Source organism: Ostrinia furnacalis, unplaced genomic scaffold (assembly GCF_004193835.3).
Source record: "Ostrinia furnacalis isolate ACB-3 unplaced genomic scaffold, ASM419383v2 OfSCF5727, whole genome shotgun sequence".
Classification (NCBI taxonomy): Eukaryota; Metazoa; Arthropoda; class Insecta; order Lepidoptera; family Crambidae; genus Ostrinia; species Ostrinia furnacalis.
Genome location: NW_021135966.1, coordinates 26,301 through 166,408, shown reverse-complemented (window position 1 = coordinate 166,408; position 140,108 = coordinate 26,301). Strand labels below are relative to the sequence as shown.

The following is a 140,108-nucleotide window of genomic DNA, read 5'->3' as shown; positions in this document are numbered from 1 at the left end:
ATAAAAAAAGTATATCCATTATTTGTTTCGTGAAGAAAAAAAAGAAGCGTTTTGTTTCGAGAGGGAAGCTTTGTTGTTAAATCTATAGTAATAAAAGAGGAAAGATTTGATTGTTTGTTTGGCGGCAATAGCTCCGAAAAAAAATTCTCTCACGATTTAGAATTCTATTTTTTTTTCTATGTAGGCTATAAAATATTTTCAAAAACTATATTATAGTACTAAATCTTTGATGAAATTCGACGTTTAATAATTAAATTAGATAACATGTTAATACTTTTTTTTCAGTACGATTTAAGTACTTGTTTTTCAGAAATTCTACGATTTATCTACGATTTAAGTAAACTTCTAGTGTTTATATTTTATGCATAATTTATTTACTTCTAAAATATAAATAAATATCCTATTGATAGATGACGTGCTTCGTATTTTATTAAAATTATTACCTGACTATGTTAAAAAGGTGTGGAATGTTATTTTGGAGATAACTTGGTTCCATAGAAATATAGAGAGATGCTAAGTAATGCGCTGAGTTCGAAACTCAGTGTCGTATTAGAAATTCACACACACAAAGAAATAAAATTATGTGCTCATTATCCATTGCGGTGTCAGTATTCAACGTTCGAATAATCTTTAGTACTATGCAAGCAATATAAACTGTTTACATAATGACGTCGCTACTGTCATCATTGCTTTCACAAGCAATATGTTCGTTTGATAAATACGTTTAAAAAGCTTTAAAAGCCGTTTTTAAAATTGTGACAGTTGACGAATTAAGGATCTATGCATAATGATCCTGAAAATAAACAGCTATCGACTATGGAGGTGTTTTAAGATGAACCAATTCCAACGAAAGTCCCATGCGCTCGGAACACTTTGAAACTTACGGTCGCCTATTTTTCCAAAATATCCGATTATATGACAGAAACGTTACTAGAGAAATTTTGAATGGTTAATTATTAATAGTAAACAGACACTTTTTTTCCAAAAGTCTTCAGTTTAATAAGGGAAACTGGCCAGCATAGTCGAATCGCCATTCGTGACGAAAATGTGAGCTTTTACACGTCTCGTTAAACAACTGACTATTTGAACACTCAAAATATGAAATAAACAGGTCCAACGCTACAAAATTCTTGTTTGGAATCTAAACACTTCTTTTGGTACCCATTATATTAAAATGAAATGCGTGAACAGCGATTTATGTAGCCAGAAGCAACTATCGGTGCGGTCAAAAACCATGCTTTGGGCGTGCCTCAAGCTGAGTGGAAAAAATGCTATGAAAAGTGTTTCGGACACATTAAAAACTGCATAAATCATTAAAGACAATACCAATAAACGCAATCAATACCATTTTAATAATATACTACTTTGTTTTCATAGTTAGGCTCACAACTTAAATAGTGTCCCACGTAGAGATAGCAGCTTCCACTAATGCAGTGTGCACTCCCTCTTACATGTTTCGCCTGGGCAGCGGTTTAACAGCATCCTGCCACTAGGATCTTGTATCTTCTCACAACAGAGCAGCAATATCAGCCAGTGACGTCATACAGTGTGAACTCTCACCTGTCTCTTAAGCCTGGGCAGCGGTTTAGCAGCAGTCAGACGCCAGCCAAGGACCGGCAGCCGTAGTACGTGAGCCAGGGTCCCGTCACGCGACAGCTCGCGGATGCCTGCCACAAGGACCTTGTGTTTTCTCACAACAGAGCAGCAATATCAGCCAGTGACGTCATACAGTGTGTACTCTCACCTGTCTCTTAAGCCTGGGCAGCGGTTTAACAGCATTCAGGCGCCAGCCAAGGACTGGCAGCCTTAGTACGTGAGCCAGGGTCCCGTCATGCAACTGCTCGCGGATGCCTGCCACCAGGACCTGTCTCCTCACAATAGAGGCAACAGTATCCACTAGTGACGTCATACAGTGTGTAGTCTCACCTGTCTCTTAAGCCTGGGCAGCGGTTTAACAGCAGTCAGCCGCCAGCCAAGGACTGGCAGCCTTAGTACGTGAGCCGAGGTCCCGTCGCGCGACTGCTCGCGGATGCCTGCCATAAGGACCTTTCTCCTCACAATAGATAGCAGTATTGGCTGGTGACGTCATACAGTGTGCTCTCTCACCTGTCTCTTAAGCCTGGGCAGCGGTTTAACAGCAGTCAGCCGCCATCCAAGGACTGGCAGCCTTAGTACGTGAGCCAGGGTCCCGTCGCGCGACTGTTCGCGGATGCCTGCTACCAGGACCTTGTGTCGGGCCCAGAGCTTCTCTTCACAACCAACCTGGAAAGGAAAAAAAACATTATCAGTAATTTCGTATTGCTGTAAGTCCTTTTCAGCCCACTTACGTCCTTAGTTCTAGCTTACTCTAGCACTATTTTGGGAGAATATCGGCAACGGCCCATGATGAGAAGTGGTTGAATTAACTTATCACCTTTGTCATCCTTATCTTAATTTGATACCATTAGCTTCTAAGAACAATAATTTTGAGCTTTAAAGGACATATCAAGACATGTAGGCCTAGAATGTGCGCCGTAGCTTTTATTGCACCATTTTATCGATTTCCGCGATAGGCCCATACATTTGTCGTTTAAAATCATCGATAAGATTTAATCACGGTGCGCATGCTAGCCCGGCTGGTCCATTCAAACATAACATTGACATTTTCTTCAGCTACCTTCAGAAATGACAAGGTCTTACAATCAATGTACGATTAATAGAAGAATTCAAGATTATTGTCACTTACATTCAGATAAATAGCAGTAGTTGCGTCTCCACGCCTCCTCTGAGTTGTTCCCGGGCCCGTCATGAGCGTGGTCTGGGTTTGTGCCAACTCTGTCTTGTATGGCTCCATCCAGAATTCATCCTGAAAACAAAAGTTTTAAAAGTTAATCTATGTTATGCTTACAGTAGCTTTCGTAAACCACCATTTTTGTGAGGGGTCACAAGAAAATATATCTATTGGACTGGCTTTTAATTGCATTCTTGGGTTATTAGGACGTAATGTTTTTGAAACCCACATTTTGTGGGCGGACTTTATTAGCCTGTGGGTAAATCGCCCAACTCACAAAAAATATTTTAAGATCTTATCTTATTTGCCAAAACCAAGTAAGAATAAGACGATGCCTGTCTTATTTACTGATTTAGTAATTCTTGCTTTATTATTATTTGTCATAATAGCCTATAACCGCTAGACAGGGTCAATCAATCTGGAGACTGCGTATTACTCCACAAGTGTCTGTGATAGATAGTATGCGATCGAGCGAGTGATCGACGGCGGGCAGCAGCCGCTGGAATATTAATGACTTCAGTAAATGATATTCTATACCAGCGGTGAGTCATGATTAATGAGAGTCTTAAGACGAACATTGAAGAGCGTTTACTCACTTAAGGCCATAAAATTAACGAGTTCGCTGCCACAATGCAATCTTGTACGCTACATCAATAGCTAAGTCTACACACCAACGATCCATCGCAATCCGATTGCACGAAGAACTTAAGACTCGATCCAATGCGGACACCACGTGCACAAAATATAACAGAAGACAAACTCCATACTAAACGCGCTCGAGCCACGCACACATAGACACCGCTCTAGCAAGACTGTCTTGGACGAATGCGAGCGCGACGTGGCGCGAGCGCGACAGACGTTCGCCACACGTTCGCTGTGGTTCGCTTGAGTCACGCGTCGGTCAACCGCCTGTGATATTATTTTGTTTTGCGAAATTGACGAAAATGAGTGAACAGAAAAAGTCGTATTATAATTGTTCGGTATTTGGTTGCTTAAACTCATCATTAAATACCGAATTTTCATTTTTTAACTTACCAGTTGATTCGGGGAGGTAAGTAAGTTATCTANGTAAACGCTCTTAACACATTGTGAACCACTTTTCTTTCACGACTATAAAAATATTTTAGCAATTTAATTCATAAAACCAACTGCGCACATTTAAAATAAAGTTTGTTTACACTTTGACAGCAATAGACTGACATGCAAGGTGACATATCAATGAAGTTTTCAGTTACTGTTGCCATTAAAAGAAATTAGTACCATTAGTTTTCCGCAACATGGCGAGGGTTTTTATGTTCCTGGTCAGGCTATAGCACTCTACGCGACCATAGCGTTGCGAAAACTGGAAAAATATTCAAACCATTTTCACTTCTGGTAATATTCGTCTTGTATTTTTTCAGATGTCCACACTGCGTCAGTGCCAGGTGTAAAACGTCGAAAGAATTCTTCAGGAAACTCTGCAGTTTACCTGACTTCAACCTACAGAACGTGACCGTAACATAATTAATATTAAAGTGGTTTAGCCGACTGCGCGAAAGAGGTTGTATTTTGAGTGTGTGTACGTTTTGATTGTAGGTTTTTTACCTTTAAATTGGCTTGATAGATTTTGATTAATTTCAAATTATATAAAACAAATTCTAATTTCAACATAAGTTAGGGTGCGTTTGGCGGAAAATTGAAATTGTAAAGGCTGATTTACACGTGTTAAATAGATAAGTATGTTATTAAATGTTTACTTGATTTTTCTGTCAAGTTGATGGGCGGGGCTTGTCACTTGACACGTTTTGACAAGCAATTTCATAGTAAACAAGAGCTTGACGTTTGGAATTCAGTTTAAATTTAGTGACGATGCAATTTGATCACTTAAGTTAACTACTTAATACATGTAAACCAGCTATAAGTCTTGTCGGTAAGCGATGTCACTGCTAAAAAAATTAACGAAACATCACTATTGAAGTTGGCAAACGTGTGCTCACCGAAAACAGCGGAACAATCGCCATTTTGCTTATAAGCGCTTACATAAAAACTCATTTATTTATGCAAGTAGGCTACTATAAAGTCGATGATTATTTAAAAGATAAAAATGTTTTTGTACATTTTGAAGCCTGTAAACTTTTGAAAAAGAGGCAGACAATAGTGACTGAGTTTCTTGCGCTGCTTCTTCTCAGCACTGGCCCATTTATTGTCCTGAAGCAGTGGTAGGGTTAATACTGGGATGTGTAAAAGTGCTTTTTTTAGCCTATTTACAGAAATAAATGAGTTTTATGAATTTTATTTTAAAAAGCATTTACTTTTTATAATTTCTATTTCCCGCCAAACGCACCCAAGATTTCATTTTTTTAAAGAATACATTTTACACTTTAGATAAGTTAAATACCAAAAAGTCGAGTTTTCCGTTAAAAGAAATGCTGTGTTAAACAAGCCATATAAAAGTGATGTAGAAATATGTTTGTAAATAATAAGATTTTTAATATATTCAAGTTACTATATGGTACTGGTTTTTATGTATTTCTTCTGTATGGTATAGCTGAGTACAGCCCTATATAGCTAACTGCGCACAATATGGTTGGACTCGCGCTCGCCTCGTCCAGAGTAAATACAAATGAGTAGGTCATCTTCATAGAAACGCACCGAGCGCGGTTTGTATGTGAGCGCGCCAATACGTTCCGGCTCCCCGCTAATCCACGCTAAATTTTGTCAGTGTGTGCGTGCGCGCCGCATACGTATTGGCGCGCTCACATACAAACCGCGCTCGGTGCGTTTCTATGAAGATGACCTACTCATTTCTATTTTCTCTGACTCGACCATACCAGAGCGTCGATGTGACGTCACGGCCGCCAGGTGTTAACGCGACCGGATTGTAGGTTCGTGGTAGGAGTGAAATGTGACGTCACGGTATCTGTCTGAAGCACGTTTGAAGTCTCGCTGACGTTTGACATTTCACATTAGCTCCTTTCTAGATTCGATTCGACTACGATTCGATTCTACTATAGATGACACACGCTGAACTGTCCCGCCAAACTCAATGACAGGGGGGCGCTACCATCGTTCAACTATATGGTTTCCAACATGGCAAAAATCTGAACCAGCGATCCGGTATTGACGGTGGCGCCCCACTGTCAATGTCATCGACAGGACAGTCCAGTATTTTGGAACTATACCGTAGGAACCTGCTCTTAAACGCTAGGTGCTTAATGCCCGTTTTCACCATCAAATCCTAATTTTAAGTGACCCCTAGGGTAACAAATAACAGGAATTTTGCTGTTGGAATAGGGGTCACTTAAAAATTAGGGATTGATGGTGAAAACGGGCATTACTCTACGACAGTAGAAACTGGCAATATTATAAACTAACAAACTGAATAATATTGACACCGGGCTGTCTGTTTCTACGAGTTTTGAACAATATTTGATAGCAAAGTGAAGTAATATTGTAGATACTGAGATGAGACAGTTAAATGTAAGTCGATTTTTTTGCATAATATTATTGTGAACATCAGGCGGCCAGTTTCTGTTGACGCGAACTATACATTATTGTATTTTTATTTTCACTAAATGGCCGCTTTCCCTTCTCAAAATAAGTTTTATCTTGCATTTTATTAAAAGACATCCACGATGCATTTTTCGCACATTTTACAAACGGTAGCAGGTATTGTTTTATGGATAAATAAATTATTTTTACGTTATTTTTGAAGTTTTATTGTTTGTACCTATAAGACTCAAGTCTAAGGTTAAATAAATAGGTTTGTAAAAATATTGGCGGGTAATCGTATATTTTTTATTTTATAATAATTTTAAAATATTTTTTTAAATATTTGCTTCGCCAACCTTATTTTCCTACCATCGTATTGGTCGGAGCAAGCCTCAGTTGCTCGGCAACGCTCAATGCGCACACACGTGCGTTTGTGCGTGCGTGTCGCATGCTCTGCGAGTCTACGAGTGACATTAAAAACCGTGGGTGACGTTCAGCACTTCGAAAGACTGTGTGAGTGACGTTCATTCCTTCAAAAGACCGTGTGAGTGACGTTCATTCCTTCGAAAGACCGTGAGAGTGACGTTCAGTCCTAGGAAAGACAGTGTGAGTGACGTTAATTCCTTCGAAAGGCCGTGTGAGTGACGTTCACTACTTCGAAAGACCGTGTGAGTGACGTTCATTACTTCGAGAGACCGTGTGAGTGACGTTCATTCCTTCGAAAGACCTTGTGTCTACGAGTGACGTTCACTTCTTCGGATTACCTCTAGCATGAACAACTTTCGTCTTCGAATCGTCTGCGTTTTCGACAAAATTCGATACTCAACCTTGATAACGTGACAATTTTGATTCTCAAAATAAGTTTCGTGCATATGTCATAGTCAAAGGTCGATATGCAGTCTCTTCGCGGAATGACTGGTCTATCCTAGGTTTGACCAAGGCCTTCAGGCAAACCCCGAAGTAAATTCTTATTTCGGCCTTTGACTAAGTCAAACCTAGAAGTGCCTGAACGGTTCAGTCAAACGTCGAAACTAAAATAATCTGTTTCGGGCTTTGCCTAGTCAATCCTAGTAGAAACGACTAACAGACTCGGTCAAAAGTAGACGGCAAATAGAAAACCAGCCATGTGTGAGTTGGACTCGCTCACAAAGGGTTCCGTGCGACTCTTTTGTTGTATGGGAGCCCCCTTAAATATTTATTTTATTATAATTTTATGATTATTTTTAAAATGCAACTAAAATTATGTGAATATTTCAAGGGTTCACCTGTTTGCGTTTTAATTATTATCAAGTAAAAAACTGCAACAAGTCAGGTTTGCTGTATGGGAAGCCCCTCTTAAATATTTAAGTATTTTATTGAATTATTTATTTTTTAAGTGAATGATTCATGAGATACGAGGCTGGTGACAGACAACATTTAGCGAAGTCATAATAATAGGGTCTAAACTCTTTATCCTTTAAGGTAACAGAACTCTAAAAATTAGTAATTAATCAAGATCGATCTAGAAGCTTCCCGAACGCTGCCCATCCGAGTTGGATTCGACGATTGACCTCTTTCTCGAAGTTGGACCTACCTAACTGGACTGTTTGTCCATGGGGCAGGAAAGTTCTCGAGTGGCGACCACGGGCTGGAAAACGTAGCGTGGGCAGGCCTCCTACTAGGTGGACCGACGATCTGGTAAGGGTCGCGGGAAGAGCCTGGATGCGGGCAGCGCAGGACCGTTCATTGTGGAAAACCTTGGGGGAGGCCTTTGTCCAGCAGTGGACGTCATTTGGCTGAAACGAACGAACGAACGAACGATCTAGAAAAACTGACAACCAACCTCAGTACTGTAAAAGTTTAGTTACTTGTACCTTCACCTAAAGAGATCGACCGAGAACCGACCGTCGTAACGCCTATGCAAGATCAGAATTAAGTATAGTTTAGTTTAAAGTCTTAATTGAGGTTTGACTAGTCAAACCCCGATTTCATTAAATTGAGTTTCGACCTTTGCCTGACCAAATTAGTTAAGTACTCCTAGGTTTGACTAACATTATTTAGTCAAAGGCCGAAATGTTTGGGCTTTGACTAAGACTTCTAGTCAGACCTGAGGATTGACTAGTCAAACCTAGGAGTGCCGGAACATCGAGGTTTGACTATAACAAGTCAAAGTCAAAGTCAAAATTTCTTTATTTGTTTGGACTAATAAATAGTTCTTACAAATCGTCATTTTGCTCTTAAGGAGCCTCTACATGTCTCATAATCTTTTTACCCTACCAGCGCTTCGAGACCAACATTTGGCAAGTGCTGAGAAGAAGCGCCGCAACAAACTCAGTCACCACTGTCTGCCGGTTAATATAAATAAATAGAAATAGTAGTAGTAGGTACATTCGATTCAGGAGCAGTTCACTGAATTTACCATGCATTCTTGTATGGTGTATCTTATAAGAATGGGTATACAAGATTGCGTGGTATATTAAACAAGGTAGTACATACTAAGTTCACTTTACGACACGTTTACAAGGGCGCAGTTGTAGTTTTCGTAACTAGCTAAATCTTTTGATGGCGATTCGAATACGCAAACGATTCAAACTCGAAAGATTTTCGTGCTAGCTGTACTGTACATGTCTTTTGCGATTGTTCGCGAGTGTTGCCGTGCTCCGCGTGCCATCGTCATCATCAGCTCCGAGGATTCTCAGGCAGTGCTCCGCTGCCAAGAACGCCGTGCAGGTTGGCGGTCGATTTTAAGGTTAGTGATACTCAGCATTAACCTGTATTGCGAGGACTGATCTATATCTTTCAGCAATTTCCTATCATCATCATTTCAGCCGTAGGACGTCCACTGCTGGACAAAGGCCTCCCCCAAGGTTTTCCAAAACGACCTGTCCTGTGCCGCCTGCATCCAGGTACCTCCCGCAACCTTCACAAGATCGTCGGTCCACCTAGTGGGAGGCCTGCCCATACTACGTCTTCGCCCCGTGGTCGCCACTCGAGAACTTTTCCTCCCCAGTGACCATCAGCTTTGCGAGCTAAACTGATTTACCATAATTTATTTATCAATTTGGGTCATTTTTATAAAGAAATTCCCAGTTGTCCCTAGTGGGGCAACTTTGGTAAGGGCTGGGTATAAGTAACCGAACGAAACCTTGGCAAGAGTTCACATAATAAGTTAGCCACATTGATGTTAACGTATAGCACGCTCGTTTCGTTACATCATACTAACCGTAACGTAGCCTCATCGCATGCGGAAAATCGTGAGCTATAGTCCCGGAAACTATGGGCAATTAAGTAAGTAACTATGAGTGAGGTTTGCTATTATGTTGTTTAGTTTTATTGTTTAATAACGGCACTTTGAACTTCAATGACGGTCACTCACACTCTGAGAATCTTTGCATTGAGCAATTATGATAGGAGCTAAACACAAATCGCTTCTGTTATCTACGGGACTATTTCCACCTCTCGTTCCCACCGCTGCAACTCCTGTGTAGCCAGGATCTAGCAGCTTGACCGCCAAAACCCAACCAGTGAAGGTCAAATTTATCCCGGGGGAAAGTTAAACTATCATTGGACCCGCAACGAAATTAATCAGAAGAACATAGGAGGAGTTCGAAGTTAAAGGTTCGACTTCCCTCCAGTGCAAAGCGGACAGGTGACAAAACAAGGGCTCTGTGGTCTATTGGTAAGACCCCTTCTTCAGACCCAGAGGTCCCAAGTTCGATTCTTGGTGAAGGCAAAATTTTCTGCTCGGTTTGTTTTAAGTCCGCCTGGCTAGCTACCACCGAAAAAAATATTGCAACAAGCTAAATGTCGAAATATAAAAAATAAATCATCATTATAACATCGTGCAATAAGTTTGGATGGAGCTTTTTTTTGACAGCTGTGCCTTGGTTATCTTCAACATTTTAGATGAAAAGATTTTGGTTGATGGAGTTTAAGTAAACAACAGAAGCACGGTAATATGATAGTATTACCGTGACAGAAGTGTACTACGAGAAGTAAGTAGGATCTACCTTACTTACTATGACGACTAGTAACAGACAAGAATAACATACAAAAAGATACTTAACGAGTCCATACTCGTACTATAACTTATAGGTGAAAATAACACTGACAGTCTGTATGTTTAATTTTTAAAAGACACTGAGACTTTTTATACCTATTTGTTTTTAAGTAGATTCTTTGTCCCAAAAAAACTTTACCAATAAAAGCTTTTAACGGAACCAATCGTTTCTAATTTAGATTACTAATCTTTTTGATCCACTAGTTTTTTTTTGTAGTATAAAGACCCTTCTCCTTTTTGAAGTCTGTTAAAATCCTACGAAGGAAAAGCCGCGTGAAAAACTAGTCGTAACGTACGTGTTCAGTGTTTAGAATCACGTAATATTGCAAAATCGGTCAGTGTGTCCGTACGCGCGCTAAATAATTATTAGCATTCATTATACAACGTTCGTAGTCCATTGATGGTCATTGTATGGTGTAAGCATGGTTTTGCCAATTTAGAAACTGTACCACCATGTATGGTGGCGGATTTACACTTGTTTCAGCTATAATGTCGTAATACCCTCAGTTTCCTACCTACTAATAATACATATAAAAGACCTCAAGTTAAGTTAAAAAGAAAAACTGACTAAGTAGTACCTACCTATTTACAAGGACAGTAACATCAATGCACCAAAATTTATATTTTCGGAATCTAGTAAAAATTGATTTTACCAAAAACCAATTCTAACATAGAATGTCATCCATGTAGGCAAATTCACCAAAACTCACAATTTTATTTTTACTTGGATGACATTATTATATTTACAGACTTTATTTTTGATTTCAAAACTAAACTACCGAACCAATTTAATATAATTTAATGGGATCAAATCGGAAGATTTTTTGAAACAGCTTTACAAGTAGAGAACTCCTAGTTCTATGCGGTGATAATGATAAACATCACAAAATAAAATTCAATAAAATTTAGAACCTCTTCCTTTTTTAAAGTTCGTTAAAAAGTATGTTATTAGAAAAATGGCCAGTGTCTAAATTTATTGTGCGCATGTGCTAAGCTGAGTAACCCGGAACTTCCGGAAAACTTTGCATCATGGTCGTGTCTTTATTTTGAAGCTATTAAATCTAAATATCTAAACAGAATAATTTGCTTGTAGGTGAATTAAGTTATTTCAAACACAGGACTTAATGTTTTCTATTAATCAATAGCGGAACTGTAGAATGATTAATCTTTAGAAAACGAGTTACACGCAACCTGCAGTACCAGTAACTCACGCAAATTTCGAGTTCTACACTGAGAAAACACTAGCTGTCTCTTTCAGATGTTAGAAAACGATCAAGTAAGAGCGAGAGAAAACAAGATGGGCGTGCTTGATCAGCTGACGCATAATGTTGCTAACTTCAATGCATTTTAAAATGACTAACTTCGTTTTATCATCTCGGGAACAGTCGTTCGTCGAACGAATCAGTAGCGTCGCGTTAATGAGGAAGATTACACGTATGCTGTTTAAATTGCAAAATGTAAACAAACAATTTAACACTCTTGAGTGAAAACCGTCCTCAAACTCGTGACAATGTCGAAAATGGTGAACCGTATGACAGTGCTGAGTTTTTGTGTGTTGTTAACAGTGAATAATGTTTTAACTGAGTTCATAAGTGAACATCAACATGTACATTGCACGCACGAACATCCCAAAGAAGACCAAGTAAGTCTAGATTTAGGGCTTTATACAATAACTAGCGTTGTTTTGCCACAGTGTTTACCTTCGATTCAACTTTGAGGTTATGTTCAGTTTCATCAGTTAGCCAACGGGACGACATCGACAGTCTTTTGTCTATTAGGTTCTGTTTACTTTTTAAAATTAAATAAACACCAGCCAGTTCCGTAGACACTGTTTCGATTGTTTTTTTTTTGAAGTTCCAAATTCTAATTCAAAATCTGTGTAAGTGTGCAAGTTGTTAATTTAAAAAGAATAAAATAAATTGTCCATTGTTCAGGAGTGTGCATTTTTATTTATTAAAATAATGTGTGAATCAGAAGTGTCTCATTTTTTCACTGAATTACTCTATTAAAATCCTGAAAAGTGTGTTTTTGTTCGCTATACGGAAAGTAGGCGATTATGGCTAGTTAAGCGTAAAAAATCCAACTCGACGCATTGAAAACGAGTTAAATTAAGTTTACCATTATGCATTCAAGACTGCGTGTCGAGAAATCTTGAACAAAGTCACTATGACTAACTGAGCGTAAACGATGGACAGATTTTTCTACTCAATTAGGTAAATCATTGGAATTTTGCCTTTTCTTACAGTAATTAGTTGTTAAATCGATTCGATGCGTATTTATAAATGTTTTAATACATTTTCCTCTCAATAATTGCTAGGACTTTGATGAATTAGGTCTTTAAACTTTAAATTGAAATGTCCTTCCTTGTAGATACTATTTTTTAGGTATTTAGGCACAATAAACAAGCTGTTTACCCATATTGCTTGCTAAAATTACCAAACTGCAGTCCTTGAGAGACTAACTCGAGGTGATCCATTAGTGAACCATAGTTTTTTCTTTAGGAAGTCATGTTTACAGAACACCTACTCACAGGTGGACAATAAATCGTTGAACAAACAAGCTAAACTCGTCTATTGATAGGTAGTTAAACTACCTACGAAGATTCTGGTTGATTCAAGTAAGTAAATTCTTGAAAATAATGATTTAAACTTGGATAGAGGTATTTTTTAACCATTCGATTACCAAGGTGTAGGTATGAAATTGTAAATGATAGATTTACGATTTCATGCCTCTCGCAAAATATTGTCGTGGTGACATCTATCGACGCGCCACTACTGACTAGTGGTAGTCTCCACTAGAGATGAAACGGATATCCGGTAACTATCCGGTAGGCCGGATATCCGGCCTAAATTTACTATCCGGCCGGATACCGGATAGTAACTCACTATCCGGCCGGATACCGGATATTAAAAAACTACGACAATTTTCTATTAATAAAATGAAATACATTAATCTTTGAGGTAAACATCAATAAAATGGCTTATTATAATGAGAGCTTTTATTTAAAGTCCAAAAAGTTACAAAAAGCCATATTAAGGCCTTTAAAAAAACTAATTTCTTTTTCTGGGCTATTCACTATTATGACGAATACATAAATAGTAAATATCTGTTGAGTCGAAATATTGCCAAATAAAATAGGCGATCTTTTTTTCACTGATGGTCTGTTGTCATGATGCAGTTCAGTCAGTCAGCAAGTAAACTAATTTAAGGACATCATCCATTTTGGTCCAAAATCAAAAGTGCCGGCCAAAAAATAAAAGTGCTATATTCTGATAGAACACGTCCGCCTTAGCATTCTTTACTATGGCACCAAAGCTGTAACACCACTGTGCATCGTAGTATTCGAGTTCTAAAAGTCTGTCTTTTTAACATTTACGATTAAAGTAGGTATTTACTTAAACAAATGAAGTCTTGAGTGAATCTTTCCAAAACATGGCATTTTTAAATGGCTTGGCATGACTTTGGTGCCATAGTGACAAATGCTAAGGCAGACGTGTTCTGTCAGAATACAGCACTTTTTTTTGGCCGGCACTTTTGATTTTGAACCAAAAATGTATGAATCGTGGATGATGTCCTTTTCGCTATTCAATCACACACTCACGATGGCAACCGAAATCGCCCGAATTGATATGCCCCCTACACAAGTGGCAAAATCTGACATCATTCTATTCGGACTGATTCGATTTTCGAAAAGTGTGACTAGTCTAGTCTACTAATAGATTCATTGATCGCGTTCGAAGCACCTAAACTCGTCACAACATGCAACGAGACAATAGGCCAACTATCCGGCCGCCGGATATCCGGCTATCCGGCCTAGCAGCTGGCCGGATATCCGGTATCCGGTATCCGGCCAAACAACTATCCGTTTCATCTCTAGTCTCCACCCAACAGATCTTCTTCTTTTCGTGTCGACAACAAACCTACACAGTGTCAGCCCAAAACTCCGCCACAAGAGTGGCGTTGTCAGTAGCACTCATCAAATCCTCTTGAGTGCAGTTGCTTGGACACTCAGGGCATGACATCAGGTGCTTCATCGACTGGGGAACAAAACCGCACCTGCACTCCATGTTTAAGCCATGTTTTACCCAACAGCGCTGACACATACCACCATATACAGGGTGGAAACGATAAGTGATCTCACTTGGTTATTTCTAAACTATACAAGATATCGAAAAACTGGTTACTGATCCTGAAAGTGCTTCACAATCTCTTTCAAACGGTACCAATAATAGGTTACAGAATAAACTGGAACTATCCCAAAATTCAATGTTTCCAGCTTCCATACTAAATGTATGGCGATGACACAATATTAGAAGTGTAATTTATTTTTTGTTAAATAATAAATTTAAAAAGTCCGTTAAATAAACTTGTAACTTGCATCTTATTTAAATTATTTGTGAAATACATTACTTTTAGGTTTTACTTGCTATAAAATTATCAAGAGATGAGTGCAATGACTGTGATAGTACAAAATGTATGGAAGACGGAAACATTGAATTTTAGGATAGATCCAGTTTATTCTGCAACTTGATATTGATACCGTTGAAAAGAGCTCGTGAAGCACTTTTAGGAACAGTAACCAGTTTTACGATATCTTGTGTAGTTTTTAAGATTATGTAACTTTACCAAATGTATGGAAGCTGGAAACATTGAATTTTCGGATAGTTACAGATTATTCTGAAACCTATTATTAGCATCGTTTGAAAGAGCTCGTGAAGCACTTTCAGGATCAGTAACCAGTTTTTCGATATCTTGTATAATTTAGAAATAATCGGGTGAGATCACTTATCGTTTCCACCCTGTATACCTGCATCGCGGTGTCAGAGATCTCTACTCTAACTAAGCATAATATGTACCTAATATAGAAAACCGAGCACAACTGCTCAGAAGGAAGCAATCCCACCTTAGCTTCCGTGGATGATTCTCAGATACCAACTGTCATGGGCGACAGTGACATAAATAGACGTGAAATACAGAATAGGAAAAGGCGTCTGGAAGTAGCCCTAGATATGTATTGGAATTCGATGGATTTCTAAATTTCTTCAACACGACGAAATCTCCGTGTACCTACATGGACCACAATGATTGTTGCCAGATGGTCTTACGAATTTACCCCCAAAAGCTACTTGATTTAGGCCTAAATTTAAACTAAACTGCCCAAAAAAGTGTGAAAGAATAGCACTAAAATGTTGTCACAAGCCAAAGTGATTATAACCTAAGACCCGAAAATGAAAACACGGAGATAATAAATAAAATGTTTATTGCGTCAGAGTCAGTAGGTATACACAGAGTATTCCTATAACTAGCGGCTTCTGCACTAAGCAGTTTATGACGCAGTAGCCTACGCGCCATAAAAATTAAAAGTATTTGCTGGATATTACCCCCCACACTGGTATAGCATCACTGCAATCCTCATGGGATCGGAGTGTTGAAGAATAGTACTAAATGTCACGAGCGAAAGTGACACAAGACTCGAAAATACGGAAATGGCGTGAACAAAAGGAACGGTTTCCAAAAACTTTGAAGAACAGCACAGGAAGTTCAAGAAAAAAAAAAATCCCTCCTTATTAAAAGATATAATCCTTAAAAATTAACGCCCGTGTTCACAAACGCTTGCTTAAGTGAAGCAGAGAAATCGAAAGCACAGCGTTGAGAGCTCTGTGATTGGTTCGTGTGTCACCCTGTGCGTCCACGCGCACTGTGAGATCAGTAAATGTTTGTGAATACGGGCGTAAAACTATTTGCTTGCAGGAAATAACTCCCTCCACTTGGCATAGCATCAGTGCAATCCACCTGGGATCTGCCGTCACGACGTCAGACAATACCCGCCATTGTTGGTCGCCTAGACCGATTCAGATTGTGTCATATACTATCAAATGGTATGCATATGTGTTGTGTGCAATCGAGTCTAAATCATTGAGCAAGATTTCGCTATTGGACGAAATGCTGTTAGAATACTGTTAGTGACTTTCGAGCACTTAGTATAATAGTATCTAACTAAAAAGTTAATTTAAAAATCATCTTTAATTTTAAAATGCGAAAAAACATTATCATGATCACAGACAAAGGACGTCCACTATGAAAAAAGGTTTGCAGGGATCACCAGAGCAATCGGTTCATGAAAAAATAAATGGTAGAAAGAAAGTTGCAATTCATAATTTCTTTGTCACTTTCTGTTAGGTACCTACTTAAATGAGGAAAAAAATAAGATGAGCGCTACAAACAAAACACGATCTCCTGCTTTCTAAATCCAGCCACTGCCAGCTTCTTCTCTTCTTGAGGTAGTCTCTATATCGATAAAGATGTAGTCCTTCGTCCTTGAAACTTTCCTTCACCTTTTGTGAGTTCTGTGACTGTCGGAAAAACTACAATTATAGCCGTGACAATAGTCATAACATGTTTGTAAGTACAGTTTAATAAGATAGCCAGTTCCTCTGCAGTTTGAAGAATTCGAGGAAGATCACTTCCATTTTCGGCCGATCAACACACAGGTCAAGAGCTGCCTCTTTGTAATTAAATAGATTCTTTCGTTTACACGAAAGCAAAAACATTTTTTTTTATTTTCAAAACACAGCTTTTAATAAAGATAGCAATAAATAATGGTTTTCAAAGACCTTAATCCACAACGTTGTAGACGTGTACAATTAAACAGGGCTTAAATAACTTACGAGCGCCTAACTTATAATTAATTTCATCGCAACTTTTGTGTTAGACTGCCACAAGTCCTTAATTTTAGCCTTAGTCTGACTGTTTGAAGGGAAATTTAATTGCACAAAAACTTATTCAATTAAGCAGTTAGCACTAAACGCATATAACATACAGCAGAATGAGAGATTAGTTCTCTTTGGGAATACGGACCACTAAAATCTAATAATTACTGTTAACTGAAAACTAACATCTAACTGAAAACTCTGGATTTCACTGCAAGAGCTTTTCGAGAAGTTGTGCTTTAAAATAGTGTCAAAAACCATTGAAACTATGATATCAATACAATTATTAGCTACAGCAGAGTAGAATAGCACATCTCCTACACTTCCCGTGAATGTCGTAAGGAGACTAGGAAACAAAAATATGCGAACATCAGGCCTCCCCAACCCGTCTGGCCAGCGTGGGGAGTGTAGGCCGAATCCTCCATATGCCTCTGGTAATTTGGAGAGGGTCGTGCAGTACAGAAATGACCTGATGATGATGGTCAATATCATCGACATTTCTTCCTCGCTACACTCTTGACAGAGTGGTCGTGGTCGTCACACCTGGTAAGGCTTCATATTTGCGCAATCTGTCGCTATTTCTCCCTTACTGCAGCCCATAGAGATATAGAGAGATGCCAACTAATGCGCTGAGTTCGAAACTCAGAAATATGAGCTCATTATCCACTGCGGTATCAGTACTCAATTTTCGAATAATCTTTAGTACTACGCAAGCAATGTAAACTGTTTACATTATGACGTCGCTGCTGTAATCATTGCTGTCACGAGCAATGTGTTCTGTTTTTGGGCATATTGCTGCGACACCGGCCCCGCCCCCTTGTCACATCTCCCTTTAGTTTCTGTGACTGTGCTGCAGCCCTTCCCGTAAGTACATCTAAACAATTATTTACAAGATTCATCATCACATCAGCCATAGGACGCCCACTGCTGAACATAGACATAGTAGGATCACTATGACATAGGCCTCCCCCCACAGAACATGGAACAGGTTTCTATGTGAACAGAAGACTGCAGTGCCACCCCCGATGATTTTCATAAAGATTGGTTTGTAGCTGCTTGCATCCTGCGCCTTCCTCCCTTTATGAGGTCGTCTGTCCACCTTATGGGTGGACAATTTACAAGGTTACTAAATGCAATTATCGAGGACCATATTACCAACAAAATATACTAACAAACTTGCCTTATTAAGTGTCAAAATTGATGTAATTCACTACAATGGATGTTGTAAGTGCATTGTGGACTGTAATGAATGTAATAGCTCGCAATTAAGCTGGGTGTAGTTATCGCATTTTATTTTATTCAACGTGTAATTTTAAAACTAGGCCAAAGCTTTTTACTGGCACAGAATTTATACCTACTTGTAAATGCGATGTTTTTTATGCAGAACAAGGCAGGTATTTGACCGCAACAATCACACCTGGTTACGTTTTCGCGCCAAAACCGCTAACAGGGTAGTGACCTCCTAGTTAGTCAATGAGGGCTATCGTTTTTATACTTAACAGTTGGCACCCCTGGCGATTGACAGGACCTTACTCTATAGTGGCGCCAACTGGTGAGCGCTAAAACGATAGCCCTCATTGACATCATTTTTTTAGTGCTTTCAAAACGCGACTCTCCCATTGATTTTGTATGGAAAATATACTATGACATATTAGTTTGTGAACTCAATTGACGAATTTATTAATTTCGAAAACCCTTGAAAAAGAGGCTGACAATACATAGTGACTTGAGTTTCTTGCGCTGCTTCTTCTCAGCACTGGCCCATTTTATTGCCCCGAAGCAGTGGTAGGGTTAATACTGTGACGTGTAAAAGTGATTTTTTAGTTTTTAAATTACTTTACAGCAAATTAACCGGATTTTTAGGGCCAGAATCAAGTGTTTTTCTTAGAAAAGTTGTGGCTTGGAGTTATTGTTTAAGTGCTTACTTACTCAATTTTGGTATAGAACTTCCAAGGAACTCCCAAGTTTCAAGGTCGAACTTGATGTTACCTCGAGAAAACTAGTTCAAGCTACTGTTTAATTAAAAGATTGCTATAATTATTTTGATGGTGACCGCACAAAATATAACAGAAGGTAAACTCATGTATGTACCTCGCTTTGCATACATCTCTCGCTCGCACGCTCGGCCGTCGCGCCAGGGTTGTCTTGTCATGTGTTGTGTTTATTTCGTTATGATAGAAAAATGATACTCTTAATACTATGCAAGAAAGACAATAACAGATATCCACGTGTACTTATTTATATTTAGTACGTTATTATAGTAATAGTTTGCAAACAAATACACGAGAAGGAAGTAGTATTTAGTTGAGTGGTTGACACTATTATNGAGATAATACTGAACACACGGGCGCCTATCGGCAAAATCCAGCTGCACTCTATCGTGTTTATGCACCCGAATTGCGAGATATTTGCTCGGAAATTTTATCGATATCGTTATGTAATATGTAAACTATATTATCTGCTTGTTGCTGAAAATCAGTTTTTTTCTAAATAACCTTTAGCCAATTAACCTACTTAGCAACAAGATTCCTATTTTTTTTTCTATCCACAACGAGGAAGCTCTTGGCCTGTATCTCACCTGATGGTAAGTGATGATCAGGCGAGCTTCACCCGGAATCCTCAACCACGGATTTTTTCCAAAAAATTATTTAACTAGTCACTTGGGCATTAAAGAACCTCCCTAAACCTGGAGGTAGACTCCAAACCAGGATTTCCCCATTGAAGGAGAAGAAGACAGTCAGTCACAGTGTACCCATTACCAAATAGAATAATCCAGAGACCTGAAATGGCTGAAATCTTTCAGCCAGGAATTTTTAGGATCTCCTTAACAAGCTGAACGAACTTGCAGGTGGGAAATATACTGATGAATATGCCAGTATGATGTTTATTGCCATGTTTTCTGATTCCATCAGATGGAAGAACAAGTGACGTGAAGTAGCGTCACTAAAAAAACTTTCCGAGTGACTATTTGTGCTTTTACTGTTTAGTTTGTTAGCATTATGAGAAAAAGAACCGAAGATAAACTGAGATTGGTTGATTAGCTATGTTTGGACCAAATAATTAGGTTTGAATGAATCAATTTTCAGTATTAAATACTTACTCAGTTTTCATGGTCACTTTTCCTATATCATAGGCCCAAGTGCCTCACTCCCAAAGTGAGTAACAAATTTAAAAAATACATTCGCTACTCTATTATTTTTTATAATTATTATCTGAAGCATAATACCTACCAACAATTTGATTAATAACTTCCACGTCATTAAAACTACTGATATAAATGCACTACTTAATTTGCAATATATGACACACTTTCAAGCCAAACTACATGAGATAAATCACGTAGGTTCTAGACTAGCCTATTATGCGAATCAACTAAATTAGTAGACACTTATGACTTGGACTAACGAACGTATTCACAAACATTACTCTATGACATTAGTTCCCAAACTTATTTGAGACGCGCCCCCTTTCGACCATACAAAAATTCCGCGCCCCCCTCCTCCAGTCAAGATTATTTATTGGTCGTATCGAGCAGTCTGAAATGCATTCTCTCAGCGGTCGCAGGTTTCTTTCAGATGGCCCACACCCCCCTTTAAAGGTCTTTGCGCCCCCCACTTTGGGAATCAATGCTCTATGAGGTCTCACAGTACGCGTGGACGCACAGGGTGTAACACGAACCAGTCACAGAGCTCTATTCAACGCTGTGCGTTCGATTTGCTGCTTCACTTAGCAAGCATTATTTGTGAATACGGGCGTAACTTCTACAGTAGGGCTGAGTTGCACCACCTTATTTTAACCGTAACAATAACCGGTGATTTTTGTATGGAGTTTGACAGATTGACGTTTCTCAAAGTTAAAGAAAGATGGTGCCTTAGCTTCACGCCTGGGAGGACTGACGTTCATAAAAGTGGTCTAAATTGAATATAATATTTTTGATTTTGATTTAAGATGCCAAACGAGCAATTGAGGGTATCACCGCTGTATACATCGTCATCATCATCAGGTCATTAAGTCACTGCAGGAACACGGCCATCTTTAATTTACCAGAGGCAAATGGAGGATTTTGTCTACACTCCCCACGTTAGCCAGACGGGTCGGGGAGGCCTCACCATATTAGTCACTTGTCGCATTTTTCCCCATCCTCGGGAAGGGAGGGTGATCCTATTTTACTCCAAACCACACGGTAGCTATTACAATATGATAACACGCACTTATTGCGTGTCATGTAAGCAATTTATAATTACTGTATTTTATTGAAAAAGAGGCTGGTGACTGAGTTTCTTCCGCCACTTCTTCTCAGCACCAGCCCATGTGTTGTCCCGAGTGGTAGGGCAAGCTATATTTGGGACGTGTATAAGTGCCCTAGTAAGGGCCTATGTACTGAATAAACTATTTGAATTTGAATTAACCAACACTGATTTCGAAAGACAGCGGTCCATGAAGTTCTAATTTCGAACTTCTCCTATGTTCTTCTGATTAATTTCGTTGCGGGTCCAATGACAGTTTAACTTTCCCCCGCGACTAACTTGACCTTCATTGGTTGGGTTTTTATGGCGGTCAAGTTGTAGTTCCTGGCTACACAGGAGTTGCAGTGGTGGGAACGAGAGGTGGGAATAGTCCCGGACCATGAAGTTCTGTATTTAAAGACTCCATTATTATTTTGAATAATTGTCACAATTTACTTTTGCAAATTCTGCGAGTGACTTGTTGCGCAGAAACAAGCACTTGGCCATGAGATCATTATTAATACAATTGCGTTTTATGTCTTCATTACATATTATATCCAAATATTCAATGTGTACTCAGTCACTTTCACAAGGTGTGTTCCGGATGCTTTCTGTTTGGTAGAGGCAGCATAATTAGTTCTTTTTACCATCTAAGCTATATAAGGTGTAACAAGGACAATGTCCACCCATCAAAAACAATACTTGTCAAAAAAACCAAGTCTCGCAACTCAGTTGTTCTACGGTAAAAAGTTGTGAGATCCATGTAATACCAAGTCCAGGCCAGGAAATCTTTAACGTTTTACGAGACTTGGTTTTTTTGACAAGTATTGTTTTTGATGGGATCTCATTTCTTTTTGTATTTTGTAGACAGCAGTTATGTATCTAGAAAACTGGACCGAAAAAAATTCGGTATTTAATGATGAGTTTAAGCAACCAAATACCGAACAATTAGGTATAATACGACTTTTTCTGTTCACTCATTTTCGTCAATTTCGCAAAACAAAATAATATCACAGGCGGTTGACCGGCGCGTGACTCAAGCGAACCACAGCGAACGTGTGGCGAACGTCTGTCGCGCCACGTCGCGCTCGCATTCGTCCAAGACAGTCTTGCTAGGAGCGGTGTCTATGTGTGCGTGGCTCGAGCGCGTTTAGTATGGAGTTTGTCTTCTGTTATATTATTTTGTGGTGACCGCTTGGTAGTCTAATATTATGTTATACCGTCATACCGGTTCATACAAACTTGTATTTAACGTTATTTATTGTATAACAAGTAATTACAACTTCGTAACCGGTTAATACAGCACAATCACCTACCAAATTTAGAACTTTGGGCTCATATTAATAAGGTTTGAAATCATGACGAAAAAAATAGGTAGGTACGCGATGAGTAAAGTAGCACTTAAGTGCTTGTATTTATTTGTGGATTACTTAACGTGACATTGAACAGGGAAGTTAAACAATACCTATTCCAAGAAACCACTTTATAAAAAAAACTAATCAAACCGAGTTTTTCATTGGCAGCGAAATTTGCTTATGTCTAATCTAAATCTAAAACAATATTTTCAAGACAAAAGATTTTTTTTTGTTTGTATTGAATAGGCTCCGAAACTACTGGAGAGATTGAAAAATTCATTCACCATTATTTTTGATGAACATAGGCGGTACAAAGTTCGCCGGGGCAGCTAGTAATCTATAATTTGTCAGTCCAAGGAGCCCATAATGCCATACAAAATCTAATGGGAGAATCGCGTTTTGACAGATTAAAAAGTATATCAATTGACTAAGGCACAGAGTAAAAAAAATAGCACTGGACATAATACAATAGTTGCATTCGTGAAGAAAATAAGAAAGCCGCCATTTTAATCAGCCTACAAATCCTACGCATCTCGTGCCATCCATACGAATTTTGTAAGAAGGACATTAAAATTACAAACTTGAAATTATAATAGTCACACGTTATAAGTATTTCTAACTTAGATTACATACAAGACTGTTTATTATAAATAACTTGAAAAAAATCAAACTGCTGAAGGAGGGAAGTATTTCTAGTGAATTAGAAAAGTTTAAGATTAATTTAATCCCAGAGGAAAATTGAAACTGTCATAGGACCCTTCACGAATGAAAAGCAAGAGGATTTACATTAGTATTTAAAAGCTTAGATAGACTGATGCGATTCAGGATTCAGATTACAATGACGGAGGTATAAATAAATGCTTAATTAAGACATCTTGGTTCTATTTCAGTTATTTTAGGGTCGATATTCCTGAAGGCTAGTAAATACTTATGAAAAAGGGCTATAAAAAAATATTTCACTTAAATAACAATGGTAACCCACATAGTTAGCTGTTGGTATTACCAGGCCTGTTCATCTCCGCGAGTTTACATCGAAAACAAAACTTTAGTGATGCCTTAACTCAATTTCGAAGTCCTCCTATGTTCTTCTGATTAATTTCGTTGCGGGTCCAATGACAGTTTAACTTTCCCCCGGGACAAACTTGACCTTCATTGGTTGGGTTTTTGTGGCGGTCAAGCTGTAGATCCTGGCTACACAGGAGTTGCAGTGGTTAGAGATGGGTTTCCACCCGGGTAAAAACCCACATGAGGGTAAAAACCCAATAAAAACCCGTTTCATTCCACCCGTGGGTGTTTACACCGGGTGAAAACAAATAATTTTATAATTATTTCAATTGGTATCTTTTCTTTATTTTTATTGAATTTTTCTCATTTAAGTTTATTGATTAATATGTAATAAGTGAAATTTAACACTAATATGCATTTATACGTGGCCAAATCGTAAAATTGATCACGTTATGATGATGTGACCAATTATTTTATAAAATGGTGTTATTTCAAGAATCGTTGAACCGATTTAAAAGAAATTTAGTAGAAACACAATAATTTGTGATCATGGCAAGGACATGGAGGGGGGGATGCCAAAGATGCCAAACACTCTCTTTGATGACATTACGGTATAAAGTTACAAATAACAACACCAACTACAAAGTACTTCTGCTTAAAAACTTNGTGAGTCAGTCAGTGAGTGACAAAATTAAGTAACTTTGACCCGTTATAATTCTTAAACTACTGGTTCAAATTGAATGAAATTTTAAATATACCGTGTCTTTACAATGCCTGCATAGCTAATGAAAATTCAGCCTTCTAGTTTAATCCACAACGAAGTTACAGGCGGTCGAAAATGGCCTGAATTGCTTCGAGAAAAGGATGGTACGGCCGTGCCGCTTTTTTGCTCGACTTGGTGGGGGCACTGCCGTGCCCCCAGATCTGTCATTCTCGCATAGCATAGCATAGCATGAATGTGTAGCTAACCCTCATTTTTGATTTTGATTTTTTTTAAAGTTAGCAAGAAGGCGCTGGATGCAGGCCGCTACCAACCGGGCGATGTGGAAATCATTGTAGAAGGCATATGTTAAAAAGTGTACCTCCTGTGACTGTACTGATGATGATGATGATGATAGCTTAGCCGCCAATTTTAATAAAAATGGTCCAGCAGCAATAAAAGATAGATAAAAAGGATGAGTAATCTATCTATTTGGCTAGACATTCCAGAGATAGCTAACATTCATAAAATGTTATCATTTATTACTTGTGTAATAAAAGAGAGAGAGCAGTTTTTGTAAGTTTTATTTGTGACAGGTAATCTCGGAACCACATCACCAATTTGAATAATTTCTTTACCATTTCATAAGGTAACATGGTTCCGCATGCGTCTAGCGGACTTCCACTGCTGAACATAGGCCTCCCCAAATGATTTTCCACATCGCCCGTTTGGTAGCGGCCTGCATCCAGCGCCTTCCTATTACTTCTTGGAGGTCATATTATATTCGTTCGTTCGTTTCGGCCAAATGACGTCCACTGCTGGACAAAGGCTTTCCCCAAAGATTTTCATAACGACCGGTCCTGCGCTTCCCGCATCCAGGTTCTTCCAGCGATCTTCACCAGATCGTCGGTTCACCTAGTAGGAGGCCTGTCCACGGTACGTCTTCAGGCCCGTGGTAGCCACTCGAGAACTTTTCTGCCTTAACGGCCATCAGCTCTACTAGTACAAGTGAACGAATCCAAGGGGACAAGTTGGTAGATTTTACGAAAAAATCTCAAAAAACCGTCAAATATTGGGACCCAAAAATTGTCACAAACATGATTGATTATTTCATTACTCCACACTAGGTTTCAGCGATAAGATAACTGGCCTAGGACTCAGATAAAAATAAATGACTAAAAAACGCGATAACTGTATCACAATGTCATAGCCTGGAGTGTATCTAATATTTGTTATTTTAAATCCTACTTAGACCCGATATGGGCGCGTATTTAAAATGATAAAATATACGGTTCACTAATGAACGTGTATTTTCTAAAATTAACTGTATGAGCACATCGCTATTTATTTGTTCTGAAAAAATTAAAGTTAGGGAAATATTCTTCAAAAAATAACTGCAAATCCTAACTTAGCCAATATTCAACTTTCAGATCAAATTAAATATCCAACAAAAAAAAATATTTTCCTCATTTTAAGTTTTCATGAAAACTTAACACACACGTCATCCACCTATTCTATTTTGTCTATGGACGACTAGTCAATGGCACCCTTGTCTATGGCGCGAATAAAACCATTACACGTGAGCCGCAGAACAAATCCCCACGAGCGTTCAGTTCGTGAAAAGCACCGTGTCGTATGGCCCAAGTTCTAAACTGTTTCGTCGAAATATTCTTTTTTGATATTTTATGTTCCTTATTAGAGAAAAATATTAGGTTTTCAATAAATATGCGGCTTATTTCTCTCTCAATTCCTAAAATTAATAGTAATTACGTAAAGAACATTACTTAGTAGGTACCATGACAATCATCAGTGCGATTGACATTGCTTTATTTGACGTTTGTCAATGAAAATCGATCGTTTGAAAAGTAAGTTCCTGCTTACTAAACACTTCGTTATAAAACGAATGCACGCCTACCCAATTAATGCCATCGAGTCCAATTTTCGGTTACTTCTTTCAACCGCAGAATTTTGCATCTTTTGCTCTTTTTGACAGAAAACAGTTTAAAAAACAGAAGTAGGTAACTCTTTTTTACCTCCCCAACCGACCTGACCAGCGTGGAGAGTGTGTACCAAATTCTCCATCATCATCATCATCATTTCAGCCACAGGACGTCCACTGCTGAACATAGGCCTTCCCCAATGACTTCCTCATCGCACGGTTGGTAGCGGCCTGCATCCAGCGCCTTCCTGCTACCTTTATCAGGTCGTCGGTCCACCTTGTGGGTGGACGTCCCACGCTGCGTTTTCCGGTACGCGGACTCCACTCCAGAACCTTGCTGTCCCATCGGCCGTCAGTTCTGAGTACTATGTGCCCTGCCCATTGCCACTTCAGCTTGCTAATCCGTCGGGCTATGTCAGCGACTTCAGTTCGTTTACGGATCTCCTTATTTCTGATTCGATCTCGTAAAGAAACACCGAGCATAGCCCTCTCCATAGCACGCTGCGCAAATTCTCCATATGCCTTATGGCCAATTGAAGGGGGTCATCCTCCTACAGCGGAGACTAAATGAGCTGATGATGATAATTACTATTTATTTATGTTTGAAGCGCGAATTTTCCTATCCACCAATTGTTGTTTTAATACGTTATCGCGTAACCAAGAAATACGTCGGCCTTTAAAAGATCTAGCTAGCCAAAATCGATATCCTTGGACTGCACAGCTGTGCAAACGGTCTAATACGTGCAAAATGGCCGTTTTGCTCGTTTCAATTACAACATTTATCTGTGTCGTCGGTTCTAAAGATTTTTTTACCATTTAACGCCTCGCTATTGGCGACACCCAACCCTTTGTCTATGGACCCTTAATCTATGGTTTGTATCTATGGACTCCACGGTTATGTAAAGTTTAACAGTCGATTTTGGGAGCTAGTTTGCTCGAAACAAAATGTAGGTTCTAGAATTCATGTTTTATTTACACTTTTTTTATAATAATTCATGGAATGGGCTCTAACACGAGTGTGTTCACTTGTGTAAATATCTTTTGTTATGTGTTAGAAATGCGCAAAATCTAGTATACATAGAGAGCTCATAGCAGAAGCATATCCACGCTTCTAACTTATATTCGTATCAATTCAGTTGTTTAAAAATACAAAACACGAAATGTAATAGACTTTTTTGGTTATCGTGGTCTGTTGTTTTTTATTGTGAAAGATTTTCGGAATGTTGCCAGTGTCATAATCTAAAATTATGTATTCCCTTTAACCATACTTGGTTTCTGATAGGGTAAGATATTTTTGTATGTTTTGTCATTTGCTCGACGCCAGGCTTGGTTATTTTAAGGTGTTTGATACTGTAATAGAATCGTATTCAATGCTAATTTTGGTACTATTTATATCCTTAAAGATATCGATTACTTACGATAAATGTAGAGTTAGCGAATTTATATATAACCCATATTTAACATATCCACAACAGTCAACATGTCACCGTATATAGGACGCGAATGCGTGTTGAATGGCATTTTATCTTGAGTGAAAAAGATAAAATTATATAATATATGCAGGTTTTATCTAGCGCTATTTGTACATGCGAAATTTGGCGATACAACGAATATTTTTATCTTTGATAACAATTTAGAAACTATGATTAGTTGGTATTAGTTGCATTATCAGTGCAGGCGCTCCGTGCATGTGTGATAACCAATTTAGTACGTTTTTGGGAGATTTTTGATATACAATTATTTATTCAACGTTTGGAAATTGATGCGTTCGTATGGATTGAACGACGTTAACCACCGTGGTGAGTTTAATTTCATTAATAGATTAGATATATAGATAAACCCTTGTCATATTAGATGTAAATCTGGATTGCTTAGCTACTGAGACATAGTTCTTAAAGTTGTGTAAAAAAAAGAAAAACTGTAACCGGCCTTGAATTTTCTTTTTTGTTCGGAATAAAAGTTACTTTGTTCTCTGTGGCTTGCATAAGGGTAGCCAGTGCCATTATTAAAAAAGAGTTGCAAAACTTCTTACGAGTTCTCAACTCTATTCGCGATCCTGGCAGGCAAGAAATAGTGTGCAAAATCTCTAAAAAGTTTGCATGCTGTTGATCTTCCATCACCTCTCTAAGTGTAGGTCGAGTTTGAAAACAAATCGTAGACAATACCACACTGGCCGATACAGTCTACCACTCATACACCCTAAACATCCTTATTTCTCTACTCCTAAGGATCATATTCTTTTTGCTGCTGCCTGTACTAGTTGCGAGGCAGAACAGTGGGCAGGTTATGTAAGTCCTTAGTGTGATAATAATAGGGATCACATGTGGTCTACTTGTGTTCGCGGGTGTAATAGTGAGAGACAATAGCAGGTCGGGTTACGGCGGCCGATTAGCACTATGGCACGGTTATAGAGGTTGACCCATTCACGAAAGTGATTTCGAATAGAGATCCGCGGGTTTCTTAGAAGAGTTGCTATACATAGAGGCGTTATAGGATATTCAATGTGACAAGCATGTATGCCATAGAATGTGTCTGAGTGTTTATGACGCCTAAAAACGTTTTCACACTTAAACCGTTGAACCAATGACGAATGACGATGAGTTTTTAAAAGAGACAAATCTATCGAAAACTGATATAAGCTAAGTTCGCCAATAAACTTGAAGGGGGTGAATAAGGGGATAAATAACATATTTACATTTTTGTTTATTTTACTACACCACTCCCAGGTAAGAAACGTGCTAAAACGTGTACGGACATAAAGACTGTTCACATTATATTAGTTTCTCAGCACTTGCCATATGTTTGTCTCGAAGCGCTGGTAGGGCCCAAAAGATAAGGAGACATGTAAAGTGCCCCATAAGGGCTACCTTTTCTTTTTTTATTATTTTCTATTGACGTTCATAAGTGCCACTTGTGGTCTAAACTGAATAAATAAATATTTTTGATTTTGATTATTTATTGAAATCAATTTATTAATTCGACCGCATAAACCTGTTTTATGATGCTCAATTTATATAAGTGAGATATTTAAGAAAAAGAGACACTGAATAGAATTGTAAGAGCTTTAAATTCGATATTAAGAGATATTTATACCATATCAAACTGCATTCAGTAGCCAAACGCCCAAGGATTTACGACGCCTGATAACAAAGCCACTGCAATATCTGATAGCTGTATTATCGCACACATTCGACAACTTTTCTGATGTACACGCCAAATATAGGCCACGATACTTTAGTTTGTTCGTTTCAGCCGAAAGACGTCCACAGCTGGACAAAGGCCTCCCCCAAGGATTTCCACAAAGACCGGTCCTGCGCCGCTCGCATCCAGCCTCCCGCGACCCTCACCAGATCGTCGGTCCACCTAGTGGGAGGCCTGCCCCCGCTACGTCTTCCGGCTCGTGGTCGCCACTCAATAATATAGCCACTCAAGATACCTACTTTACTAGCTTAAAATACATAATCTATAGCTAAACTTCTATTTCATATTGAAGCCTACCATGCACTTCACTATGGGGGCCCATTAAGGGTGGATTCGACCAAACAAGAGTAATTATTAGTCTCAGAATAAATCGTCAGTTATTAGACATTTTGACATATTTCCCATACAGAAACCGTCAATGTGCCAGTTATACCAGGAGTTATTCTCGGATAAAAGTTTGGTCGAATAGGGCCTAAGTCGGATAGTTTTGTAGAAACGGTAGAAAAAACAGTCCATTACGTATTTCACAAGAACATCGGGCACGATTTTCCTACACAGGGTTCGAAAATTCTGTTCTCTTTTACCTAACGAATAAAATCTTCAGTTTAATTCATAATTACGAGTATTTAATTAGGCAAGCCAAACTAAAACATACCCTTATTGATTGCATAATAAAAACTAGGTACTTTTGCAACACCTTATATGCCTTAAAGTTTAGATAAGTACCAAACTCAGTATCTAATGTCCATAAAAAATAATAAATAAGGTAAAGTTACGCAATTCAGAATAGAGTCTTGTGTAATACAAAAGCAGAGCTTCGTCATATCATTTTACATCACTTTTTAGGGAAAACTATAGGGAAACAAGGAAGTAACACCACCAACAATGGCGTGACGTCATAACACCCGCCCACCCTAAAACTTCTCAATTGTACTCCATGTTCAAAGAACATGAGTTATTTTTAACTTAAGATAAAAGCTTTTGACACTACCTGTGGTGTTAGATGCTTTTTCGTAATATTCTTGTTTTTATTTGAAACTAGCTTTCCGCCCGCGGCTTTGCACGGAGTTTTCCCGGAAATTATTCGATTTTTTTCTCGCAGTAAAAACCATCCTTGCACTTCAAGAATATAAAAAAAGAATTAGTAAAATTGGTCCAGGCGTTGTTGAGTTATTCGCTTACCAACACATTTTGCAATTCATTTTTATATTATGGAAGATTATAATCTAACTTAAGATAATAAGCATATTTTAACCATGTAATATTATTTATTTATATTAACCGGCAGACAGTGGTGACTGAGTTTGTTGCGGCACTTCTTCTCAGCACTTGCCAAATGTTGGTCTCGATGCGCTGGTAGGGTAAAAAGATAATGAGACATGTAGAGGAGCAATATATTTGACGATTTGTAAGAACTATTTAATAGTCTATACAAATAAAGAAATTTTGACTTTATTATCTTCCCATCGCCACAAAAAAGAGGGCAAGAGGAAGACCTCGAACCTGGATGACGAATGTCCAAAAGGACATGAAAGTATTGAAACTCTACGAACAAGACGTTCAAGATAGAATAAAATGGCGGCTCATGATTGGGAAAGCCGACCCCGCGTATCGGGATACGGCGAGGCAGAAGAAGAATATTCATCGTCATCATTTCAGCCACAGGACGTCCACTGCTGAACATAGGCCTACCCCAATGACTTCCACATCGCACGGTTGGTAGGGGCAGAGTAAATACGGCGCAACTCCCCGCTAATCCACGTTAAATTTTGTCAGTGTGTGCGTGCGCGCCGCATAGGTACGTATTGGCGCGCTCACATACAAACCGCGCTCGGTGCGTTTCTATGAAGATGACCTACTCATTTGTATTTACTCTGGTAGGGGCCTGCATCCAGCGCCTTTCTGCTACCTTTATCAGATCGCTGGTCCACTGGTACAGAAGAATATTATTTATTATCTATTACCTACAGTAACACGACTAGATTAATGCTAGATACGTAATACGAGCTGGTAGCACCAGTATTGTCTTTGGTTAGTTATTTCCCAAATTGATACAGTGATAAACACTTATCATTTAGATATAAATCACTGATCCGGACTAGATTATGATTACGTTTTGTTAATAATCAAACGTTTTATTTTTGCACGTTTAATATTGTTTCTATTGGGCCACAGTGATTTGATTTCTTTAACATCGGGTCTGCAATTTTTATTAAAGGTTTGAACAAACTCCCCAGACCAGGGTTTCCCAAACTATGGGTCGCGACCCAGTGGTAGGTCGCGAGCTAACATTGAGTGGGCCCTGCCTGTAGAACGACACACCACTCTACCGATCGAACCGCTGGGCAGCGGGAAAAATTTCATATAGGTGGATCCTGAGTTTAGGAACTTGTATTAGATGAGTCGTAGCCTAGACTACTTTGGGAACTACTGCCCTAGAGTATTTTCGTAGACAATTAGGTAAAGTACAAAACCAATAGAACTTAACGTATATCCTTCTTGCTTACCTACCATAGCGATCACAATCGATACCGGTCACCGTGATAGGACTTTATAGAACTACTTAGAATAGCCGCTAAAACTTAACAAAAAGAATACAAAATTAAAAGCAATTCTTCTTTTTGTCGTGTCGACAACAAACCTACACAGCATCAGCCTAAAACTCCGCCACAAGAATGGCGTTGTCAGTAGCCTTCATTAAATCTTCCTGCGTGCCGTTGTTTGGGCACTCAGGGCACGACATTATGTGCTTCGTCGACTGATGAACAAAACGACACTTGCACTCCAAGTTTGAGTCATCCTAGAATGCCCACCTGAAAACATTGTCCTTGACAAAAGCAATTGAGCTTAAGGTTCTTCCTTCTTGCGTTACATCAAAGTAACCTCGCATATTCTACGGCTTTACGGTCCCCATCGACCAGTGGATACGCAAAGCATTTTCCGACTGAAAAAACATGGTTTTGCAATAATTGAACATTGTAGGATCAATTTATAGGTCACAATCCACGTCAGAACTTTTGACCTTAAAGCTTTATTATCGACCAAGGTAAGCCTCAATGCCTAACAATAACAAATTCCTGAAACGTGAAGGGAAACCTCAAAAAGGCAACTTACTCGAAATAAAGGCAGAACTTACTCCAAGTTCGAAGATATGGCCGCTGTAAGGCTGCCTAACCTTGCTCTGGTTTTATTGGGAAACTTCATTGTTACTAAGGATTGCTTGTCCAACCATTGGGCATATCACAAAAACATATAACAGATATTTTTATATAAAAAACTAACTTTCCGCCCGCGGCTTCACCTGCGTGGAATTTTGTCTGTCACAAAAAAACTTTATCTCGCACGTCCCTGTTTCGAAAACCGGGATAAACACTATCCTATGTCCTTTCCCGGGACTCAAACCATCTCTATGCTATTTTCATCAAAATCGGTTCAATGGTTTAGGCGTGAAAGCGAGACAGACAGACCGACAGACAGACCGACAGACAGACAGACCGACAGACAGACAGTTTCGCTTTTATATTATTAGTATAGAAGTAGGTATAGATTATCTGCGCACGCGCAATTTCTTTGCAATTATAGCGCATCTCTAGGTAATTGTTTACACATACACATAAAAGATTTCTGATATATCTCAATGTAATCAAAAGCTTTCGCGCTGTTGATAAAATAAATGAGACCAACCAAGGCTCAACGTGTCCACCGAAGCGCAGTCTTTTTTCCTTTTCGGCTAATCCGGGTGATTCAAGACTTTTTGTCACGGGACTATTCCCACTTCTCTTTCTCACCACTGCAAATCCTGTGTAGCCAGGATCTACAGCTTGACCGCCAATAAAAACACAACCAGTGAAGGTCGAGTTTGTCTCGGGGGAAAGTTAAACTGTCATTAGACTTTTTGTCAGGAAAACATTTAATTGCATATCCACTTATGTCGGGCTATCTCTGCCAACGATTCTAGCCCGCCATGTCTTATAACCAAATTGGGAACCAAACTAATAGACAGTGATTTTACATTATCCATCCCAAGACCTTGCGAGTCGTGAGAGTCTCCTATAACTGTAGCAATTTAACTTCTTTTGTTATCGGTTTTTTCCTGCTACCGTCAAGAAAGTAGCGTAAATAGTGAGTTATTGTAAAAGTTGCATCACGTCACCTCACTATCTCACTCTAAATAGGGCAATTATTAAAAACAGAAACATAATTTTATAGGGCGCAATAACTCAATGCAATAATTTGCAACAAACAAACACGCTGACATATCTATGCAAGACATTATTTTTTATCGCGCGACCTGTTTTTTAATCTCTATTTATATAATAAGTGAATAATATTGCATAGTTAACTTACATAAGTGTCGCTACAATGGAAATTTCCAAAATAATAGTTTTATATTTTTATTTGCGCGTAAGTAGGTACCTACAGTCAGCGTCAAATAGTTCATGACACCCAAAGTGGCCAAGAAGTTTTAACCGCCTCTGTGGTCTAGTAGACCACCTGCTTCAGACGCGGAGGTCCCGGGTTCGATTCCCAGTGGGGGCAGAATTTTCAGTTCGGTTTGGTTGGTGGTAGGGCTTGTTCCAAGCCCGCCTGGCTAGCTATCACCATCTTACCTAAGTCTGTCGCCATAACAACAATGTTATCAGCATTGTTGTGTTCCGGCAGTTAAAGGTAAGATAGCCAGTTCCTCTGTGATTGAGGATTTCGGGTGATGCTCGCTTGCACCTTCGGCCTGATCATCACTTACCATCAGGTGAGATACAGGCCAAAAACCACCTCCTTGTGGATAAAAAAAAGTTCGCAACACGTCTTGTCCTGATTAATTGTTTCTTTTTTTTTTTGTGCCAAATAAATTATTCTTTCTTTCTTTCTTTCTTTCTTTGTTACAACTGGAAAAAGGTGTTGTCAACTTTTTGGCCACTTTGGGTGTCACGAACTACATAATTGACGCTGACTGTACAAAGTATTTACCATTTGCCCTACGCAATAGGAAATAGTATCTTACTAAGATAACTTTCTTTATTGTCTGTTTTATATTAAAACTATTTATATTAAAAGGTGAATTAAGTTATACTCGTATCTACTGTCAAGAAAAAAATCATACTAAAACCCATGGTCCAAATATTACGTTTTTGGAATGTATTATATTGACAGAAAATTACTATAATACAATCAGGACCCTCTTAATATCTTGAACCCTCGAAAGCAAGCAATCCCATATAAATAAGAGGTAGGTACTTAAACAATATTTTATAAAATTTCCTTATTGCGTCAAATGGTTAAAATTTAAAAATATACCATAAAATTATAATTCACTAATTAAAAGGAAAAATGCATACAGGTGGTGTTGATAAATAAATATGCCTATTATGAAATTATCTACCTAAAAATGATTATTATATTTTAAAATGCATGAAATTAAATAAATGAACAAATAATGTGTTCTATTTAAAAATAATCAAAAGAGTGACATTTTAAATATATTTTAGTTTCGATTCTACTCTCTTCGTAATCGGTAGTCACATATTAAAATTTGTGGAACACAAAAATATTTAAAATGTAGGATCAGATTAGTAAATAGTTAAGAACTATAACAACACTGGCCGAAAGAATTTTATTCTATTTTAGAAACCAAACAAGAAAGTTTTTGCTTGCGTTTATTTTATTTTGTTACGTGCCAGCAAGTTCATATAAAAAAAATCTGCCAGAATGTTAAATTCTTTTTTTTTTACCAAAAAATAACACAACCTTTTTATTGCAGACCGCCAAATCGGACCACATGACTCGTTAACCGTTAAACAAAAAAAATCAAGATGGTGGACACACAGCATTTTTGCCTCCGGTGGAACAACTACCAAAGCAGCATCACCAGCGCTTTCGAGAACCTTCGGGATGACGAGGACTTCGTGGACGTCACTCTTGCCTGCGACGGGAAGAGTCTGAAGGCCCACAGAGTGGTTCTTTCTGCCTGCAGCCCGTATTTCAGAGAACTCTTGAAGGTAAGATTTTGCCGCCCTTTTTGTTTTTTTTTTTTATTCACTAGGCATGTGTTTCATGCGACCTTGGCAAAATGTTTTTTTAAATATGGGGTGCCAATTTAATTTTTTTTATTAAATATTTTTTATAAGTAGTAGGGAACCTACTGCAATCAATATTTTTTGCCCGTTATTTTATTTATTAGGAAAAAATTTAAATATACCGCCTACACCTAAAATTATTTGAAAAAAAAAAAAGATAAATAACAAAACGAAAATTTTAAAAACCATGAAAAATAAATCTCAAATTTGTCAGGTGTGGGGTTCGAACCCACGCTCCCTCTCGGGAACCAGAGCTTAAATCTGGCGCCTTAGACCACTCGGCCAACCTGACTTGGCAGACTGCGACGAAATTATCGAACAGTTACCCGCGCAAATTTTTAACTTCACGCTCATTCAGCATGGTTGATAATTTAACTTAAACAATAGAGAAAACTTGATTAATTAATAAATCGGTTTAACTGATATGAAAAAAAAAACTACGACGTTTTATGCAAAATATGGATTTTCTTTAGATAGTTTTACATTGGGGTAGGCCTGTGTCCAGCAATGGACGTTATTTGGCTGAAACGAACTTCAGTTGTAATTAAGATTTTATGAATGACTAAGTATAATTTATTTTAATTATTAAAGAATCTTTATAATCGTATTGATAACAGCGAATAGTTAAATAGCGTGAAACAATGTCACATTTTGTAAGTACCTACTTGCTGATACTGACAGTGATTAAAATTCCTGCAAAAGGAATTCGTATTTTTATGAATTATTGACTATTTATAAATTACTAGCTTTTGCCCGCGGCTTCACCTGCGTGAAATTTAGTGTCACAGATTGGCATTAATTATAGCCTATATTATTATGTTAATCTGGGTTACAAACAATAATACTGTAAAGTTTCAACAAAATCCGTTAAGTACTTTTTGCGTGAAAGAGTAACAAACATCCAGACATCCAAACTTTCGCATTTATATTAGTAGGATTTAAATAGTATTAATGAAAGGCCATTTATATTAATTAGTAGATTCTTCTTTACCTGTTTGTAAAAATCGAAAATGTTGAAGGAAAACGATAAGTACATAATATGGGTAAATTTAAAAATTATGTCATTAAGTAATTCTTTCCTCTGAATCTATTTTTGCTCTTGTTAATATCGTTTAAATATTTTCAAATGGATGTTTGATAACTTGGGATATTTTGGGTATACACCTACGCGAAACATATTATTATATGTTATGTAGTTCAATAAAAAAAATGATACAGATAGGCATCAGGATGACTCTAGTTCACACACAATGTCCTATAAGGAGCTAACCAAATCAAGGACTAAATCACTATGCTATGTATGGTGTGTGTATGCTATGTGTGCTCCACGCGAGCATCGAACCTATGACTTAGTAACTTTTAAATAACTTACTCTGTGTTAGTAACTAGACCATTCTCTCACCGCATAGACTATAGAGGCGTTAAAAGAAAGCAAATAAATCGATTTGCGTTGTCATCAAAAAAAGTTATTACGCTCGATAAAAATTGTATCGCCTCTGTACTAAGCCATTTGAGCCGCCATGAATGCGATCCAGGGCGATTGGGAATTAATAAATTACTCCCGTCCGAATTGATATAACAAAAAATGATTCATTTATGAACACTCTCGTTCCGATTTGAATCAAATTTTTCTAGGCTAACCCGTTTAAATACGGCAGCTAACTAAATTATACGCTTAACCGGCTGATAAACAATCTATTGACAAATATTTCAAAGCTAAACTGAAAAAGTGTTTATGAAATTGACGTTTTGTATAGAGAATTTGAGAAAATTCAATTTTTCTTTTTCAAACGTTTTTGCCATTTTTGAAATTGTCTGATGATTTATTTGGTGCCCTGCGTGCCCAAACAACTGCACGCAAGAATATTTAATGAAAGCTACTGACAACAACGCCACTTTTGTAGCGGATTTTGGACTGACACTGTATAGGTTTGTTAGTAAAATTAAAAAAAATTTGACATAGCTATTGTATTAAAGAAATTATATGCCTAGTGAATATTGAAGAAAAAAATCGGCAATTTCATTTTTAACGGCTATTATTTTTATTATAGCTTCAGGAAGTATTGTACTCGTAATCAATCCCCAGGGCTATCTTCCAAATGGAATTAAGAATATCTCAATTTCCAACCTACCCCAATAAGGCCTTCCGTTACCTACAAAAGTAAACAAATTACAATGGGAATAAAATATTAGATTTCTTAAGTAACGCGATTACTTCACCCAAGGCCAAGTCCTGAGAGGTCTAGATTAATTTAGATTGCCAGAATCAAACAAAAAACCTTGATCCTTAAGACAATCCATTTTTAGCTTTATAAAATCGTCAGTTCGTCGAACATTCGTGAACAACATTAATTTCACTTACATTAATCGTATGCTGGTGTGAGCTACTGGACTTTCGAGTGTTCTAAACAACATGATTGTCAACTAATGCCTACTGCCCTAGTGGTACGTATACGCCAGCTATGATTGCGGGTTCGATTCCCGCTAGAAGAATATGGTAATGGAAAATTTTTCGCCCAGCTTTATATCCGGAATCATAGACGTTTGCTCATCCTTGAAAACATTCGTGAGTAGACATCTATTGTATCAGACTGAAGCACATCAGACTACATTTTTGTTGTAATCTATACTCAACGTCAAATAAATCGCACCTTCCGCGACGCGAACTTTACAGATTTTCTTCTGACATAATCATGGTGCCCCAACAATATTGGTGTTATTTGAAAGCCCAATAAATATCCTTTAAGAAAAACACATTTAATTTCTTAATAAATGATTAACATATACCATACATGTGACTTGAAAAATGACTTCACTTTGGGCTCACCTGTGGGATCAAAAAGACCAATTTTTATGGTTATAAAACCAAATAATGACCCCAAGTTAGTGTCCTCTTTAACAGATGGATAGCGATTAATCCCAACTTAACAGTTTTATAGCCATAAAAGTTGGCTCAAGCGTAACTACCTATATTTTGAAGAAGTGACTCTGGGTCCTTCTAAAGACACATTTTTGGGGTAAAAGCCTTTCCTTTAATGAAATTAAGCTTAGAACTAGGCTTTCAAATGGTACCAATGTTGGTGGGAAGTGAGGATGCATACTTTTGAAAAGTGCTTGTTGCGGGAGGTGCGATTTATTTGATGCCGAGTGTAGATAACTCAAAAGTTCCACTTTGTTTCCGCAAGGTAAACTCGCCTGAAACTAAAGCCTGGTCCGTGAGCACGTAGAATCCCGTTCAATGACCCCAAGCTGCCCATCCTTGTCGCTCGCACGTAATTATGTTACTGTCGCGCTCGCACACTCACTGCGGGCGCGCGTCGCACAGTCGCGACAGCAATATAATTACGCGCGAGCGATAAGGATGGGTAGCTTGGGGTCATTGGACGGGATTCTTTCTACGTTCTCACGCTTTAAACGTTGTAACATTATTTTTCAGTGCAGTCTATGATGGTCTACTGTAGGTCACTTACCATCAGATGATCCATCAGCTCGTTTGCCTCCTGTCACATAAAAAAAAGGTAGTATAATGCTAAAACTGTCATAACCCAACCAGCTGTTCTTTTACAGTCGACGCCATGCAAGCACCCCGTGATCGTGCTGCAAGACGTGGCGTTCACGGACCTCCACGCCCTGGTGGAGTTCATCTACCACGGCGAAGTCAACGTGCACCAGCGGTCGCTGTCCTCCTTCCTCAAAACCGCCGAGGTGCTGCGCGTGTCAGGACTCACGCAGAACGAGGATGTGCAGGTGGTTAGTTGCTATACCAGGTTCATCAGGCAGACCATCGATCATCTTTCAAAATTTACACCATTCAACATTCCTTTGTATTTATGCTCCAGGATTACAAGGCGGTTTACATTGACCTTATTCTCCCCTTCTTCTTTCTCTGTTATCGACTCCTAAAAACCCATTTCGTTTACGAAGAATTGAAAGTGTAATATTTAAAGTGTTACTTTATAGCTAGCCTTTTCCAAAAGTTAGACTAAGTATGTTATTCTTACGAGTAGATAGGTGGTGCAGTGTTCAACAAACGGGATCGTTCTCTGGGACCTTGGGAGATGCTTTCGCCCAGCATTTGACTGCCGTTGGCTGAAATTACGAGTCCTCGTATAAATCACAATCCTCCTTTTCCAAAGGATTGCTTACCAATCTAGCTCATCTAAGACCTACATTTACTACTAGCTAACACAAGGAATTCCGACAGCTGCTGCAGACGGTGCCACCACCACTGCGCCGTCTAATCAACTTCATCCCCATACAATCCCACCAGGGTCACCACCACCGCGCTGTCATCATCCCCACTTATAAGATACCGTTGATATTATATCCTAACCCAAGCTCTCCCACAGCCGCTGCTGCAGATAACATCACCGTCACCGTCTTTTGATTGATTCTAACTCAAGTTGCTCCCACAGCCGCTGCTGCAAACGGTGCGCGCCACCACCACCGCTCCGTCGCCGCACACGCCGCCGCACCCCGCGCACACCCCGCACCCCGCCCACACGCCCAGCTACTCCGAGAAGCTGGAGGAGGCGCTGACCATCCCGCCCAGCCACGGCATGCGCCGCATCCCGCTGCCGCCACGCCGCATGAGCCGATCCGCCGACAACTCGCCTGACGTCATCAAGCGCCCGCGCCACGACAACAACAATGACCAGGTGATGATCTAGTTCTAGATCTTTAACTTTTCGTATGTCTTAGCAGCACTGATCAGGACGAGAAACAAATACTTTCGCATTGTGATTGTGTCTGGAATCTCGGCATTCGGCCCGTTAATAAAAAAACCGTTACCTTTTCTTAACTAAAAATCAATACGCTGGCTAGAGGAAATCTATGAAACTGATAAAAGATTCTGGCGATCTGGTGAAGGTCGCGGGAGGCGCCTGGATGCGAGCGGTGCAGGACCGGTCTTTATGGAAATCCTTGGAAGAGGGGCCTTTGTCCAGCAGTGGACGTCTTTCGGCTGAAACGAACGAACGAACGAAAGATAAAAGATTCACCATCGTTTTACCACTAGCTGATAAAATTCGATTAGGAACTTATTTTCAAATCAACAGGTACTACACATTTGATTTCCCCGGTCTTGGATAGACATAATCTGTCTGATTTCTTGATCGAGATAGCGCTGTTTTGGCAACTCAGTAGATATAAACTCTACATCGACGAATCCACAATCAGTAAACCAAATTTTACCGATTACACTTCCAGCTTAGATGCAGTCCTTTATAAACTTAATTTTATGAGTTCTCATAACTATCCACCAACTTTTTAACCAAGATCCTCTCGATTTCCTCCAACAGCCCCAAATCCACGACTTCTCCACAAAGAACCACTCCCTGGTGAACAACACTCGCGCCCACGAGTCCGGCAACAATGGGAACGGAATCTCCAACAGCAGCTCGTCGCCGTCGCCGCGGCTGATGGACGAGGTCAAGAACGAACCCCTGGACATGATCTGCGTGCCAAACGCCGACATCGATAGGAGCACGGACGACACGCCGCCGCACCACCATCGGACGCTGGTGAGTTTAGAAAGCTGTTGGTTTAGCAGGACTTTCAGTGCGAGACGATCTACCAAAGGATTTGACAGGACTTCTGTGGCTGAGAAAGACCAATTAAAAAGATCCTCCCGTTGCGATATGAGCACAGGCGACACGCCCCTACATCACTATTTGTTCATTGGTGTAATAGAAAGGTCTGCGTGCCCAACGCCGACATCGATAGGAGCACGGACGACACGCCGCCGCACCACCATCGGACGCTGGTGAGTTAGAAAAAATACTGGATTCATAGGACTTCCTCTGTGAGACGAGCTAGCCTGGACCATTAGACATTGGTGTAATAGAAAAGGTCTACGTGCCCAACACTGACATCGATAGGAGCACCATCGGACGCTGATGAGTTTAGAAAGCTGTTGGTTTAGCAGGACTTTCAGTGCAAGACGATCTACCAAAGGATTTGACAGGACTTCTGTGGCTGAGGAAGACCAAACTAAAAAGATCCTCCCGTTGCGATATGAGCACAGGCGACACGCCCCTACATCACTATTTGTACATTGGTGTAATAGAAAGGTCTGCGTGCCCAACGCCAACATCGATAGGAGCACGGACGACACGCCGCCGCACCACCATCGGACGCTGGTGAGTTGGAAAAAATACTGGATTCATAGGACTTTCGCTGTCTCATAGAACTTCAGAGGCGCTTCGTATCTGAAAGACTAATTTGTTAAGACTTCCTCCGATAGACATGCTAGAACGATCACTATCGAACACTGGTGAGTACGAAAGCTATTGGTTTGACAGGAATTCTACTATTGGACGAGCTAAAACGTGCACCATCGGATACCTGTAAGTTGGCAAAGCTGTTGGTTTAACACTTCCAATTCAAGACGAGGTTGGACGATACCCCACCTCACCACCATTGGATACCGGTAAGTACGAAAGATATTGGTTTGACAGGACTTTCGAGACGAGCACCTGCACCATCGGACACTGGTAATTTGGCAAAGCTGTGGGTTTGACAGGACTCCTGAGGCTGACGAAGACCAAGCTAAAAAGCTAGTACGAATAGATTGGCCTCCCATTGCGATATGAGCACGGACGACGCGCCCCCACGTCACTGGACATTGGTGTAATGGAAAAGCTGCTGGTTTCACAGGACTTTGCTTCAGAATCTCCACTGGGAGGGTATTAATTTGACTTCTTTGAGATTGAGTTTTTTCGCTGAAAAGCTATGAATAAAGGACAATGTTCGTTCTCCATACATTGTTCGCCTAAGAACCAACAATTTTGACATATTACTACCCGAAAGCGAAATAATACGATTCTGTGTGTAAGAACAATGATTCCTGATGGACACTTGCCATAAAATTAATGATTAAGAATATTAAATCACAGCGATTTTATAATATGTCGTTTATGACAACATGGCGTCTANATTTCTACTGCAGGACTGAACTTCCTTGGTGGTCTCCAAAGGTAATCGATTTGCATTATAAAGTGCAGTTGAAATCCAATCCAGAGACACGCACAACTATTTATGAATTATGCACATAAGATAATGGATATATCATGTCTAAAGTGTTTTAAGTTTACAAATCCGCAAAAAATGAAAATTCCAGTACATAAAGAAGAATGATAATTTAAATATTAAATTTCATTCAGCCAATGAATATTCTATTCCAGTTTTCCTATTCATCATTCATAAAATCTAAATTCCGAAACCTCCGTCCCAGGATAAGCATTAAAAAACTGTTGGTATTTCTAACAACGTACACTTCATTCATGATTCAATAAATACGAGTATTACGCTACTCAATGACCATACAATATCTATTATTAGAAAAATATTTCGCGTTAATTAATATTAATTATTTTTCCCCTTTGTAATGAAAAAGGTAAATTATTTCATAATTAAACATTGAGCCAACCGATTTCAATAAAGTTGCTTTTTTGTAATGGAGAACACTTCAACTTTTTGACAAAATCGCTCTGGCCTTGGCCTTTGCCATAGAGCAATTATTTTGGCGCAGAAGCGATTTTCAAAAAAAAAAAAGTAGGCACAATAACATGAATCAATTGTAACATGGCTCAGTCAGCAATGCTATTATTATGCGACGTTGACAATAATATTGATATGCAACTAGACTAAATACAAATACCTTCGATGGGTGACCTTGTCGCGGCAGACAGCGCGTCTGTACCCGGAACGCGCGGTGTCGGGTGGTCGGGTCCGGTTCGAGCATCCCAAGTGGTCTCAGTACTAACTGGTCGTTTGGTGATTAGGACACTCATGTTTCAAATCAAATCAAATCATTTATTTAGTGCTTAGGCCCTTTTCAGGGTAAATAGTTGTACACATCCCAAATATAAGTTGGCCTACCACTACTTCGGGACAACATAAATGGGCTGGTGTTGAAAAGAAGGGGAACAAACTCAGTCAGCTTTGTCAGTTTTGGGTATAATTCTAAGTACGAAAACCAATTTTGAATAGACTGGCCTAACTAAATTCAAAATTTGCTTACTCAGTTCTCATTTTTAACGACTTTTTTCTCAAAATGATATTAGATAACATCTAATTTTGAGATTCTTTTAGATAGAATGTAATGTACGGTAGTTTTTTTTTATTTACACCCCTTCCGCCACACCTGACTTGTCTGACTCAAAAGCTTCTTTCGACTATATTACAAAGGCGTGAAATCAAAGCTATATTTCACACAATAATAAATAAATAAACCTTTTTATCCGCAGTATTCCAAGTTACCGCCCTAACAGCATTTACATTTATTTCGGATCCGCGAACCGTCCTTAGATTACCCACTAGGTATTTTTACCGTAAAAAAGTTTCTCTATTTCAAAGTTAGATTGGAAGGCTAACTTAAATAGTTGATGAGACGAACTCGGAGTTAATACAACATTTTTAATTTGATTTATGAGATATCTGAGTCTTTCATTGCGTGGATCTCTGACCAAACTTTTGAACTACTTAAATGTTCTAAGATCGTGATTTAATACTGAAGTTGTGAAATTATATAGTGCTGTTGTATAATGACCTGGTAAATAATGGGTGAATGACTGAAAGCACACACAAAGTTGTGATGATGTAGGTACTGAATGAATTGTTTTGAGCTTGAATGAAATGTACAATAGTGTACATTTATGTATTTAAATTCAAATTTCAAATCTGTCAATAGAAGATAACAAAAAACAAATTCTTACAGCAATTCAACATCAAAGAACGAACGAACGAGGACGTAGGAAAAACGATATGAGTCGCCCAAAATGTCTCATCATAGAGTAACAAAAATCCAAAACAGCACTTTAATGCCTACTTATTTCTGTCGCAGGGAGGCCCGCCATCCCGCGGCAGCTCAGCCGAAGCCGACGACCGCACGCCCCCACCACAGATGCCACCTTCGCCATTCGTCCCGCCATCGGACACGAAATTCCCGCCTTACCATTTCAGCATGGCGCCACTCTCTGATACATCTCTCTCTGGTAAATATTATGTTTGATTGATGTTAGATAATGTATTGTGAAGTGATTAGTACGCGGTATTTATGGGAGATTGCTGATCCCTGACGCTGATGTTCTGCTTTTTGTGATAAAAATAGTTAATGGAATTTATTAATAAACCGATCGTAAATATATTTATTTATGGGGTTACTTTTAAAGAGAGACGACTAAAATTATTATCGATAAAAAATGCAGTAAATTTTATAAAATTAAATAGTATCGAAACCCTTGGAGTGCATAAGAACGATGGTAAATTTCCAGGGTTGGTGAATCCTCTGGTGTCAGACAGCATGGCAAGCACGTCTCAAGGTGAGTTACAGCTTGTCTAGCAACAAGTTTATTTTATGCATACCTACATATTGAAACAAACGATATTTTTAATGCACTGTCTGTCGTATGCCACCATCACCGCTTCCTCTCTGCTCTGTCATTATTAGGTTTATATATCATTACTAGGTTTTATATTTTTTACAAAATGTATGAGGCAATTATTACGTGATCTATAATATATATTATGTATTATAATTATATATCCTCTTAACCTCTATATATGTCTTCATTTTGTGCTCTGTGTTCTGTATTAAATATTAATGTTAGCTTTTGTGTTTTGGTTCGATGGAGACAAGTAGGTATAATTTCAGTTTTGTTGATCAGATCGATAAAGAAAATCAGTTCTGGTTGCTAGATGATGTTTGTCATTGAACCAAAATGCAATGTGGCGTGCATGTTTATTGTATTGTAACATAGTTTAATGTATCCTATACAGGAAAATGCTAGCTTGTTTTCTAGATGTGACTTGAACAATGTGTGCTAGGCAAACCCTCACTCCCATGTCTCCAATTAAGGTTATTATTTCTTTTGAGTTCATTTTATTTTCAATTTTAGTTCCTTCTTTCTTGTCTTTCTTCCGATTATTTTCAATTTCCTTTAGACCATTCCAGTAACTTCTAGTTTTAAAAAATGCGTTGACCATCAAATGCACTTACCGCTGTTATAAAACAATTGGCTGTTAAAAATGAATTGAAAAAAAAACGAATCTAAACGAAAGAAGACATTTCAAAATTTTCCTCGAACTCGCTCACCCGTCGGATTGCGGCTAAGTCGTATTTACTTATTGCGAAGCATAGCGGATCCCATGAATCATTCTTGTTTCTAAATAACCTCTCAAATAACCATTAAATCGCATTGTCTTGGGAAAAAATAGCGTGTAAATTAATAACTGGGGACATTCAAGATTGGACAATGGAATTTAGTAATGCTAACGTCGTATCACATTATTTAAAAATACGCTCAATTATTTCATTGAAGAATATTAACGTTTTGTTGAAGATATTCGAAACTGCACTGACAACGACAAGTCTCACAGATTGTTATGAAAACAATCGATTTTTTTATTCATCGCACACTCATTGCTGTAAAGCTTAACTAAGCTGTCTCTAAACGATCGATTAGGAATCGAACAAAGTTTAATTATGCGTTACTAATACCGCTTCGCATTATTCGGCGCGACGGATGGCTATCATCAAATGTAAAGGGGGGTGGCGGTGCTTAAGAGAGGCTACGATAAGGAGAGTGCATTAAAACTGCGTTCGGAAGATTCGGAAGGGCTAACTGCTTGTGTTGTGACCAGGTGGCGCCCGCACCCCCCAAGAAGATTACAGATGCGAGCCCTGTAACAAGAGTTTGTCTTCCCTGACGCGGCTCAAACGGCATATTCAGAACGTTCACATGCGACCCTCCAGGGAGCCAGTGTGTAACATTTGCCGGCGCGTATACTCCAGCCTGAACAGCCTCAGGAACCACAAGTCCATCTACCACCGCAAGCAGCAGCAGCCGCCCGCAAGCTCGGCCGGCCCCTTCTACCCCGTCAACTGACGCGCGGCCCGCCGCCGCCCCGCCCCGTTGCCATACGCACGCACGATGCCATTCGAAGAAACCAAGCTGCCATCCTAACCACCTAAACGCCATAGTCTTGCCCGTAGACCTGTGTTAAGTTAAAATATGTAACGCGATATGTTCCTAACATTTGTACATAGCATAGTTATACATGTACTTGCATGCGCATCGCAGACTTCTATCATATATATTGTATCTATAACTTATATCTTACGCTTACGTGCGAGCGTAGACCGCCGGTATCGTCGCGTTCTGGATAGGTACCGGACGGCGCTACGCTTGCACGAGACGTCTCACCTATCTGGAACCAATTGGGACATCTATGATCGGTACACACATAACCACCAACGTAAAGTGAGCGCATTAGTCAATTTTGTACACGTTGAATTGCCTCTACAGCCCATTCTAAATTTCAAAGTTAGCGGTACGATTTGTGCCAATTGGTTCCTTCGATATGGGACCCGTTGGATGCGAGCGGTCGCAGTGGTGTTGGATACGACGCCGGAGGCGAGGCGTTGACTAATGCGCTAATGTTGGTTGTTATGTGTGGCGCAGTGGGCCCGCTGGGGGCGGGCCACCGCTGCGAGGTGTGCGGCAAGCTGCTGTCCACGCGGCTGACGCTGAAGCGGCACACGGAGCAGCAGCACCTGCAGCCGCTGCACTCGGCGCGCTGCTCGCTGTGCCACAAGGTGTTCCGAACGCTCAACTCGCTCAACAACCATAAGAGCATCTACCACCGGCGCCAGCGCGGCCTGCCGCAGCAGACGCAGCCACAGAACCTCACCACCGCCGACGCCAAGATCACCCCTCCCCACCACAACATCGACTTCTACAAGTTCAAAGATCAGTTCAACGTCTAAACGGGCGTGATTCGAATTTTATTTTTACACTTAAATAATTACTTTAGAACGGGATTCGTTGATATATTTTATGTTAATACTTTTTAGATTTATATTTTACAAAATGTTTATTTTCTATTTTAATCAACTTTGAACTTGTAAATGATCTTGATAGGATTGAGTATACGACTCTACATCACACGAGTTCGACTCGAGCATCTCATGGCTTAGACATTCCAGTTGTTAGGAGGGCGACTGATCGTTGTTACTGTGTGGGTAGACCGGAGCCCGGATCGACCTCGACACGCCCCATGTGCAATACTGCGGTACGTGACAATTCCTGACTTTTTACACTATGTTTAATGTGTGACAATAAGGCGAAGAGAAAAAAATATTTTGAGAAGATGAAAAATCTTGGTGCTGTAAATTTATATATTAGGCTTAAATTTATAAAAAAAGAACAGTGTTCGAGTAAGTAACAAAAGAGGCATATTGTTTTCAAGATTGTGTTCATTTTTCGGCGTTTTGCAATTTAATTATTCTGTATTTACCTGCATGATCTCACTCTTAGATATTTATACGAGATTACTAAAACTATTTTAAAAAAATATTAAAATTATATACTTACACAGATATATAATTGGCTTATGAGGCTTTTCAAATTATACTTTTTATATTTAGGTGTTGTTTTGTTCATTGAATTTAAGACTGACGAGTTCGAAGCACCAATAGAACGAAAAATTGAATTTTTTTTCTTCAAATCTCCACCCGCAGAAGCACAGTCACAGCAGAAATAAACCGGATATACAATAGCCCAACACAACCAGACATACACACACAAGCATACTACCAATATGCATACTTATACAATGTAAACTTATACATCAATTTGTCAATTTGCTTTTTATTTCCGAAGTTGACTTTTATTTTTCTATTTTTTTTTTAATTTCTGGTGATTTTTAGGCTCGCGCCTATCGTTGCTGTCTGTACTTTTTATTTAAATAATAATATCGCCGTAAATTCAATCAATGCACAAAAATAGCAATGATTAGCAAAGTGAATCGTAAGGTGCCATTTAAGCGAATGAATATGGCTATATTATATTTTTAGTTTAGTCACATTTTAGTTACTTTCAAGCGTTAGGTTTATACAATCCTTGTGTTCGTTCTTATATTATTTTTCGTTAAATTTCCTTACTAGCTTAGCAGTTTATTACTTTTCAGTAATATTTGTTTTTATACATTCAACAATACTTTGTACATTTACAACTTTCACATTTGTTGCTGTTTCGTTGTACAATTTGTAATTAAATTACACATATTATTATATTAACTACATAAATAGGTAATAGTAATAAAGTTTTAATAATTCTCAGTGTTAAATGTTCCTAAATTTGAACAGTGTGAATTTTTTAACAAAACTAAGTAATATTTGAAATCGATGTTTTTAACAATTTTTTGCTTGCCATAAATAGTCGTAATACTGTAATTATGGATAGCTCAACTTTACATAGTTATTATGTACAATACCTAAGCAGGCTCGTAGAGAGGCTCATAGAAAGTTGGGACATCCAGGCCAGCATTGTCCTTCGTTGTAATCTATCTAGTTCAATATGCATCACTACAGTCTAGGATGACATTAAGTCGCATTCACAACTGTTATATTTCTTTTACTATAATAGCAATAAGAAATCTTAAGTGTTAATGTAAACACATAATTTATTGTAAAACAATAGATACACTTTAAGTAATATTAGTGCCTGCTTTACATTATATTGTGTTCTTATTGGATAAAAGACATATTTTGCGTGACTTCTAACGTTTTAGGAGTAGTGTTCGGAACACGTCTATTTACCTAGTAATGGTCAGTGCTTTATCGACTTTACACTAACAACTAAGAGGCTTCCTAAAGTAATTTTAAATGCTAATATGTTATAAGATTCTGTTGTTATTGCTAGACACTTAAACGCTTAGCCATTACTATTTGTTTAGTTAATTAGTAAGCTTATTATTAAATTGGAAGACTAGTGTTTTGGTGCTAAATTGGAACGATGTTCGTGTTAGAGAAATCTTAAGGGAACGAAAAAATTCGAAAGTGGACTTAAAGTTTTGTTCGCAACATTCCGTATGAAGTGTTAAGTTTTTATTTGCGTCTCGCGATGTTCAAGTAAACCGTAGGATTGTTGTTTTTGTCTAGTAATTTAGTGATAGTTTTTCTTGTTAATTTGGGTTTGGGAATTAAGTTAGTTGACTAACTAGGAGTAAGGTTTATCTGAATTCATATAGTAATAGCTTCTACGTGTTTAATTTACGATTACAGGGATGTGCTGCGCAGGCACCCAGCGGATAGCACTGACGGGAAAAATTAAGAATTTATTTAGAAAGTCGAAAACCTTGTCTCTGATAAAAGCCAAAATTTAATAAGCGCTATAGACTGATTAGAGTAAGAACGCGTTTGAATTGTACACTATTAGGCATATTTTATAGATAAAAAATGTACATTATTTACTAAATTAATAATTTTATAAAAAAATTCGCTGTGAGAGCAAAAACAAGCGTGAGCTATTTCGGTTTGGCATTAGTCGAAATTTTGTGATTTGACATGATCTTTCTGTAGAAGTTTAGGTGCTAAGTTGTTTTGGGATCTCGGAGGCCAAAGGCCTGGAAGGGCGAGACTACACCGTGTTCTAAGGAGCAGGACACATCCCTGTCGAACTACATTAGTTAGGATCTTAGCAAGTTTAAGACTGTTTCTGTGACCTGTTTAAGTTTTTATCTTTCTAACTTGTTAAGGTGTTTTTTTTCAACGCAACACGCGTGCGACTTTATCCAATGTGTTCTTCTTGTTGGCATTTTTACTTATTTTATAAGGAATCTAAATTAATTTATTGGTTGTTGTATTGAAATTTTATATTTTTTTTTCTTAAATTATTATTCTACTGTCCGTAAAGTGTAGATTTTTGTTGACAATTGGCATCTGTGTAATGCAGTCCATTATATTGTTACGATTTGTTTCTCTAAAAGATGTGCCAAAAATATTGCGAGTTTTAAGTTTGTCTTCCATTAACGGAACCGTTCGTTATCAGAATGACGCCAAAATGTTTGAAACGTCTGAAATAATGGGCTGCACATTATGGATATTATATAACTAGGTATCTATCTAATGATTTACATCACACATTATATATTAATAATAGTTCTTTTCCTTCCTTACTTTATTAAAGATACTTGACATAACTACTCATAAAATGTAATGTAATCGTTAAACCGAACTTCATAAATCCTAATATTGATGATAATGGCGTTTTTAATAAAAACAAATATACAAAACTATTGCCAGTTTTATTGTCCGACGAGAACCGCCCCGAGACTTCTTGCTGCGGCACGCTCACGCTTCGCCACGGTCTCTGCCTCCGACTTCACTTCTGCATGTCGTTGTTAACACATCACCGGCCATGTTGCTTTGCCATCATTTTTTATTTATTTATTTTTATTTTGTACTTACAAATTTTTAGTTTAATTTTATTTCTCACTTGTTTTCACTCCGTTAACTTTGAGTTTTGAAATAGTAAATGCAATTGAGATTAGCGATGCCCAGTTAGGCTGACGCGTGAGTCGCGAGGGGACCCACCCCCATATTTGTTTTGTTTCTTTCGATCTGTTTCCAGGTAAAAAGTTATTCTCGTGTTCGATATGCGGCAAGGTTCTATGCTCGAAGGCGTCGCTCAAGCGCCATATCGCGGACAAGCACGCCGAGCGGCAGGAGGAGTACCGCTGCACCATATGCGAGCGAGTGTACTGCTCCCGGAATTCCCTGATGACGCATATTTACACCTACCACAAGTCGAGGCCCGGGGAATCGGAGCAAATTCGGTTTTTTTAGTGACTACTCGGACGGAGCTGGCGCGGCGGGCGGCAGAGCTCCTCCAGCAAGGAGAACCAAGCCCACCACAGCGCCCCACTTACCAGCCACAAAGGTTAGCCCCATTTATTGATAGGCCGCGACGCTAACTCATTAACGACGAAAACGTTAGGGTCAAACTCCTTTTCCGTTATTTTTCTATTTACTTTATTTGAATCGTTTCAACCTTTTTGTTTGTTATGTTTTACGCCCCGAGCCAAGGCCCCCTCCCATCGGGTTCGCAGTTTGACGTTGTTGTGTTGCTTGGAGCATGCTTCTATCATTTTGTTATCACGTGTTTCTGTGTCATTGTGGTTGAGAGAATTTCCTAAGATTTTGATAATTGAGAACTCGTGATTACTGTGTAGTTAGTCAATGTGTACAGTGCATATGATAGTTATAACCATACCTGTAAGCGTAGTACCGCGCGGGCAGTGGGCGGGCTCTAATGCGCGCTTTGTGTTGCAGCCGTGGCGCCGCTCCGTATGCCGCCGCCTACCGCGGGCGGCATCAACGAGCCCCAGGAGTGTCCGTACTGCCGCCGGACCTTCTCTTGTTACTATTCCCTGAAGCGACACTTCCAAGACAAGCACGAGCAGTCGGACACGCTGTACGTGTGCGAGTTCTGCCACCGGCGGTACCGGACCAAGAACTCGCTGACGACGCACAAGAGCCTGCAGCACCGCGGCTCCAGCGGCATGCTGAAGCGGCTGCTGAAGACGTCGGCGCTGCACAGCGCGCTGGCGCCGGCGCCGCACCACCTGTTCGACCTGGCCGGCGCCGAGCAGCTGCCGCCGGGCCTGCAATGACCTCAGACCATGGCCTGAATCTCTCCCGCCCGCCGCGCCGGGCGCCCCGCCAGGGAACCGTACCATGTGCAATAACGACGGACAATGCCAAAACAATGCACGCCGCATTCATGGGTTATTAATCGTATTATAATTAGTTAATTGACGTTAGGTTAACTCCATACAGTATTCGTGGCGCAGTAGCTCGCCTAGTGGACGCTTGGACTTCGCTTGTGACTGCGAGTGTACCCGCCGCACTCCCGGAGTGCGCGACCGTGTTCAAATGACAATGTAATCCAGAGCAATACTAAAGTATTAATATATCTAGTACTGCCAAAATAATGCCAACTGTATTTTAAAGAGGTAAAGATACATTTTTTAAAATCACTTTTCGATAAATATCTAGTGTCAAATTAGATTCGGTAACTGTACAAAAAAGAACGTACAAATTTTAAACAGTAAATTTTAAAATGGAAAGAAAATATTTTTTAAAGAGACTTTTTTCGGAACGCCAAATCTAAATTTAAAATACAGATTATTTAGGAGTTAATAACAAAAAAAAATAGATTAAAAATGTTGATGTTGTGTAAAATTAAAGACTTCTTAGAATCTGATTTCGAAAGTACAAAATTTAACGTCTAATTGAACAATGTTAATCTATTCTATGTGCGTTTGGCTTCAATAATAATTATGAGTAACGTCATCAATGTGTAAGTAGCCGTGCCTTCGTTCGTCTTCATGCCATTAATGTTGGTGTAGATGTAGCTGACCAGAATCGTGTGCGCAGTGAGCGATGGCGAACGAAAAGCTCGCGAGCAGCTTCGCCGAGCTCGCGAACGCGCGGTGCGCTCTCAGTTGCTCAAAAGCGAGCGTAATTATGTATAGCTGTAATCGACTTGAATGTACGAGTAGTTAGGATGAGGATAAGGTTAAGTCATCATTTTTATATTAGAAGTTTCCTTTAAGTATTTGGGCGTGCTGAGAGCGCGCCGCGGCGCAGCGGAGCGGGGCGGCGCGGGAACAGACGGCGAACTTGGAACGAGAATGCGAAGGGCATCAGACCCTAGAGGATCCTTCAATACAGGGTTAGTGTGAATTACGAGGATATGGGCGCCGGGTCGCGAGTCGTGGGTCTTCGAGTAGTTCGGCGATCGTATACGGATATGCATGATTTCAAATCATGAAGTAAAAATTAATCATTTCTTCTGTATAAATTAACGTAGACATTAGGGATTAATTGATAGATTTATATTTAAACTGTATCCATTTTCGGATTTCTCTCTATGAGTGTATAGTGGTTCTTTTAATGTCGACCAACGTAGCGGACATCTCGTTATTGAAAATTTATTAGATTATTATTATTATACTCTCAAAAATCTTAGGATTAACCATAAGATGGCTGCAGATTTGTAAAAAATATTTTATTTACTTATATTTAGGAAATTGTTTGGGTACCGTATTCGTTTACAATCTACATATCCGGTCAGGGTTCTCGACAACTATATCAACTCAAAGGAACAGTCATATCCAACATATCACAAATATCTATACATAACGAAGAAAAGTATTTTAATGCCGTGATATTTCGCAAAGCCAAAGAAAAAATTGACGGGGATAGTCGCATTTATTTCCGATAGAACTTAAAAAAAGTAAAAAATCTTAAAAAATCTTCTGACAAAGTTGAATTGTTTGAAATTGAAAATACAATTAGTGCCATATCGTCCGGGATAGCACCTCTCTATCGACATATCAAATCACTGAAAGTGACCGTTTTTAAAACACACAATGCACTCTTTCAAACAGATCAATGCAATTTAATACATAATTTAATTTTCGTACTATTCGCAATGTCAGACGAAGAACATATTTTTGCATTTATATTTCCAATGTATAAGTAAAAGCTAAGTATCTAATTTAAGTTTTCGTATTTTATTTTTCATTTTCGGAATGTTACATATTCTTACTTTGTGATATGATTTACATTAACGTTATTCGGTATGTATTCAGTTAGTTTTAACGATAGGTTAACGTAACCTCAGCTTCGTTCGGTTAAGGTAACTTTTGGTATGGACGCCGGTCAACATAACGCAATACCTCCGTATTTTCGTAGTACCTCAAATATATTATTTTGTTTTTAATTTTTATCTGAATGTTGCACTTACTGGATACAAAATAAGTTCGTTTGGTAGTGACGCAACAAGTACGACACAACGGCAACACAGCTGGAGCTTAGGCAAGAAAAGCAAGCGGGTAGAATGAATTGTAAATAATTTATAAGTTAGTATCTACATACATGGCGTCATTTTGGGAATAGACCTCGTGATATTATATAGTAAATAGATAAAATCATTAATGGAAAAGGATTTTTTATATTCTACTAATGGATTTATTATTAGTGAAACTTAGATGTAGTGGACGAAACTTTTGTAATGTTTGTGTTTATTGTTTCCGCTGTGTCTCGGGTCGGCTGTTATTGTTAGGGCTTTTTGGAGCTTTTTTGGAATTCCCACCAATTTTGTTTGTTGATTTTTGGAGTGATTCGAAATTGTTTGATCTCAGTGGACAGCTGCGAACTATATCAAAATTTCGGGGACAGTTTGTTATCGTGATTATTGATAAAATTAATTTACGTAAAATTAGACTTGTGTTGTTTTCGTGTCGGCAAAAAGGAGGTCGCAGCTAGGAAATTCAAAACAGCAAATTGCAACGTTAACAGCGAAACAATAATATTTTATATTTTGCAATGTATACCAAAATACTGCATTTTTAAATAGTAAGAAAGTGAGAAACAGTTTATTTGTTTAATATAATAATCCGGGTTTGATAATATTTTCGCTTCTTTGCCAGTTAGTTTAATTAAGTTTAATGAAGAAATATTTAATAAACCGACTGTGTTACTAAAGTAGGGTAATGCACAAATATTGATCAACAACGGTATGCCTTCTAACAGTACAACTATCTCAATAGCCTACTAGTTTAATAAATAAGAATTATATACTTCAGAGTGGCATCGCAAGGTACTTAACACTAAAAAACATCGGCATTAGTAACTACGTAAACGCATTGAATAAAAATTAAATAATTAAAAAGTAACTAACCACACGACTTTTAAACTTTCGTAATAAAATTAAATAATCAAAAATAAAACGAATTAAATAAACGTAACTACTTACTAAGCTATAGTAATATATTTTTAGTTTATACAAAATGTATAACTGTGCCGTAAATGTCATTCTGAGGTCGTCACAATTTATATTCGAATTCATTTGCGAAAACGTATTTTTTTCGAACGCATTTTAAAACTAAAAAATAATAGAAACATTGCAAAACCAAACAAATAAATATCGAATGAAACTAACAAACCCCACGTATGACGTGTTAATATATTTTTATCTTCAACAGTTACAATGTAGGTATTCAATTCACATGTTCACAAATCCTTCACAAATGAGTCTGTTTTAAGAAATGCTTTTATATCATAAGTATTACCTCCAGTAATATTAAGTATTACCTCCAACTATATCACTTAATTTTTAATATTTTTAATGTGGCGATAGTCGCCGACGACCGCTCGGGCGATGGCGGGCGACGTGTTAACTGGCTCGCCATTTGCCTGCCTTATCACCGTTAAAACAAAATGATAAATATAAGTAACGGAAACAAAAATCATCCTTAGTTACTTACGACAATACACATTGATGGTAAATGGTTATTTTCTACTTATATTTACCAGGTTGTTCATCCTCGCCGTAGCCGGAAAAATAACGTACTTATTTTTCCGGTCCGGCGGTTCGTATAACAATAATTATTGTAAATGTCAATCTAAGATATAACAGTTGTTACATAGTTTTTCCCATACACATACATACATTATTTTTGTTGATCCATTACCATGTTTAAAATGCAATAGTTATCTGTCCGCGCGGCCATCTTGGCGCCCTACGAGGTTAGTATTGCGTAGTCCGCGCCAAGTCCGGACGCGCGGACAACCAGTACCTTCAATAGTTATTTATTTAAAATAATTTAAATCGCTCGGCCGGAGAAGTGACTTTTTGAGGATAAATCGACGTCATTTCATTAGTATCAGGCTTTAACTACTCACGTGTAATATACTGTATATATTGAAATAGGAAAGTATTTTTATTATATTTAATAATTTATTCATTCTCAGTTCAGATACATCTTTTATATTTATCTATTAATTGTTATATTTCATCTGTTGTCATTTTGAGCACTTGATTTGACGGCGTTGTTATGGGTGAGTCGATTTAACCTCGAGTTCCATAGCTTTAATATTTATACCAGTATCTTCCACTTGTAATATACATAACTAAGTATAATACATAAATAGCAATAGATTCCAATCTGCCATAGTACCTCAGTAAACTATAGTTAATCTATAAGCGATCCTAGCAGGTCGCTCATCCGTCTATAACTATAATAAAGGTTTTAGTTAATCGTAGTTAGGTGTCCCGCGATCTGCTGGGCCTACAGACACTAGATTCATAAAGTATAGTTCCGTAACTCAAAGTGCACTTACATCTTTTATATAAAGTATAAGTATTATATAATCTAAGTATTGCATCGCTTCTCCGCGCCGAGCGACTCTCGTTGATCACACTTTACAGTACCTATATAAATATTTACAATATACACGCTTATGACATACAATATACTGACAGTTATATGCTAGAAATAACTTTTTATCTACAGTTTAAGTGAAGTTGCGGGTTTGTTCCGCTGAAAGCTGCCGCCATGTTGGCTCTCTGTATAAGTGCCGAGCGCGCCAACCTTCAGCGGAGCGAGCCCTTTTGCTGTTATACTTGGGTGACACATTTTATACACAGAAATATTTTTTTATGAGAAAATAATCAATTTATATGTGAGAGTTAATTAAGTGGCAATTCTAATTTACTGCACTATATTTTTGCTGACACTTAGGATAAGATTTTCTTTTTTCGTAATTTAATGTATGCACGATCTGCGTTTTTATTAGTATCGATTTTCCTTCTTTAAGCTGCCGCAGCGGGTGCGCCCGCGCAGCGCCGTTGCCGCGCGGGCCGCCTGCCCTTTATGAACTAATATTGTGTTACTATTGTGTAAAAGTTATAGTTTGCCATCGTTGATCAAAGAAGAAAATATGTGTTAAATACATTTAGTTAATGAGTTTGTTATACTTTTAATGTTCGGGTTGGGTCCGAGGGAAGTGTACAAAAATGTTTCATAGTATTGTGTATTGATCGAGTAAGGATTAATAGGTGTGATGGGCTACGGCCCAGACAGTTAGGCTTCTCTTGAAAATTGTTGTAAGTTAAACATCTATATCAGTCGGTGAGGACACTTAAAGTACTATTGTTGTAGAGTGTATGGTCGAGGAGGATCGGGCGCCTGTGTCCATTGGGGTCGCGGGCGCTGCCGCCTAGGGCGCGTCGCAGGGCGTAAAGGACGTTACATTGCCGTAGTGAATGACGATACATTACTGACGTAAACAACTATACATTGCCTATGGGAATGACGTTACATTACTGACGTAAACAACGTTACATCACTGACGAGATGACGCTACATTACGGACGTAAACAACGATACATTGCCTATGGGAATGACGTTACATTACTGACGTAAACAACGTTACATTACTGACGAGATGACGCTACATTACGGACGTAAACAACGATACAGATCCTATGGGAATGACGTTACATTACTGACGTAAGACTTTACGCTACTGACCTAAGGGACGTGACGTCGTATTATCGCCGAAATATAGCTCAAAAGAAACTCATGTGTCAATGTGTGTAGGATATTAATTGTTTGTATTAGTTCGGCGCCCGCCGCCGCAGTGGCACAGGCGAGGTGTCTTTACTTGTTTTGATGTTGTTAATATAAATGTGATTAAGGAATCAGCTCGGGGGTCGTTAAGGACATATCAATAGTTGGCGAACTTAGTACTATAAGTATCTGAAACTGACGTTCGGACTAAATCTTGGTTAGTTTGGGTTTCGTTAGAAATCTAAATCAGAATTCTCATGCGAAGTATAACAGTTGGATGTAATAAAAGTATAAAAATAAACTCGCAGTGATTCCATTGATGATGTGTATTTTTATTTTATTCCCTCTTCATTCCTTTTAACTTGTTTGAGCGGTTTTATTCGATGTACCCACCATACTTCACGTCACGTTTAATTCTTGGCCAACCGTGTGCAAGTTTTAGGTTCCGCCGCGCCGCAATTATCAAATTCAATTAAATAATGTAATAAACTGACTTTTTTATTTAGCATTTTTATAAATAGAAATAAGTGATAATATACGTCAACTGTTAACAGTTCTTGTAACCTACAACAACCATCAGACACCGGTAAAGATAAACTGAAATACGCATGCTGGTGAATTTTAACTGAAGTTTTTAGGAATGTGGTTATTTTTATTTGCAGATATCCTCAGTCGGGTAAGTTAATGAGTAAATGAAAAATGAAGCGTTTATGAATAATCAAGTATTTTGTGTGTTATCATCAGGTCATTTAATTGTCTCCACTGCAGGAGCATAATAACCCTCCTCTCTAATTTAACAAGGCAAATGGAGGATTTGGCCACAACACGCTCGCGCTGGCCGTTTGGGGAGGTTATTCTGTTAATAGATTAATACTCGTAGTTATTTTTACCATATTTAAAGGTTTTTGTAAAAAGTAGACCTAGCTACTTAAGTACTTTTCGTAAAAGTTCGGAATGTTTGTAAGTAACTTTGAGCTTGAAATTTTTCGTAAGGGGTTTCTCAAACAACGATTGAAATATAGGTAGATAAAATAAACGAAGCGATTTGAATATTTCTGAATATGTTTATTAAACACGAAAACACGTGTATCAGAATTATGATAATACGTTTTCTCGTCTCAACTTATGAACCAATTTTGATAAGTTTTGGCGTAGGTAGCGATTACGTGATTGTATTGGACTTGGCTTTTTGTGACAATATTTCAGGAGTGATATAATTAGATGAAAATTTATAAGAGAAGCTCATTATTTCTACACTTTCCTACAATACCTACATTTCGTCGCCGACGTCGCAAAGGGGAGAGCTTTTTTATCCTACTAAGTTAATATTATAGGTAAAATGACACTGTCACTGACATAGCCCGACGGATTAGCAAGCTGAAGTGGCAATGGGCAGGGCACATAGTACGCAGAACTGACGGCCGATGGGGCAGCAAGGATCTGCAGTGTAGGCCACATACCGGAAAACGCAGCGAGCGTGAGACGTCCGTCCATAAAGTGGACCGACGACTAGGTATCACGTTTAGCAGGAAGGCGCTGGATGCAGGCCGCTACCAACCGTGCGATGTGGAAGTCATTGGGGGAGGCCTATGTTCAGCAGTGGACGTCTTATGGCTGAAATGATGATGATATAATAAATCCCACTACCAAATCCTACTATCCNAAGAGAAGCCCATTATTTCTACACTTTCCTACAATACCTACATTTCGTCGCCGACGTCGCAAAGGAGCGAGCTTTTTAATCCTAAGGTACTAAGTTAATATTATAAAATGACACTGTCACTGACATAGCCCGACGGATTAGCAAGCTGAAGTGGCAATCGGCAATGGGCAGGGCACATAGTATGCAGAACTGAAGGCCGATGGGGCAGCAAGGTTCTGCAGTGGAGGCCACGTACCGGAAAACGCAGCGTGAGACATCCACCCACAAAGTGGACCGACGACTTGATATCTTTAGCAGGCGCTGGATGCAGGTCGCTACCAACCGTGCGATGTGGAAGTCATTGGGGGAGGCCTATGTTCAGCAGTGGACATCCTATGGCTGAAATGATGATGATGATATTATAAATCCTACTACCTAATCCTACTATCCTAATAATATTATAAATGCGTTAATTTGTGTGGATGTTTTGATGTTAACATGTTTGTTACTCTTTCACGCAAAAACTACTGCATAACAGATTATAATGTAGTAAATAAGAATAACATAATTAGGCTATAATTTATGACGATCCGTGACAAAATGAACTTCACGCGGGTGAAGCCGCAGGCAAAAGCTAGTAAATTTTATTATACTTCTTCCTCGGTCCCTCACTGATGAGGATCGCGACCTCATACCTACATTATATATAGTGTTCCTTCCTCCGCAGTCTGCGATCATAAAAATGTATGAAACGCATAAAATTAAACAGGAGAGCAGAAAAACGACATAGTGCCTGAAGAATGGTCAACAATTTTTGAACGTTTGTATGATGTTCGCCCCTTTTCGGCGTAGGCGACGATTTTACGCTTTTGAGAGATTTTACTACGAAAATTAGGGTGGAGTAAAAGTCAGGAATAACATAAGATTTAACAAGTTTGTTTACAAAATTCATTGAATGTTTTGTATGATGAAGCCAAGACCACGCGTAATAAATAAAAGTAGTAGCACCTAAGTTTAAATTATAGACAGTTTCTCAAGAATCATCGTATCCAACTCTCTCGAAGGTAAACTGGTAGAGACTGCCTTTAAGGCATTGAGTTCGCCTTAAGTACGTTTACCAATTTATATAACATTAAATAAAGAATAATAACATTAAATAAACTAAATAAATAAGTATTCACATCCAAATAGACCGACGACCTGATAAAGGTAGCAGGAAGGCGCTGGATGCAGGCCGCTACCAACCGTGGGTAGTGGAAGTCATTGGGGGAGGCCTATGTTCAGCAGTGGACGTCCTATGGCTGAAATGATGATGATGATCCAAATTAACGCAGTGTCTCATGAGATGATAAGCAGGTATTTGACTAGTGCCAGCGACACCTACGGAACGTAGACGTTGTCGCTTACATGGGCCTCATAAGAAAGCTCAAAGTTAGAGGGCGTTGCGTTGGAGCGTGCTACGCTCGGAGTTTCCCCGCGTAGGTACCTACCTAATCATCGAATCAGAAATGAGGTGATCCGCAAGAAAACCAAATAGCTCGCAGAATTACCAAACTTAAGTGGCAGTGGGTGGTACACATTACGTAACTGATGGCCGTTGGGGTTGGCAGAAAAGTTCTCGAGTAGCGACCACGAGCCGGAAGACGTAATGTGGGCAGGCCTCACACTAGGTGGACCGACGGTCTGGTGGCGTAGGAAGTAGGTAGACCTGGAGTCTTGGACCGCGACCGGTCTTTATGGAAGTCTTTGGGGGAGGCCTTTGTCCAGTAGTGAACGTCATTTGGTTTTAACGAACCAACGAACGAACCGCTTCTCAAGATGAGAAGAACTCGATATTACAATCTTCAATCATTCTCATAGCCTACGTTTTCCTACACCTATGGGTAGAATTACAAAATAAAATTATACATAATTAAAAATTGGTCATGCTATCCCGGCTTTCCCAGCTGGTTGGAATTATATCACAGGACATTCAACACTGAAAATTCATCACGAAATCTCAGAAACTACAAGGGCAAGGAGTCTCAAATTTTGCATGGGGGTTCCTTTAAGAACGTAGGTTCTCACTAAGAACGAAATTTACAAAACTCCAATCTTATGAGGGTAATACGGGATCCACGCGTACGAACGAATTCGCGGGCGGCCTCTATTTTTATTATACTTCAAAGACTGCGATAGTTAAGTACCTACCTACAGTAAAAAATACGTTTATGTTACGCTTACGATACACTCACACACAAAAAAATGGTAAGTATGCAAATGCAATACAAAGAGGTGGCACTGGCAAGTAACTCCATCTAAAAGACTAAACTATTATTAGCTAGGACGAAAATCCACTGACCTGCACGCAGTGGCACGGCAGCCAGGATCGCCTTCAACCAGCTCTCGTGTGGAGTCATGCAGGGTCCATCCTCTTGAATCCATTGATGAAAGTTCTTCACGAGCACAAGGAGTTTGCATAATTATTCACATCACAAATGTTCACTCACACTTTATTAAAAATATTTTCAACACTTCACTTTTGAAAATCAAAAACTCATGAGTTGCAGTTGCAGACTCAAACAACAATGAATTGATTGGTTCGTCGCGTGAGTCGGAATCTTCTATTAACCAATCAAATAATTACTTCAAAAATCATGAGCAGCGCAAGCGCCATCTATAGCAGACTTTCAACCAATCAAAAATTCGAAAAATAAATCGCCGACCCCCAATAGAAAGTGGTTGAAAAGTCAATACAAATTCTATTAATTTAATGATAAATTAATAGAATTATCTAGTAGAAAATACCTAAGTCTTTTTTTATTTCGATTTTTTTAATTTCTTTTTAGTAATTATTTTTTAAATATTCAGTTTGATTAGACGAATACAAAAAGATCGTCGACGTCACCAATCATTTCACATACTTTAAGAATTATTTTAAAGCTAATAAAATTAAACTTGAATCGTATTAAAAAAATAACTTGAGTGAGGCATTATTATGAAGTCTTTTAAAACAGTTGTGTACTTATTGGAATTATTGGTGGTGTCAATAAATTTAATTACCTATCATAATACTGTTTTCCCGACTCGCTGCGTACACGCAGCATCCTAGGGGTTCACATCAAACTGAATTAAATAAAATGTAGGTACAACAATTAATGGCGTCGGGATTCGAGTCCCGATGATTTCTTACTTGGAACTGCAACTGAAACATTTATTATATTCTCTCAATATAATCTCTTTCTGTAATATTGATGCCGTTTTTTATGGAGAAACATCATTATAAGATAAGACAACTACCTACCAAAAAAAGTTTTTTGAAAATGCTACCAATTTGTAGGACGAATAGAACCGGACGTACAATACTACCATCTAGCGACCAACAGAAGAACTAAATTGTAGGTGTGTCTAATGACATCTAGCGACGAGTAGTAGTACTAAAATGTAAAGCCCAATCACATGAGAGTTAAAACAACATTTAATTTTTTCGATACTACTGTTAATTATTTTAAAAACCTTAATTAAATCTAGGAATAATTTAAATAATCGAATTAATAAAAAGTACCTACTTAAATGTACTGTTTTAATAAATTCTTGAACACAGTTTAGCATTTTGACAGATTGACAGTGACAACTGACAACAACAAAGTATTTCTTCAGCAATACGAATACAGAGTTCGAAGTTTCGCACGTGTTATTAATTAAATTACTACAAAATTACTATTTTAATGTGTAAAAAATGGACGCTTACGATATATTCAAGAAGTTGACCGTCGGTTTGACGTTCAAAAAGCGTGTTTTAGGTCTGAAAAGCAATGTAAGTAACATAACCTCTACCTGTAAAAACTATTTGTATTTTATATAGGTACAATCCAAGTCTAATAAACTGCTATAGTCTTGAAAAAGAAAGCTACTACTAGTTTCGTTTGCACGCTATTCAATCTCTCCAGTTTAAGACACTCTGCTTGTAATTTTGAAGATAAATCTTTTACTTATTAACAGGATCAGCCAAAAGCCAAAACGGTGCCAATAAAAAAAGAAGAATTATTAGATAGCAAAAAAGAATTAGAAGATGATCTAGAATCGAATGCAGATGATGATTTGAGTATAAAATCTGAAATATCTGATGCTGAAGAGGAAACCCAAGAGTCTGACGATGAGCTACAGATAGTTGAGGGGATATCTGCTGGACAGAAAAGGAAGAAAAAAGAGAAGAAAGAAAAACCAGAGGATTTAAAGAAGAAACTAGAACTTGAAGAGGTTAGTTAAACTATATAAATATAAAAATCACCATAAAACTTCCCAAAAATACCATTCCACATCATCATGGTATTTTATGCTATAAAAACGAAAATGTGTAGTACTATAAAATTAAGATCTATGTTATTTTTATAGCTAACCAACTATTCCTCAATACACTTTGTACACAATAAGAGAGCAATACAAATTGTTAAAATGAGTTAATATTTCAAATTGTGTTATAAATGTTAATATAGTTCGTCTTTTCTTGCAGCAAAACCGTTTCCGTAATGAGCATGGCATCAAAGTGGTTGGACGGCACGTTCCAGCCGCCCTGCAGAGCTTCGCAGACCTGGTGGAGCGCTACAATGTGTCGCAAGCCCTGGTGGACACGGTCACTCAGTGCGGGTACAGCGAACCCACGCCTATACAGAGGCAAGCTCTTCCGTGCATGCTGGAGGTATAAACATTAAACCTTTGAAGACCCCTTGTAAGGATAGAAAGTTTCACTTCAACAATAGCAAGAAACAACATAATAAAGTCACTAAAAATTACATCAATTTATCATACAAGCAGTATACTGCGTCTGTGATAAAATGCAATTTAACTTGTCTTAAAGCATTTAGCTTTTCACATTGAAGTTTTTTTCAAAGTAAAGCATATTTGCAGCTTAAGATCTAAATTGAAACCTATTGAAGCAAAAAAGTCTGCATTTGGTTTATAACATCAACAGCTTGAGCTTGAAGATTTCATCTGAATAAATTTCTTCATCCTCTTGCAACTGAAACACTACGAATTCCTCCAATAAGTTACATATTCTTTTAAATCCCGTCCAGGATCGCCAAATCTTCGCGTGCGCTCCCACCGGTTCGGGTAAAACCGCCGCGTTCCTGCTTCCAATCCTGCACACACTGGGGGCCCCTTCGGGGGGCCCTCGGGCGCTCATCCTGTGTCCCACGAGAGAGCTGGCACAGCAAATACACCGCGAGGTGCTGCGGCTGAGTGCGGCCACGCAACTGAGATGCAGCGTCGTTAGGAGCGTCAAAGAGAGCAAAGTTAAAGAGAGAGAAGCCACTATTAGGAAGAGCGGTAAGTTAGAAAGTTTATAGTAACGTTAATTAGACTGAGTTGCAACTTACTTTGACTTTAACAAACGTCAAAAATCTGTCAAACTTTATACAAAAAACACTGGTTATGGTCAAAGTTCAGTGGTGCAACTTAATGTATTTGCTATTCTTTGTCAAAAATTGAGTGATAGCTAATGGCTAAATAGGGAACTGATGCCAAATTTTATTTTTACTGAGTTATTATTAATTTAACTATTTGGATTGTTTTGTCAAAAATTGTTTTTTTTTTCTCTTCTATGTGTGACTACCTAGATTAATTGGTTAAAATCTGTTCTTTTTTTTTCTGTCGGCAAGCTTATTTTCTTTGAATGCTGTATTTACCTGTAAAGGCATATCTTTTAGATTCCAGCTTTCTAATAATGTAACGATGCATGTAAATTGATATGTTGTTGGTAAATCTTAAACAATAAATAAATAAAATAGGTAAATAAATAAAATATTGTATCTGTGGTGATAGTATTTAATGAAGTAACTTTGTATTGTTTCAGACATTGTTATAAGCACTCCTAACCGTTTGTGCTACTTGCTCAACCAGGATAGTGTCAATATCACATTAGACAAGTAAGAAATCTATGATTACTCTATTGTCCATTAAAAAATACGGAATTCCAAAAATGTTGTTTTGCTGTAACTCACACACATTTGCATTTGCTGTTAGCTAGTATGACAGACCTTGTTTTTGACAACCAAGAAAAGTATTTTTTTGAATCGAAGTTATTCCCATTAGAGGAGTTTCTCATCTCAAGTGTTTATAGACGAGGTAGTTAGCAATTCGATTGTTNCACCTACTATCCTAATATTATAAATGCGTAAATTTGTGTGGATGTTTTGATGTTAACATATTTGTTACTCTTTCACGCAAAAACTACTGCATAACGGATTTTAATGTAGTAAATAAGAATAACATACCTAATAATTAGGCTATAATTTATGACGATCCGTAACAAAAGGAACATCACGCACAACTTGTAAAATTATACTTCTTCCTCGGTCCCTCACTGATGAGGATCGCGCGTGACCACATAGGTACCTACATAATACCTACTTAATGTTCCTCCACAGACTGCGGTCATAACACAGACCACACAACCTATGTGGTCTTTGGGTCATAAGCTGTGTGGATCGCATAAAGTTATACAGGAGAGCAGAAAAACGACATAGTGCCTGAAGAATGGTCAACAATTTTTGAACGTTTGTATGTTTTCGGCGTAGGCGACGATTTTACGCTTTTGAGAGATTTTACTACGAAAATTAGGGTGGAGTAAAAGTCAGGAATAACATAAGATCAGTGGCGGCGTAAGGCGTGGGCGACGTGGGCCACCGCCTACGGCCTCGCGGTACAAGGGGCCTCGCGCCTCAAAAATTTTGAAAAAATGTATCAAGGTGGAGATGACAATAAATCACAATACGACAATAAATGCAAACATTGACTATTAAATAGAAATTCTTGATAGCTAAACAATGTAGTTTAAAATAAAAATATATTTTTTTCCAAACAAATTCAGCCATAATCAGACTCAAAATTAAGCAACAACACGGTTTTAAGTGACGAACATTATTCTTTGGCGCAATATTCCTTTAAAAATAATCACTAAATCAAGAAATCAGAAACTGTCAATGAATAGACCATTGACCCGTTTTTTTATTATTTCATAAAATCCGTCTTCAGGTCGCCACAGAACAAGGCCTCGCGAAATCTGTCTTGCCCACATCAAATTTAGGTCTTGCCCCGCCACTGCATAAGATTTAACAAGTTTGTTTACAAAATTCATTGAATGTTTTGTATGATGAAGCCAAGACCACGCGTAATAAATAAAAGTAGTAGCACCTAAGTTTAAATTATAGACAGTTTCTCAAGAATCATTGTATCCAACTCTCTCGAAGGTAAACTGGTAGAGACTGCCTTTAAGGCATTGAGTTCGCCTTAAGTACGTTTACCAATTTATATAACATTAAATAAAGAGTAAGCAAAATAAACTAAATAAATAAGTATTCACATCCAAATAGACCGACGACCTGATAAAGGTAGCAGGAAGGCGCTGAATGCAGGCCGCTACCAACCGTGCGTTGTGGAAGTCATTGGGGGAGGCCTATGTTCAGCAGTGGACGTCCTGTGGCTGAAATGATGATGACGATGATGATCCAAATTAACGCAGTGTCTCATGAGATGACATTGACCAGTGTCAGCGATACCTACGGAACGTAGACGTGGTCGCTCACATGGGCCTCATAAGAAAGCTCAAAGTTAGAGGGCATTGCGTTGGAGCGTGCTACGCTCGGAGTTTTCCCGCGTAATCATCGAATCAGAAATGAGGTGATCCGCAATATAACCAATAACCCGCAGAATGGCCAAACTTAAGTGGCAGTAGGTGGTACACATTACGTTAGTAACTGATGGCCGTTAAGGTAGGCAGAAAAGTTCTCGAGTGGAGACCACGGGCCGGAAGACGTAATGTGGGCAGGCTTCCCACTAAGTGTACCGACGATCTAGACATAGGTAGGTACCTGGAGTCCTGGACACGGACAGCGCAGGACCGGTCGTTATGGAAATCTATGGAGGAGTCCTTTGTCCAGGAGTGAACGTCATTTGCTTGAAACGAACCAACCAAAGAACCGCTTCTCAAGGAGAAGAACTCGATATACCTACTACCTAAAGTCTTCAATCATTCTTAATATAGACTACGTATTCCTACATCTATGGAATTACAAAATAAAATTATACATAATTCAAAATAAAATTGGTCATGCTATCCCAGCTTTCCCAGCTGGTTGGAATTATTACACTGGAAATTCAACACTGAAAATTCATCACGAAATCTCAGAAACTACAAGGGCAAGGAGTCTCAAATTTTGCATGGGGGTTCCTTTAAGAACGTAGGTTCTCACTAAGAACGAAATTTACAAAACTCCAATCATATGAGGGTAATACGGGATCCACGCGTACGAACGAATTCGCGGGCTGCCACCTTTTTTTATTATACTTCAAAGACTGCGATAGTTAAGTACCTACCTACAGTAAAAAATACATTTATGTTACGATTTTACGATACACCTACACACAAAAAAAAATTGTAAGTATGCAAATGCAATACAAAGAGGTGGCACTGGCAAGTAACTCCATCTAAAAGACTAAACTATTATTAGCTAGGATGAAAATCCACTGACCTGCAAACAGCCGCACAGCAGCCAGGATCGCCGTCAGCCAGCTCTCGTATGGAGTCAAGACATGTGCAGGGTCATCCGCCGAGTATGTCCATCCTCTTGAATCCATTGATGAAAGTTCTTCACGAGCACAAAGAGTTTGCATAATTCACATGACACACATTCACAAATGTTCACACTTTATGAAAAATTATTTTCAACACTTCACTTTTGAAAATCAAAAACTCATGAGTTGCAGTTGCAGACTCAAACAACAATGAATTGATTGGTTCGTCGCGTGAGTCGGAATCTTCTATTAACCAATCAAATAATTACTTCAAAAATCATGAGCAGCGCAAGCGCCATCTATAGCAGACTTTCAACCAATCAAAAATTCGAAAAATAAATCGCCGACCCCCAATAGAAAGTGGTTGAAAAGTCAATACAAATTCGATTAAATAAAAGATAAATTATTTTGAATTATCTAGTAGAAAATACCTGTCTATTTATATTTTTATTTTTTAGTTTCTTTTTAGTGGTTATTTTTTAAAATATTTAGTTTGATTAGACGAATACAAAAAAATTTTCGACGTCACCAATCATTTGACATACTTTAAGAATTATTTTAAAACTGCTAAAATCAAACTTGAATCGTATTAAAAAAATAACTTGAGTGAGGCACTATTATGAAGTCTTTTAAAACAGTTGTGTACTTATTGGAATTATTGGTAGTGTCAATGAAATTAATTTCTGATTTTCCCGACTCGCTGCATACACGCAACATCCTTGGGGTTCACATGCATCATCAAAGTGAATAAAAAAAATAATTATGTACAAAAATGGCGTCGGGATTCGAGTCCCGATGATTTCTTTCTTGGAACTGAAACTGAAACATTTATTATATTCTCTCAATGTAATCTCTAGCTATAATAATTATCATGCCGTTTTATAACGAGACACATTATTATATTATTATCTCAAATGCAATAAGACAAGACAACTACCAACTAAAAACTTAAAAGTTTTTTGAAAATGCCAATTTGTAGGATGAGCAAAACCGGACGTACAATAATACCATCTAGCGACCAACAGAAGAACTAAATTGTAGCTGTGTTTAATGACATCTAGCGACGAGTAGTAGTACTAAAATGTAAAGCCCAATCACATGAGAGTAAAACAACCTTTAATTTTTACGACACTGCTGTTTAATTATTTTACAAAACTTAATTAAATCTCTAGCCATAATTTTAATGATTGAATTAATAAAAAGTACCTACTTAAATGTACTGTTTAATATTAAATTCTTGAACACAGTTTACCATTTGTCAGATTGACAGTGACAACTGACATTACTGACAACAACAAAGTATTTCTCTCTCACAGGTATTTCTCTTCAGCAATACAGAGTTCGAAGTTTCGCACGTGTTATTAATTAAATTACTACAAAATTACTATTTTAATGTGTAAAAAATGGACGCTTACGATATATTCAAGAAGTTGACCGTCGGTTTGACGTTCAAAAAGCGTGTTTTAGGTCTGAAAAGCAATGTAAGTAACATAACCTCTACCTGTAAAAACTATTTGTATTTTATATACAATCCAAGTCTAATAAACTGCTATAGTCTTGAAAAAGAAAGCTCCTACTAGTTTCGTTTGCACGCTATTCAATCTCTCCAGTTTAAGACACTCTGCTTGTAATTTTGAAGATAAATCTTTTACTTATTAACAGGATCAGCCAAAAGCAAAAACGGTACCAATAAAAAAAGAAGAATTATTAGACAGCAAAAAAGAATTAGAAGATGATCTAGAGTCAAATGCAGATGATGATTTGAGTATAAAATCTGAAATATCAGATGCTGAAGAGGAAACCCAAGAGTCTGACGATGAGCTACAGATAGTTGAGGGGATATCTGCTGGACAGAAAAGGAAAAAAAAGGAGAAGAAAGAAAAACCAGAGGATTTAAAACAGAAACTAGAGCTTGAAGAGGTTAGTTAAACTATATAAAAATCACCATAAAACTTCCCAAAAATACCATTCCACATCATCATGTTATTTTATGCTATAAAAACGAAAATTAATCTGTGTTATATTTTTAGCTAACCAACTGTTTCTCAATACACTTTTTGCACATCAAGAGAGCAATACAAATTATTAAAATGAGTAAACATTTAAAATTGTGTTACAAATGTTAATAAAGTTCGTCTTTTCTTGCAGCAAAACCGTTTCCGCAATGAGCATGGCATCAAAGTGGTTGGACGGCACGTTCCAGCCGCCCTGCAGAGCTTCTCAGACCTGGTGGAGCGCTACAATGTGTCGCAAGCCCTAGTGGACACGGTCACACAGTGCGGCTACAGCGAACCCACGCCTATACAGAGGCAAGCTCTTCCGTGCATGCTGGAGGTATGAACATTAAACCTTTGAAGACCCCTTCTAAGGATAGAAAGTTTCACTTCAACAATAGCAAGAAACAACATAATAAAATCACTAAAAATTACATTCATTTATCATACAAGCAGTATACTGCGTCTGTGATAAAATGCAATTTAACTTGTCTTAAAGCAGATAGCTTTTCACATTGAAGTTTTTTTTAAAGTAAAGCATATTTGCAGCTTAAGATCTAGATTGAAACCTATTGAAACAAAAAAGTCGGCATTTGGTTCATAACATCAACAGCTTGAGCTTGAAGATTTAATCTGAATAAAGGATGATGGGCANGACCTTTCAAATGACACTACAAACATTACTATTGGAGCCGGGTACCATTCTGCAAAAAAGTACGTATATCTTCGTACACAACCAGATCTGAGGCTGGTGGTCATAGTAAAAGTTGTTCATCTTGGTAAGACCTTTCAAACGATACTAGACTCATATCTATTGGAGCCGGGTACCATTTTGCCCATTGTCCTTTCTTCATCATCCTCTTGCAACTGAAACACTACGAATTCCTCCAATAAGTTACATATTCTTTTAAATCCCGTCCAGGATCGCCAAATCTTCGCGTGCGCTCCCACCGGTTCGGGTAAAACCGCCGCATTCCTGCTTCCAATCCTGCACACACTGGGGGCCCCTTCGGGGGGCCCTCGGGCGCTCATCCTGTGTCCCACGAGAGAGCTGGCGCAACAGATACACCGCGAGGTGCTGCGGCTGAGTGCGGCCACGCAATTAAGATGCAGCGTCGTCAGGAGCGTCAAAGAGAGCAAAGTTAAAGAGAGAGAAGCCACTATTAGGAAGAGCGGTAAGTTAGAAAGTTTATCATCATCATCATCATCTCAGCCATAGGACGTCCACTGCTGAACATAGGCCTCCCCCAATGCTTTCCATGTTGCCCGGTTGGTAGCGGCCTACGTCCAGCGCCTTCCTGCTACCTTTATGATGTCGTCGGTCAACCTTGTGGGTGGACAGAAAGTTTATGGTAACTTTAATTAGACTGAGTTGCATCTTACTTTGACTTTAACAAACGTCAAAAATCTGTCAAACTCCATACAAAAAACGCCGGTTATCGTCAAACTAAAGTCGCTGACATAGCCCGACGGATTAGCAAGCTGAAGTGACGATGGGCAGGGCACATAGTACTGACGGCCGATGGGGCAGCAAGGTTCTGGAATGGAGGCCGCGTACCGGAAAACGCAGCGTGGGAATTCCACCTACAAGGTGGACCGACGACATCATAAAGGTAGCGGGGAAGCGCTGGACGCAGACCATCGATCAACATGGAAAGCATTGCGGGAGGCCTATGTTCAGCAGTGGACGTCCTATGGCTGAAATTATGATGATGATGATCGTCAAAGTCAGGTGGTGCAACTCAGCCTTAATGTATTTGCTATTCTTTGTCAAAAATATTGTATCTGTGGTGATAGTATTTAATGAAGTAACTTTGTATTGTTTCAGACATTGTCATAAGCACTCCTAACCGTTTGTGCTACTTGCTCAACCAGGATAGTGTCAATATCACATTAGACAAGTAAGTAAGAATAAGAAACCTAGGATTACTCTGTTATTCATTAAGAATACAGATATCCAGTAATATATGTTTTGCAATGCACATATACCTTTGCAGTCAGTGAATTTTGACTACGTAAAGTATGTAAAGTATGTTTTTGAATCGAACTTATTCTCATTAGAGAAAGTCTCTCATCTCAAGTGTTTATAGACGAGTTAGCAATTCGATTGTTACTAACCAGTTCCGACTTTCCACAGAGTCCGCTGGCTAATCATCGACGAGGCGGACAAGCTCTTCGAAGGCTCAGCAGAACAGGCCTCCGACTTCCGCCAGCAACTGGACCAGATTTTCACCGCGTGTGGCCACCAGCAGCGAAGAGTGGCCATGTTCAGCGCCACGCACACGCCGCCGGTGGCCAAGTGGTGTCGTCATAACATGCGTGGCTTGCTCAACATCACTGTGGGACAGAGGTGAGGTTCTTACACTGTAGCAGTCATCAGACAGCAGCTGGACCACATCTTCAGCACGTGCGGCCACCAGCATCGGCTTATTCCACTATTCCCCATTGACAATACCCGTCAACGGGGATTAGTAAACTTTATGTTCACTATTCCCCGTTAACGCCAATTGGAGCTTACAATAAGATAAGATAAGATAAATTTATTGAATAAAAACTTAGCCTAAATACAAGAAACTTAAATGGGACTATGAAATTATTTGGTTAGTAACAATATGTTAATTAAGGTAGTATACCTAAAGTAATTTAACTAATAACTATGTTAAAAAAAATCCTAATATAACGGGGAATAGTGAACAAAAAGTTCACTAATCTCCGTTGACGGGGATTGTCAACGGGGAATAGTGGAATAAGCCCCAGCAGCGAAGAGTGGCCATGTTCAGCGCCACGCACACGCCGCCGGTGGCCAAGTGGTGTCGCCACAATATGCGCGGCTTGCTCAATATCACTGTGGGACTAAGGTGAGACTCTTACACTTTAGCAGTCATCAGACAGCAGCTGGACCAGATTTCCAGCGCGTGCGGCCACCAGCAGCGGCTTATTCCACTATTCCCCATTGACAATCCCCGTCAACGGGGATTAGTAAACTTTATGTTCACTATTCCCCGTTAACGCCAATTGGAGCTTACAATGTTAAAAATAAAATTCTAATATAACGGGGAATAGTGAACAAAACGGGAATAGTGGAATAAGCCCCAGCAGCGAAGAGTGGCCATGTTCAGCGCCACGCACACGCCGCCCGTGGCCAAGTGGTGTCGCCACAATATGCGCGGCTTGCTCAACATCACTGTGGGACAACGGTGAGATTAAAATCCCTAGTCAGCTGAAATAATTACAAAAACCCTTGGACATTTTACACTGCACCATCCTAGTATCCTAGTCCTACTAATATTATAAATGCGAAAGTTTCTATGGATGTCTGGAACATATTTGTTACTCTTTCACGCAAAAACTACTGAATGGCTTTTGATGAAACTTTACAGTACCTACTTAATATTGTTTTTCATCCAAAATAACATAGGCTATAATTTATTACGATATGTGACAAACCAAATTTCACGCGGGTGAAGCCGCGGGTAAAACCTAGTCTAATCATAAAGCAATGCTTGGGTACCAGACAACAGATGTAATCAGATTCCGGACCAAAGCAAGAGGTCCCGTTCGGTTTAGTTGGTAGCAGTCCTTGTTAGCTCTAAGTCCACCTGGCTAGCTACCACCGATTTTACTAAATCTGTCGCCAAAAATAGTGGTAAATCGGAATCTTTAGCCATAAAGAAACTGTCTTTATGGCTATAGATTCCGAGCGAAGTTCACTTCCAAATTAGGCCTTACCATCAATTTCTATAAGCTCAGATATAAACCAAGAATTTCTTATTTATGTTTATTTATTTTATTTCTAGAAACGCAGCAACAAACTTAGTAGAACAAGAGTTGCTATACTGCGGCAACGAAAGCGGCAAACTAGTCGCGTTCAGGCAGCTGGTGCAGAAAGGCCTCAAGCCCCCTGTTTTAGGTAAATAAACCATGACCTGTGTGATTAATACAATATTTTCATCAAGTCCTTTTACCAGAGGGACGAAGCTCTCTTATTTACCAGAGGCAAATGAAGAATTTGGCTCACACTCCCACTCGCTGGCCAGGCTTGGTTGGGAGGCCTAATGTTTGCATATTTTTCCCTTAGGCCCGGTTTTTTGATTCTTAGTTAAAATAACCAATGGTTAAATTTGACAGATGTCAAATGACAAGTGGTTAAATATCAGAAAAAAACGTTTTTAGAACAATGGTTAGCTTGACTTTTAGTACATTTTTTAACTATTAGTTTACATTTTGTTAATATTTAACCATTAGTAGCAAAATTTAACAATTAGTTAATTTAACTATGAATCAAAAAACTGGTTGTCTCTATAGATGACCCACGCTGAACTGTCCCGCCAAACTCAATGACAGGGGGGCGCTACCATCGTTCAACTTTATGGTTTCCAACATGGCAAAAATCGGAACCCGCGATTCGGTATTGACGGTGGCGCCCCGCTGTCAATGTCATCGATAGGACAGTTCAGTATTTTGGAACTATACGATATCCACTTTTTGACTTTGACTGACTCAAAATTTCCATAGATAATATACATGATAATTTTCTTTCAGTGTTCGTGCAAAGTAAAGAGCGAGCGAAACAGCTGTTCAAGGAATTGATATACGATGGCATCAACGTAGACGTTATACACGCGGACAGAACGCAAACGCAGGTAAAATTAGAACATGCATCAAGTGATACAACAAATAGACATGTTGACACCACCAATCAATTGACGTACTTTTTAAAACTGTCAAAACGAAACTCTCCCGTAGATTTTGTATGGCACTACAAGCAAATGACGTCACTATTTTTTCAACTCAATCAAACTACTTTTTTTCAATCACAATGCGATCAAAAATCGTAATTTACAGGTAATTTAAAATTAATTAAGTTTTTAAGACCAGAATGAAGGGTCTTTTTAAAAAAGTTGTGGTTTTAAATTACTGAGGTATGGTGTCAAACTGTCTATTGACAATTGAACCAAAGAGTTGTTTCAAAGACTCGTGAGTTAGCTAGCGTTTCAAAGCCGACGTCCACTGCTGGACAAAGTCCTGTGTCAGACCCAGATATCCCAAGATAGATTCCCAGTGGGAGTTATTCGTATGTTTAAATAGAACAAAATTGACAATCCATTTTGTTATTCGACTAAGCGATTTATATCTCTAGCTCTACGGGAGGGTGTTTTTGTTATGTCAAAGTCGGCGAGACTTCAAGTTTGTATGCTCTGTCACGTCATAATATGTCAAAATCATCTCTTCCGTGCCGATCACATACCTCAGGCACTGTGTCAGCGCTAGATCTACAGGGTGTTAGGTAAATGGGTATATGAGCCGACACTAGCCCATGTTAACATGGTCATATAAATGGTATGGTGAAGTCAGAAAATTGATATCTTCATTTTAATTATTTTAATTCTCATACAAATCGGATTTTATAAAATTTATTTTGTATGAAAATTAAAAAAAAATAAAATGATGATATCAAATTTCTGACTTCACCATACCATTTATATGACCATGTTAACATGGGCAAGTGTCGGCTCATATACCCATTTACCTAACACCCTGTATAGTAAAGTAACTTACTCGACAACATTTTTGTTTAGTCATCATCACAGCCACAGGACGTCCACTGCTGAACATAGGCCTCCCCCAATGCTTTCCATGTTGCCCGGTTGGTAGCGGCCTGCGTCCAGCGCCTTCCTGCTATCTTTATGATGTCGTCGGTCCACCTTGTGGGTGGACGTCCCACGCTGCGTTCCGGTACGCGGCCTCCACTCCAAAACCTTCGAAGTCCAGTCGACCGTCAGTTCTGCGTACTATGTGCCCTCTCCATTGCCACTTCAGCTTGCTAATCCGTCGGGCTATATCAGCGACTTTAGTTCGTTTACGGATCTCCTCATTTCTGATTCGATCTCGTAAAGTAACACAGAGCATAGCCCTCTCCATAGCACGCTGTGCAACTTTGAGCTTCTATATAAGGCCTATGGTGAGAGGCCACGTTTCCGAGTCATAAGTCATCACTGGTAACACACATTGTTTAGTATGTACCTATAACAAAAATGTATCAATTTGTAGCGAGACAACTCAGTGCGCAGCTTCCGCGTGGGTCGCACATGGGTGCTAATCTGTACAGAGCTGCTGGGCCGCGGGATCGACTTCCGCGGGGTGCGCCTCGTCGTCAACTACGACTTTCCGCCCTCCGCCATCGCTTACGTTCACAGGTCAGTTCAACATATTTCATGAACGTGGGTGTATGACATGTGAACAGATTCCAATATAACAGTGACTGTAACCACAGAATAATAATAAGTACTACGTACAGAAGTTTTACTTCGCGAAGGTATTTAAAAAAATGTATGCTCAATGTCGTTAACAATATGGTGTAATTTAGTCTGTCTCAAGAGTCAAGCACCATTTTGTTGACAAACGTCAGTGATCGGCACTGCGCCGAAGCTATAGGGCTGACTTCGGTAAAATGATGTGACGTGAGGTGCCAAACTGCGGAAAATGGCGGAGGTAATACATAATTTAGCATGAATTATCATGACTAATATTAACTACTTATTTACCTCTCAGTATCTTGAGGCAACTTAAAAAAGTACATTCTGTGTTTTTATTATTATTAAGGCAGTTAAATACTGCACAGTATTTAGTAGGTACACCATTTTCTTTATTTTCTTCCATCATACACAAGAATACGCGTGCGTGAATCAATGTTCGCTCGTATGTGAGGCCTTGTCGAATAGTATCCTGTAGGTGGGCAATCGTGCGTGTTTTGTTTTCGATGTAAACTCGCGTAGATGAATAGGCCTGCTGTAACAAACAAGTAGAGCTATACTTTATTATTACTGACGTGATTGATACCATGTACCTTAATTTTGAGTTAACAGTGCCGAAATATCGGAAACTCAAAATTAAGGTACACACGGCTACACTGTTAACTATCCATTTCCGTTTTTGCTCTCGCTCTCATCAAATGGTGATTCTTTGCGATAGAACGAGACGACATGACAGGCAATGGATAGTTAACACTGTTGCCGATGGTACATGTTAGCAATCCCGTCAGTAATAATAATTATGTTAGTGACCATGAAAGTTAGAGCTATTTTGTTTAATGTTAAGTCTGTGGCCAGCCAGGCTAGGATGGGCGTCGTGATATACTCTTATCGACGTCGAAATGTATGGGCAAAATCGATAAAATGACGTGATAACCGCTTATCGCGGCGCGCATCCTAGGCCTACAGGCCATACCAACAATGTTAACAGCATTGTTGTGTTTCGCCTGTTTGATATAAAATANCGAAGTTCGCTTCCGAATTCGGCCTTACCATCACTTTCTATCAGCTCAGATATAAACCAAGAGTTTCTTATGTTTATTTTATTTCTAGGAACGCAGCTACAAACTTGGTGGAACAAGAGCTGCTTTACTGCGGCAACGAGAGCGGCAAACTAGTCGCGTTCAGGCAGCTAGTGCAAAAAGGCCTCAAGCCCCCTGTTTTAGGTAAATCAACTTTGCCCTGTGTGATTAATACAATATTTCATCAAGTCCTTTTACCAGAGGGACGAAGCTCTCTTATTTACCAGAGGCAAATGAAGAATTTGGCTCACACTCCCACTCGCTGGCCAGCCTTGGTTGGGAGGCCTTAATGTTCACATGTTTCTCCGTTAGTTGCCTCTACGATATCCACTTTCTGACTGAAAATTTCCGTAGAATTAATACATGATAATTTTTTTTTTCAGTGTTCGTACAAAGTAAAGAGCGAGCGAAACAGTTGTTCAAGGAGTTGATATACGACGGTATTAACGTGGATGTTATACATGCGGACAGGACGCAAACGCAGGTAAATAACATGATACACATAGGCTTAGTAAAGGCAGATTTTGGCTCAGGCTTACATTATTGCTCACTAGCGCCACCGTTGGATTTTATCTTCAAATATTTATGGAATGTCTGTTGATTGAATAACTTTTTGTGACAATTCCTTTTAATTGTAAAAAAAAGAGTTACTTTTGGTTTAGTTGTAGCTGTTTTTTTTTTCTTGTCTTAAAATCCATGTAAGGAAAACAAAAAGGCTGTCAATATAAAGAAAATTATCTCCCTATTAGAAGACAGTGTCTCTATTTAGATTATGCCAACTCCATAATTAGTCAACAGCACATCAGGGTCATTTTTGTTGAAATATAACCTGCATGACCGACATACGAAGCCACGCAAAATAAAAAAATCAAAATTATCTTTATTTGATTAGACTAATTAAATTAGTACTTACAAATCGTCAAATGCTCTTAAGGAGCCTATACATGTCTCATTCTTTTTTTTCCTGTTTGGCTTCATATGATGTCTGTGCGTACAACCAAAATGTATCAATTTGCAGCGAGACAACTCAGTGCGCAGCTTCCGCGTGGGTCGCACATGGGTGCTGATCTGCACCGAGCTGCTGGGCCGCGGGATCGACTTCCGCGGGGTGCGCCTCGTCGTCAACTACGACTTCCCGCCCTCCGCCATCGCATACGTGCACAGGTCAGTTCAACATATCTAATGAACGTGGGTATATGACATGTGAACGGATTCCAATATAACAGTGACTGTAACAAACAAGTAGAGCTATAATTTGTATTACTGACGGGATTGATACCATGTACCTTAATTTTGAGTTAACAGTGCCGAAATATCGGAAACTCAAAATTAAGGTTTATGGTATCAATCCCGTCAGTAATAATAATTAAGTGACCATGAAAGTGGAGAGGGCTATGCTTGGTGTTTCTTTGCGAGATCGAATCAGAAATGAGGAAATCCGTAAACGAACTAAAGTCGCTGACACAGCCTAACGGATTAGCAAGCTGAAGTGGGTAAAGGTAGCAGGGAAACGCTGGACGCAGGCCGCTACCAATCGATCAACGTGGAAAGCATTAGGGGAGGGATCCTATGGCTGACATGATGACCATGAAAGTTTAAAACAATAGGTAGAGCTATTTTGTTTAATGTTAAGTCTGTGGCCAGCTAGGCTAGGATGCGCGTCGTGATATACTCTTATCGACGTCGAAATGTATGGGCAAAATCGATAAAATGACGTGATGACCGCTTATCGCGGCGCGCATCCTAGGCCTACAGGCCATACCAACAATGTTAACATCATTGTTGTGTTTCGCCTGTTGGAGATAAAATGNATAAAATAATCTGTAGATTCCGGGCGGCTTCACCCGAATCTTTTACCGTCTTCGTTGTGACGTTGTCACATTCAGGCCAAGAAATTCCCACTTGTGGTTAAAATCATAAAATAGATCTTAGCTCTTTAGCCAACTGTAAAAAAAATTTTAATGAATTATGTTCCGTTTTCAGGATAGGACGCGCAGGCAGAGCAGGGCAGAAAGGGCGTGCCATCACATTCTTCACTCAAGATGATGTTGTCAACCTCAGAAGGTACTTGTTACTGATTTCATTTCATGGTCTGTTTTAAGGACTCTTTATTTTTATCATGCGGTCTGCTAGATAATGGTACTCCCAATATCTGTCCTCTCGCTCTTAAACTAGTGCTTTTAAGAATGTCTCCTATTAGAGATAAATTCCTGTTTACATACTGAATATTCTAAATCTTATCTGTTCTGCAAAATCACTGCTTTTCTTAAATTTCCATTTATCTGCTCCTCCTCAAACTTATTTTTCAATCTTTTTCTTCAGACTTTCTACTTCATATTTTCCTCTTTAATCTTTTCTATAATATCCTTTTATATAATAGCATCGCATCCGTGATGAAGCAGTCAGGCTGCGAGGTTCCAGAATACATGCTGAAGCTAAAACAAAACCCCAACAAGCGGAAGAAGCTGGTGAACAAAGCGCCGCATCGCGACAAAATCTCCACAATACTCGAGAAGCCCAGCAAGTGAGTACAACCACAGAATAATAATAAGTACTACGTACAGAAGTTTTACTTCGCGAAGGTATTTAAAAAAATGTATGCTCAATGTCATTAACAATATGGTGTAATTTAGCCTGTCTCAAGAGTCAAGCACCATTTTGCTGACAAACGTCAGTGATCGGCACTGCGCCGAAGCTATAGGGCTGACTTCGGTAAAATGATGTGACGTGAGGTGCCAAACTGCGGAAAATGGCGGAGGAAATACATGATTTAGCATGAATTATCATGAATAATATTAACTACTTATTTACCTCTGAGTGTCTTGAGGCAACTTAAAAAAGTACATTCTGTTTTTATTATTATTTAGGCAGTTAAATACTGCACAGTATTTAGTACATTTTTCTTTATTTTCTTCCATCATACACAAGAATACGCGTGCGTGAGTCAATGTTCGCTCGTATGTGAGGCCTTGTCGAATAGTATCCTGTAGGTGGGCCATCGTGCGTGTTTTGTTTTCGATGTAAACTCGCGGAGATGAACAGTCCTGGTATAACTAATTAAATACATAAATGGTCTAAAGTCCGATCGCCGAGCACGTAGAATTTCGTGCGAGCGCGACATCAATATAATTACGCTCGAGCTATAAGAATGGGTAGCGTGCGGTCATTGGACGAAATTCTACGTGCTCTGCGACCGAACTTTAGGCTTAATTACAGTTACAGTACTTAGGATCCAAGTCTCGTTTAATACTTACTAGTTTTGAATTTACTTTATCATGGTACAGTCAGTTTTAAATATAACGTGACACCCAAAGTAGTAAGTTCGCAACATGTTACGTTGGACTATGGTTGTATCGTCAACTTTGCCATTTTGGGTGTCACAATAACACTTTAGAACCATGTTTTAAGGACTGAACCTCTAAATTCGCAAAACATATAATTTAAAAAATATAATGACTATTTCTTCTTACAGGAGAAAGCTGGAAAATGAAAAAGATGCTGAAAAATCAGACACAGCCGCAGACACAGATAAGATTAAAAATGGTTTCAATAAAAAACAACGTAAAATAGACAAAGATAATAGCTTCAATAAGAACAAGGAAAAAGGGGAAAAAAAGTTTAACAAAAACAAACAAAATAAATTCGGAAAAAACAAAGAACGGAACGGAAAGAAACTAAACAAAAATAAAAACAAATTAGGAAAGAATAAAGGAAAATTCAATAAAAGTAAGTCTTTATAATGTTAAAACTATTTAAATAAATTAATAAAATAAATAAAAGTATTTTATTTCATCAATTCCTTGTTATAAAAAAGAAACACGAATATATTATATTTTTTAATTTAATTCGCCCATTTGACAACACTTAAAAACACATACAAAATATACAGTCTTCTTCAATTATATACAAAAAATTGCCCATATGTATTTAACACCTATAAAATACCTAATTTTATCTAAAAATATACAAATAAGTGGACAACATCTTAACTTAAAATCTTTGAATAATCAGCCAGTTCTCTGTATGGCACTTTAGTCAAGACACGAATTTAAATATTGGAAGCCTCATAAAATGTATTAAAATATAATGTGAAATATATAAAAAAATAAACTTAGGTTTTATTTATGCATCTGAGTGTACAGTCGACACCACATCAAACATTTTGTTGCTTTAGATCCTTTACAACTACATATAATATTGTTTGTTGTGCCGTTGTCGGTAAAGATTAGTCCTTAAAAATTATTTATCCTATCGCCATACATTAATATAGCTTAAACGGGTTACCTAAGTAGATTTTTAGGGCATTTTGCAGCCCTCAGCGCTTTAGTGGTTCAACGTTTTAACCGCTAAGGCGCTGAGGCTTATTTTATCAAAGTACGATTGATTAATGCCCATTTTCACCATCAATCCCTAATTTTTAAGTGACCCCCTTTGAAAACAAAATTCCTGTTATGTGTTACCATAGGGGTCACTTAAAAATTAGGGATTGATGGTGAAAACGGGCATAAGACATCTAAGTTGGCGTAGTTTTATTAGGATTGGCACAAATGAATGACAATTCACTTTAAAATATACAAGTCACAAGTCGTTAGTACCACTTCTCGCGAAACTACATTTAAATGGCGGTGAAAAATATAAGTTTTACTTATGTACAATTTCTTAATTACCTAAATCAGCTTTAGCTAAAGTTCAGCCTCATAGCAGCCTAGATTAAATTAGATTTTAAGCTTTGATGGTGCTAACTAAAAAGTTAATGTTAAAAATTTATATAATATATTATGACAAGTGTCGTTCAACATTTTTCTTCAGTGATATGAAATATTAGCACCACATTCTGCCCAAATAAAACACCAGAAAAACTCAATGAATAAATTCATCCTCTCACACAGTATTTCATACAAGTAAAAGAATGTTTTCTATAATAAAATAATATTACCATAATTCCCAATATAAAAGTTTTTCTATCAAAATTCAAGACTCATTTCTAAACAAACCGAGACAATAATTAAATGGAGATTCTATTTTTTAATTACTTTTTGATTATTTATTTGCAACATTCATAGTCTTATAACAAAATCGATATGAAAGAGATCTTAGTTTCTTATATTTATTTCATTCAAATAATTCATTTTGTTATTAAACAAATAAGTATGTATTTTGCTTTATTCCTACTACCACTAACATACAATTTTTAAAAAACATATAATAATTAACTTATTAATTAACCCATATAAAAATATGTACCAATCAACATTTATTTTTCTTAATAACTATTTTATAATAGGGACAGTCAGCGTCAAATAGTTCGAGACACACAAAGTGGACAAAAAGTTGATAATCCATAACCCAACCTTATTCCAATTACAAGGAAGGAAGTATTGCGGACTTTTTTGCTACTTTAGCTACTTACTACTTTGGTACTAACTATTTGATGCTGGCTGTACATAGTTATAACCTGTTTACTAAACGTCTTTGTATAATATGTAAAAAATCCATCTAGCCTCTGTCCAAGACAGAACAGCCATCTCAAAAGATATATCTTGACATGCACATCAAGCGTTATAATTGCACTTCAATAGTCGCTCTTATTGAGTCAGTAATACGAACCACCTCAAGGTCAACATGTTACATTTGATATGCTTGTGAATTCACACCAATAGTCATTTGTTTACGGTCCAAAATACCACTGATTCACTCGCACAGCCAATCACACGGCAGCCTTGGCATCTTATTGGCTGGCCAAGGCAGATATCCAGCTGTTTTAAAGATCCAGTAGTCGTAAGAAACCTTACTTATCAACAAAACCAGCACTAAAACCTCCAAGCCTATGATGTAATAGATATAGTCCGTCCAGTCACGCGGCGTGTGACACACTTTCGACTCTACTAAGTCGACCACAGGGCCCAGATTGTCTTGGCACTCTAGGTTTTTGTAGTCGGGGATGTTTTTGAAGTTCTCTTGGAGCCAGGGCTGGAAAATAAAGGTATTTTCTTCAATATATGAATTAAAGTCGCTCACATTTAACTTGGGATGATGACGTTTGTGAAAGAGACGGTTAGATGAAAATCATGATTCTGAAAAAACTAGCAAGTTTATAGTAATTAAAACTGGATAGCGTGACGTATTGAAAGAATTGAGGTAGACAGTATCTTGTGAGATAATTTTGTAAAACAAGTAAGTACTCGGCCGTTTTAAAATTGTTATAGGAGTGCGAACTCTTTTGCTCGCTCTATAAATATCATTTAATTTACCTTGATCATCTTTTCCGCGTTGCAGTCGCAGACGATTTTGTTCCCAGCTATGGACAATTTCGGGCCCGTCGTGCCGAATCTATTCGACAGCACGTACGTGTGTATCTAAAACAAAACAATATTGGTTTATAATCGTTCACGTATGGTGAATAGATAGTGTTACCCCATAGATAAACAGTAAGTGGTTAAAGGAATAGAGCAATTAAAAGAAATAAAAAAAAACCAATAGCATATTTTTTTAAGACATTATTATGGCGCCTAAAATCCGCCTTTTTTATTTTTTCCAATTTTAATATAGCCAGTGTAACGATACCTCTCACGCTAAAATCGGTCAAGCCGTTTAGACTGTAGGCCGTGCCAAAGAAATATACATCTCCTCTCTCCTTCTGGCGCAGTCGGTTAAATAGAAAAGAGTATGAAGTTGTCTATAAACTTGGTGCCCTCGAGCGCGATGATATTGCTGACGTCATTGTAGTTAAACAGCTGACGCAGGCGATATTGAGCCTTACGCTACAGACATAAAGTCGCTTACCGTCTTGAGCTTGTTGTGGCCGATGGAGAAGAGCATGAAGTTGTCTATGAACTTGGTGCCCTCGAGCGCGATGATGTTGCTGACGTCATTGTAGTTAAACAGCTGACGCAGGCGATGTTGAGCCTTATACTACAGACATAAGGTCGCTTACCGTCTTGAGCTTGTTGTGGCCGATGGAGAAGAGCATGAAGTTGTCTATGAACTTGGTGCCCTCGAGCTCGAAGATGTTACTGACGTCATTGTAGTTAAACAGCTGACGCAGGCGATATTGAGCCTTACGCTACAGACATAAAGTCGCTTACCGTCTTGAGCTTGTTGTGGCCGATGGAGAAGAGCATGAAGTTGTCTATGAACTTGGTGCCCTCGAGCGCGATGATGTTGCTGACGTCATTGTAGTTAAACAGCTGACGCAGGCGATATTGAGCCTTACGCTACAGACATAAGGTCACTTACAGTCTTGAGCTTGTTGTGGCCGATGGAGAAGAGCATGAAGTTGTCTATGAACTTGGTGCCCTCGAGCGCGATGATGTTGCTGACGTCATTGTAGTCGGCGAACAGCTGGCGCAGGTGCTCGTAGGTCGGGTCGTCGCCCACAGCTTGAAGCGACGTTATCTGGAGAATAATAAACATAAATAAATTGATATCCTCGTATAATGGCCCATCAGAGGGCTAAGTGCGGATAATAGCACAATTTAGTCCTGAACTAAGCAAAGTTTGTATTGTAGGGCGCCATCTAGTCCCAAAATACTTAATTAAAGTTTGTAATATGCAACGGATATCATCATTCATAGTCTCCATTGCAGCAAGACGTCATTCTCAAATTTTTTAAGGCAAATGTAGGTTTTGGCCTTTACTCCCCAAACTGGCCAGAAGGTTTAGGGAGGCCTGATGATCAAACATTTCTCCAATAGTTGCCTCTTTGGACATTTACGGGAAATGTGAGCGAGGTCCGATTCTGCCGGATTCAATGGGGTTTAATACAGCAGTCCACATAGTCACCGACGTGACTACAGTTCATGGTTTTATGTATGTACCTATAAGTTTTTAAATCCGACCGACGGCATCGTAAAGGTAGCGGGGAGGCGCTGGACGCAGGCCGCTACCAATCGATCAACGTGGAAAGTATTGGGGGAGACCTATGTTCAGCAGTGGACGTCCTCTGGAAATGATGATGATGATGATGAAGTTTTTAAATATTGGTGCCTAAGATTTTATTTTATCATTCTTTCACTGCAAAAAATTTTATTGGAGGTGTCAAAGCTGAGCCACTCACATTGTTATAAGACACATTAAGCTTCACGGTATTGGGCGGCAGATTCGTGGGCATCTCGGTGAGGTGTCGCTGCGAGCAGTCCACGGCCACCAGGTTGGTGATACAGTGGTCCGTGCGACTGTCTTTGTAGTCTAGGTGTATGACTTCAGACCCAGAGGTCTCGGACTCGGGTCCCAGTAGAGGCGAAATTTCTGCAGTTTAGGGCTGGTTCTAAGTTCGCTTAGGTAACTACCACCATTTTACCTACATCTGTCACCAGAAGTTTAGCTGGGAGTTGGAGGTAAAAAAGCCGGTCCTCTGTGGTTGAAGATTCCGGGTGAAGCTGGCTTCCACCTTCAGCCTTATCATCACTTTTCTTCAGGAAAGGTTTGATCTGGCTACTCACATTGTTATAAGACACATTAAGTTTCACAGTATTGGGCGGCAGATTCGTGGGCATTTCCGTGAGGTGTCGCTGCGAGCAGTCCACGGCCACCAGGTTGGTGACCTCGTCGCCCATGAGCTCCAGGCGCTCGAACACGCAGCTGCAGTTGCTCTCGGCTGGCTTGATCTTGCGGCAGTTCGCGTTCAGCTGATGATTCAAGATATAATGTTCTTTATTAGCTACTAGCTTTCCGCCGGCGGCTTCACGCGCGTGGAATACATTATCTACATATTTTACGGAACCATATTTTTTTCCAAAATAAAATTTAGCCTAGTTATGTTACACGTGGATAATGTAGCTTTCGAATGGTGAAAGAATTTTTAAAAACGGTCCAGTAGTTTTTGAGCCTATTCATTACAACCAAACAAACAAACAAAGTTTTCTTCTTTATAATATTAGTTTATAATATAACGCGAAAGATTGTAAACTAACAGTGGGTTAGGTTAGGTTAGGTTAGATTGTAATTTAACTTCGTCTGATTATAATCTGACGGAATTCACAATTTTACGGTGACATAGACACAACAATTTGATGGTGATTCATGCGATCGATTCAGGCCATGGCGACTACTAACTGACTTGGCGGCGCTGGTGCGCCTGAAGATGGCAAATTCGACAATATCAATATTGGGCTTACCAGTTGGTGCCACTGGCGAGTAATATCACCTGTAGGTCTAGTGCGCGCCTTGATAAGCGTTTATCGCGTCATTAAATCGAATTTACGAGATAAATAATCCCATCCATTTTGATGTGTAAAATCATCGATATGATATTAGCACGATGCGCATTCTAGCCCGCCTGGTGATTGCAAATAATTCTCATAACAATCACCAGTTGGCGCCACCGTCTTAGCCACTAGCAAGTGACAGGACCACTTCGCCAGTGGCGACAACTGGTCCGCAAAGAGGGTTTTCGCGATTGAAAAATCCGCCAGATGGCAATACGTAGACGGGAGGTCCAAATGCTGCATGATTGGTGGATTTTGACATGACATTGACAGATATGTCAAAATCCACCAATCATTAAATAAACCCTTATTTCGTTGCGGATCAAAAATTTAATATTTTTTTCCCTGGAATAAACTGTAAATGAAGCTGGCACGCTATGATGTAGCTTTTCTTGAGAGGGAAAAGTTGCAGCGCAGTGGGAATGAGGAGTATGTGTTGTACCTAAACGGGTTGTTGTAGTTCTACTTATTTTCAAATGCGTCTCAAAATACAACATCCACTGTACCTCTTTCTGTATCTTGAGGTGGTCGATCTGCACGACCTGCACGTCCTTGAACCAGTTGAACTGCAGGTCGAGCGCGCAGAAGGTCTGGTTGTAGTGCAGGAACGTCACCAGCGAGCTGTTGTTGGCGTCCATAGCGCGCTGGAAGTGCTTGCATGGGAGGTAGTTGTTGCCTGGAAAGGAATATATGACAGATATTAGCATCACAGAAAGAATTTTAAGTGGTTTTTATAGTGGTTAAAACGAGTGAGGGAATGTTAAAGGTTACTACTTTTTATAAAAGGGTGTGAACAAACATAAAAATACCCCTCTTATTACTGTAACATTTGTCTCCAGCGGGATTCTACCCGCAATCATAGCAGTCCAGTAAGCATATCGACGACGTGTTTTTGATGCGAAGAAAATGTTTTGCGCATCGACACCACTGCCAAGGGGCAGGGTGTTTGTGACTCTCTTAGCACTACTCCAGTCTGAAAAGAATGGGGTATGCCCACTAAAACCTCCGCGATATTTTGTCAGAGCCCGTGCCGTAGCCGTCAGTGGTGAAGATACGAATATCCGGCATAAGTCTTGGACTTCTTCAACACCTAACAGCCTAGTTACCTGATAGGTCCACGGAGATCTTCTTGTGCAGCCCCAGATGAGGAGATTCGCGTGATAGGTACAGGGAAGAAGAGTAACGAATTTGTAGGGAGTAAAAGAACCTGGAGCTCACCTGACAGATCCACGGATATCTTCTTGTTGCTGTGCACGAGGCTGAGCGGGAACTCGGTGAGGTCGTTGGCGGAGGCGTCGAGCACGGTCAGGTTGTAGAGGTAGGCGAAGGGCCGCTGCAGCGACGGCAGCTTGGCCGTCGTCAGGTTGTTGCTGGAGACGTTCAGGCGACGAGGGCTTGGGGAACTTGATAGTCCTATCATACTTGAGGCGGCTAGAGGAGTTTGCGCACAGGTGGCATAAGAGAAGAGGTGCCTATTCGTCTGTCACGTATCAGAGGGCGTCACCAGTTTTGTGATGTGAAACCCCAGAAGGGGGAGAATAGCGTCATAGGGACAGGAAAGAAAGTAACGAATTTGTAGGGAGTAAAAAAGAGTGACGAGGTCGACTGAAATCTGCCAAAGGCAACCGCAGTAATATGTTTGACATGGCCGTGGGAAGATGGAGGTATGTCCTATCACACTACCATCAGTTTTAGGTAGGATTCTATTCTGCGACTGAAACGTTCCAGTAAGTGACCAGCCCGGCTGGTCATCAGATCTTGAACATGGCTTTACCTGACAGCTCCTTCCCTCCTACTAACTCTTCCGCAAGAAGAGACTCGGAGGCAAGACGCTCGCTGACGCCGCAGTACCACCAGTCTCTCACTTGAAGCTCACCTGACAGGTCGACGGATATCTTCTTGTTGCTGTGCACGAGGCTGAGCGGGAACTCGGTGAGGTCGTTGGCGGAGGCGTCGAGCACGGTCAGGTTGTAGAGGTAGGCGAAGGGCCGCTGCAGCGACGGCAGCTTGGCCGTCGTCAGGTTGTTGCTGGAGATGTTCAGGCACGAGGGCTTGGGGAACTGATAGTCCTGTCATACTTGAGGCGGCTGCAGGAGTTTGCACAGGTGGCATAAGAGAAGAGATGCCCCAGATGGGGAGAGTCGCGTCATAGGCACAGGAAAGAAGAGTAACGAATTTGTAGAGAGTGAAGAAATGTGGCGTGATGAAGTGCAATCTACCTGTTATCTTGAGTAAAACGCAGGTTATAAACTTGTGTAGTTTTATTTATTGTACTATGACAAACGAGAGCGTACAGAGCTTTTAGAAAAGTGTAATGGCTTCCTAACCGGAAGCGATCAGTGTTACCAACATATTTTAACTCAATATTACATTGACTTAGAATTATTCCATAGATATAATAACACCCCCCCTCAATGTAATATTATAACTCTACTACCCATTTACTTTAAACTTAAATAACTTAAACTTACTCGCTTAAACCACACTTATCTATAAACCTAAGTAACAAGGTTCTATTTAATGCCTTTGTAAACATATCAGCTGTCTGATCTTCTGTTTTAATAAACTTTAATAACAATTTTCCTTTCTTAATTAGTTCCTTAATAAAATGAAAACGAATGTCTATGTGTTTCAGACGTTTGATGCTATCAGTATTAGCAACCATAATGGCACTCTGATTGTCACTATAAATATTCACAGGACATGTATTATTAATATTGAAATCCTTTAATAAACTTACTAACCAGCAGGCTTCACATGCAGCCATACTTATTGCAATATACTCTGACTCTGTAGAAGATAAGCTCACAGAGGTTTGCTTTTTCGAACACCATGATATTAAGCAATTTGCAAACATGAAACAATAGCCTGTTGTGGATTTCCTATCCTGCAAATCTCCCCCCCAATTTGCATCACAGTAGCCCACCAACATGTCNAATTCAGTTATTCCCTTCTCTAAATCTTGTTTTACATGTATACCCAAAAAAGTTGACACCAACCCTAAATCCTTCATTTTAAATTCTTTGTTCAAAGCTGATTTAAGTTCACTTAATTCTGAATTATTATTACCAAAAAATAACAAGTCGTCTACATACAATAAAACATAAGTTCTGTAATTACCATTACATTTTGTATACAAGCAAGAATCATTAGGAGATCTTATAAAACCTTGTTTCAATATTACAGAATTAAATTTTTCATTCCAATACTTTGGAGATTTCTTCAACCCATATAAAGATTTATTTAATTTGACATATTTATTATCCCCACTATATGCCCCTTCTGGTAATTCTAAATACACAGTTTCATCAATATTTCCATATAAAAAGGCACCTGTGACATCCATTTGAAAAATAGGAAGATTTAACAGTGGCACACACAGTTCTGTGCATATCTCCTTTGATTCGACCAGGTATAGCGGTAAGGTTGGTATGGCCATGAGAAGGTGAAAGGATGTCCTATCATGCTAGCATCTGCATCATGTGGGATACGTGGCTTCGACAGTGGACCAGCCCTGCTGGCCATCAGATTTTGGAACGTGGCATTACCTGACAGCTTATAGTCTCATTCTAAATCTTCCTCCGACGAAAGAGACTCGGAAGAAAGACGCTAGCTGGCGCCGCAGTATCACCAGTCCCTCACGTGGAGCTCACCTGACAGATCCACGGATATCTTCTTGTTGCTGTGCACGAGGCTGAGCGGGAACTCGGTGAGGTCGTTGGCGGAGGCGTCGAGCACGGTCAGGTTGTAGAGGTAGGCGAAGGGCCGCTGCAGCGACGGCAGCTTGGCCGTCGTCAGGTTGTTGCTGGAGACGTTCAGGCGACGAGGACTATCATACTTGAGGCGGCTGCAGGAGTTTGCACAGGTGGCATAAGAGAAGAGATGCCCCAGATGGGGAGAGTCGCGTCATAGGCACAGGAAAGAAGAGTAACGAATTTGTAGGGAGTAAAAAAGGGTGGCGAGATCGTCAGAAGCAAAGACAGCCGCAGATCTGCGCATATATCCCGTGACTCGGCCAGGTAACCGTAAGCTTGGTATGGCCATGGGAAGATGGAGGGATGTCCTATATCTATCATACCATAGTATCTACGTCAGGCGTGAATCCATCCCGCGTCTGGAACAGTGCAGTAAGCGAACCACCGACTACGTTACACTTTAGGCCCTCGTTCTAACATCCTCCAGTAAGAAGAATCTCGGAAGAAAGACGCTTGCTAGCGCCGCAGTACCACCAGTCCCTCACACGGAGCTCACCTGACAGATCCACGGATATCTTCTTGTTGCTGTGCACGAGGCTGAGCGGGAACTCGGTGAGGTCGTTGGCGGAGGCGTCGAGCACGGTCAGGTTGTAGAGGTAGGCGAAGGGCCGCTGCAGCGACGGCAGCTTGGCCGTCGTCAGGTTGTTGCTGGAGACGTTCAGGCACGAGGGCTTGGGGAACTGATAGTGCTGTCATACTTGAGGCGGCTGCAGGAGTTTGCGCACAGGTGGTATAAGAGAAGAGCTACTTATTCGTCTCCCCTGCGTCAAAGGAACTCAGCTTTTTGTATTGTGCAGCCCTAGAAGGGGGGAAATACGACCAGAGAGAGACATGGAAGAAAAGTAGAGTGTCCCGGTCTACTGTAATCTGCCAAAGGCAGCCACAGTAATACTCGTAAGGTTGATATATCCATAGAAATGTGAAGGTATGTCCTATCATACTAGCATCTGCATCAGGTGGGATTCGATCCAGGTGAGTGGAACAGTCCAGCTCGGCTGACCTGTAGATTTTCTAGCATAGTATTTACCTGACAGGTTAAGCTCTGAATCTAATTATTCCTCCGGCAAGAAGAGTCTTAGAAGCAAGACGCTTGCTGACCCCGCAGTACCACCAGTCTCTCACGTGAAACTCACCTGACAGGTCGACGGATATCTTCTTGTTGCTGTGCACGAGGCTGAGCGGGAACTCGGTGAGGTCGTTGGCGGAGGCGTCGAGCACGGTCAGGTTGTAGACAGCTGCGGTTTGGCACATTTCTCATCTGATTCGGCCTGGTATTACCGTAAGCTTGGTGTGGCCATGGGAAGGTGAAAGGATGTCCTACTATCACACTACCATCTGTTTTAGGTAGAATTCTATTCTGCGACTGCAACGGTCCAGTAAGTGACCCTCCCGACTGGTCATCAGACTTGAACAAGGCATTTACCTGACAGCTCCTTCCCTCCTACTAACTCTTCCGCAAGAAGAGACTCGGAGGCAAGACGCTCGCTGATGCCGCTGTATCTCCAGTCCCTCACGTGGAGCTCACCTGACAGATCCACGGATATCTTCTTGTTGCTGTGCACGAGGCTGAGCGGGAACTCGGTGAGGTCGTTGGCGGAGGCGTCGAGCACGGTCAGGTTGTAGAGGTAGGCGAAGGGCCGCTGCAGCGACGGCAGCTTGGCCGTCGTCAGGTTGTTGCTGGAGATGTTCAGGCACGCTATCGGCGAGTGCTTGGGGAACTGGCCTGGAAACGCATCGATATTATCATCATCCATCAGCCTGTGGAAATCAGCTTAGGTAAAATGCTGCAACGGCTATGCCGTTTACCCCAGTGGCTTCTCAAATGCAAAGGAGTCAACAACATTTGAAACTATGAAACTTTTTTGCAAAATAATTCTTTTTCCCGGTTTGCTCAAATAGTTTGGAGTTAAAGACGCCATGCTCTATTGCCCGAAAGTAAATGAGTCATGTAAGTAGACTCATTTACTTTCGGGTATACCATTGTTAGTACACTGCCGGAACCGCCAAAAATAATGCCGGATTAACATCTGCCAGAACAAATATGCGTACATTAGGCCTCCCCAACCAGCCTGTGTTCCAAAATCCTCCATGTGCCTCTGGTAAATTAGAGGTTTGTACTCTTGCAGTGGGACAAAATGACCTAATGATGTTACAACATCTAAAGCCCGGTCCGTGAGCACGTAGAATTTTGTCCAATGACCCCTAGCTATCCATCCTTATCGCTCACGCGTAATTATATTGCTGTCGCGACTGTGCGACTGGCACCCGCAGTGAGTGTGCAAGCGCAATAGCAACATAATTACGCGCGAGCGATAAAGATGGGTAGCTAGGGGTCTTTGGACAAAATTAGGAGTAGGCAATTGTCGTAACTCACCGCTGATCTTGCCGATGTCTCCGTCGGTGAGCGCCATGGAGGCCAGGCGCCGGAACACAGCTTGTGACAGGTCGAGCTCGTCGATACTCGCGTTCAGAACGTGCAGGTACGTCGTGTTCTGTGTTACTGGAAGATAACAACATTTCCTTTAATTGTATTAAAGCCAAAGGTTTACAATGTACCATTAAATAAATTAACCAAATAACAACAACGAATCCTACTGTAGTTTACAGCAATTCTTATAAAGAAAATTTTATAGGCAGGTAAGTAATCTGTGAAATAGGACATCCACCATCTATCTAAAGTGACGATTTTAGAATAGTAAATGCATAAATACTGTAGTTACAAGCAGAGGATGAATAAAAAAGGCGGGAGATCATGCTTAAAAGCGCATTCCTTTGCGAGAAATATGAATTATGTTGATAATAATATCCAGCTTATTTAATAATTCGGTTCCTATTTCAATTATGTATTTATCTAAACACATAATTAGCAATTGGGATATTATAACATAGTTATTGAGATCATCAGTAACTAGTCCAAGGCAGCAGGCCAGCCGAATCAGCGATAAAATTAATACTGAATACGTCATATCAAGGTATTATTTATTTACACGCGTTGGTGCATATAAAACTAAGTTTGGTGCATAAAACTAAGTAGGTAACTTTACTCTGAAACCATTTCTAAAACACTTTGGGAGATGTATATTTAGAAATACAAGCGAAGACCAACTATTTAATATTTATTAAATATTACCTAAAGCTGAAACTTAAAATAGTTTCTCAAATCATGATATAAATACCCAGTCAGGCCATTATTTTAGCTATAGGAAAGTTATAAACTTTAGGATTGCCATTATAAAATAAAATAAAAACAAGAAATAAACAAAGATAAAAGAATCACGACAGAAATATCACTTACTTGAGTCGCCTGCGCAGCGGGGACAGAAACAATTCGCATATTAATGGAGTTGTTACAAACTTACAATGTTATTGTGTTTTATTGTTATTACTATGCAAAAGGGTTACAACAATTTGAATAACATGGAACAAAATAAATAAGCTAAGACAATAATAGACTAAGAGCTAGTGAACGCCAGGGCTACCTATGTTGGGAGCATGCGCTGACAAACTTTCACCTTTTAAAAAATAACGTAGGTCTAGCCACGTCTGGCGTTCACTTGCTCTTAGTCTACTTGATAGTGACAATAAATCGAAGCACTAAAACGGTAGAGAGTGTTTTTCTGATAAGTCAGAGACCATCTCGAAAGAAAGCAAAGGATCATTTTCTCAAGTGAAAATCTCGTAAAGCAGAAATGGCTGATCCCAATAAGAAACTCCACTCCCTTCTGTTTTGCACCACCTATCGCCAGCTATCGACGTATTAGAAATCGCGTAGGTCTTTGCAACATTGTCTCCTTCGATACTTGAGACGATCGTCAGTCGTCAGTAATTCGATCTATCTATTTAGCTAGAGCAGACAAAGACAAAAGACAGCAGACAAAGGAAAAGTCGAAGGAACCCATTCTTTTTTTTTTTTTTTTTTGTTTATTAGGCTGCCGTGCCAGACTCTGTCAAACGCCTTTGATACGTCCAGTGAAACGGCAAGGGCTTCTCCGTGTTTCTCAATGGCCTCGCTCCATAAGTGTGTGGCATACACGAGAAGATCGCCTGTAGAACGACCATACCGAAACCCATACTGACGGTCGCTAAGTAGGTCATTTTCTTCAAGGTATGACAGGAGTCGGCCATTGAGGACACGTTCCATTATCTTGCAGAGTATGGACGTAACAGAGATGGGTCTATAATTTGTTGGGTCAGCACGACTGCCCTTTTTAGGTACGGGCTGTACGTTTGCAAGCTTCCATGATCTAGGGACTAGTCCAGTCTCAAGTGAGAGTCGATACAGGCGTGTCAGAATAGGAGACAACTCCGGCGCACAGTTACGCAGGACTATTGCTGGAATTCCGTCGGGTCCACTGGCTTTATTTATGTCAAGAGAACGCAAGACATTTAAAACCTCTCTCTGCCGTATGCGGACCTCACGCATGGTGATAGAGGCAGGTGGTAATGAGGGTGGTATTTTGCCTGCAACGTCAAGACGCGAGTTATCAGCGAACAGGGTGGCAAAAAGGTTCGCTTTTTCCTCAGCAGAGTGAGCCAGTGAGCCATCAGGTTTCAGCAGTGGTGGCAGGCTGGGGCGACAGAAGTTGGATTGGATGGCCTTGGCAAGGGACCAAAACGCTTTGGACCCGGCTGGGTATGAAGCAAGTTTGGTGCCAATGCGTCCAATATGGTCGTAGCGAGCCCTGCGTAACGCTTTTTTGCAAGACTTGGAGGCTTGGTTATAGGCTTTCTTCAGGTTGCGAGTTTCTGGTGAGCCGCGCGTTCGAGCATCAGCCCATGCCAGAAAAGCTGACTGCGATTCGCGTGGCAGGTCACCAATGCGCTGGACCAACCAAGTGAAATCAGCAGTGGGAGACGGCATATGTGTCTGCGCCAGACAGTCCACTAATAGAGAGAGATGGAGGGAGATCGTGCGGAGAGTTGTATCAGCCTCTACAACCGATGTGAACAATGCCTCAACGTGACCACGACCGCTCTGCCAAGAGCGTAACGAATAAGAAGAAGAAGAGCAGACTTACTGGAGTCGCTGAGGGCGTCCTTAAGCCGGGCGCTGTCCAGATCACAGCAGAAGACGGACACGTCGCCAACCTTCTTGCAGGAGCCTGGGGGTGGACATTCGTCGCGCGGCATGTGGAAGCATTTGCCTAGCACTTACAATTGGAACTCCTCAAGTTAAACTAAGTACATGTAGACTTACTGGAGTCGCTGAGTGCGTCCTTAAGCCGGGCGCTGTCCAGATCACAGCAGAAGACGGACACGTCGCCAACCTTCTTGCAGGAGCCTGGTGGAGGACACTCGTCGCGCGGCATGTGGAAGCATTTGCCTAGCTTCAGGTAGCGCTGGTGAGCGGGTTCGGGCCGCTGCGTTGATGCCATAGGCGGTTGCTGACGATTGCACAGAGAAAATACGAATTAGCTTTACGTATTACCACGTATTAAGTACTACTAATCACATTGGCTACTTTGGTACTCCTACGGATCTCCATTTGTGATTCGAACACATAGGGAATCTCCCGAACATAGCACGCTCCGTCGCGCTTTGGGTGATCTTAAACCTTCTAATGAGACCAATTCTACCGTGACTAGTAGGGACCATGTCTCAATTCCATACGTCATCACTGGCAACACACATTGGTCAAGAACTTTAGGCTTGAAACACTGCAGTATTTTTGACGAAATGTCGCGTTGCGTCTAATAAAAGTCATGGGAAGCATCTGAACGCGATCAGCGCAGGACCGGTAATTGTGGAAATCCTCAGCAGCGGAAAGGTGTCCTCGCAAAGACAGCGTAGTTTTTTTTTAAACAAACTAGCACAAAAATTATTCCAATGGCATAACTTAACATAATTTTCGTATTTATAAAATAGGTAATCCATTACCTCCCTCGGCGCGGGCTGCTCCAGGTCATCCACCCTCATCTCGATGGTCGGCAGATGCAGCAGCAGGTACACGACGAGGGCCCATAGTGCGCTCTACGACAAAACAAGAATACCTTTAACAATAACTCATGATCTTAAAGCAGTAGGTACCTATGTAGTTGCGTTCAAAGTATTAAAGACGATTCTCATACAGTTTTCACTGGAATGGGAGAATATTATTGACTGGGAACCTCACATAAAGCAGCGCGGGGGAGGTTGTGCTCTCTTTACACACAAGTCTCTGTCTATACCTACCTATATCTTTATTATTTTTTATACTATTAATTTAGCCTAGTAAAACTACCTACTAACAATTATGATGTTAATGCTATAAATACTTTGACGATTCAAAGATTTAATACGTGGGTAGATTAGTAGCCTAGATTACATTTTAGTGTCTTTTAACGGTGCTACTATTGCAAATAATTTTAACTACATAATCGGCGAGCCACAAATTAAATTCAACTTTACGACTGCTTAATCAAACAGGTCATTATTAAATCATCACTAATTATACAAAAAACGTGTTCTTAGAAACCATGTAAGTAAGTATTGCATTTAAGACGTCATCTTGTTCAACGCCGCTTTCTTTTCAAATAGAAAACTACCTCCGAAAGTCAATTTACATGTTTTCTCAATTAGGCTATCACATACACAATTTTCTTTGGTAAGTGTGTGAAAAGACTGTTGGATACTTGTATTTTGGTGGGTAGGTGGGTTTTAAAACGACCAACGCAAACATTGCCAGAGTAAAAAAAAATATCTATGCTTTGTTCACAACTTTTTGATGATGTTTTCTAAATTACACAATAAGGAAGACCAACGAGATTGCTAATTGAAAAAAGAATCTATGGGTGTGGGTAGATACGTAACAAATACTGAAAAGTTTTATTCACTGAACAGATTTATTACGAATACGAATCCAATGGATATGTGATATCCTCACGCAATAAAATTCACACAAAAATACTTTACACAGGGTGCAACCGGCTGCTCGGAAAATATTTAGCAGTGAACTCAGGCTTTCAGTGCCCGCCCCAGGGACTTACATACAGTTTAAAATTTTAACAAATGTAATTACCTACTTTACTAGTTATTCGTAACAAGGTGAAGTTTCATAAAAGACGTCATTAATCCAAAAATAAACGTGCCAAATATTGGACATACATACTTGTTGTTGTTGATGTACTTACATACTTGTTTCGTTTAATTCATTCAATGATTAAGATCTTCGGTAAACTCTGTTTTTTCCTAACACCCTGTATTAGAAACGGACCACCGCGAGAGCTGTAACCGCGCTATTTCAGGCGCCAACAGGTGGAACCGAAAACACACAGATGAGTGATTTGTTGCCATGCAATCATACAAGATGGATAGCAAGCAAGTGTAGTAAGATCTTCGTGGGGAACACTTGGGAGAGACAAAAAAGCAAGGGAAGAAACATGTAACGTGAAAAATATTGCCTACTATATTAACTAAAGGATGGAATATTATGTAACTTAATAAGATTAGGCCAGGGATGCCATCCATGGATTAGGCTATTAATAGTATGTTTAAGACTTAACGATTTTAGGAACTAGTTAGGTTCACATGTTGAAAAGGACCCCACGGAATGTTAACCAAGAGATGATTGTCTAGTAAAAAGACGCCGCAAGATATAACACTGTAATGATTATTCACAATAACTGAGATCTGCCATTCAGGCACAATTCAGGCGGTCTTATTGCTAGGAAGCTATCTCTACTGGTAGAGACTCTCCCTGAGAGGTAAGTAAGTACAGACAATTTGATGTCTCAGAAAGAGTACAGAGGTATAACTGAAATAACATAAGTGCTAGGAGATACGATGATTTGTGGATACAAAGTTTAACACCCACAACACAAGAATTAAAATGTTAATTACAGGAAAACGAAGCTAATGCCACTTATCATACACATGTAGTGCGCAGATATACATATATACCTACACCTATTACTTTACCCGGTTTACATAATTATTATGAGATTGCAACACCACACGTGTGCGGCATGCGGTCTGCGTGGTGTCTCAGGATTGCCAGTTAATAAATATTTTTAACTAAACTTAAATAATTTTTAACTTAAGATTTTTTTAGGCGACAAATACCAATCATTGGAAGCTTTAAACTTTGTATTAAACTTTATATGGCTCCCTAAAATTACTAAAGTATACTTAGTGGCTAGAATAATATTTTTCACCTGCTCGGATTTCAGTCTGTCGCAGAAAGGCTGTTGCACGCGCCGCTATAGCGATTGTTTTTTAATACTAATAAACACATTACCACTCATTTACGTCGCGCAATCGGGTAAAAAATAACTGACATACATTATTTGCAATGAAGACTGTTCCCGTGTATTTATCGCTACATTAATACATTTCAGGCACCCAGCCAGGGGTCCATATTCGGTTGCATAAAAAATATTGTCATAATTTAAGAGTGCATAAAGTTTTTTGGCATACTCATCATTTCGCATAACGTTCATACAGAATAAATCATAAGGCATATTTTTTTTGCCATAACCACTTTTATTATAATAATATTTTAGTATATATTTTTTTTGTATTCTTGTTTTTTTAATAACGATTTCTAGGCATAACATTTATTGGCATCTAAACCAATGCCATAAATATTACCATTCATAATATACAAAATACCATAATTTTAACAAATATGAAATATAAAAATGTTATAAGTTAACAAATATAAATAGACAAGCAAGCATGCAAACAAGCATGCAAGCAAGCAGCAAGCATGCAAGCAAGCTGCAAGGAAGCATGTAAGCATGCATGCAAGCAAGGATGCAAACAAGCAAGCCTGCAAGCAAGCAGCAAGCAAGCAGCAAGCAAGCATGCAAGCAAGCAGCAAGCATGCAATCAAGCAGCAAGCACGCAAGCATGCAAGCAAGCAGCAAGCAAGCATGCAAGCAAGCATTAGGATTGCCTTATCTCCGGCGCTGCGGGAAGTGCGGTCCTTCCGCTCTGGCGTAACATATACCCGGCATGCCATGCTCGCTTCCGCAGCTTCGGCTTGCTGGTCGCCTTCGGCGACCAGCCTCAGCCGCTCCAGCTCGATATATGTTACAGCGAGCGCAGACCGCACTCCCTCCGCGCCTCCGGCTTTTAAATTACACTCTAGTATAGGGCAGACTAGTACCACGTGGAAGAGACCACGGCCAGTCGGGATCAACATAATTTCAGACCAGGCAAGCTTAATGTTGTAAAAGAAATGTGGACTGTATAATATGTGCGTTATAATAGATAAGAGGGATTCGAGATCAAACAGAATGTATTTTCACGAGCTTAAGTTTTCTAAGAGACAGGTCAAAAATTAAGAACAAAAATGACAATGATACAGAGAATTTAGTTTTTGCAAATCTATAGGCCGAAAGAGTATAAAGGTGGAAGGAGGATCGTTCGCAACATCACAAATACATAATTATTTACTCTTCAATGTTGGTTGCTCTTATAGACAATGTTTATGACTTTAAATGTTATAAATAATTAAATTATGTTTATAGTATTTTATTAAAAACAAACTTTATGTATATAAAAATTATGTTCTTTACATTTATGATTATTTAAATTATGGTATTGAAAATTAGAGAAAGTTATTATTATGCCTAAGAAACCATTATGCATTTAGAATACTATGCATATCAAAGTTTATGCGAAAAAACTTTATGCAAATACTGTTATGCCAAACTAAATTATGATGAAAAATGTTATGCGTCTGAGAGGGCACCCCCCAGCCAGTGGGTGTAACGGTTGTAAATTAACTTTATTTATAGCTGAATATTACGATGCTATCGGCTGAAATATGATTATTTGTCGATGGTTAATGATCGGTACATCAGACAGCGCCTATCAACCACGGTTCAGTCACGCATTTTGACCTTCTTCGGCCATGTATCTCGGCGCAGTAATAACTCCATAGAGCGTCTCGTAGTACAGGGAAAAGTTGAGGGCACCAGACCACGTGGTAGATCACCAATGAGTTGGACGGACCAGATCAAGGCCGCAACTAATTATTCGGTTAGAGAAAGTGCCCGGAAAGCTGCAGTCCGCGAGGAATGGCGCCGTATTGCGAGGAACATCACTCATCGTGATTCACAATGATGACCACGACCACTCTGACAAGAGTGTACCGTCTGAGAAAAAGAAGAAGAATGATCGGTAGTTGTAGGTACTTCAATGGTGTAATCTCCCATGATGTTAGCTTGATATCGCAACATTCGTCATAGAGTGGTTGTTTTTTTTGCAGAACAATGCAAGTATTAAAGTATTTGACCGCAATCGCAACTGATGTTAAGTGAGATGCAGTCTAGGATGATACATAACCTGCCTAGTAAATGCCTATTCACTCTTGCCTTTTCTTGGAGGCCTGGAAATTTATTATAGGCCACTTATCCATAGGATATGACCAAAATGCAGTATCTATAACATCGCCACTGGGATTAACTTAGCTCCTATTTAAAAATGTGTCGATTTTTAATCAACAAGAAGAGCTTTGGGCAGTAATACATAATCTTATGTAGAATAGACCATACAAAAACACTAAAAAACAGAAGTCCAAAAAATACTTCCAAAACTCGTGACTAAAATATCTCCAAATAGGCTTCCCAGACGTGTGCCTGTTTAAGAGCGGCCGCGACCGGACCTCGGCCAATTATCTAATATCCCGCTTCCTCCAAGAATTGAACCCAAGGACTGACGTGTCGGTCAGCCTCGCGCTACTACGCTTGGACAATGCTTTTAACTCTGGATGTCCATTTTCAGCCGTTTCTCGAGTTATGCTTAGCAAAAGAAAGTAATGTTAAGTATGTACAGTGCATGCAATACGAGAACAAACATCGACTACGAAACGATGCTTAAGTAAGTGCATAACAAATAGAATCGCATTCAATCGTACCTAATAATTTTTTTTTGCGAATAGAGCCGTGGGTCGAGTTCCGCTTTATGCAGCTCGACTTTTTCAAGTTGTTTATTCAAAATTTAGAATAGCATTTGATGAATTTTGGTAGAGTTTGATCACCGAGGTGATGAACCAAAAGGAATAAGTTAATCTTTATTCCTCTCTAAGTAGTTAAGATAGGGAGAATTAAGGTATATCCCATCACACAGCAAGTAAGAGAAATGAACATAGCTTCTGTAAGTTTATATTACGTTTCGAAAAGGAAACGAAACTTCTAAAATAAAACATCAGAAGGCATTTAGTTTTAATTTACAACATTTACATTTCAATATCATTTCTAGACCATTTGTTGAGATATCTTTACAGCATCATATAACAGATAAATATCTGCTAACCATATAGAAACCATTCATAGAGCAAATGAGTAAGTACATAATAGTTGTAAGCTTTGATATGATCGCTATAAATAGGGCCCGATAAAAACTTTACATACCTAATAAGGGAAGCGGTACTTTATTGGATCGGCTCGTATATTATGAATCATAGTATTATTTATACTCGTAGTAAACCTACTTACATACTTACACACATCAAATTTTGGAATATTAGGTAACTATTTAAGCTCGTATTTTCTTGTTGTACCTAAAGTATGTACAGAACTCTACTGGCAGAAAAATAAAGATATCCAGAATTTTAAAAACTTCAAACAATCAACTATTTTTATACTGTCTTCGCCAACTGTATTTGTTCACAAAGGAAAGTATTACGAATGAATCATGCACCTGATACGTCATAGTGTGCATGATCAAAAGTCAGAGGATGACGAAGTCCTTAGGTTGGCAAATTATATTTTTTTATTGTGACTTGGGATGGGTATCATCATGTACCTATGTATGAAGTGGGCTTCAAGTTCCATATTCGATGCTATGCCCTTCTAATATACAGGGTGGAATTTTGTAATGCCACCTGGAGGGAAAGTACTCTTACTTAATGCTGTAGATAGAAAAATATACTGAAAGAAAACATTCCTTTATTTTTGAAAAGAAAGAGAACTGCATTCAAAGATTTCCGAATTTTTTTCGAAAATTCACTACCATACATTTGATACAATCTTCTATACATAATTAAAATAATTTAAGATTTCGTGGTTTTCCTTTCATTTTATTAATCAAGTTTGTTAGAGAGATTTCATCCTTATAGTTAACCCTAACGATCGACGTAATAAAAATACAGGGTGTAATTTTTAACAGATTTTAGTTGGTTCAATTCCCGGGTGTAGCAAGCAAATTTTTGGAAATCTTTGAATGCAGTTCTATTTCTTTTCAAAAATAAAGGAATGTTTTCTTTGAGAAAAAATTTCTATCTACAATATTAAGAGTACTTTTCCTCCAGGTGGCATTACAAAATTCCACCCTGTATAGCTCTATTTCAAGTTCCAAGAAAGCCTTACTGACTCTTAGACAAAGTAACATCCGTCTTTTGCACGTAAACACCTACCAACTTCTCTGAATTTCGCTCTATAAGGCTGCGTTTCCACTAAAGATGTGCGAGGGAATTTTTTCATGCGAGAATGTCTAGCTGTACTATGAAAATGTGTGGGAGTTTACACCAAAGCTGTGCGAGGAAAATGTGTCGTAAGAGAATGTGTAGTGGAACTGTGAAAGTGTGGTACAGTATGCGCAAACCTCGCAACGCATCCTTCTCAACACACATCTCTTGCTTTTTTTGCGCAAAAATCTAGCTCCACTGAGCCGTTTCCACCAGAGCTGTGCTGACCGAAGCGAGGTAAATGAAGCGCTTTTATTGGTTCTTTACAAACACATCCCTCGCTACGCATCCTCGCACATCTTTGGTGGAAAGGTAGCCTTACGATCGTGAAATGTTTTTATAAATTGTCATGTTTCCTGGTAAAATCGACAACGCGTCACTATGTCCATAGCTTTGTAACTTGTTTTTTTGATATCTTATCGAGACGTCGAGTCTGCAGCTGACGCGACAATCCCTAGGATTATGGTCCTTCTGAATTCACGTTTCATATTACGCAGATGACTGATAACCAGCATTTGAGGGTTTATAGAGATTATCAAGAGTAGTGTTGTTGCCAAAAATAAACTGGCACCTGCCTATATAAAACTACGTACCTATATTTCAAAAAACATAAGAAATTTATACCTACTCTGATACAAGAGAAAGATTGTGAGATCTACTTTTAGTAAATGACTTTTATCATGAAGAACAGCTACAACGACTAAACCCTAACCATACGACTGAACTATATTTTCAGTAAAACGTGTTAAAAGATCACATTGGACGCAGTGCATGTTTTTTTTTAGAAAATGGCGATAATATCACACTTTCCAGGCAATGATCTGATGATGTGTGGAAACAATTTTCACGAGTAAAAAGTTGACCAACGACAAGTAAAAATAAGTAAGAAGTAGGATGCTTTAATACTATTAATTTGTAATCACAATGTGTGACGAGTGTGAAGTGTTAAATAACTGACATTTGATAGAGTTAATTAATATCAAATTCCCTAGTTCTATAAGAGTTTGTATAGGCCTATGTTCAGCAGTGGACGTCCTATGGCTGAAATGATGATGATGATGATAAGAGTTTCAGGACTTATGTATCCTTCCACATCTTTGGGAAAACATACCAGTTTGTTGATGACAAGAAGTAGCAAAAAACTCACTTAACTCTATTAGTCATTTGAATTATTACAGGAAATTCAATTGAAACATTACGTATATGCGAGCGAGCTGAATGGACTCTACCTGAGGCCATTTACTATTTTCATACATTCCTGCTCTGAAAAGTTTTAACTGCCTTTTTTCAAAAGTTTTAAAACTAAATCTTATTTTTGTAAAAAAATAGGCAGTTCCACAAGTGTGTAATAGTTTTCTAGTAGATAGTTTCCTAGATTGAGTTTCTTGCGCTGCTTCTTCTCAGCACTGGGCCATTTATTGTCCCCTCAGATTGTCCCGAAGCAGTGGTAGGAACTGGGATGTGTAAAAGTGCCTTTTAAAAGCCTATTTGCAAAAATAGATGAGTTTTATGAGTTTTTTAAGTAACATATCCAAACTGATGGATGAGTAAGACATCGTAAGTAAGTAAATGCAGACAGTAAGTCTTCGAAGTCTATCAACAAGCTACTAGCTGGCCGCAGGTATGCTATAATTGCACTCGTAGTATGCACTAAGCCACCAATAATGCGTCGGCGTGATTGCATGCGCATAATTACATCGCGTCAAAGAGTAGCGAGGTGCCGAAAATGCAGATACAGCAACTCATATATTCCTTTATCACTTGCAACTTTTACAACCAAGGGCAACGTATAAATAAATCTACAACCTATAGACCTTTGTATTAGATATACAAGACGGGGTGTGCAGTAAAATATTATAGTTCGCGTCTTTAAACATTCATAAAACATCACGATAAGAAATTATTTTAGTATCACCTATATTTATTTTAAGACACAAGTATTTTTTATGCAGTAGGGGAGACTGGGTACGGTTGAAACAAAGGACGGTTGAAACAGAGCAAATATCNGAAACAGGGACGCGCGCGATAAAGTTTTTCTGTGACAGACAAAATTCCACGCGGGCGAAGCCGCGGGCGGAAAGCTAGTAATATTATAAATGCGAAAGTAACTCTGTCTGTCTGTCTGTCTGTCTGTCTGTCTGTTACGCTTTCCCGCTTAAACCTCGCAACCGATTTTGATGAAATTTGGCATAGAGATAGTTTGAGTCCCGGGAAAGAACATAGGATAGTTATTATCCCGGTTTTTGAAACAGGGACGCGCGCGATAAAGTTTTTCTGTGACAGACAAAATTCCACGCGGGCGAAGCCGCAGGCGGAAAGCTAGTTATTATATAAACTGATGGATGAGTAAGAGATCGTAAGTAAGTAAATGCAGACAGTAAGTGCCTTTTCACACGTTCCGGTTGCCGGCTATCCGGCGCCGGGTACCCGGTGGTGAAGTGTATGGGCATGGTACGTAGCTTTCACATGTTCCGGCGTAATTAATCCGGCATGCCCATACATTTGACGCCGGGTAGCCGGCGCCGGTTAGCCGGCAACCGGGACGTGTGAAAAGGGCCTAAGTCTTCGAAGTCTATCAACAAGCTACTAGCTGGCCGCAGGTATGCTATAATAGCACTCGTAGTATGCACTAAGCCACCAATAATGCGTCGGCGTGATTGCATGCACATAATTACATCGCGTCAAAGAGTAGCGAGGTACCGAAAATGCAGATACAGCAAGTCATATATTCCTTTATCACTTGCAACTTTTACAACTTTATTACCTAACAAGGGCAACGTATAAATAAATCTACAACTTATAGATGACCTTTGTATGATGATATACAAGACGGGGTGTGCAGTAAAATATTATAGTTTGCGTCTTTAAACATTCATAAAACATCACGATAAGAAATTATTTTAGTATCACCTATATTTATTTTAAGACACAAGTATTTTTTATGCAGTACAAGGCAGATATTTGGCCGCAATCGCACAAAGTTAAGAAGAGATACGATCGGAGAGATACAGATATCGGTTGATTTTTCTGAAAAAAGGATAAATCATCAGTCAGATAACAAAACCGCTACTTTGCTGATTAAAATAATCCTAAAGAACGCGAGTCCAGTAAGGGATTACCAACGACATTGGGGATTAGGAACACCAATTGTCTTTATTTGTCTTTTGTATAGGCCTTTTGCAACGGAATGTGTCAAAAAAGAGGCACTAAAATGATCCCATTTAAGCGTCATATTATCAGGCATTAATATAAATGCCGTTCTGTTTGTCGTTTACTCTTTGAATACAGTAATGTCTAAAGATCCCTAATGCACATAAACATGAGCCCACGGTGGATCGATTGGCATGCGCTGTGCGGTCGATTTTGCTGTTCGATCGATTAGCATTTGGCTGGCAGTACCGTTCGCTTGATGTCTGGTTGCCATCAAGAGGTCGCAAGGACGAAGCATGGTAATCACATCATATGTATGTTTGTACCATATGAAATCTATACTTCTATACTAATATTATAAATGCGAAAGTAACTGTCTGTCTGTCTGTCTTGCTTTCACGACTAAACAAATGAACCGATTTTGATGAAATTTAACATAGAGATAGTTTGAGTCCCGGGAAAGGACATAGGATAGTTTTTATTCCGGTTTTTGAAACAGGGACGCGCGCGATGAAGTTTTTCTGTGACAGACAAAATTCCATGCGGGCGAAGCGGCGGGCGGAAAGCTTTATATTCTGATATTTGAAATAATCTGTATAAAATGTCCTACCAGGCACAGTAAGGTAGGTACCGTCAGCGTCAAATATTCGTGACACCCAAAGTGGCCAAAAAGATCATAACACAACCTTATTCCAATCGTAACAAAGACGTGTTGCGAACATATTGGCTACTTTGGGTGTAACGAACTATTAGACGCTGTGCTAAGTACCATTACCAAACGCATCGCAATGTTTTCTATTTTGTAACATAAGGCACAACATGTTGACCCATCGCCCTTATTCGTATTCCTAGCAAGGTATAACAGTACGGCCGTAATCGCCCTAGTTTACTGTGGAATAAAAACTATTTTTAAAGTTTGATGTTTTGTCGATTGCCCTTTTTTTTCGTCAGGAAAATACATTGATTTGTATATCCACCAGCCGCGGGGGCAGCTAGTGGGTTATGTGGGGTTCTCCCTATCAGAAGGGCAGGGCCTACCCACTAAAAACCTGACGTTGTCCTCGGTAGCCATATGAGTCGGGAACGCGGGACATCACTATTGGCATTTTGCCTCAAGCATTCGTCCGCGTTCCCTGCTCGTGGGTACCTTGGCCACATTTTTGCTTAATCTTTTTCACATAGTAACAGAAAAGATTTACCCAATGTTAGGTAATACTGCATCTGCAAACATCGCCGCTCAATAAAATATAGATAATGTATGCAAAGTCACTTACGAGTAATATGTGTAGTTTGCTTATTCTTTGTGTACACAGCCACCCACAGTATTTCAAATAATGAAGAGCAAATGTTATCCGTGAATAATTTATCAACTAATTTTTATGTAGAGTCAGCTTGCTTAGTTATTTTAAATTTTAACCGACTTCAAAAAATGAGGAGGTTATTAACTTTAAGAGTTGCATCTCAAACTTATTTGAAAATTACGGGTTCAATTCTTGCCTTAGGCAATTCGATTTTTTCAAGTTATTTATAATTTTCAAATGAGTCAGCTTGCTATTAAGAAATACTAAACTTAAAGATTTTTTTCATTTGATTTTCATATACAAATCCCTTATCCTGAACTTGACAAAGAATTCATCCTTTGATAATATTTTTTCTGTTTAACTTATTGACTTTTAATTAAGGCTCTAACTGATTGTTTTAATGAAGTGGCCCTTCTGCGTTTAGTTGGCTTGGCTGCATCGTGCGAATTCAAACAAGCTATATTTAGAATGGAATTATTTATGGCTGTGCATTGTTTATGCCCCATTGATAGACTGTCGTGGGCCGGTCGTTATTCTTAAACTGCGTGTAGGAAAAACCATTCCAAATAATAGAAATAGGTAAGTATATAGAGTAGCTAAATACCCGTATCTATTTGCAAATTCATGATAAGTTGACATAACAAATAATGATTATGTGGGTTCTGCGCAAGGATTTTATATTATAATTGAACTAGCTTTCCGGCCGCGGCTTCGCCCGCGTGGAATTTTGTCTGTCACAGAAAAACTTTAGAGATAAAAACTATCCTATGTCCTTTCCCGGGACTCAAACTATCTCTATGCAAAATTTCGTCAAATTCGGTTCAGTGGCTTAGGCGTGAAAGCGACAGACAGACATACAGAGTTTCTTTTGCATTTATAATATTAGTATAGAAGTATAGATTTTTCACGTTAGGAGCATTGATTTTTGTTAATCTCTACATACCCGTATGTCTACTGTTTATCGAAGTGTCTATTCCACATTAATTTTCGTAGTTCGTTTTACTTTTAGGTAGGTAAAGCATTAAGAATACTTAATTTTACTATTTTAACATATTGATAAATGTTTACCTGATTTTTAGACCATACTTCGTAAAACAATATGGTGTACTTACACATAACTTCCTCTATAACCGACATAAGTTTAGATTTTTCAGATAGTGACAGTTGACAAGATATATTAAAGCTTTAAAACATTTTTAAGGTCATAAGTTAATATATTTTTAGTAAGTAAGTACCTCTTTGATAATAAATTTAAAGTAGTTGACAAGATATTTATAGCGTTGTTAATATTAAAAGACAAGACAATGAAATCTACAAACCAAACGCGTTTATTTTAAGAATTCGATTCCTGAGACGCGCCCTGCATTCGTTAGTACCTACCGTCATCGCTGTCGTACTGTACTGAACATCATCATAACAATGACTCATGGTGAATTAATCGAGTGTAATGCGACGATTATCGATTTAGTGAGTGATAACACTTTCATACACTGTCTGTTATGATTTAATTGTTTGAAGATTAATGTGCCTACAACCTCAGCCTACCAAAACAATGTTGGCTCTACAGTGAATAAAAAAATACCAACCGATTTCAAAGCCTACTCCTTTTTTGAAGTCGGTTAAAAATTCGACAGGCACTCAGTCTCGATAGCTCAATGGTAAGGGATGTTTCCCAGCAAGAAAAGGCATAAATGAAAAAAAAAATTAATGATAAGGGTAACGTGATATGTAAGGGAGTTGACATCGAACACCCCACCGTGCACCTCATCAGTGCAACCACGACCAGTCTGACAAGAGTGCCCGACTAAGAAGAAGAAGAACGTGATATAGGGCTGTCTGTATTTAATAACGCTAATCTTTGTAAGAAAACTATAAGTTATGGTTATTTATCACTGTATTTCGGATCCCTAAAACCGTCAAACATTTGAAGACTCGTCAGCGCCAGTATTTGCCGACGTCCGCGCCAAACCTTGGCCATATTTGTCCAAGATAAGAGCTTTGCTCTGAATGGCTTCTAATATTAGATTTATTTGATGTGTTACTTTTTTTAACAAGTTTAACAAGTTTACTTTATTTTATCCTTGAATAAGTAGGTAATAATACATACGACTGATTACATAAGTACAAGTATTTTGTGTTTTTTAAAACCAACATTTCGATGTTAAGCTGTATTGTAAGTTAATCCTCTATCTATCAGATTAGCAGACAGATTTAAAAATTAACATAAAAACCCTTAATCCTCTTTCATATTCAGATATTTCAAGACGTTTCTACACTATCGTACCTCTATAAAAGAGCTATCTACATAAATACCTTAAAGTCCTATCCATTACACGACCCCATGGTTCTCGATAAAAAGCGAATTGGCCATAATTCGCCCAGCAGGGGCCAATATCCCATGTTTGCGGTGTTGTTTACGACACCCCGCCCTGCTGGGACAAGTCCCAATAAAGTACACACCCTGCTTGGGACGCCACAGCGTTGCGACGTACGAGTGACACGACTCGGGCAATGCCCTAACACAGGCCAAACACACAAATTAGATTTGTTTGCAGTGTTCTCCACCCCACCTTGTTCAAACAAGCAGCACCTTCCAAGGGCTGTCAACTGTCTAGATTCCCCGGCTTCAAACGGTGGTCAAAAACATTTGAGAGTGTCAGACTGTTTCAAACAGCTCTGTTTTTGTGTTCATAACTGTATTGATTTCAAGCCTGACAAAAATATTGAAACCTTAGCTTGGTAATATTATTAGGACACATTTCCGGGGCAGACATTTCTCGAGTGGCGACCACAAGCCGGAAAACGTAGTGAGGGCAGGCTTTCAACTAGGTGGACCGACGATCTGGTGTAGGTCGCAGGAGGTGCCTGGATGCTGGCGGCGCAGGACCGGTCTTTGTGGAAATCTTTGGGGGAGGCTTTTGTCAAGCAGTGGACATTATTCGGCTGAAACGAGCGAATTTTTCCGGTGAATATAGAATTATAAAAAATCCGGTTTATTCATCCGGATAAATATTTCTGAAGACAACCCTATTTTCATGGAGTCAAGGGCGTGACAATGACGCCCACGGCGAGCCCACTTGACCGTAATTTCCCCAGCCCTACATGAGTACGAGTATGAATACACTCCAGGGTTGTTTGTTTGCTGTTTTCTTTACGACACCCTGTTCAAACAGGTCCCTTGCGAGCGATGTTAAGGCACAAATACACCTCAGAAACGTCAGAAAGTTAATTGACGAAGAAACAAGAAGTTTCGACATGTTTTCAGGAATAGAGGCGCTTTATCATTAGTTACTTCAGCATGAGTTTGCTCAGTGAGGATAAATGAAAAAAAATCTACGCTATTCTTGTATTGTTGCATCTGTGGGTNCCTCGAGCGCGATGATGTTGCTGACGTCATTGTAGTTAAACAGCTGACGCAGGCGATATTGAGCCTTACGCTACAGACAGAAGGTCGCTTACCGTCTTGAGCTTGTTGTGGCCGATGGAGAAGAGCATGAAGTTGTCTATGAACTTGGTGCCCTCGAGCGCGATGATGTTGCTGACGTCATTGTAGTCGGCGAACAGCTGGCGCAAGTGCTCGTAGGTCGGGTCGTCGCCCACAGCTTGCAGCGACGTTATCTGAAATTGGAATTGACAACATTAAACCAATCATCTCAAGCTGTCAATATTTTTGATATTTAAGCCAGAGATGGCACCTCAAGTTTAACCTAAATTTTTAAAGGCATGAAAAAAACGATGACCACTAAGTGCCACTCACGACCACTGAGATACAAAGACATCGGGTATACCCTTCACCCGAAAAAAATCATTCCAAAGTCGTTTGGTTCCGATTGGGAATAGGCTAAGTCTTCCCGTGGATGTCATAAGAGGCGAAAAGGACAAATATGGGAACAGCAGGTCTCTCCAACAAGTCTTGTTGAATATAGTTTCGTAAAAAAATCTCAGGAGCTGGGCTACTCACATATAGGACACGTTGAATTTGACCGTATTGAGGGGTAAATTCATTGGCATTTCCGTGAGTGTCGCTGCGAGTAGTCGGGGCCCGATAATAGCCACTCTGACAACAATAATTTCGAAGTAAAAAGACCTACTTGCATTGTTATAAGACACGTTAAGCTTCACAGTATTGGGCGACAGATCAGTGACCACCTGCTTCAGACCCAGAGGTCTCGGGTTCGGATCCCAGTGGAAGCATTTTCTGCTCAGTCTGGTTGGTGATAGCGTAGGGCTGGTTCTAATTTTGCCTAGGTAGCTACCACCATCTTATCTAAGTCTGTTCCGGGAGTTGAAGCAAAAAAGTCAGTTCCTCTGTGGTTGAAGATTCCGCGTGAAGCTCGCTTTCACCTTCAGTCTAATCATTACTTTTTATCAGGTGAGATGTAAGCGAAGAACTTCATCGTTGTGGGTAAAAAAAAGTTGCTTTCGACCGGCCTGTTCTCACAGCAGTTAGGCTGAGTTGCACTTTGTTTACTTTTTGTTTTGTTGCTGTCGCGCTCGCACACTCACTGCGGGCGCACGTCGCACAGTCGCGACAGCAATATAATTACGCGCGAGCGATAAGGATGGGTAGCTTGGGGTCATTGGACGGGATTCTACGTGCTCACGGACCAGGCTTTACAACAGTTTTTGTACGGAGTTTCGACAGATTTTTTATAGTAAAGGGAGATGGTGCAACACCCTTAGTGTTCTGCTGGGCTACTCACATTGTTGTAGGACACATTAAGCTTCACGGTATTGGGCGGCAGATTCGTGGGCATCTCGGTGAGGTGTCGCTGCGAGCAGTCCACGGCCACCAGGTTGGTGATACAGTGGTCCGTGCGACTGTCTTTGTAGTCTAGGTGTATGACTTCAGACCCAGAGGTCTCGGACTCGGGTCCCAGTAGAGGCAAAATTTCTGCAGTTTAGGGCTGGTTCTAAGTTCGCTTAAGTAACTACCACCATTTTCCTACATCTGTCACCAGAAGTTTAGCTGGGAGTTGGAGGTAAAAAAGCCGGTCCTCTGTGGTTGAAGATTCCGCGTGAAGCTCGCTTTCACCTTCAGCCTTATCATCACTTTTCTTCAGGAAAGGTTTGATCTGGCTACTCACATTGTTGTAGGACACATTAAGCTTCACAGTATTGGGCGGCAGATTCGTGGGCATCTCGGTGAGGTGTCGCTGCGAGCAGTCCACGGCCACCAGGTTGGTGACCTCGTCGCCCATGAGCTCCAGGCGCTCGAACACGCAGCTACAGTCTAGTGGTATGACCAGTGACCACCTGCTTCAGACCCAGAGGTCCTGGGCTCGGATCCCAGTGGAAGCAAAATTTTCTGCTCAGTCTGGTTGGTGGTAGCGTAGGGCTGGCTCTAAGTTCGCCCAGGTCTTACCTAAATTTGTCACTAGAAGTTTAGCTGGGAGTTGGAGGTAAAAAAGCCAGTCCTCTGTGGTTGAAGATTCCGGATTAAGATGGCTTCCATTTTCAACTGATCATCACTTTTCTTCAGGAAAGGTTAAACTGGCTACTCACATTGTTGTAGGACTGCTGTCTAGTTGGTGGTAGCGTAGGGCTGGTTCTAATTTCGCCTAGGTAGCTACCACCATCTTACCTAAGTCTGTTCCAGGAGTTGGAGTAAAAAAGCCAGTTCCTCAGTGGTTGAAGATACCGCGTGAAGCTCGCTTTCACCTTCAGTCTGATCATCACTTTTTATCAGGTGAGATGTAAGCGAAGAACTTCATCGTTGTGGGTAAAAAAAGTTGCTTTCGACCGGCTTGTTCTCACGGCAGTTAGGCTGAGTTGCACTTTGTTTACTTTTTGTTTTGTTGCTGTCGCACTCGCACACTCACTGCGGCCGCGCTTCGCACAGTCGCGACAGCAATATAATTACGCGCGAGCGACAAGGATGGGCAGCTTGGGGTTATTGGACGGGATTCTACGTGCTCACGGACCAGGCTTTACAACAGTTTTTGTATGGAGTTTCGACAGATTTTTTATAGTCAAAGGGAGATGGTGCAACACCCTTAGTCTACTGCTGGACTCACATTGTTATAAGAGACGTTGAGCTTCACGGTATTGGGCGGCAGATTCGTGGGCATCTCGGTGAGGTGTCGCTGCGAGCAGTCCACGGCCACCAGGTTGGTGACCTCGTCGCCCATGAGCTCCAGGCGCTCGAACACGCAGCTGCAGTTGCTCTCGGCTGGCTTGATCTTGCGGCAGTTCGCGTTCAGCTGATGAAAGATATAATGTTCTTTATTAGCCACTACACAACAGTTTGATGGTGATTCATGCGATCGATTCCGGCCATGGCGACTACTAACTGACTTGGCGGCGCTGGTGCGCCTGAAGATGGCAAATTCCCTCATTGAGGGCTATCGTTTTAGCGCTCACCAGTTGGCGCCACTGTAGAGTAAGGTCCTGTCACTTGCTAGTAGCGAAGACAGTGGTGCCGACGGGTAAGCGCTAAAGTGGTAGGAAGACTATCGCATTTACACTCATCAAGATGGCGCCACTGTAGAGTAAGGTCCTGTCAATCGCCAGGGGTGCCAACTGTTAAGTATAAAAACGATAGCCCTCATTGCGACGAGCGAGTGATAGAAGCTGTGGGCCTAGTGCGCGCCTTGATAAGCGTCATTAAATCGAATTTACGAGATAAATAACCCCATCCATTTTGACGTGTAAAATCATCGATATAATATTATCACGGCGCATCCTAGCCCGCCTGGTGATTGCAAATGCAATAGTTCTCCTAACAGTCACCAGTTGGCGCCACCGTCTTAGCCACAAGCAAGTGACAGGACCTTACTCGCTACTTCGCCAGTGGCGTCAACTGGTGCGCAATTAAATAAACCCTTATTTCGTTGCGGATCCAAAATTTAATATTTTTTTCCCTGGAACAAGCTGGCACGCTATGATGTAGGTAGTTTCAGATCTACACATACCAATTTAATTCTAAAATCTCGCTTTTCTTGACAGGGAAAAGTTGCAGCGCAGTGGGAATGAGAAGTATGTGTTGTACCTAAACGGGTTGTTGTAACTATTTTCAAATGCGTCTCAAAATACAACACTATTCATCAGCCTGTACCTCTTTCTGTATCTTGAGGTGGTCGATCTGCACGACCTGCACGTCCTTGAACCAGTTGAACTGCAGGTCGAGCGCGCAGAAGGTCTGGTTGTAGTGCAGGAACGTCACCAGCGAGCTGTTGTTGGCGTCCATAGCGCGCTGGAAGTGCTTGCATGGGAGGTAGTTGTTGCCTGGAACGTGAGGGAGTTACAGATATTAGCGTCACAGAAAGAATATTAATAGGGGTTGAAACGTTAGGTTTTTGTTGGAAATGTATTCAGGCGACGATGAAGTCCATGCCCTCATCGTATCATACTTCAGGCGGCTGCAGGAGTTTGCACAGGTGGCATAAGAGAAGATGGGCCTATTCGAGCTACTCGACGTCATAAGACGTCACCTGTTTTGTAATTTGTAGCCACAGATGACGAGAGACACGTCAGGTCATATTAGGAGCTCGAGTCATACGAAAATGGAGGAAGAGTAAAGTATCCAGAAGTGCGGCGCGGTGGAATGCAAATTGCCAATATCAGCCGCAGTTCTGGGCATGTCCTCTGATTCGACCAGGTATAACCGTTACGTCGGTTTTGTCATAGGAAGGTGAAGGAATGTCCTGTCATACTAGCATCTACATCAAGCGGGATTCGATTCCGCGATGGCGACAGTCCAGGTATTGGACCAGCGCGGCTGGCCATCAGATGTTCGAACGTATGTCATTTACCTGACAGGCTGCCCGCATTCTAACTCTTCCTCCGACGAGAAGAGTCTTAGAAGCAAGACTTTAAAGCCCGGTCTGTGAGCACGTAGAATTTTGTCCAATGACCGCAAGCTACCCATCCTTATCGCTCGCGCGTAATTATATTGCTGTCGCGACTGTGCGACGGGCGCCCGCAGTGAGTGTGCGAGCGCGATAGTAACATAATTACGCGCGAGCGATAAGGATGGGTAGCTTGGGGTCATTGGACAAAATTCTGCGTGCTCGCAGATCAGACTATAGCTGGTCTCGCAGAACCTGGAGCTCACCTGACAGATCCACGGATATCTTCTTGTTGCTGTGCACGAGGCTGAGCGGGAACTCGGTGAGGTCGTTGGCGGAGGCGTCGAGCACGGTCAGGTTGTAGAGGTAGGCGAAGGGCCGCTGCAGCGACGGCAGCTTGGCCGTCGTCAGGCTGTTGCTGGAGACGTTCAGGCGACGAGGACTTGGGGAACTTGCTAGTCCTATCATACTTCAGGCAGCTAGAGGAGTTTGCGCACAGGTGGTATAAGAGAGAAGGTGCCTATTCAAGCTGCTCGACGTCATAAGACGTTACCTGTTTTGTGATTTGTAGCCACAGATGGCGAGACACGTCACGTCATAATACGAACTCGAGTCATAGGAAAACGGAGGAAGAGTAAAGAATCCAGAGTCAATAAATGCGGCGCGGTGGAATGCAAACTGCCAATAGCAGCCGCAGTTCTGGAATATGTCCCCTGATTCGACCAGGAATGTCCTATCATACTAGCACCTACACCAGGCGGGATTCGATGCCGCCACTGGAACATTCCCGTCTGTAGTGGACCAGCCCCGCTAACCATCAGATTTTTGTACCTGTAGCATTTACCTGACGGCTCATGCCTTCATCTTCTGCCTCTAGCAAGAACAACCTCGGAGGCAAGACGCTCGCTGATGCCGCAGTACCACCAGTCTCTCACGTGAAACTCACCTGACAGGTCCACGGATATCTTCTTGTTGCTGTGCACGAGGCTGAGCGGGAACTCGGTGAGGTCGTTGGCGGAGGCGTCGAGCACGGTCAGGTTGTAGAGGTAGGCGAAGGGCCGCTGCAGCGACGGCAGCTTGGCCGTCGTCAGGTTGTTGCTGGAGGTGTGCAGGCGACGAGGGCTTAGGAACTTGATAGTCCTAACATACTTCAGGCAGCTAGAGGAGTTTGCGCACAGGTGTCATAAGGGACTGCTGCTCGACGTCATAAGACGTTACGCAAGTACCTGTTTAGTGATGTGCAGCCACAGATGGCGAGAGACACGTCACGTCATAATAGGAACTCTAGTCACAGGGACATGGAAGAAGAGTAAACGATCTGTAGGGAGCGAAGAAGTATGACGGGGTGGAGTGCAATCTGCCAAAGACAGCTGCGGTTTGGCACATTTCTCATCTGATTCGGCCCGGTATTACCGTAAGCTTGTATGACCATGGAAAGGTGAAAGGATGTCTTACTATAACACTACCATCTGTTTTAAGTAGAATTCTATTCTGCGACTGAAATGGTCCAGTAAGTGACCAGCCCGGCTGGTCATCAGATCTTGAACATGGCATTTACCTGACAGCTCCTTCCCTCCTACTAACTCTTCCGCAAGAAGAGACTCGGAGGCAAGACGCTCGCTGATGCCGCAGTATCACCAGTCTCTCACGCGGAGCTCACCTGACAGATCCACGGAGATCTTCTTGTTGCTGTGCACGAGGCTGAGCGGGAACTCGGTGAGGTCGTTGGCGGAGGCGTCGAGCACGGTCAGGTTGTAGAGGTAGGCGAAGGGCCGCTGCAGCGACGGCAGCTTGGCCGTCGTCAGGTTGTTGCTGGAAATGTTCAGGCAGGCTATCGGCGAGTGCTTGGGGAACTGGCCTGGAAAGGAATCAATAGCATCATCAGTCTTTGAAAGGCGATTCTACTCAATATAACGCCACAGCGCGTTGAGAGCTGGTTTTATTCAGCGGCTTCTCAAATACAATTACATTGATTGAACTCGAGCTCATATGCAGTTTGACGGGTTGTCGTGTTTACCTATTGATCTTTACATTGCATCTTTCGCTTTCGTAGTCAATGACAAATTGATAAAGCGTTTGATTCCTACGTAATTACAATTATTTGTTCCCTGAAATTCAATGGACCAGACAAAAAAGAAGTGAGCAATTTCAGATGCCAATAGTAGGTATAAAAGGTAATTTACTTGTTGAGCTTACAAAAGTCTAACAAGCTTATGTTCAGCAGCGGACATCTTGTGGCTGAAATGATGATGATCATGACGTGTTAGATCGTCTCGTAAACTTGTCATAATCTAACACTGCCTGTTGCAGCCAAGGACGTAATCTAGCTTCTGGGCCAGTTGCAACAATTTTTCGGCAGGGTACCCGTGCATAAACAAAAAGAAATATATGTAAGGGCACACAGTTTTCAAAAAGGGCAGAGACAGTTGAATTCCCGTGCCCGTCCCCCTGATACCTCAATGTGTTACTACTGACTTACCGCTGATCTTGCCGATGTCTCCGTCGGTGAGCGCCATGGAGGCCAGGCGTCGGAACACAGCTTGTGACAGATCCAGCTCGTCGATACTCGCGTTCAGAACGTGCAGGTACGTCGTGTTCTGGGTTACTGGAAGATAACAACATTTCCTTAAATGGGGATGTTGCCTGGGTCAAAAAGCAAGAGTTTTAATTAGTCCGTCAGTTAACTTATCAAAAAATACTCTACACGTATTTTTCACTTTTTCAAACTAATGAAAATTTAAAGAGATAAAGCGCCCCAAAGTTCATAAGAAGAGGCCCGTGACGTCAACGCTTGCTTAAAAATGCCGCACGTTGTGACGTCGTGCGCAACTTCAACGCACCATAACTATGTAATTAAATCGATATTGTTTTACACGTTATCACGATTTTGAGTACAAGTTTTGTAATTCCAATTATCGTAACGCACACTTGTACCTAATCTACTTTGCCAGTCTTTTGCTTTCATTTATTGTTAGTCAAACATAACTACGCTATTATAACTTCAAAATATGATTTACTAAAAAAAAATTCAAAATCCTTTGGTAAAGTTCCATACAACTTGATGTGGTACAATTTAGCCGACTAGGTGATAGTGCTTTTAAAAAATCGGTAAAAAATATAGCTTATAAATACCGAAAAATGTTTCAAATAATTGTAATCCACACTAATTTACGCTTCTAAATAATATATTAGAAACACCCTGTGATTAAATTTAACAAAATTACAATCTAAACATGTATTGTCAAAAGTTACTTGAAAACAATGAAAAAATACTTTTCAAAATAAAACACACGTGTTTGTTGTCACGGCAAAAACCACATGGCCGATATTAATTGTTTTTAGTTGTGTATCGCTGAGTGTTGCAATTACAGACATTCAATAAATACTTTACGAAATATGAGGGTGGTACAATTTACCCGGCGGTACAATATACCGAACTCTCCCCTAAATATTACCTAAATCTGAAACTTAAAATAGTTAGTTTCTCAAATCATGATATAAATACCCAGTCAGGCCATTATTTTAGTTATAGGAAAGTTATAAACTTTACGATTGCCATTATAAAATAAAATAAAAAACAAGAAATACTTAAACAAAGATAAAAGAACCACGACAGAAATATCACTTACTTGAGTCGCCTGCGCAGCGGGGACAGAAACAATTCGCATATTAATGGAGTTGTTACAAACTTACAATGTTATTGTGTTTATTGTTATTACTAGGCAAAAGGGTTACAACAATTTGAATAATATGGAAAAAATAAATAAGTTAAGACAATAATAGACTAAGAGCTAGTGAACGCCAGGGCTACCTATGTTGGGAGCATGCGCTGACAATCTTTCAGCTTATATAAAATAACGTACGTCTAGCCACGTCTGGCGTTCACTAGCTCTTAGTCTACTTGATAGTGTGAATAAATCGAAGTAGTGAAACGGTAGATAGTGTTTTTCTGATAATTCAGAGACCATCTCGAAAGAAAGCAAAGGATAATTTTTTCTCGAGTGAAAATCTCGTAAAGTAGAAATGGCTGATCCCAATAAGAATCTCCACTCCCTTCTGTTCTGCACCACCTATCGGCAGTTATCGTGTTAGAGATCTTGCAGGTCTTCGCAACTTTGTCTCCTTCGATGCTTGGGACGATCGTCAGTCGTCAGTCATTCGATCTATCTATTTAGCTTAAAACTAAACGTAGAGCAGACTTACTGGAGTCGCTGAGTGCGTCCTTAAGTCGGGCGCTGTCCAGATCACAGCAGAAGACGGACACGTCGCCAACCTTCTTGCAGGAGCCTGGGGGTGGACATTCGTCGCGCGGCATGTGGAAGCATTTTCCTAGCTTCAGGTAGCGCTGGTGAGCGGGTTCCGGCCGCTGCGTTGATGCCATAGGCGGTTGCTGACGATTGCACAGAGAAAATACGAATTAGCTTTACATAGGTACTTACTACTAATAACATTGGTAAATTCGTCCAAGCATTGGACACTTTGGTTTTCCTACGGATCTCCTTATTTCTGATTCGACCACGTAGGGAAACTCCGTTTAAGCATAGCAGGCTGACAGACTCCATCACCCTTTGGGTTATCCTAAGGGACCAAGTCTCCGTTTCTTACGTCATCACTGGTAACACACATTGGTCAAGAACTTTAGGCTTGAAACACTGCAGTATTTTTGACGAAATGTCGCGTTGCGTCTAATGAAAGTCACGGGAAGCATCTGGACGCGATCAGCGCAGGACCGGGAATTGTGGAAATCCTCAGCAGCTTATGGGAGCTTCAGCAGTGGAAAGACGTCCACGCAAAGACAGCGTAGTTTTTTTTTTAAACAAACTAGCACAAAAATTATTCCAATGGCATAACTTAACATAATTTTCGTATTTATAAAATAGGTAATCCATTACCTCCCTCGGCGCGGGCTGCTCCAGGTCATCCACCCTCATCTCGATGGTCGGCAGATGCAGCAGCAGGTACACGACGAGGGCCCATAGTGCGCTCTACGACAAAACAAGAATACCTTTAACAATAACACTCATGATCTTAAAGCAGTGCCTATGTAGTTGCGTTCAAAGCATTAAAGACGATTCTCATACTGTTTTCACTGGGATGGGAGAATATTATTGACTGGGAACCTCACATAAAGCAGCGCGGGGGAGGGGATGCTCTCTTTACACACAAGTCTCTGTCTATACCTACCTACCTATATCCTTATTATTTTATTGTATATTATTAATTTCGACTACTAATAACTACCTAGTAGCAATTATGATGTTAATGCTATAAATACTTTGACGATTCAAAGATTTAATACGTGGGTAGATTAGTAGCCTAGATTACCTTTTTTGTGTCTTTTAACGGTGCTACTATTGCAAGTAATTTCAAGCTACCTACATAGTCGGCGAGCCACAAATTAAATTCACCTTAACGACGTGCTTAATCAAACAGGTCATTATTAAATCATCACTAACTATACAAAAAACGTGTTCTTAGAAACCATGTAAGTATTGCATTTATGACGTCATCTACAACGCCACTTTCTTTTCAAATAGAAAACTACCTCCGAAAGTCAATTTACATGTTTTCTCAATTAGGCTATCACATACACAATTTTCTTTGGTAACTGTGTGAAAAGACTGCTGGATACTTGTATTTTGGTGGGTAGGTGGGTTTTAGAACGACCAACGCAAACATTGCCAGAGTAAAAAAAATATCTATGACTTGTTCACAACTTTTTGATGATGTTTTCTAAATTACATAATGAGGGAGGGAGAGCAGCGACGAATTAAAGATGGCGAATTGAAAAAAGAAATCTGTGGTTGAGGGTTATACAAATACTGAAGTTTTATTCACTAAACAGATTTATTTCGAATACGAATCCAATGGATATGTGATTCCTCACGCAATAAAATTTACACAAAAATACTTTACACAGGCTACAGGCTGCTTGGAAAGTATTTAGCAGTAAACTCAAACTTTCAGTGCCCGCCCTACTAACTTCATACAGTTTAAAAGTTTATCAAATTTAATAATCACTTTACTAGTTATCCGAAAAAAGGTGATGTTTTTAAGAGACGTCATTGATCCTCCAAAAAAATAAACGTGGCAAATATTGGACATACATTTTAGCAGGGAATTTCACTAGTTTTCCTAAACAAGTACATACCTATATTCATTCAATGATAAACTCTGTTTTTTCCTAACACCCTGTATTAGAAACGGACCACCGCGAGAGCTGTAACCGCGCTATTTCAGGCGCCAACAGGTGGAACAGAAAACACACAGATTTTGAGAGTGATTTGTTGCCATGCAATCATACAAGATAGATAGCAAGCAAGTGTAATATACGAATAGATCTTCGTGGGGAACACTTAGGAAAGCCTATAAAGCAAGATAATAAAAAACTCGGCGTTTAATGTGAAAAATATTGCTTATTTATATTAACTTAGATGTAATATTAATTTATCAATGAGATTAGGCCAGGGATGGCGAAACTTTATGTAGGTATCACCTGACACTTTTCTAAAATAATTCAAAACACATTATTTACTATTTTATTTTATAGCGAATTTTGCGATTGATGGCGTGCCCTAAATATTGTGGCGCGTGCCATTCGTTCGCAATCCCTGGATTAGGCTATAAATATTATGTTTATTTTTGACTCAGAGATTCTAGGAACTAGTTAGGTTCACATGTTGAAAAGGACCCCACGGGATGTTAACCAAGAGATGATTGTCTAGTAAAAAGACGCCGCAAGATATAACACTGTAATGATTATTCACAATAACTGAGATCTGCCATTCAGGCACAATTATAGGCGGTCTTATTGCTTGGAAGCGATCTCTACTGGTAGACTCTCCCTGAGAGGTAAGTACAGACATATGGATGTCTCAGAAAGAGTACAGAGGTATAACTGAAGGAACATTAGTTCTAGGAGATACAATGATTTGTGGATACAAAGTTTAACACCCACAACACAAGAATTAAAATGTTAATTACAGGAAAACGAAGTTAATGCCACTTATCATACACATGTAGTGTGCAGATAGATACCTATTGCTTTACCCGGTTTACATAATTATTATGAGATTGCAACACCACACGTGTGCGGCATGCGGTCTGCGTGGTGTCTCAGGGTTGCCAGTGTAAAAACTTTAAAAATAAATCTTTTTAACTAAACTTAAATAATTTTTAACTTAAGGTTTTTTTAGGCGAAAAATACCAATCATAGGAAGCTTTAAACTTTGTATTTGACTTTATATGGCTCCCTAAAATTACTAAATACCTACTTAGTGGCTAGAATAATATTTTTCACCTCCGCGGATTTAAGTCTGTCGCAGAAAGGCTGTTGAATGCGCCGCTATGGCGATTGTTTTTTTCCTATTAGTAAACACATTACCACTCATTTACGTCGCGCAAACGGGTAAAAAATAACTGACATACATTATTTGCAATGAAGACTGTTCCCGTGTATTTATCGTTACATTAATACATTTCAGGCACCCAGCCAGTGGGTGTAACGGTTGTAAATTAACTTTATTTATAGCTGAATATTACGCTGGTGCTATCGGCTGAAATATGATTATTTGCCGATGGTTAATGATCGGTACATCAGACAGCGCCTATCAACCACGGTTCAGTCACGCATTTTGGCCATGTATCTCGGCGCAGTAATGACTCCGTAGAGCGTCTCGTAGTGCAGGGAAAAGTCGAGGGCACCAGCCCACGTGGTAGATCACCAATGAGATGGACGGACCAGATCAAGGCCGCAACTAAGTGTTCGGTTAGCGAAAGTGCCTGGAAAGCTGCAGTCCGCGAGGAATGGCGCCGTATTACGAGGAACATCACGCATCGTGATTCACAATGATGACCACGACCACTCTGACAAGAGTGTACCGTCTGAGAAGAAAAAGAAGAATGATCGGCAGAAAATGTACTTCAGTGGTGTAATCTCCCATGATGTTAGCTAGACATCGCAACATTCTTAACATTCGTCATAGAGTGGCTGTTTTTTTTTTTTTTCAGAACAATGCAAGTACTCTTATGTATTAAAGTATTTGACCGCAATCGCACCTGATGATAAGAGAGATGTAGTATAGGATGGCATGGGCCATACCTCTACCTCACCCATAAATGCCTATTCACTCTTGCCTTAAAAAGCTCTGGAAATTAGAGTATTTATCTACATAGGCCACTTATCCATTGCAATAAAAAAAACTCATAAAACTCATTTATTTTTGCAAATAGGCTTTTAAAAAGCACTTTTACACGTCCCAATATTAACCCTACCACTGCTTCGGGACAATAAATGGGCCAGTGCTGAGAAAAAGCAGCGCAAGAAACTCAGTCACTATTGATATCTGTATATACTGCACTGCATTTTGGTCGATGTCAATTATTGACATGATAATTATTACGGGATTTGGATTACACCCAGAAGGTAGTTAAAATCAACAAGAAGAACATTGGGCAGTAGAATGCTTAACAAGTAGGTACACGATCTCATACATTCTTAGGTACATAGACAATACAGAACACCAAAAACACAAGTCCAAACAAGACTTCCAAAACTCGTGACTAAAATAACTCCAAATAGGCTTCCCAGACGTGTGCCTGTTTAAGAGCGGCCGCGACCGGACCTCGGCCAATTATCTAATATCCCGCTTCCTCCAAGAAGTGAACCCAAGGACTGACGTGTCGGTCAGCCTCACGCTACTACACTTGGACAATAGGGTGTCCCGTCGTTGTATGGGAAAAAAATTTTTTTAAGCTACGGTTACGCAAGAGGTATCAANAAATTTTTGTTAAATTTATGCTAAAAGTATGTAATATTATAACAAAAAAGTGCGGTGCGATACCTTACAGCAATAAAACCTCAACAGAAATAATACCAACAGCCTCGCCGAAGGAGTAGAAAATTTGAGAAAAACAAGTCAAAATATGAATTCTGCTAGTTCGAACCAAACCTACTCCTCACTGGAAACAGTCTGTCATTGCCTGCAAATCATATCTTAGGGTTCAACTGCCACTGTTATTACAAAATAAAATGAAATAATTGTGAAAAAAATATAATAGATGACAAACAGTGAAGGGCTGATTAAGTGATTTTTTGAGACATAAAAATGCCGGTAGAGCCCTTGAGACATTATTTTATATTTTTTTAATTATTTTTACGGTAATCTACATCTTATGACGCAACTTTTGAGGGGTCTTGTGTAGCGAAAATATAAAAAAAGATATTTCGGGACACCCTATTGGACAATGCTTTTGACTCTGGATGTCCATTTTCAGCCGTTTCTCGAGTTATGCTTGGCAAAAGAAAGTAAAGTACTCTTAAGTACAGTGCATGCAATACGAGAACAAACATCGACTACGAAACGATGCATAAGTAAGTGCATAACAAATAGAATCGCATTCAATCGTACCTAATAATATTTTTTTTTGCGAATAGAGCCGTGGGTCAAGTTCCGCCTTATGCAGCTCGACTTTTTCAAGTTGTTTATTCAAAATTTAGAATAGCATTTGATGAATTTTGGTAGAGTTTGATCACCGAGGTGAGGAACCAAAAGGAATAAGTTAATCTTTATTCCTCTCTAAGTAGTTAAGATAGGGAGAATTAAGGTATATCCCATCAAACAGCAAGTAAGAGAAATGAACATAGCTTGTGTAAGTTTATATTACGTTTCGAAAAGGAAACGAAACTTCTAAAAGAAAACTTTCAGAAGACATGTAGTTTTAATTTACAACATTTACATTTCAATATCATTTCTAGACCATTTGTTGAGATATCTTTACAGCATCATATAACAGATAAATATCTGCTAACCATATAGAAACCATTCATAGATCAAATGAGTAGTACATAATAGTTGTAAGCTTTGATAAGATCGCTATAAATAGGGCCCGATAAAAACTTTACATACCTAATAAGGGAAGCGGTACTTTATTGGATCGGCTCGTATATTATGAATCATAGTATTATTTATACTCATAGTAAACCTACTTACACACACACATTAAATTTTGGAATATTAGGTATCTATCTATTTAGGCTCGTATTTACTTGTAGTAGGTACCTAAAGTATTTACTGAACTATACTTGCAGAAAAATAAAGGTTTTCAGAATTTTAAAAGCGATATAAATAAATATTTAAGCAATCAAGCAACCGTTTTAAACTTGTCGTCTCCAACTGCATTTATGAAATCACGTTCACAAAGGAAGGTATTTCGAATGAATCATGCACCTGATACGTCATAGTGTGTCTGAGGATGACGAAGTCCTAACGTTCGCATTTCTATTTTTTTTATTATGACTTGGGAGTCATGTCTGTATGAAGTTTAGTGGGCTGCAAGTTCCATATTCGATGCTATGGCCTTCTAATATTTATAGCTCTCTTCAAGTTCCAAGAAAGCCTTACCTACTGACTCTTAGACAAAGTAACATCCGTGTTTTTGCACGTAAACATCTACCAACTTCTCTGAATTTCGCTCTATAAGGCTGCGTTTCCACTAAAGATGTGCGAGGAAATTATTTCATGCGAGAATGTCTAGCTGTGCTGTGAAAATGTGTGGGGGTTTCCACCAAAGCTGTGCGAGTAAAATGTGTCGTAAGAGAATGTGTAGTGCTGTGAAAATGCGCATTAATGTTCGTACACATCCCTTGCTTTGTATGCGCAATAATCTAGATCCACTCAGCCGTTTCCACCAGAGCTGTGCTGACCGAGGCGAAGTAAATGAAGCGATTCCATTGGTTCTTTACAAACACATCCCTTGCTACGCATCCTCGCACATCTCTGAAACGCAGCCTTACGATAATGATATGTTTTTTATAAATTGTCATGATTCCTGGTAAAATCGACAACGCGTCACTATGTCCATAGCTTTGTAACTTGCTCTCTTTTTGATATCTTATCGAGACGTCGAGTCTGCAGCTGACGCGACAATCCCTAGGATTATGGTCCTCCTGAATTCACCTTTAATATTACGCAGATGACTGATAACCAGCATTTGAGGGTTTATAGAGATTATCAAGAGTAGTGTTGTTGCCAAAAATAAACTGGCGACTGCCTAATATGTATTTCAAATAACATAAGAAATTGATAGGTACTCTTCTAATACAAGAGAAAGATTGTGAGATCTACTTTTAGTAAATGAGTTTTATCAAGGAAGGAACCTTCATGAAGAACAGCTACAAACAATGACTAAACCAAGACTGAACTATATTTTCAGTAAAACGTTTTTAAAAAAGATACATTGGACGCAGTGCATGTTTTTTTTAGAAAATGGCGATAATTTCACACTTTCCAGTCAATGATCCGATGATGCGTGGAAACAATTTTCACGAGTAAAAAAGTTGATCAACCACAAATAAAAATAAGTAAGAAGTAAGATGCTTTAATACCATTAGTGATCACGTGTGATGAGTGTGAATTTGATAAAGTTAATATCAAACTTACTAGTGTAGGTACCCTTAAAAGTAGCTATATTGAAAACATACCAGTTTGTTGATGACAAGAAGTGGCAAAAAACTCAGTTACCTCCATTAGTCATTTGAATTATTACAGGAAATTCAATTGAAACATTACGTATATGCGAGAGAGCTGAATTGAGTCTACCTGATGAGGCCATTTACTATTTTCATACATTCCTGCTTTGAAAAGTTTTTACTGCCTTTTTTCAAAAGATTTAAAATTAAATCTTATTTTTGTAAATAAATAGGCAGTTTCACAAGTGTGTAATAGTTTTCTAGTAGATAGTTTCCTAGATTGAGTTTCTTGCGCTGCTTCTTTTCAGCACTGGCTCATTTATTGTTCCTTCAAATTGTCCCGAAGCAGTGGTAGAGTCAGTATTAACCCTGGACGTGTAAAAGTGCCTTTTAAAAGCCTATTTGCAAAAATAGAAGAGTTTTATGAGTTTTTAAGTAATACTATATCCCAACTATATNGTTTTTTTCGCACAAGTCCCGGTGTGTCAAACAAATGGTTGATGCGCCGCGATGTTTGAAAAAATAAAAAACGTGTGTAGCCAGTTGAGTAATAAATGATACTACTGTACAATTTCTACTAAAAAATATAAGGTTTGGCTACAAAAAACCTTAATTTTCTTAAAAAACTGGAGCATGCCAATAAATTGGTACAGTGCCAATGATTGGGTGGTTTACCCTACCTCTTCGATAATAAATTTAAAGTGGTTGACAAGATATTTATAGCGTTGTTAATATTAAAAGACAAGACAATGAAATCTACAAACCAAACGCGTTTATTTTAAGAATTCGATTCCTGAGACGCGCCCTGCATTCGTTATGTACCGTCATCGCTGCCGTACTGTACTGAACATCATCATAACAATGATTCATGGTGAATTAATCGAGTGTAATCCGACGACTATCGATTTAGTGAGTGATAACACTTTCATACACTGTCTGTTATGACTTAACTGTTTGAAGATTACTGTGCCTACAACCTCAGCCTACCAAAACAAAGTTGGCTCTACAATGAATAAAAAAATACCAACCGATTTCAAAGTCTACTCCTTTTTTGAAGTCGATAAAATGTCAACAGACACTCAAAGTCTCTATAGCTCAGTGGTAAGGAATATTTCCCGGCAAGAAAAGGCATAGTATTTGAAAAAAATATTAATGATAAGGGTAACGTGATATGTAAGGGAGTTGACATCGAACACCCCACCGTGCACCTCATCAGTGCAATCACGACCAGTCTGACAAGAGTGCCCGACTAAGAAGAAGAAGAACGTGATATAGGGCTGTCTGTATTTAATAACGCTAATCTTTGTAAGAAAACTATAAGTTATGGTTATTTTTCACTGTATTTCGGATCCCTAAAACCGTCAAACATTTGAAGACTCGTCAGCGCCAGTATTTGCCGACGTCCGCGCCAAACCTTGGCCATATTTGTCCAAGATAAGAGCTTTGCTCTGAATGGCTTCTAATATTAGATTTATTTGATGTGTTACTTTTAACAAGTTTACTTTATTTTATCCTTGAATAAGTAGGTAATAATACATATGACTGATTACCTACATAAGTAAGTACGAGTATTTTGTTTTTTTAAAACCAACATTTCGATGTTAGGCTGTATTGCAAGTACTTAATCCTCTATTTATCAGTTTACAGACAGATTTAAAAATTAACATAAAAACCCTTAATCCTCTTTCAAATTCAGATATTTCAAGACTATAACATTCACACGTTTCTACACTATCTTACCTCTATAAAAGAGCTATCTACATTAATACCTTAAAGTTCTATCCATTACACGACCCCATGGTCCTCGATAAAAAGCGAATTGGCCATAATTCGCCCAGCAGGGGCCAATATCCCATGTTTGCGGTGTTGTTTACGACACCCCGCCCTGTCGGGACAAGTCCCAATAAAGTACACACCCTGCTTGGGACGCCACAGAGCGTTGCGACGTACGAGTGACACGACTCGGGCAATGCCCTAACACAGGCCAAACACACAAATTCGATTTGTTTGCAGTGTTCTCCACCCCACCTTGTTCAAACAAGCAGCCCTTGACAGGTAGCAAGGGCTGCCATCAGTCCAAATTCCACGGTCCAAGGTTATAGGGCACCCGGGTATGATGATTTTTTTTTAAAGATTATTAGTAATTTGTTATTACACAAATTACTAATACTCCCGTTAGCCCCTCGTACTAAGCTAAATATGCTTGTGTCACGAGTGAGCTCACCACAATAGTCGAGCGGCGGCGGGGACCGAACCCGCGTTCCCCGGATCACGAGTCGGCCAGTCCGACCCCTTCACCGTTCGGCTATCGTGAAATAACATTTGATTGAAATAACATTATAAGTTTCAAACTTTCGCGTTCCATTTCAACTAAGATAGAGCCGCCAGTCTGCTTGTGACCACGGCTGCAGCATAGCAGCCGTGTACATTATGTAACTCATATTTAAAATGTCGCGTTGTGACCCGTGTTTCTTATATCGTACCCGTATTTTAGTCGAAATAACATTGTTGGTTGTCGGAACACTTCAAAAATCTGCGTCCGTATTCTAATTAAACTTCATTGATATCAAATCTTTGCCAATGATTTTGAAAACTAACACCGCTAAAAATTTGAATTAAGTTGGTATGACCATTTTCCAGGGAAAATTCATCCTGATAAATATTTCCGAAGACAACCCTATTTTCATGGAGTCAAGGGCGTGACAATAACGCCCACGAGAGCCCACTTGACCGTAATTTCCCCAGCCCTGCATGAGTACGAGTATGAATACACGCCAGGGTTGTTTGCTGTTTTCTTTACGACACCCTGTTCAAACAGGTCCCTTGCGAGCGATGTGAAGGCCCAAATACACCTTAGTCCTCACGTCAGAAAGTTAATTGACGAAGAAACAAGATGACACGTTTTCAGGAATAGAAGCACTTTATCATTAGTTAGTTCAGCATGAGTTTGGTCAGTGAGGATAAATGAAAAAAAATCTACGCTATTCTTGTATTGTTGCATCTGTGGGAACAGTAAAGAACAGCCAGAGAAAAAGCATCTTTTGAAGCATGCATCACGCACGCGCTGAAAATCAGTGCCATGGCCTTTGCTATGGCATACTCTAACTCAAATATCACGAGTCACCATAGGATTGTACTTATAAAATTTTATTACTTCGTTCGTTTCAGCCGAAAGACGTCCACTGCTGGACAAAGGCCTCCCCCAAGGATTTCCACAAAGACCGGTCCTGCGCCGCTCGCATCCAGGCCCCTCCCGCGACCTTCACCAGATCGTCGGTCCACCTAGTGGGAGGCCTGCCTACGCTACGTCTTCCGGCTTGTGGTCGCCACTCAAGAACTTTCCTGCCCCAGCGGCCGTCAGCTCTACGAGCTATGTGCCCCGCCCACTGCCACTTGATTTTAGCGATTCTGCAGGCCATGTCAGTCACTCTTCCGTTCTCCTACGGATCTCCTCATTTCTGATTCGATCACGCAGGGAAACTCCGAGCATAGCACGCTCCATCGCCCTTTGGGTGACATTGAGCCTTCTTTATAAGGCCCATACTTAGTAAGCGACCACGTCTCAGATCCGTATACCATCACAGGCTGTCTCTAGTCCCTACAGCCTTACAGGTAAATTAATATAGTCCAAATTGTTGGAGTTAAATGAAACGAGTATGTTTGGCACTCAAAGGGCATGTTAGTATGGATTGCGGGGCTTTTTGTATGGGTGTACGAGCCTATGACAACAAAATATTGGCATTTTGAAACCAAAGAACTCACAGAATGCCCGGGTCCAAGTTTGGAACCTATTTGTTCGTACACATTTGCCCAGCAGAGTCGTATACATGTAGTAATGGCATACAATGTTGGCTTTATGTCCACCAACTACAAAAATAGACACGACATACCTATGTGCTCATAAGTACCTACTTATAATAATAAACGAGACGGTAAGACATATTACACGTGTTGTCAGTAGAAGTTTACGATTTATTAGTATGTTTGCACACTGCAGATATTCGAGTGGTAAGTAAATTTGCCACGGCCATTAATGCATTTAATCGTTTAAAGATATTATGCCCGGTTTTTTTGTAAAGCCGAATAACGAGACTCAAAATATTCCGTCAGAGAATCCAACTGGCTCTATCTCTATAATAGTTAGGGATTTTAAGTTGCAGGAGCATGGAAGCACCATATTTAGGTTAATTTCAGTAGCATCATCACCTGAGAAAAGAACTCTTGGGTCTAATAGATAACTTGGGTCTAATGGACTTTGGGTTATCCATAGAGACATGAATCTTCGTATAATATTAATTTACAACCTTAAAAAACAAATCAGGAAGGTAACTCATGCGTGGCCAATAAAAAGCACCCAAAGAATTTAATCAGTAGTGGAAAGATTATTATGATTATGATTATGATTAAAGATTTAGACGTAGGTATGTACAGTCGCGGAATGAAAAGGTTCGTCACCTTAGTGTCGGTTTTCGCTTGCACTAGGTACCTACTGTAAGAGTCAAACCTGCCAACATAACAGTGCAAGAAACAGTGCTGCTATCATTTAAATAAATATGACGTTTGCTAATGAATAAGGTTTTGCTTGTTTATTTTTCTATCCCATCAGTGCAATGCAATGATGACATTGACCAATTGAGAATGTTACTAGGTATGCAAAATCACTTGAAACCTATGTTACAGTTAAGCTTTTACATTTACAATTACATTAGTTTTTATTTCATTCAAAAATACCCAGTAGTTATGATTTTATAGGCATTCAAAGTTCGCTTAAATATTTAATCCCGCCGACGGTCACGTGACCCCGTGTGACGTACATTCACAGCGTCCGCTCACTAGAAAACAGATATAAACATATTTAAATATATATTTTTTTGTAAATACAAACTTATTATACATATTAACACCCAGACCCATCACAGAAATTAAAATTGAACCAAACCCAAACTTGATGCGATTGTGTCGTTTTATTGCGAATTACCTTCCAGCTCCATCATTAGACCCTATTTATTATTTGTACTATTTTGGTGTTAAAGTGTATTTGTGGCGCATAATATTAAAAAAAATTAAATTGATGAACTAATAAGTAGTAAAGAAGCTATGAACGAAAAGATGTGAATTATATGCAATCAGCCCTTGAATACAGGTAAAGTCACAAGCAAATGCTAGTAATATATATATATTCAAAATGTACAAGTAAAGCGCTTTCAAATGATACCAAACACGGCATATCTATCTTAACTTTATTTTTTAATTCTGTATGTTTTGTCCGCTAGAGGGCGCCACATTAGATTTTGTGAAACCCCATATAGCCTATAACCAGCGGACAATTAAGACGCTTCTAATGATATGTCATTTGTCGAATTCTGATAAGTAGTTTAGAAGTTACGAGGGAACACATGAACATACATACATACATACATACATACATACATACATAGCCTGTCAAAATCATAACCCTCCTTTGGCTTTGCCGTAGTCGGGTAAATACATAGCCTGTCAAAATCATAACCCTCCTTTGGCTTTGCCGTAGTCGGGTAAAAAAAAAACAAATCAGGAAGGTAACTCATGCGTGGCCAATAAAAAGCACCCAAAGAATTTAATCAGTAGTGGAAAGATTATTATGATTATGATTATGATTAAAGATTTAGACGTAGGTATGTACATAGTTCTTATTATATCACTAAAAATGTGTAAATTGGAAAATCCAAATAAATGTGCAAATACGAGTAAGTCATCATTTATCATTTATCACTGTTAGAATATAACTACTTCTAAAATGTCCCAATATCTTTTCCAGGTAATCTACCTGAAATAACAGTGAATCACTTGCGTCTCTTCCCCTCGTAATTCCCCATATCGTATTGATTTTTAGCTCTACCTGGAACTAAACGACGAATCAATACGTAAGAATAGTTACTCGAAATTAGTTTAACGCCTGTATTCACAAACATTAGGCTATGAAGTCTCACAGTGCGCGTAAACGCACAGGATGGCACACGAACCAATCACAGAGTTCTATTCAACGCTGTGTGTTCGATTTGCTGCTTCAAGCATCGTTTCTGAATACGGTCGATAATCTTATAGGAAATTTCAAAACGTATTTTTATATCTGAAAGGCATTTAGAGTTGGGAAAATGTCGATAGGTAAATTATCGATATTTAAATAGTAAACATGACATAGGAGGAAATATGATTATAACATAAAAATAAATAAATATGCCAAAAAGTGCATATAAATAAATTTTATGTGTATCTCCGCNTTATGTGCAAATTTAATCATAAGTATTATGAAAACTTCACATCTACCAATTTTTTTAGGATTGTTAGTAGCAGTTTATGGTTTCTAATTACTTAATGCGTGTGATTAGGTACGATCACGTTGATAACTAATTAAGTAGTAGCTATTTAATAGGATACAAATAGCCCTTATTGTGCTAATTAGTAATTAGTACATAATGCGACATACGATCCTGCACGCGCAGTATGCATAGTACTCGCGTGTCACTACGAGCGAAACCTATCATGTTTCAGGTATTTGATGACTGTAACTTGGCTGGTCTATAAATTGGATCGATCGATATACCCGATCTAAGAGCTGGTTAATATAGATTGCAATTTACATTGCAGGTCAAAATCAAACAGGCATTAATGTTTGCCGTGGGTTTGAAATTGACTTCAGGCAAACATTAACGAGATAAGTAGCGTATACCTACCTACAAAGAATTTCTAGTCTCTACTAATGCTATGTTATGTAGTCATTTACTTTAAGTTAAGCAATTTCTGATTCTGATAGTTGGAAAACAAAAAAATCTTTAATGATTAGATTTTATAATCATTACAGTATTTTATTGTGGATCGTTGCACCAATGCTTTATTTATAGACTTGTANAATTGACTGCAGGCAAACATTAATGAGATAATAAGAGTATACCTTCAAAGAATTAAGGGCGTCTATACAATATTCAATTTAATCTAGTCTCTACTAATGCTATGTTATCTAGTCATTTATTTTGAGTTAAACTATTTCTGATTCTGATAAGTACTTGGAAAATAATAAGTTTAATTATTGGATTTTATAATAAATACAGTATTTGATTGTGGATCGTTGCACCAATGCTTTATTTATAGACTTGTTGGTACCGGTACCTACGTAGCCACTTCACTTGCATTTTTACAACCGGCTTCATATGAATGTTAATTGCTAACACAATTAAAGTTCTAAACTAGTTGTCATAGCAAACGTCCCGTCATAACTCAGGCATTAGCGGCAAATATTACACCCGGAGCTATTAAACGGCAATTAGAGCGTCAAGTGGAGTCAGACATCAGCCGGATTGGGCGTAACGAGGGTCGAGACTCGAGATAATTAGATTGGCTAATGCAATTGCTGTATGACCTTTGGCTGGGATGTTATAAAGAAAGTGTGAATGTTTAAAATGCTAACTTAATATACGATTTTAAAAATTCCTACATCTTTAAGGACTGGACCTTTTCACCTTAACTGCACCAAAATTATTTTTGTTTTTTTTTATGTGACAGGAGGCAAACTAGCAAATTATCCTGGTACAAACAGTTTTTGTGGAACAGGACCCGTCTTTGTGGAAATCCTTAGGGTTCTTTGTCCAGCAGTGGACGTCTTTCGGCTGAAACGAACGAACGAACAAACAGTTTGTACTTACTTCCTAAATAGTGAGCTATGTAGAATTTCGTTAGATACCTGCTTGGCAATACATACAATTAAAACGAAATACTCAGAAAATACATTTGAATCGTCCGATGAATAATTATATTCGAACAGTAATGTTGATTCGGTTACTTATCAATAATATTATCGCTGTGTAGGTCAATAATAATATATTGACCTATACTTATTATAAAACGTTTCTGGCGTGGGTAATAATGTTAATTCAATTGGCTATTCAGACTTATAATAGGAAAACATCCATGCTCCTTTCCTCTAGAGATGAATAATTGTGCTTTAAAATTATATATTATTGTGCTATAATTTAACACAATGTATGTTATTTTTAATGTGAGCTACATCATCAGTGTTTAAAAAATCAATTTTGACATTTCCTTAATCAAATTAAACTTCGTCATACAAATAAGGAAAATCAAGGATTATTTTTCCCAGAAGCTGCTATTTTCACTATTATTCGGGAATTTACAACTAATGTCTGACATGGTACAAACTATGGCACACTGGCACATCAATCTAAACACCATGGGCTTTACCTACCTATAAGGGTGATTTTTGCAATAAAAATGCATAGTCTAATGTGCTATCGTCCGTACTTCATAATTACGTCATTTTGAATCATTAACTAAGCACCGGAATTATGGCCACTAACAAAGGAGTGGGTACCATTTTGTAATTTACAAAGCTATTGTTAACAAACCTCGCCCTTTTGTTAGATTCTGTTGATGAGACTATGCATTAACACTATTTACACTTTTTACACCAGTGATTGTGCTGGTACTACATACAGTATCAAAGTAGACACTGTGTACTATTTAGCTGGGACAAGTGTTATTTTGCAATATCGATGTGTAGGTATTTGATGTGATGTCGATACAACAAATACAATAGTTGCACAACTGTGGACGTTGATGAAAGATACTATTAATGGTATTGCAATATTTAATTAAAAACTGTTCTTAATGATCAGCTATTTATAAATTATAAGTTACTCTAATCGAATTTTTAATTTACAAGGAAATTAAACATGATTGACAGGTATTGCTTTCCTCTCTCCAATGTTACGTATTTCCTAACCACTCTTTTTCATTATTTTGTCTTTTCGTTTTATACCATCATCCATTTCGATTTTTTACTGATAGTTAATTTATGTTAAAAATTAGAAGTAAACTTAGGCTCTACCACTCATTAATTACTTCACGAAATGACTTAAAGTGACTTTAAGTCATCGTACGAAATTCGTCGTCGCATCGAATTTACTTCATGTTTATTTTGTTTCTTTGCTTTATATTGCAACCTGTTTCAACAGTAAAGGGTTTACTTATTTGAATTTATAATTCTCGTGTATTCAATAAACTTTTGCATACTTGTAATCACAGCGACTTCGTNGGAAGTGTAATATTTTATTTGGGAGTCACAGAACTCTACATTTAGTAACAATAGGCAAAGCTATAATTAATTTGAATGTGTTGCAGATGGACATGGATGTTGTAAACGAGCATATGTTTAATTATTATCAATAGCCCGGTTGTTATAAATACCAGTCTATTTTTAGCGTTTGCTGCAAACTGTGACGTCACGAGCAGTAACAACTAACAGCCGATCGCTTTGTATACTTTACGTTAAACGCCCGTTCAGTTAGTCAACGGAAAATGACGCTTTTGTTCTAGTTTCCTCAAATTCGTCATGCTTTTAATGTCTTACTATATTATAATAGTTTGTTTATATACATAATAAGCGAGTGTTTTTCAAATATAAACGTATAATATAGGTGATATAAAAATTATAAATGTTATGATTTTATTAACGCTTCGAAATTGTACATTCAATGCAAGTGTTTATTCTTTAAACAATTTTCAAATAAATCTATGATCGCATAGTTTCAGGACGAGAGAAAAATGTTAACGATGTGATTCAATTTCCTACCAAAAAAAATTAATTCATAGCCAGGTAGGTATATCACATGTTTTTACAACATAGTAGTCTTGTTTTTGTGGCATCAATACCCAGAGAACTGTGTCACTTCATAAATTGCCAACAGCGCATTGGTAAACAAACCAAAAGTAGAGTTCGTGCATATTATTTGTGTTCCTGTAAAATTTTCAATACTGACCTTTATCGATGTTTAATCCAATGTTACAATTTATCGATATTTAATTCGGCTTTTGCGGTAAAAAAATTATTCAGAACTTGATTTCGCAAGGATTTTCTTGTTAACATAAAGGGCATGGCATTATCGTTCGTTGACCTTTCATATCTCGTCCGTAAATAGTATGGACAGCCAGCAGGCTAGCTGCATCGGCTGCAGCTTGTTTACGTAAACGCATTGGTTGCATTGCATTCAAATGCTTGCCTCTGCATAATGCAGTACGCACGTCTGCCACTTTTCAACTTAATGTATGCGACAGGAATAAAATTATGTATCTCTAGAATTGTAAAGATTTTTCGCTTTTCAATATTGAAGTAAACAAGGCCGATAGTGGATTTATTTTTAATGTTGTTTGTTTTGCAAGATTTGCTTTTATCGCAGTTGTACTTGAGTGTAAGTAAATATTTTAATGCCTAAGTAAATGGTGGTCTTATCGCTCGAATCTGCTCTTCCAAACGTCTCAACATTAGAACTATTTTTAATAGACAAATCAAATGACATGTTTTGACTCAGAATCTGGGTGTATGCCAGTTTTTTTGTGTATGTCCGAGAAAAAATAAGGTTTTCCGATGTCAATGCCATTTAATTTGGCGTCATGGAAGTAAAAAAATAAAAATAACTCGCAAAGGAGGTAGCGGCACGAATGCATTTCTGAGAAATGAAGAATGACGCTATATTATAAGAAACAATCACAAGGAAAACTCATTGATATTCATTTTCTAATAATTTATAACAAAATAGTTTACATATTGATATTTACATTAAATAAAAACATTAAAAATACTCACATCTATTAAACTAGAGCAAGTAGTTTTCATTTTCACCAAACTCTACCTCGGAATATGAGTGAACGTGTTGCACTAAACACAAAACACATCTATTGCACAAAGTGCATCGTATTAGAAGATAAGCGTTAAACTTTCGAAGTCTACCGGAATCTAAAAAATGCGGCGTTCGCGCGCCACCGCTCCGGCGGACACAGCATTTTTCACTTTTCACCAACAAACCACTCGCTCCGCCACTTGATCACTCGTAAAATCAACGTTCACGCCACTTTTGACATTTCCCGTATAACAAAACACATGTAGCGACTCTAATTCGGATCGACAGCAACTTGGCAAAACTACACAAAAGTGAATAGCTACCACCTCTCCACACTTATACGTATACGTAATGCGGACTCGAGATATCGCGTGGAACAAGGACGGGCTGCGTCGCTGCGGTCGGCACTGCAAGGCGGGGGAGGGAGTGGGGTATATTTCGGTTTGTTGCGCTTTTTATCCGGTATCCCGTTTGAGAATCTGTGGCGAGGTGTAGCGCGGTCCGCGTCGGTTGGCCAGCGCTGGTGGTCATCCTGTATAACTGACCTCTATAATTTTATCTGAATGCCCTTATTGTAGTCGGTAAAACAAAAATAAACACACGTTTGGTAGAGTTACAAATATTTAGCGGCACATAACACAAATAGTTAAAATTTGAAATGAACTCTTCTTTGTAGATATTTCCACAAACAAAATTATTTTAAATATTTTTTTATTGAATTTTAAATAAATTTAAAAAAGCAATGATTTGCAAGCTAAAATTATAACAAAAAATACTGGTAAATGGATAAACACCACATTGTATCATGAATACGTGTTACTTAAGTAAATATCGATAAAATGTTGTTACCAAAATAGACAACACTATTTTTGGGGCAACTTTGCCTGGGATTTTTAAGCATGCAATCTTGCTTTTTTCCTTGTTTTGTGTAGACTTAAGCAGGTAACTAAAACTTTATGTAGAGTTAAAAAAGTCCCTGGATATTTGTTTTGACAACATTTTATTAAGAAAGTGCTTCTCTTTAAACAACAATATCAACAAAACGTAAAACAGACCCTTAAGTAATAAAAACAAATGAGGAGGATCAAATCGGTTCAGCTCTACATTTACCACCTTTTGTGTGAATATACATTAAAATATTCCCTTTTAACTTTCAATCCTTTATAATCCTTGTAGTATGTAGTGCGTATTCATTGAGTTAAAAGAACTTTAAGAGCTTTACTAAAATACGTTTGATTCAGCATTCATAACATGACAACTGAATTAATTATGATTTCAGTACCTACTTACATACTTTTATTCGAGGAAACTTCAGCCATTTCTATTGGAATACTAGCTGACCCGGCGAACTCTGTTCCGCCTTAAAAGCAATAAATAAGCCATCGCAATTTTTCCTTATTTGCTCACCGTTTAGACTCTTTAGACCTACCCTGGACTACGCCAACATTTCAAAACCAAAATCAGCTCAATCGGCCCAGCCGTTCTCGAGTTTTAATCAGACTAACGAACAGCAATTCATTTTTATTTATATAGATTTTTATTATACTACCTACAGACTACGATAGTTTTCAGGAATTTGATTAATTATTATTGGTGGATTTCATTAATTTCATATTATTTACTTTGTGATTGTGTACATACAAGTATTTCGCAATTCTTTGATATATCGTAAAATCCTACTGTTATTATGGTGACAGGTTTTCATCGTATTCGTCACTTAAGAAAGGGTTACATCATCTATCTAACGTCGTCAGACGTACTAATCGTCACCTATTCTATGAAATAATTGTCCATTTTTGGAGTTCGTCAAATCGTGATACGGTGGTTTTTAATATAGATAACGGCATCTTCCAAAAGTAACGGACGCGCCGCGAGTCAAAAAAACGATTTATAGATTTAAAGGCCTATTGAATGGTACTGCTTGAGCCGTAATGCCTATGTGAGGTCATTCGCAAGAGGTGAAGCCTCTTAAAAGAACAAACAACTTGTATTTCATAAAGTCAAGTCTATTATTTTATTATTTTTATTGTAATTCACTTGCATTTAAAGTAAAATAAATAAATCACGCCACATAGGCAAAAAGCTGTTTTTACAAATTAATAGTTAAAAAAAATTAAAACGAAAGCTTTGCATTGGTGGAAACTAGTCAGTCAAAAAACATAACCCTCCCGTCGCAGTCGTATATAAAATAAAGTATAAAAATTTTAAAACTTTATAACATCCTACTGATGTTAGGTAATTTTTGATTCCTTAAAAAATAAGTGTATTTTACTGCAGTGGCAGTAGGTATGTAGAGCTCTTTATCTTCTTATAGAAAATAAATTCCTACCGGCTTATTTCATACCAATTTGCTTCAAATAGAATTTACATAAGTAACAGAAATAATAGTTAATTCTAAAAATACACATTATGTAACTTAGTACTTACTTAAGTAAGTGTAAAAAACTACAATGCCTACATTAAATAAGTCTTCACCTAACCCTAGAAGACGCGACGTTTCATATAGCTGGTACTTTGCCGTTCTCGTTGAACAGGAGTTCCAAATCGGTCAAAGAAATGTTAATAAAACAAAGCAGAATACATAATTCATTTATTGTAATAGCTTCTATCTGATTCTAGAGCCTTAATTAATAAGGATATGTAGAAAATGTCCTTCGTTGCCTGTGTAGGGTTTATATAGTTTCAGAACTTTCCGAACAAAAAAACAGTACGAATGCTACCCTAAGATAATGGATGTAACGTTTTTAGCTCAAAATCAACGGTAATATGAGACGCAAGATGATGATGATACATTTTTCAGAAATGTAACTAAAAATTGTAGAAGTGATTGACACGTGAGAAAAAGCAATTTCATTTATTACTTACTTCGTCACAAAAAGGACATTATGATTCATTTCTCTTTTAAGATTTTTCCTGTGGACTTTCTATACACAGTTATTGGGCACACATTTAGAACTTGATGCTCTCTAGAATTCGCAAATAGGTACCTACTTACCTATATCCTGCACGCTAGTGAAGGCGAAGAATTGCCAATTTCAATCAAAAATATTATATCTACATCATTGCCAACAACTTTCATTATTAAAATCATTGCCTAATTACTTTTTAAATATTAAACTAATCAAAATCCAATCGCACGCGACAGCCACGA

At 39.2% G+C, this 140,108-nt stretch overlaps 4 protein-coding genes and 1 non-coding gene across 13 annotated transcripts; 3 read left to right on the top strand and 2 right to left on the bottom strand.

Moving 5' to 3' along the window:
- Positions 1 to 27,916: 27,916 nt before the first annotated feature.
- Positions 27,917 to 52,378, top strand: br (broad-complex core protein). Of its 5 annotated transcripts, XR_003656597.1 has the most exons (9): positions 27,919 to 28,014; positions 35,175 to 35,412; positions 39,058 to 39,240; positions 39,906 to 40,148; positions 40,791 to 41,012; positions 44,336 to 44,486; positions 44,766 to 44,813; positions 50,907 to 51,215; positions 51,608 to 52,378. XR_003656597.1 is itself a non-coding variant. In XM_028316484.1 (8 exons), the coding sequence occupies exons 2-8, from the start codon at positions 35,227 to 35,229 to the stop codon at positions 51,946 to 51,948; spliced, it is 1,374 nt and encodes a 457-aa protein (XP_028172285.1). In that variant the 5' UTR covers positions 27,917 to 28,014; positions 35,175 to 35,226; the 3' UTR covers positions 51,949 to 52,378. The 5 variants fall into 5 exon arrangements, 4 of the variants coding, with proteins under 4 accessions (XP_028172285.1, XP_028172288.1, XP_028172287.1 ...); XM_028316484.1 differs by lacking the exon at positions 50,907 to 51,215 and having other exon boundaries at positions 27,917 to 28,014; XM_028316487.1 differs by lacking the exons at positions 50,907 to 51,215; positions 51,608 to 52,378 and adding an exon at positions 46,135 to 50,876 and having other exon boundaries at positions 27,918 to 28,014.
- TRNAL-UAA (transfer RNA leucine (anticodon UAA)) lies at positions 35,699 to 35,782 on the bottom strand. Its single transcript has one exon. It is a non-coding gene; the product is annotated as a tRNA-Leu (tRNA).
- A 10,577-nt stretch (positions 52,379 to 62,955) lies between the features above and the next one.
- On the top strand, positions 62,956 to 65,251 carry LOC114361454 (probable ATP-dependent RNA helicase DDX52). The gene is made up of 5 exons (XM_028316483.1): positions 62,956 to 63,137; positions 63,323 to 63,580; positions 63,834 to 64,019; positions 64,396 to 64,648; positions 65,175 to 65,251. The coding sequence occupies exons 1-5, from the start codon at positions 63,060 to 63,062 to the stop codon at positions 65,249 to 65,251; spliced, it is 852 nt and encodes a 283-aa protein (XP_028172284.1). The 5' UTR covers positions 62,956 to 63,059.
- A 3,935-nt stretch (positions 65,252 to 69,186) lies between these two features.
- On the top strand, positions 69,187 to 80,910 carry LOC114361451 (probable ATP-dependent RNA helicase DDX52; the record flags this gene model as incomplete). Its single annotated transcript, XM_028316475.1, has 12 exons — positions 69,187 to 69,375; positions 69,557 to 69,814; positions 70,043 to 70,228; positions 70,811 to 71,063; positions 71,717 to 71,789; positions 72,026 to 72,238; positions 77,253 to 77,365; positions 77,605 to 77,705; positions 78,240 to 78,385; positions 79,205 to 79,285; positions 79,602 to 79,745; positions 80,694 to 80,910. Coding segments are annotated over exons 1-12 (1,863 nt in total), but the record flags the coding sequence as incomplete, so codon positions are not given.
- Positions 80,911 to 81,046: 136 nt separating this feature from the next.
- hfw (leucine-rich repeat domain-containing protein hfw) lies at positions 81,047 to 137,344 on the bottom strand. 5 transcript variants are annotated; one of them, XM_028316479.1, is made up of 11 exons: positions 136,924 to 137,330; positions 119,710 to 119,802; positions 119,021 to 119,207; positions 117,297 to 117,422; positions 116,478 to 116,675; positions 114,085 to 114,254; positions 113,045 to 113,230; positions 84,518 to 84,616; positions 84,307 to 84,366; positions 83,473 to 83,577; positions 81,047 to 83,191 (listed from the first exon to the last, which is right to left on the bottom strand). In XM_028316479.1, the coding sequence occupies exons 1-11, from the start codon at positions 136,951 to 136,953 to the stop codon at positions 82,913 to 82,915; spliced, it is 1,533 nt and encodes a 510-aa protein (XP_028172280.1). In that variant the 5' UTR covers positions 136,954 to 137,330; the 3' UTR covers positions 81,047 to 82,912. The 5 variants fall into 5 exon arrangements, with proteins under 5 accessions (XP_028172280.1, XP_028172281.1, XP_028172279.1 ...); XM_028316480.1 differs by having other exon boundaries at positions 84,307 to 84,381; positions 84,533 to 84,616; XM_028316478.1 differs by lacking the exon at positions 84,307 to 84,366 and having other exon boundaries at positions 84,458 to 84,616; positions 136,924 to 137,327.
- Positions 137,345 to 140,108: the final 2,764 nt, after the last annotated feature.

Coding starts and splice junctions, on each gene's coding strand:
- LOC114361454 (XM_028316483.1), top strand. CDS start 63,060: ATGGACGCTTACGATATATTCAAGAAGTTGACCGTCGGTTTGACGTTC. Junction 63,138..63,322: donor TTTTAGGTCTGAAAAGCAAT/GTAAGTAACATA, acceptor ACTTATTAACAG/GATCAGCCAAAAGCCAAAAC. Junction 64,020..64,395: donor CTCTTCCGTGCATGCTGGAG/GTATAAACATTA, acceptor AATCCCGTCCAG/GATCGCCAAATCTTCGCGTG.
- hfw (XM_028316479.1), bottom strand. CDS start 136,953: ATGAAAACTACTTGCTCTAGTTTAATAGAT. Junction 119,208..119,709: donor AGCAGCCCGCGCCGAGGGAG/GTAATGGATTAC, acceptor TGCAATCGTCAG/CAACCGCCTATGGCATCAAC. Junction 84,617..113,044: donor TCAACGTCTCTTATAACAAT/GTGAGTCCAGCA, acceptor ATTATTCTCCAG/ATAACGTCGCTTCAAGCTGT.
- br (XM_028316484.1), top strand. CDS start 35,227: ATGGTGGACACACAGCATTTTTGCCTCCGGTGGAACAACTACCAAAGC. Junction 40,149..40,790: donor ACGACAACAACAATGACCAG/GTGATGATCTAG, acceptor TTCCTCCAACAG/CCCCAAATCCACGACTTCTC. Junction 44,814..51,607: donor CATGGCAAGCACGTCTCAAG/GTGAGTTACAGC, acceptor TTTGTGTTGCAG/CCGTGGCGCCGCTCCGTATG.